Consider the following 132,155-nt stretch of genomic DNA (forward strand, 5'->3'; position numbering starts at 1 on the left):
TAGTGTTCGGGTAGCTTGTTTTTGTTCATCTTTGGTCCACCAGATTGGTATATAAGTATAACACAATTCACCTTTAAGTGTTAAGATGTATAGACCACTTTTTTTACTTACTAATAATCTTGGTCTGGATGAAAAAACAATTTCATAATTAACTATGCCAATTTGTAGACATATTTAAGATTTTTTAAATCTAATTATGGATCTTAAAATAGATTAAAAACTTGGCAGTAAAAACTGAAATTGTTTTTACATCCAGATTATTCATGGATAATTCACCTTCCTTATATTTAAATGGGAAAAGATTTAGGTTTGAGTGCTCTAAATCCTGTCTGATTTCTGAGATCCCTTTTCATCAGTAATTCATTCCTCAAACAATCCTACTGGAAAGTATTTTCATTGTCCAAATTCCCCAATAACTCAACAATATCAGTTTACTAAAGCAAGATTTTTTTCTTCTAACGCTTGATTTGTTTATTTGATGAGGCAGAATATTATTTGTATAAAAATCTTTTAATCACCATAAAAGTGAAAAATAAAACATTAAGTCAAATAAAGAAGTGATATTTGAAATATACTTGAAACAAATCATTAGCGCTTAATTTTTCTCGATAATCAAAACTAATTTTTACTTATAATTTTATTAGGATAACAAAATAAATTTTTGTTTTTATATGAACACTTCAAAAATAACAATGCTGAAACAAATGTTTAAATAAGCTTAAAAAAAGATCTGTACTTTGAAAGTTGAACTTTGCTCTCTGTAAGGAGTGTTATAAAGATTAGCGCTATCACTTTTGAACAAGCGCAATTGAAAACTCCTAAAAATGTATATAAATGACTTAGAACAATAAACCTTTTTGTGTATTCGTTTACTCTAAAATAGCACTCGTTACAAGTTCTGGTTTTCTTTGCATATCTGCCTTTCAATTGACACTTGTTCCAAACTGTGAATTTCTGTTTAAACTGGTAAAGTATTTAAAAGTATCAATAGAAACTTTGATAAGGAGTCTCGAGAGAAAGCAATGTCTTTTTTTTAATAAGAAAATATTTCAAACACTCAGCAACAAATGTTTTCATTTTTTTAAATAATGGCTAATAAAAAATATCTAACTTAACTAATTTGCCTTCTCATTTGAGGGTAGTTTATTTAAATTCACTAATTTTGTGGTCCGCTTGACCAATTAAATCATTACAATTAATTAAGGTTTTTAGTTGAGATGAAAAAAGCTAATGGCACGAGCGGGATTCGAACCCACAATCTTCGGCTAGATACGCCGCTGCTCTACCACTTGAGCTATCGTGACCTCGATCCACTCGGACATCAACTTCCTATCTCAACCCCACCTTATGAGTTTTCCCTCCTTTTTGCCATTTTTCAAATGTCGTGTAATCGGTTTGGATTCTCGACGACAATTGAAATGGCCACGGAGAGCTTTAGTGAAGTGTACTTCATATTAATTCTTTAAATTCACTAATTTCGTGGTCAAGCGGAAGATCACTAAATCGTATTCTCTAAACACCAGGGACTATTATCAGTCTGAAGTCATTTATCTTCTTCTTGTCTAATTGGGAATAACTAATGAACAAGAAGCTATTCATAAGTAGCTTCTGGAAGAGGTGAAAGGCAATTTTTTTGTACCATTTCAATGAATTGCAATAGGGTTCAAATGATATTTTTGCCTTCTTGTAAAACTTAATTATTTAAATTTAAAAAATACAGAAAATTAGTAATAAATTTTTATACTTACCATTACTTATAATTATCTAATTTACTTAAAAATTAAATTAAGTACTTACAAATTAAATGAAGAGAACACCAAATTGTTAAACTTTTGGTTTTTCTTTACAAAACCCTTAAATCACAAAATATTTTAGCATTTTAATCTATCTATCAAATCAGTAATGTAAAAATGAAATATTACTTTTTTATGGTTTTATGATCTTGCATATTGACTTTGAAGCATTTTCTCCTACCTGCATACCATTTTCTGTATCTTGTGTGCCTATTTATGACTGTTATGTACACATATTTGTTTTTTTTTATATCTAAAATACAATGCACAGTAACACCAAGTTTATTCCATGCAGTAAAACAATATGTATATACATATATCAACAGGTGTGCACTTCTGAAACAAATGAGAAAAAATTATTAGGTTAAAAAAGATACATTAAATTCCACAGGTAGAAGTAGACAGTGATGAATTGGCAAAGTTTGCTCTTTTAGCTTTCTTAAAGAATGTTCTTACAGGACTGCTTTGTCTGGTTTTTCAATTGCTGGAAATTTTGTTCGAGAGGATCCATTGCTTGAGTTAGGAGTCGTTTTACATTGATGCTTCATTCCATTGTCAAATCATATTCTATGATTTTGTTTTTCAACTTTTGAGCGAATCGAAAGATTTCTCAACATCTTTTTTATTGCCTAATCCTGTTTTTCTTCTAGTTTATCCTCTTCTGTGGTTATCTCCTCTAGAAGTTTACAAGGGAGGGGGACCACGGATGAGGAAAGTGCGTATAACGAGACTACTGCAGTTCAGAATAAATATTTTACTGGCTGCAGAAAATATAGCAAAATCGAATTGAATAACAGTTCATGAAGGTTAAAACATAAAACAAAGTTAAATTTATTAGAACAATATTAAAAAATATAAAGCAAAAAATACCTCAGTAACTTTTTATAAACAAAAAAACAACAAAACTCAAGTTGCTCTTTATCTACATTTATTTAAACTAATTCCTTCTAAATATAGGAATGTTTATATTAAATTAAAAAAATAATAATAATAATAAACAAATAAAAAAACTATATTTTTACATGAAACTAAGAATATTGAATTACATATTTGCCCGATGGGAAAAATATAGACTCGTGTACAATTTAATGAAGTAATATTGTATACAGAATTGAAATAAATGAGAATTTATTTGTTTTTATAATAAAATATTCGATAAAATCACATTATTTAATTATTGATTAAAGTAATAATTGAATTTTAACTTTCAGTAACTAAATTATATAGAAAATTGAACTATTTAATTAATTTAATTAAACACATGATAAAATAAAGCTACTCTTTATCAATTTTATTGTAGTACTCCTCGAAACGTTTGTTCATCGTAATCGAAGTCGCAAATGAAATAGGCTTGCAGTTGGGCGGGTCGCAGTTCAACCTGAGCAAAGGTGATGCCTCTGACATTTTGGCAAACTTTTCCTGAACGATTTTGATTTGTTCATGAATCGTTTTGTTAAGGGGACACCGCCTGTGAAAAGTGACAATTTTAAGAAGGAAAAAAAATTACTATAATTTAGCAATACTTGTTCTTCCAGAAATAGTATCTCCTCCTACGGCTGTTGTTCGAGTGGAATGAATGCCCCGAAAATGATAACCGCTTAGAGCCTTGGCTCCAGTTTGACCTGACCGAAGCGTTCGACCTCATGCTCCTTCCCGACATGAACGATCTGTTTGTAGCTATACTTTCACACGATTGCGCCCTCTTTAGATTTCCACCCTGGGTGACAAAGTTCCAATAGTTGCTAAGCCTAATGTAAAAATATTTATTTACCAGTTGTTTCACAAATTTGTTTCTTCATTATTTACCCTCTGTTCCCTGTGTTATAATAGAAATTGCTTCCTGAATTCAACATTTTCTTTGCCTGAAAAATGTTTATAAATTAAAACTATGCACTAATATAGACATTAAACAAGTAGAAATAATGGTTAAAAACCAAATTTTATTTTAATAATAGCAAAAAGCAAAAAATATTTATTGTTAAGTTGCACCTGACTGACTTACATTTTGGAAATGCCCTCCACACAAATTTGTATTACACATGTGGTTATGCTGACAGCTGTAATTATGTTGGTAGTTCAGGCAATTGTGACAGCCCTGAAACATTGGTTACACTGTTATTTTAAATGTACAAAACAGGCGGTGTTTTCTTACCCTGTAGCAATAATTGCCCTCGCAGCTATCATAATTGTTATTCCTGGAATTAAAAATATATTTTAATGGTTCAATGGGTGTTGGTTGTGTTTAATAGATACCTTGGAAACCGAGAGTACGGATGGTTCGAGTAGCTGTAATTTGAGTTAGAATAGTAATTTTTCTGCTGTCTAAACGATCTCCCCCCATTCATGTGTTTCTGGTTATGGGATTTATCGAGCTTCTGCTGGTTTATGATTTCACCTATTCATAAAATTTGAGTTAAATAAACATCTTTCTTGTTATACAACTTGTTGAGACCTATCTTTATACAAGTAAAATGTCTACACCAAATATGGTTAGAAAGTTATTTCTATTTTTCTCTATTTCTTGATCTACATCACACTTGTGGTTATATGAATGGTATTATTTGATCACTATACAAGTAAAATATAGAAAACTTTTTTTTTCTCTTTTTAATTAGCATTTAATAATTCACATGAAAATAGACATGTGCTCAAAAACTGTAAACATATCTATAAAATATTTTAGTCTGAGACGTTTAATTGCGACGATAGCTCAGTGGTTAGATCAGCGGCGTATTGAGTTAAAGATTGTGGGTTTGCGAATCAATCGAGGTCATGACACTCATCTTTTCATCTCAACCACACTTTAAATAAAATTACTAATCAATAAATATTTATATTATTATTACAATATACTTATACTAGGAAGTATAAAAGGTTTTGGTTATTTTATATTAACAACATAACCAAATGTTTAATAAGAATAAATTAACAAAAGAAACTGTAAGGATAAGAAAGTTTTCTATTGTTAATCAGTAGCGATTACTATTAGTGGGCACTGATAAATGCCTAGATATATTTCAGTTATAAGTCATCATGGCCAACAACTAACTGAACAAAATTCTAAAAATTAACTGTTGATTATTGATTGTATTTATTGACACTAGTTAAAAGCGGGATTGATGATAAAAAGTAGAAATTGATGGCGGGTGTTGGGTCTGACTCAATGAACACGAGTTTTCATTGATGTATAGTTACTTACTGGGTCTGTCTACGCTCACAGGTTTTGATGTTAACTTTCCCACCGAAGATGGTGCAAAGTCAAAACAAATTTGTGTAACATCAAAAAATATGAGTGTAGATGAACCCAAGGCTGGTAAAAAAGTAGAATTTATACATTGGATGCATTTTGATAATTGTTCAGTTACTTATTTTTATATATATATCAGAGGACAAAACTAGCAAAAGTAGGCTGTGAGTACTAACATTGAGTTGATTACAGAAAAGAGCACTAAATTCAACTTTAAGACTAGATCCATATGTTTTAGTGGGCCCTAGTTGACCAAAGTATCAAGACTCGGCTAGATAGCCAGAAGTCGTGATGTTCGAGTCCCGCTTGTGACACTAACTTTTCATCTCAACCGCATTTTACATCAAATTTATAAATCAATTTAAGAGTTGAGTAAAATGTGTGGTGATTAGTGACTGTTAATCGATTATTATTCAGAAATCAAACCGCATCTCACGATTTCTGAATAATAATTGTTGAGTAAAATATTTCGCAAGAATAAATTGATAAGAACAACAAAAAGGAGAAAAATGTCTTTCATTTTTAGTCGGTCGCATTTACCATTATTATTAATATTATCGCATTTACCATTTACCAGGCCAATATTACAGGAAAATTCAATGGAACTTTTGCATAATTTTCTATTAGAACAGAGTAAACTATTTAACAGAAATAAATTGATAAGAGCGAGGGGAAAAGCTCTCATTGTTCATCACTTGAGCATTAGGCTGATCACAGTAAGGTTTTAACGACACAATATTACAAGCACCAGACAATAAGTGTTTATTTTGAATTATTTTCTAACAGTAACAGAGTAAACTATTTAACTGAAATAAACTGATAACAACATCGGCAAGGGGAAAATTGTCTTCCATTTTTAGTCTGCCACATTTAGCATTAGGCTGGTTCAGGAAAGTTCAATTAAAAAAAAAAATTAAACTAACAGACAATAGGGTTATGTTCTGAATCATTTTCTATTAATAGCAAAGTAAAACATTTAACAGAAGTAAATTGATAAGAGCCATGGCAAAGGAATGAAATAACTTCCATTGTTAATCAGTTTAATTTAGTGTAAGGCCGATCGAAGGGAGGTTTAAAAGATACATTATTAAACTATGACAGACTTTATATTTTGAATTATTTTCTACTAGCAATGGGGTAAACTGTTTAACACAAATTAACTGATAAGAGCATGGGGGAAAACAATTTTGACTGTCAGTCAGTCACATGTAGTGTTAGGCCGATCAAAGGAAGAATCGGCACAAGGACACAATATTAACCCACGACCGACAACAGGTGTATAGTTCTATTAATAATATAGTAAAATAGTTAACAGAAATAAATTGATAAAAGAAACTGGTAAGAAGAGAAAATGTCTTCCATTTTTAGTCGCTCACATTTTAGAAAGTTCAAACTTTCAAAGGACCTTGAATTAAACTACCACAGACAAGTAGGTGCATGTTTTGAATCATTTTTTTATTAGGACTAGAGTAAAATGCCTTCCATTGTTAGTCTTTACTAATAATTAATTAAGACAGATAAGTTCGAAGTCAGCAGATTATTAAATTAAAATCGTTTTTATCGTTTTAAAACAAAAATTTTAATAAATTACTTTTTGTTTATCGGCTTACAGTGTTTAAAACAGGGAATTTATACCATTCTGATGATTGATTATTTATAATATCCATTATTATTTTATTGTTATTTATTGTTTATTCGTATCGGTGGGCAAAAACCGGCGAGAAAAGGCCCAAGACGGTCTGGAAATATACAACTGACAAACACAGGAACGTTCATGATCAAAGGGCGCATAATCAAACTGTCCGATTAGTTTTTAAACGGTGAAAATCCCCGAAATTAAAATCACCGGTGTTTTTAAATATATGATCGAGTCTTAGGGCAAAAGTGTGGTGGTAGAAAGAAAGAAAAAAGATTTGTTTATTATTAATTTTTCGGTATATAATTCCGACTTTGTTGTCACTTAAGAGATTAGGTGAGCCATCAAATGAGGATTAGAAACAAAAACAAATCCGTGTTTTAATTAACAATGGGCAAATAGAACAATAAATGAAGGTGTGAAATAACTTTTTTCTTTTTAAATAGCACCGTGTTTGCAATTTATTGTGGGACTGATGAAAATTGTAAAAAAAAAAATTCGGAATGTCGGTGGACGCCTCCGGTTTTCAAAAGAAAGGAAGAAAAGACGGTGAGCGCTCACCCAACGAGAGGCCCTCGTTTTCGAAGCTGTCGTGTCCTCTCATGTCCTCGTCTCCCGGTGGTACACAACGGAAAAGCGAAAAACAAGTTTTCCGGAATATAATCGGGAAAATTATCCCAGGCAGTTCCTTTCCCCTCTGTCACCGGTGAGCGATGCGAGAAAAAAGAACTCGAGAGTTCCGCGTTCCGCCCTCAAAGGCTTACAGGCCTCCCACCAGGGGCGACGTCGCTTTTTATAAACAGGAAAGAAATTAACAAAAATAAAACCTTTAAATAAAAAAAATCTCAATTGAAATATTTAAAAAAATATATTGTTTAATAAAATACACCTTGTAATAAAAACCTTTGTTTTTAACACTTCTCGGGTTTTAAGAAAGGAAGGTTATTGTTTATAAGATTTGTTTGGTAAACAATTCTTTCAGAGCCTTATCTCCCGCTTTTTCACTTTTCTTCTAGAACGAAGTGAAAATTTACTGGAAAATGTCAGTCAATTCCGCGCCGATCGACAGGGATCTGGAAGTGTCAAACGCCAACAGAGGCGTCTGGCTTGTCAAGGTATCTAATTACTAACAAAAATCTGTTTATGCCCTGTTTCGTTATCAGTCCAAAAATATCAGTAAAGAAATTTTTCTCTTTTCTTCTTAAAAGTTAATTAATTGACTGAATTGGTAACATGATACATTACTAACGTGATATCTCGATTAAAACAATTATTACCGAAAATGACAAGGCCTTCTTAATTTCTATGTGAAGTTTTATAAGGCTGATTTGTCAGTACTTAGATTTAAAGTATAAAAATCATGGCAAAAAAAAGACACTCCGCTTTGTGATGTTTGTACAGAAAGAATAATAGTTAAACACATTTTGACAAATTGCAAAAAATATGAAGGAGAAAGACATCGGCTGGAAATTCCAACCAACATCAAAGACTTGCTTGGTGATGACTCCGGTCAAATAGACAAACTACTAACTTTCCTTAAAAAACTAAACTAATTTCTGAAATATGAAGATAAAATGATATAATCATTTAATACAAAAGAATATTCATTTTATGCAATAATCTGTATTTTACTCAATGTTGGGAGGTGTCTTGGGGTGCGGTTTGGGTGGTGGTTGTGAAAGGGTATCCAGGGCGCGTGATACTGCCAGGGCCCTGGGCTGTGGCCCACTCACCACCCAGCTTGAAAGCTTTTAAGGTAGAAAATGACCCAAAGCGGTTGATTTCCTTTTTATAATAATAAAAAAAAAGTTTAAAAAACATTGAAATATAAGTTCTGTAATTCGATTGAATAGGAAAATTTTGCAATTTAACACTACATAGAATTGATAAGCATTGAATCTTGTTCTTCTTCTCTACACAACACATGTCACAGAAGGAAAATTGAATGGTCAGCCATTTTGTTGTAAAGTTTTCTGTATGCAGTAGAGATGACTAAAGTTACTTCAGGTATAACAACATAGTGGTATTTCATGCGAACCGGCATTGAGTCTTGAGTAGTTCAAGAAATAGGAGTGAAGATGAACCCAATGCCGGTTCAGCATGAGTTCACAGACGCGCCTAGCATGTTGAGACACGCTTAATATGGCAAAATTGGCTGATCTACATTGCAAAGAAAAGCAGACATATATGATCGGTAGGATCACCACGCCCCACTGGAGGAAATATTACAATTTGTTACTTAGTTGCTCTATACCTACGGTTTTACAACTTACACATTCAAATTTATGACCGATGTATGTACATCCTTCTCTTTAGTTGGAATGGTAAAAGCCTTTATACTACTGTCTCAAAATTGTGAGATTTCTTCTCAAGGTCTCCAAGGCGATGAATCTGTAGTTTGTTCCGAGTATTTTTGCTTGTTTGGTCCGGTAAAAATTCATCCACAGGACTAAAAGCTGCGAAAAGGTAAAACAAGTCTGACAGAATTAGAACACTCATACAAGGCAGACCAAAATGATTAGAAACAATCAAACTAAAGGCTTATCTCTCTGCACTCCCCACGAAGAAATCTCACTGATGATGGTGTCAAAATGCAACTACAGAACAACATAATGTGGTACTCCAGAATTTATTTGTTTCATTACGAACTTCAATCTTGGATGGAAAAAATAAATTTTTCTTTTGCAGAAAATATTCTTGATTACACAAGAAAGTGAATACCACTTTATAATGAATTATAATGTATTTGTATTCATGCAGTCTGCATGCTAGAATCTTTCTTGCAATTTATCTATCAGCAAATACAATTAAAAGACCAGGGGTTTCTCTATTAAGAATGTTTATTATTGAAAATTGTTCTATTTCTTTTGCCTGCTAAATGACAATATAAGTGTTCAGTATGAAATATGTACAGGACTGAACATTCTAAACATTTAAATATAAAATTTTTAAAAAATTAATTGTAATTCCACTTTAATATGTCCAAATAGTTTTAATCATACCCAGTTGGTAAGAAGTATAAGTTTTGTTTTGATAAGTGAAAATGAATGAATTTTTGGTATAAAATTAGAAACAAAAAATATATTAACAAAATAACTCGCGCACGCAAAAAAAAAATTCACTTATTTATAAAAAGGTCCATAACTACTTCATTGTCAATGTCTAAACTATTAAGGGTGTCTGAATGCATGAGAACGTCCCCGTCGAATTTTATACTGATTTTGTCTTCGGGTAGTTTAAGCTGTTTGGCACAAGCCCTGATGAGGAGGTGAACGGATTGGTCTTTGCACAGGTAGAAGACAAGAGGCTTTCTAACATCCTTCTCTTGAACTTTAATCTTGATCTTACGACCGCTACGACCGCCAGGCGTTGTCAGCTCGGTGAGAAAATCTTTGGCATTGTTCTTGAGTGCAACGATTTCATCAAGTACGCTTATATTCAGAGAGTGGATGGAGTCGCTAGGATAGATCTCTGTGCCATTTCTGACAAGGAGAACCTCCTCCGGATTGAGTTGGTACTCCTTGGCGAGCAATTTGAACACCTTCTGTAGTGGCTCTTTCCTACCGATGTCAAACCAGTGGATTTTCATTGGTTCGTTCCATAACACCCTTAGAGTCTCAACGATCTCATCATCATCAGAACTCAGCTCTATTGCTTCCATAAAGAATATTGACCTGTAAAAATAATTTACAAAAAATTATTTTAAAAGACAAAAATTACATTTCTAATATAAGTTTGTAAGGTTGTACCCGCAGTCTGGTTGTTTATTGTAATATTAATGTCTCCTCATTGTCTATTGGCAACAGCAAGGATAAGCAGAGCAGAATGATCAGTAATGACCAGATTACAGGTTAGTTCATCACTCTATGTTAAATCTTAATAATTTAAGAAACATTAAATTGTTAGAGTTGTTTGATTATCTTTTTTTGGTTGAATTGTTTAGCAGTAGTATTTAACTTTACAAGTCAATTTACTCAATAAGGCTCATTTTATTTTTTATTTTGGAAAAAACAACAAATTAAGCCAGGTGACTTTCTACATGTTTATTAGTTTTGATTTATTTTTACAAATTATCAAATAAGACAGTATTGCGTTTTTAATGGAAAATTTCTGGGGTAATGTGTTAAATCTGTCTGGTTATTATAGCAATATCATTAAAACTCAAAGTTCTACCGGATTCCAAATGCTCATTGTTCTGCAACAGTCAGCACAACAGTCAGTTTCTGGGTATACTGATCTGATTTTTGGAGGAAACATGTTGCTTTCTATTGTACATAGTCATATATATTTTTCCGTTAAATGTATCATGAGAGTGGATGTATTTATTTGTATGAAAGTCTGATATGACTATTGTAACTTAAAAATTAAAAGTTGCATGCCAACTGTTACAATTGTCTAGGAGCATGTAACAAGATTCTGGTACTTAATTGTTTAATATCGGTCCATTGTTCCTGAGCCCATCAGCAAGTTTTTAAGTCCCTTGGGGTCTTTATTGTGTGCAGCTGTTTTATCCAGTCGACATTGCTTTAATCTTAAATATCTTATAATTTTATAATTATTGTTGTAAAATGTTATTCTGAGCATCACGATTTCTACCTTTAATTGACAGACCTTGTGCAGTTTAAATACACTCAAAGACAAAAAGAGAGAAAACACATCACATTTTATTGTTTATTTCAAACTATATGTATTTTTATTATAACTATATTATGACATTCTTATTTTAATGTACACCCAATTAAACAAGAAATTCGTGAGTTATAATGAAAATGATTTAATTATGATGATTTGAAAACACTGGAAAATCATGTAGTGGTGGATTAAAATTTAACTAATAATTTATTATCTAATTTTGCTCTTTGTAATGCGTATTATCTCCTTTGGCCTTGCAGACAGCCTCCTAGGCATCGAGGAAATAATGCGTGATGAATTTTTGTGTGCCTTTGAATGTATATAACAAACTTGGGACAATTCAGCAACACTGCAACTTGACGAGGGCATTAAATATATTATCCTCATGCAAGAACAGTAAAGTTTTAGAATTCAATATAAATACAGTAAATATAGTTGACATGCCACCAAATCTGACATGTCCATGAGCACATAAGGAAGTTTCTGAGTCTTCTGTCCAGATTTTTTTTGATAGAAATTATGGGCTTTTATTGTGTACAGTTGTTTTAGTTTGCGAACAACTTTTTAATCTTAAATGTGCGGTGTGAGTTAAAGGTTTACTATGAAGTAAAGTAGCATGGATGTTAACATCCTCATTGACTTACTACTGTTATTTATACACTTTAGGTTACTTTGGACAAAATTGTTTTTAAGAATATGTATATCAGAGTTAGTTACTCTTGTTGATTGGACCTATTGCTCGTTTGTTTTCTCAGATTGGCAGATCAATGAAATCGGCAACTAAAGCTAAATAAAATGAGATTGTGATTGTGACTATAAACGATATTAAATAATGACCTGTTTGTTTATTGCTGTTGTATGTTTTTATTTTCTCGATTTTGGCCTTCAACTGACGAACCCTTTGTGTTTGGAATATGTAAACAAATAGGGACACACTAACGATACGATACTATCGAAGTATCGATACTTTGCTGTGACCGATACTTGTATCGTTACTTTTTACCGATAATTTTGAGTATCGCTTTTAAATATTCGGTATTGAATTCAAATTCTCAAAATAAAAAGTCAGTTATTTAAAAAAAAATCTAATAAATTGGGGAAGGGGCATCGGTGGCCGCAACGGTTTGGGTGTTGACACGGCGCTAATCACAGTAAGTTAAAGGTCCCGAGTTCGAATCCAGCGGCCCTTATTCGAACCCGACGTATCGGTAACGATTTTTTTTTTCCAAAAACACCGGCACCTTGAGGGTTTATAATTATGTCCTCTGCTGTTGCGAACCCTCGTAAAAAAATTGTGAAATATAATTGTTTAATAATTAATTTTTCGTATGATTACGAAATTTTCCCCTGCCCGCTACTAGTCCTCTAAACCAGGACTACAAAAATCTAAGTTTTTAACCGATATTGTTCTATTTATTATCTATATATTGGTCAATTTCCTATTGCGCACTTGTGAGTTGATTTCGTCGTTTTCTCAATGAAGTTAATCCGAAATCCAAATTATTTCATGAAACATTATGTCGCCACAAAAAAGAAAAGTTGTGTTTGCATTTTACTCGCCTAGAATAATAGTAGATAATTTAGTAACAAAAATAAAAAATAAAATTCGGCTAAGTGTAAGCAATGCTCCAAGATCCTGAACACGAGTGGTAATACTACTAACTTGGTAAAACACCTTCAAATTCACTCCGGTATTCTTTCAACTTAAACGTGAACGGCAGAAAAACGAAAATAATAAGAAAACACAAGATTTTCAAACCCGTCGGTGGAAAAAAATACCCGTCGCGATGTGATCAAGAGTGCAGATTATGCACAAATCCAATATTGATCGGAGTTTTCTATAGCTTTTTACCTATTATTTACAATTTTCATAGGTCATTAAACTATTTATTTAAAAAAAATTAAAGATATTTTAATTGTTGACATTTTTATTTATTTAAATCTGCATTGTCATATATTGTCAATTATAAAAATATGTTTTGACTTGTCTGTTCACTTGGTTGATTACTAGCCAAGCAACGTATTGCAAATATGTTTAACATATCGGTCAAACCAAAACTAAGTACAGAAGTCTCTCTATTTATTGGTTTCAGCAAAGACCTAGATAACAAACAGTGCCCAGTCCTGTTAATTATGCCCTTCAAAAAGTACTGTCTTTAAAAAAAATCTCGTTTGTTTGGGCTTCAGTGTTGGATTTGATTGCCCCTCTGAACTATGGGCCTTGACAGGCCAATACCTTGGTCACCAAGATGGGCACCATGCCCATGCTGGCCATTGGCCATAGGCCATATGCATACTGGGCCAGGAGATGTCCAACCCTTGGCTCACGATTGCCAGCCTACAGTTGCTTATTTTTCCTGTGCCATGATGGATATCAAAGTAGAGTAAATGACTGCTGCAACTTTGTGTTTGGCTAGGGTGTTGATTGATTTTTACATGTTATTGACATTTGAATATTGACTGATTTGAAACAACAAACATTGGACGACCAATGTTGGACCAGTATGTGTACACGTCACCTATGTACTGCGAACACCATTTCCAATATGAGCCACTACAGGCCATTCCCAACTACACAATGGTGCAGGATTAGAAGGGTTGGACGTTAAGGAAAGAGTTTGAGCTAGAGGGTTAGGGTGGAGAGATAGTTTCGAGTGGAAATTATCACAGCTCAAGAGGGTTTAAATCGGAAACTGCTTAATTGACCGACTTACATCTTCGGCCTCCTTCACATAAATTCTTGTTGCCAGGTACCGAAGTACATAGCGAAGAGATGGGAGAAAGCTCCAGGCTGCAACGAAGTTGGCAAGCTGAAAATCACCAAGCCGGCGGGCCAGAAGGCCCAGGTATCGCTCACCCTCGCCGAGTCCATCCTACTCGAGGAACCTGGGAGCGAGCACATACCGAAGGAGCACAGGCTCGACGTGTCCGTCGTTTCCAGGCAGACTCTTGGCGTCTTCTCACATTACACTCGTAATTATTTTATTTATTACGCTATTTTTGTTCCTTCAAATAAATCTGTCTCACCTCGTACAAGCTATTTTGCTCAGAATACCTGTTTCTACAGTCCTTGCACGAGCTCTTGTAAATAGCATAATAACTTAACTTGTCGATGAATTAAAAAAAAAGAGCGTATAACATAATTGAGAGTTAATAATAAAACTGTTTAGCAAGTACTCTCAATTCTGTGGATACCTACTGCTTGGAGGCCAGCACTATCTTGCGAATTTAAAATAATAGTATTCCTTCTTTTTTAGCTTGTATTTTGTAATTCTAGTTTTTCGGTATTATTAAATAAAAATTATAATACCAGGAAAAGACAAGATTTGCTGGTTTTGATTGTTTTCTAAATGAACAGCTCCAACCGATCCCGAGGCCATCGTCCCAGAGACAGAGAAGCTGTGCTTCGAAGGAAAGATCGTGCAAAAACTGGAATGTCGACCTTACGGTATGCCACGATGAACTTTTTGAAATATCTTTTCCACGTTAAAGGTTTGTTTTTCTCAGCTGACAACTGCTACATGAAGTTAAAGCTTGAATCTATAAGGAAAGCCTCTCAACCGATGAGGCAGATCAAGCAGCTGGACAGGATTGTGCACAATTTCAAGCCCGTCTCTGACCACAAGCATAACATCGAGTACGAGGAGAGGAAGAAGGCCGAGGGCAAGAAAGCCCGGGACGACAAGGAAGTCGTGCTCGAGATGATATTCGCAGCCTTCGAGAAACACCAGTACTACAACATCAAAGATTTGGTCACCAAGACACGTCAGCCAGTTGTAAGTTTTTCCTTTGGCTTTTAATTGACAACTTCGCTTAATCCCCTCGTCTGTTTTAGGTCTACCTCAAGGAAATCCTTAAAGAGGTGTGTAACTACAATTTGAAAAACCCCCATAAGAACATGTGGGAGCTGAAGCCCGAGTACCGCCACTACAAAGAGCAAGACGAGCCTTCGACCAGCCAAGAGACTTAAATTCTCCAAATTTGGCTTTTCCCACCGATTCAGAATTTTTAATTTTTCCTTTCGGGAGCATTGTCCCAATACTTCCGTTTTAATCCACGAGCTTTAATTTAGTTGTAAGTCTTAATTATATTTTTTGTAATTAATTGAAAATTATTTATACTGTTTGTTGTCCGCGTGGATTGGTGAGTTGGAAATGTGAGAGACAAATGGTACGATAATCAATTATATATTTTATTTTTTATAAAATGAATATTTTATATAATGCAATGCCGAATTTATTTAAACAGTAATGAAACATCGAATTTAGTCGAAAAATTAGACAAACCTGACTGTTCAAATATATAACCAGTTTTAGATTAGTTTCGAGAACAAACTTTTGATCGTTTATGGAATTAAATGAAATTGTTTTGTTGCGAGTCTTGAGTTTTTTTAACCTGTGAATTGAAACATCACAAGAAGTCGCTACAGGGTGAATGTTTAATGATTGGTGATTTTTCTGTGTGCTGCGAAAAAAGAGACATAGGTATCGTAGGACTGCCGATAATGTCAATTTAATCAGCCCATTGCAGTTAATCCGATTTGCCTTATTGGTTTTTAACACGTTGTAATTATAACTGTTTTATATATTTTTTGTTTCACAACCGCAAAAAACATGTGTTTACACATTGTTGCTACAATAGTCTTTTAAAAGGAGAAATAGCGTCAAAAAGACTGTTGGGCAACGTATACCGAAATTTGGAGTAAGTACATCGAAAATGAAGGCTGCTATGGAGCGTACTAAAATAGTGCCGGACGTGGTAAGCACGGCTCCGGAAGATATGTTGAACATCCACTACAAGAGCGGGGCTGTCGTGAGCATGGGGAACGAGCTGACGCCGACCCAGGTGAAGAACCAGCCGGACGTTGGATGGAAGGACGCCGACGAGAACAGCCTGTACACCCTGGCCATGGTGGACCCGGACGCGCCGAGTCGCGAAGCACCCAAAATGCGCGAATGGCATCATTGGCTCGTGGTGAACATACCGGGGGCGGACGTCGCCCAGGGCGAAACGATGAGCGAGTACATAGGCGCTGCACCGCCCAAAGGTTCTGGCCTTCACAGGTACGTCTTCCTCCTCTACAAGCAGCTTGGGAAGTTGAAGTGCTCCGAGCCAAAACTGACGAACAAGTCCGGCGAGAAAAGGGGTAAGTTCTCGATAGCCCAGTTCGCCAAGAAGTACAACTTGGACGGACCCATCGCTGGAAACTTCTTCGAGGCGAAATTCGACGACTATTGCACCGTTATCCAAAAACAACTAAGTAAGAAGTAAGTCCGCATTTATAGTCGCATCACTACGATTTTTTCCAATTACATTGCTTGCTTGAAACGTTTATTTGGACTTAATTTTAGTATAGAATTAGTGGGTCTAATCAGTTATAGGTAAGAACAAACTCAAGTTCATTTTACTATGTATATTTATACAAACTATTGCAGTATCATCTCATCATTATACTGTTATATACTGACAGGCAAAAAATTCCACCCAATTGATTTTTTTCATTTTCTCTATAAAAGAAAATTCTGTCCTTAATTTGTGTTGTATTTACCAATAAATATTTTTTATGCTATGTTTTAAATTGGGAAAACCAATTACATGTAAACACACTTAATCCTTAATTCAAAACAAGGATATAGGATTTTCAATGTTTACTTTTTATGGAATTTAAAATGTTTATTCAGTCTCATTTGAATTTTGAAGATCTGTTTAGTTTTCATTTTTGTTTTCTTAATTTCAATTTTTAAACTTACAAATGCCATTTAGTATTGAGGTGTTGCGCGTGGTGTGATACTTATAGTTGATGGACGTTTCATCAGTTATGCGGCTACTGCAATCTGAGTTCCATACGACATTAGACGTTTTCGAGATACTAGGTCCTACTGTAGAAGGCCCGGTTCTGGACGCTCTAGGGTAACAGCACCACAGGATGACCGTATTTTGACTTTGAGAATTTGCGAAACCGGCACCTTACTGTTGTTCAAGCGATTCGGCAGCTCCAGGAAGTTCGAGGTGTCCAAATATATGAACGCACTCCTTGAAGAAGATTAAATCAGTATGGACTGATGGCTTTTCGCTCCGTAATAGGACGAGAATTGACCAGAACACACAGAGTTGCACGGCTCGCATTTGCTCGTGAACACAGCCTTAGGTCTTTAGACGATTGGTCTGCTGTACAGATGAGTGTCGATTTGCTCTAAAATCTCCAGATGGGCGTGAAAGAGTGTGGAGAAGGCGAAATAATAGGTACGAAGCTTGTAATTTTTTCCATTGCCAACCTTTTCAACGTAGCCCAGTGATGGTGTGGGCGGGAATTTCAATGGAGGGTCGCACAGAGTTGGTTGTTGTTCGTGGAGGGTCTTTGACAGCCACTGGCTATGTGGATGAAATTTTGGAACATCATGCGTTGCTTTTCTTAGGTGAAATCAGTGACAATCCTATTCTAATGCACGATAATGCCCGTCCACATGTCGCTCGCATAGTATTGGGTTGTCCGGAAAATAATGCAGGATTTTGGTATTAAACAAAAAAAAAGAAACTAGTTACTTTAAAGCAATGTTCTTTAATCAAAATAATTTCCCATACTCTCAATACATTTCTCCCAACGTGTTGGTAACTTATTAATTCCGTCTGAGTAGAATTCAGAATTTTTAGAATTGATAAAGTCAATAAATGCATTTTCCAGTTCCGTTTGATTTTTGAATATTATGTGTTGTAAGTAGTGGTCCAGGTGTCTAAAAAAATGGTAGTCAGTAGGCGAGAGGTCCGGAGAGTAGGGTGGGTGAGGCAAAGTTTCATAGCCAAGCTCCAATAATTTTTGTGACGTTACACGTGACACATGTGGTCGAGCGTTGTCATGCAACAAAATGGGCCCTTTCCGATTGACCAAAGAGGGCTTCATTACTGCCAATTTCTGATGCATGGTATTAATTTGGTTACAGTATGATTCAGCATTGATGGTTTCGCCAGGATTTAAGAAGCTGTAGTGTATTAAACCAAATGAAGCCCACCATACCGTAACCATTACCTTTTTTTGATGAGTTGGGGGCTTTGGAAAATGTATTGGAGCTTCTCCTTTGTCGAGCCACTGTCCAGAACGTCTAGTGTTATCGTAGAGAATCCACTTTTCGTCACATGTAACAATTCTGGCCAGAAATGGGTCATTTTTGTTTCGACAAAGAAGTGATGCACAAACATCAAAGCGCTGATTTTTTTGGCGATCGTTTAATGAGTGTGGAACCCAATTTTCGAGTTTTTTCACTTTTCCAATCGCCTTGAGGTGGTCAGCGACGGTCGTTTTACTGACTTTGAGTTGCTCTGCAAGTTCTCGAACAGTTGTTTTGGGGTTTTCTTCCACCACTGATCGCAGAACATCATCATTAAGAGAGGAAGGCCTTCCACGACCTTCTTCATCTTCAAGGCTGAAATCTCCCTCCCGAAATTTTTTAAACCACCTTTGCACAGTGCACTCATTAACACAACCCTCGCCCCAGACTTGGTTAATGTTTCTAGCCGTTTGGGCTCCGCTTCGGCCGAGTTTAAACTCGTAAAAGAAAATCGTACGAAATTCTCGCTTTGACATTATAAGGATGACTGAATTATTTCCACGTAGCGGAATGCTACAGAGGTAAACAAACAATATCATTTGGAAGAGGATTGTAATCCTGTAAACGTAAACAGAATATTTTATATAGATTTTTTTTAATGAAAACTTAAAATCCTGCATTATTTTCCGGACAACCCGATACAAACGTACCTTCAGGGTACAACATAACATCAGGGTCTTAGGCTGGACAGCACGTACTCCAGACTTGAACCCCATCGAATATTTATGGGATTACCTTAAGAGATGATTAAGACGTCTATCATTTCCTGATACGTTCCACGATCTTGAAGGGTCTATTCGTGAAGAATGGGCTTACCTCCAGCGAAGAGACATTTCCAGACTGGTAGAAAGTATGTCTAGGCGTCCTCGAGCTGTAATTAAGGCAAGAGGAAGAAATACGCAATATTGCAATGTTAATTAAAATCTAAAACAAATTTAGACTAAGCCTCAATTATTAAACATTAACAAACGTTAAACTTTGATTAATATATAAAAATATATACAATCAAATTATATTAAAAGCGGGTGAAATTTTTTTCCTATCAGTATGTATCATTATTATGAAAGACAACAAGGTTTTACAAATTAACTTTTCATCCCTAGATACCGATTAAAGAAGGTACTTGCATCATACAGTACTTATTATGATGATGGAGCTCCGTTAAATTAACCCGTTCCCTCATACTTCGGACGTTAGTTTGTTTCATCATGGTGGTCCGACAGACCTACTGCCAGACTTTTACCACTATTTTTCAGTTTTGTGTGTAATTAACTTCTATGTTTATTATTCTGAGGTATTTAGAAGGTCTGATAAAGAATTCATGATTAAAATATTCCAGAAAATACTTTTATTAATTTGAAAATACATTTACAAAATAATGCAGAGTGGATTTTCGCTTACTTTTTAGCTTTTTTACTATTTAGTTTATTTTCTTTTACTGTTTAACTTTTAGCTTCCAAGCTGCACGTCCATTCAAGACGATTGTCAAAAGTGCATGATAGAGCCTTTGGACTCAAATCTCAATTTGTTTTCGCTATCCTTTTAAATTTAACAAATATCATCCTGTCGTCTCTTAAATATTTACGTTTTTTCCGACGATTCTTGTTGATTCTTTTTCTGCAATTTTAACCTCTCTTGTTCTGAATTGTCCCTCCCTTAAACCTGAGCGACAGGCTTTTATCTGGAGTAAGGCTTGATTTTGCTTCTTTCTACCAGTTTTGAATCGTTCTCACCACTCTAATTGATTTCTGCTCTAGACATCTACAAGCTAAAAAATTAACTCCCATTTCATCCAGTTTCTTCAGAAGACCCTTGAAGGCCATATTTCAAAAAGCGGGCCTAGGACATGATCCCTGAGGGCAACATTTCGTGTTTAATTTTTCGATACAATCATGTGTTTCTTTGCTGTATTGTCCATCCTATACCACTGAAGACATCGAAGACCTATAAGACGAAGTTTCAGAGGACGTCCAATTTTGAATCTAACAGCTCTAGTTATTTAAGAAGTTTTAAACGGAATTTCTTGAATTTTTGATAGATAAATTCTTGGATATTTAGTTATTCCAAATCTTCAAACAGAAGAAAATGACCTCACATCGTATGGTCTGAATCATCACGTGTCCTCAGAGCACAGTGTTATCCATTGTGCCATTGTTGTGACTGAGTGAACAATATGGATTTATTTTTAGTATACGTGATTTAGTATATTTAGCAAAACAAAAGTGCAGTTCAGTGTTAATTTTTTATGAAGGTTTATTTTTTGAAGATAGCAAACTTTTTTTTTGGATATTCAGTAACTTGTTACTGTTGAAGTTGTGATGATGATGAATATGGAGACTAGGAAGCGGGGGTTTTATTTTTCATAATAACTGCAGCCTTCTGTCTTATTGTACTTCTTATTGTACTCTTCCTAGTTCCGTAGTTCAGTACATTCGACTCCATACTTCTCTTAAGAAGTATTAGTTCATTGGCATTGCTACATATCCTTTTCCTGGGTTTTCTACATATTCTATTGAGCGGTTGCTTCCATTTGAAGACGTGATGGGTGGCTTTTTCTTCCTGCTAATTGCATAACCTACAAATGGGGTCATCGTTGAATATACACTACTGAAGGCATCGAAGACCTATAAGACGAAGGCGCACGTACATGTCTTTTCAGATGTCACTGACCGGTGGTCTTAAGACTCCTTTCAGTTTAACTCTCTATAACTGTACCTGTGAGTTTGCCAGTCTTGATGAAAGGTGTTTTATAGGTCACACAATTTTACTGTGTCTGGCACCTCTAGAGATTATCCATTTCTCTTTTTTCCTTTTTTGGATCCATTCTGTGGTGGAGCATTCTGGGTTTGTTTTTGTTATCCCAAGTATAGATTCAGGCCTATATATGGTCGAGCCGATGGCCAGTTTGTCTGCCTTTTCGTTACCCAAAATTCCTTTTTGTCCTGGCAGCCAAGATATCATCATTTTTTTGCGTTTATCCAGGTTTTGGAGATTTTCGATGTGATCTTTTTACAGTTGTATCCTTTGTGAATTTATTTTTGTGGAGGGCGATATAATAAGTAAATACACGACTAATATCACAATTTATTCAAAAAGATATTTTTCTACTCTTACAAAATGTACAGCTTTTTGAGGCAGTGTTTCTCAAACATTAAGACGAATAAAATATATTTTTGTTGTACGTGTCCATAGAATTCTGTCAAATAACAACTTGAAGATATATTATTTACAACTTTGAAAATATATTACAAAAATATTTAGATTTATATAATAATCTTATTAAAAGTGTAACAAATCTCTCTGCAAATTGAAAACTGATGGGCCGTTCATTAATCTGACATTCGATTTGTAGTGGGAAATTAATGGAAAGAAGGCACTTGAACTGCCGACGGTTCGTCAACATTATCACATTTCAACAACGTTCGGAAATGACATGGTTCAAGTGTGGGACGGAAAGAAGCGGAAGGAGACGACTGGTACTGCGGGTGGTGGTCCATTCCGCCGTCCACACTCCACTATGGGCTACTGAGTACTGGCCTGTTTGTGCGCGATCGGGTTGACGATGGTGCCGACCATGAGTACGACGTCCGTCTCCTTGTCCATCACCAGATAGGCGAACGGGTGGTTGGCGATGAAATGCTGTTGCACGTCGCTTGGCGTCGCGTCGAACCCTGCAACACAGAATCGACAATGTTGTTTTTTCTCTAGATCTTTGTGTTAGAAAAGGACTCTTACATCTATGATTGGCGTAATACTTTCGTAGCGAAACAGTCACGACCTGCTCTATAGTCCTCACGAAAAGGTGTGGCTCCGGTGACATGTTGCTCAAGTCGGATTTGAACGGGTCGAACAGGCTGCGGATCCCTAGCTGAAAACATACATCTTTCAAACACTAAAATAAACTATTACCGACCGGAGGCAATACTAAGTAAATAGTTTGTATTCCAGAAGGACAATGCTCCTGTCATACAGCGAAAATGTACAGTCCTTTCTTTCAAAAAGAAAAAAATCAAGTTTTGGAATGGCTAGCCAGGTAACCAGATTTTAATATATTTGAGATATTAATATATTATATAACAGATATTAATATAATTGAAAATGTCTGGGGTCATCTTGTCAAGGCTGTTTATAAGGGCTGCGGCCAGTACGCAGAAGAGATGATATGAACGATCCAAGAAGATTGGGGAGAAAGACATTTTCTCAAGATGTTACAACCATCACTATTCCGCATCGTTGAACATGCCTACTTGAATATAGGAGGGGTAACAATTACATTTAAGACGTTACCCTATACTTCTAGTCTGACTGATACTATCAGTGAGACCCACTTTTGCAATTTCCCGTCTTCAGAGGCGTATGTCACAGACTGAATATGTCAAAACGCGTTTGGCAGATATAGAAACTGTTGGTATAGGAGATGATCGAGCTATATAGGCTTAAAAGGATGCTGCAAATACGAACGATACGTTGTATACCTGGTTGGCTAGAGATTTTACATAGCATTGCAACTCAGATTCTGAAAGCTGTGGGAGTGGATTTGGCCTTTTCACTTTACCTGGGCGAGCGCAGGTCCCAGGTTGACGTGTTTGACGACTGTGAATGAAGGTACGACTGCGTAGACGGCAGTGGTCTTCATGTGGCTCATAATCGCTCTTACGGGGCACCACTGCAACTCGTAAAGCAGTCCGCTCAACCCTAGTCTCTCCTCCGGCAGCAATATCACGATTGAATACCTCGGATCCTAAAAATAAGTGTCATGATTGGAGAAAAATAGGCCTTTTCTGATTACTCACATCAAGGGGTAGTTGGAGGGCCAGCGCATTTAGCTGAGAAATATACGCAAAGGGCAGATAAGCCGTGTATGTTAGTACAGGGACTGTCTCTCCTCCTTGAAACATAAAGAACCAAAGTTCGTTCTGAGAATTGTAATTCCACCGTGGGTCTTGATAATGAGGAACCCAATTTGATATGCCGTCTCTGTGTTCAGCGACTACAAAAATATTTATATCAGTAATAGTGCCACACAATAGTAACACAATACAATACCAAGGTGTGATGAGTCCCTGTAAGAGCTGCTACGTTTCTTTCTAGACGATTCTGAACTTTCAGCGGTACTGGGGCTTTCTGTGGAAGGTTGACTGGTAGTTATTTCGAGAGTAGCGGTGAAAGATTCTGTAGAGAGGGGTTGTGTCTCGGTAGATGTAGATTCCGATGGGGCAAAAGTAGTTGCAGATGATGCTTCAGAAAAGGGTGAGGATGATGACGGTTCAGTCGGTGTTGCTACCTCGGGTTCTGATTCGTCTAAGTGATGTTCGTGTTCATCCGACGAATGCGATTCGGTAAGTTCAGTTGATGACGACAATTCAGGAGTGATCGTAGATACCGATTCATCCTGGAGTGCTGAAGTTTCAGTAATTACAGGTGTGATAGGGTTTACAATGGAAATTTCCGTCATTGAAGTTTCCGCCATGGTCATGTCTGCCGAAGTGGACACGGGTGTCATCACTTCGTTCATTTCCGCGGTAACAGGTTCATTAGTGGTTGAAAATAAACTTATCGCGGTTTCGGGTGCATCCGATTCTGTGGTTTGGACTGTTTGGGCAGTAGAAATTTCTTCTTTGATTTTTTGGGGTCCTTCCGTGACTTCAACGTTCGCCGTACTGGTGTCCGAAGAAGTTTCACTTGATTCAGTCACAGTAGTTGGTAGTTCTGTTGTTATCTGCATGTCGATTTCTCTCATCTCGGATCTCATTGTCGTTAGAAAACTCTGGTTTATTTGCGACATGACTTCCGGCATCTCGCGCATCCCTACATTGGCTTCAGTAACCTGCGTCGTCGGTGTAGTTTCAGATAGGACTGTCATCGGATTCGTTTCAACAGTCGTGGACAGGGTTTCAGCTTCCGAGATTGTCGTCGTCGACACGGTTGAAATCACTGTCGTTGTAGTCATTGGCGTCGTCAGGTCCTGTGCTACAGCCGTAGTCGTTCCGTTAGTCGCAGAAGTCGAATTTTGCTCCACAGGGCTTATTGTAGATGTGTTTTTAGGTGATTCCGTTACTATCGACGGTCTAGAAGTGGTCAATCCGACTTTGACATCGAAACCGTAAAACAACAGCAGATCGGAGTAATTGTTGTGAATAATTACATCCGGCTTGCTCAGCACCAAACCTCGGAGGAAACCATCATTGGAAAAGTAACTCTGGAAATAAAAGGAAGAAATAAAACAGGAAATTGGAAAAAGCTTTAGAAATTTACCTTAAGATATCTATGCATATCCCTGAAGCCGATTCTAGTGACTTCCCTGTCCCATGGGAGCCTGAGCGTATTGTGGATTTCGGCGGCTGTCGGCCCTCTTGCTCCTTCGTAAAGCACCAGTGCCACAGATACAAGGCCGTAAGGCGAAAAAGCCACATTTTCGTCCCTCGAGGCAAGTACCTAATTACATGAAGATTTAATATTAGTACACAACAGTAAAGAAAGTGTTTCTTTTAAGCAGTCGCATATCGTTTTGACGGTCATACAGCAATTGCGCTATAATTAAAAGACATTATTTTAAAAAGATAGTATTGCTAAAAAATCATCGAATTCACACAAGAAGGTTATCAAACACTACTACCTTCTCCAATTAGATGCCCCAATGCACCTTGGCCAGATCAAACGCAGAAAAGTGTCAGCTTCTTTTCGATCACCTTTTCACATTTTTTACTCTACTTCTCGATATGCATATCATTTCACACAAAGATCACAGCGCTGAATTCTTTGACTCTCATCTCCCTCTCTCATCAACAGCCCTTCTACCTCACATCAAGTTTTGCATCTTTCCGAAAGGAAATTCTCGGGCTATGATTTTATTAACCATACTATTATCCGAAACCTACCCAAAAAAAGCAATACAAATACATTTGTACAATACATACAATACATTACAACTATTTACAACGCAATAAGTCGCAAAGCGTCCAGTGTAAAAGTGTAAACCATCCTTAATAACCCCAAATCCCTTACTGCCTGCTCATCTTATACATTCTTATCTCAAAACTGAATCCTCAACCATCAGTATGATTCCATCCCTCAATTCATGTTCACCATTTTAGAGAAGTCGATACGATATCCTCGTTCTACTCTCTCAAGAAATGTTGATCAGCCGTATTTCTGGACATTATGGAAGCATTTGAACGAGTGTGGCACCCAGCCTTCTTTTCAAGTTAAAAATCTTTCTCGCTCACACATACATCTCACTCTGAAGCCTTCCTCTCGTATCGCTTGAGTGAGAATGAGCTCCGATTTTTCACACATCAAGCTAATAAAAGCTGGCGCCCCGCATGGGCGTATCCTAGGAGTAACCATCTACACAATTTACACGCTGTCATACCCACAGTTTCTAACACATCAAAAACATCGGGACCTCATGGTATGGTGATAAGAATACTAGGAGGCGGGGTTTGTGTCTCCAGGCACTGCAGCCTTCTGGCTTATTGTACCTTCCTAGTTCGTTAGTTCAGTTGAATGGACTCAATCTTTCTCCTTAGAAGTATCAGGCCATTGTCTGTCGCTGCTAAGTTAAGTAGTTGCCTAATTTTTTTTTTCGTATGTTAGGTTGAATCTCCATTGAGCTGTTGCTTCGCATTCGAAGATGATATGGGTGGCTGTTTCCTCCTCCTCATTACATAATCTGCAGATGGGAGCATCGTTGTATATGCCCATGTTGTGTAGATTTTTTCTCAGATGCTAGTGACCGGTCAGTAGTCCTATCACTCCTCTGAGCTTAGCCCTCTCCAGTTGCAGTGATTTTGCCATTCTTGGTGAAGGTTATTTCATCAAAAGTTTACTATGTCTAGCATCGCTAGAGTTTATCCATTTCTCCTTTTGTTTTGTTTGGATCCATTCTGCGATGGAAGATTCTATATTTGGTTTTGCTATCCCAAGTATATGTTCGTGGTCTATGTATGGTCTTGCGGATCCTCCTCTGAACAGTCTGTCTGCTTTCTCGTTACCCGAAATTCCCCTGTGCTCTGGCACCCAACATATCATCAAGTTGTTGTGTTCCCCAGGTTTTGGAGATTTTGGATGCATTCACTGACTAATTTTGATGTGACTCTTTTACATGCTAATGCTTTAATGGCTTCTTGGCTATCAGATCTTATGAGGAATTTTTTTGTTAGTGAAACCTCTTTTAAGATTTTCCAGGGCACAAGCATTGATGATATGTATATCTGCTTGAAAGACCGAAGTGTACTTCCTTAATGAGTTTGATTGCTCATGTTTTGGGCTTGTACAGAAAATGCCCGATCCGGTTCCTTCATTCGTTTTGGAGCCATCTGTATACCATACCATTGTATCTGATGCGCTCCTGTGTTCTTCCTTTCCTTTAAAATCCGTTGATACTTGCTTTGAAGAATGTTTCCGGGATTACCAACAGGTGCACTTAAATGAAAAAAGTCAACACATGGGGGTTTACGCTCAGACTCTCATAAACAGAAGTTAACCGTCCACTTACATGAGCTTTACGTGGCAAACAGACTTAAATGGAACACATACTCGGCTAAAAGACATAACTCAACAAAAGAATCGGACAACTTAAACGGACCTAAATATAGACTAAGCACATTTGACTTAGGGAGTCGACCTATGCTTCGGCCAAATTGTCCAACTTCCAATTTACCCAATCCTTTCAATCCAAAGTCCTCCGTTGCATCTTCAACGATCCCTTCTATGTCACCAATCTGTCTACCTAAAAGTTCAATTCGCAGAGGATTTAATTCAAACAGATTTCCACAATTTTCATATGTAGCTAAGATTCTAGTAGTGTGGATGGGTGGTAAGGGTGTAATTAGGCTTCTTCCCTTCGTGACTTAATTCTATCATGACGAATCCTAATGGATTAAGTCCATTCCAAAACTAGATCTTATTTGCGGGAGCTTACAAATTAAGCCATTTTATTACTAATTGATTGGGTATAAAAAAGGCGATTATCTTCTCTGGCTGTTTACATCTATATATTGTTCATTGTACCTTCATTCTTTGTTCGTGATAGGATGCTCGGGACACGAAAATAACTTGCATGTAAGAGTTATGATTTATACGGATTAATTGCAAGGGTTTTTCGCTTCGTTGCAGTTGTAATTTGATCGTTCCAAATCATATTTTGATTGATTATTGTTTCTGCTGTGTTCTGACTGAGTACAAAAAGCCGAAAAGCGTCTGAGAGACCAAACAGCTTGTCAGACCAAACTGATCGGGAAAATACAACGAACTAATAGCTCAGTGGAACAGTACCTCAAAAATCTATTGTTTGGTCGTTTCCAATCATATTTTGGATGCTTATCATTGATGTTTTTGGTCTGTAAGACTCGTTTCTGCGTCTTGTCATCTTCAGGCGACAGACCCCAGCAATGAGGGTGGGTGGCGAGAAGTGAAAACGCTTCTAACAGACCATTTTTGGACTGTCTCTCCTCATAGTTTTGTCTGTCAGTTGCTTTTCGGCGTTTCTTAATCAATCAGAAAAAATATCAAAACTAGGCAGACGAAAATGATCAGTAACGACACATTACATGTCCATCCCCTCGCAGACCAATCTCACAATGGGGAATATTGTTCATTAACAACATTAACAATTCTGAATTAGGCTTTACGGACGGTATTTCAGACAAAACTAGCCTTAAATAAAATATTGTGACTTTTGTGCCAAAACTGTTGAGCAGGTCTGAACATTAGAGTAAAACTTTGACGGCAAAAAAATCTGACTTTATCCACTAAAAAAATTGATAATGCGAAACATAAAGCGTTCGAAGACTGGCATGGGCGAGTGACCCGACCGAGTTGCGGATCATCATTAAATAAACAGTGCAATAACGGGACAGTTTTATCGATCTAACTCTGAATCTCTGATAGTCAACTATATTTTGTTTTTCCCGTTTATATTAATAAATCCTGCATCGCCGTTCAAATACTATACGGCGGAGAAGGATCAAAATTACATTACAATACTTAAACAATATAAAATTTGTAAGAAGGTTAGATCAAAAATCTGTTTTTCGTTGTTGGCAACAACAAACATGGCTTAATAAATTAATATTGCTTGCTGAGGACATTTCAGGAGCATGGGTTTATGCCCAGCATGGGGAAAAACATAATTCTGATTCCTAGAAAGAAACTACAAAAGTTTTGATTTTTGGTTTAATAAAAACAAAGATCAGAAAGAGGATATACCCTTAAAAGCACGAAATTTCTGACTATAAGGACATATTACAACAGGAGTTAGCTGATTTCAGTACAACTTATTTCTATCAAATTAAATTTTATGAATCCTGAACAACATAAATTTGGATTTACATGGATGGTGGATGTGTTTTAACTCCATAATCAACTGAAACAGCAGAAAGAACCGATTACAGCAGTTTGATTCGTCAGAGACCATTAATAAGAAGGAGAAGCCTGGAAGGTTATGAACCAATTTTAGAAACAGCAACGAAAAGTAGATCTAATTGCATTACGATGCCCTGCCATATTTTGGTTTAATCAGCGCATGGATAAAAAAATAAAATCAAATTTGAACAGAATGAATCTGTAGAATGGACACTACGGACCTAGTTTACCCTTAATAGGCGAGAAAGCTTAAACTGGCTTTTGACTTTTTGGCAGGCGACAAATGGACTGGAGCCATCTATTCAAATGGGTTTATAAAAGCAATGAAAAGAGGGGAAAAAAGCCGATTTGTCAAAGTAAACAGAAATGGGAAAATATGACATGTGTTACTGCGACCTAGACATTGAAAGAGGGTAATGAACCTAGCCCTCACGCGAACTTTTCTCAGAGGACGTTAAAGGAAACGAAAACGCGCTGCACAGGAGTAGAGTTTTACCTTAAATAATTTCAACTATCACCATTACCTCGTTGCCAAAGTACTGATAAGTTAGGACGTTTTCCCTGCAGTTTGCCTGGTACCTCTTTTTAAGACTTAAAACTTTATAATCCATGTCAATTTCGAGTTTTCAGCAGCTATTTTGAACGCCTCACACGAGAGTGAGGGAATTAGTAAGAATTTTTTAAACTAACCAAAATCCTGGAGTCTTTTTACTCCAGTCAACACAGCTCGATAAACCACGTTGGATATTTTCTATTTTTCAAGATATACACCCATACAAGACACCCAATATCGAAGAAAACATTTACGACTACAAATAACATTGTTCCATGGAGCTAATCAATTTTTCTCTCCTTGGCCAAGCATATCAAAGAGAGTACACGGAAGGTTCCCCAATGAATCGTGATTGGAGATATCATCCGTGAAAATCAAAACTAATTATTCTGTGTAGAGATTAGTGACCGTTAATCGATAGTTATTCAGATATCGTGAGACCGACCGCATCTCACGATATCTGAATTATTCTCTTAAATCCTATCTCAAGCAATTCTTGTGCATCTCTATCCATCTTAACCGAAAAGCGATGTAATCTGATTCTGATGCCCTGTTGTAATCCTTATGTGTAACATAATCCTCATGTTTATTCTTATCTATCCAGCATTTTATCTCGATCAAGTAATAAAGGCACATATCCGACAGGGATCCTACTTTAGCTGAAGATGTAAATAGCCAGAGAAGATATATACATATAAGATATATACATAGATATATACCATAAGATATATACATCGCCCATTCCTGCTTCCAACCAAAGTTTCTAACAAAGTTGTTATTGGCTTATCGTTGGATAGGACAACGAGATCGTTATTGCTTCTGTTAATCGATAATTGAAAACAAAATAACTTTTAAATAGACTGTAGACACGATAATAGAAGGAGCAGGTTATCGGCCCCCGACTTGTTGAACTGTCCCGATTCCCGATTGATCCGAGTCCGACAATGTTCGTCGATTGCAATTATAGGAAAATGTTCGGAATCGTCTGGACGTCGAGATTGATGACTGCGGGTGAACGACCCTATTTCGGGACGAGGCGTCACCCCGAGATGGTTCAAATCCAAACAAAGTATTGATACGGGGTTTTGGGGGCTGGTCGGCTTTTATACGCCACTTTGATTGCCTCTTCCGGTTTCTTTCTGCCGAGCTTGGTTCGCACAACCACAAAGGAGAAACTTATGAAAATATGTCAAAGAAGAGTTTAAAAAAGTCATCAAAGAATCGTCTATTAGCACAGATAACTATAGTACAAAAGAGATCTTCTGATTGAATTCATTCTTTAAGCATGTTGCGGAGAAGTTTATGACATACCATGAATATAATCTCTGGCCGTTGTTGAAAAATGGCTAACATAAACATTAACAAGATTTTATACACCACTCTTAAAACGTATTCTTTTTTTATACTCGTACACACTTTTAACTTATTTCCGTTATCTTGTCTGATTAGTCATTCTTCTCACACCGTTGTAATGTGGGAAATTGCATAACTCTGACTTTGTATGGAATTACAGAAATATTTCTGATCGACATCAACCATGGATCGTTTGTATACAAGCGAAGGATTAAGTAGTTTCATCGGATTGTCAATCCTCAGAGGAAGTTTTCAGTCCACTTAGATCCTCGAATAAATCATAAACCGGCGGTTAACAGTATCGATTGCTCATCTGGCATTAATGAGGGCCAGGCATGCGAATGGGGGCCGAGAAGGCTGGGAGCGTTGTCACTGACGACGAAGATGACAGCAGGAGTAAATTCTCACAGTTATTGATAAGTCATAACAAGCTCAAATATAAAATACCACATCGACCTCAGTTGTAATAAACTGTGAAGAATGTCATTGGCGTGTTATGTTCGAACAACCCGAACACCATAAAATATTTTGGCCGTTGATAAAAAGATTGAAATATTTGGATGTCGTCAACCAGTATGCTGAGTGATGCTAGAAATCCAGTTACTCAAGAACCTAAGCTGTAATTAGTTATACAACTCGTAGGTGAACTTCTATTATAACATAAAGAGAAATAAATTCTTAATTTACAGGATGCTCTTTGTCGTCGACCAAAGCGAAATGGGCCTTATGTAAAACTTCACTTTATGAGCCATATCGCCGGGCGTTTATGCGTATTATCAACGTCCTAGTCGCAAGAAAGGTTCATGGGTCGTCATTGTTTACTAAATCAAACCTAACCATGGTACAGCATTTTGTACAATTATACTGCCAATATAAACTTGTGAAAAATGTAGGCATGATTTTAATCTGACTGTCGAGTTTCGGCTCGACATCTTCAGTGATGGGCGTGTGTGTTTAAACTGATTAATATGATGAGATTTCGCCATCTTCGGTGTGCCTGTGTAAATTCTGGTAACTTCTGTCAGTTCAACCTGTCAAACGTGTCTGACAGGCCAACCTAGTGAAGATAGCCAACATGTTCGGTAAGGATCAAATACAGATTATAAAACGATATGAAACGCCTAGCAACAGGTTCATCACGCAAACCTCAACAAGAAAGAAATCGCAAAATATGGTCAAATGTGTAAATAAAATCATGCTGAAGCGTTCCTTCAAAGAAGCTCACTTCGCCAGAAAGTTCCGCTTTCCCTTAAATATGCATAGCCATGAATCCCCCATGGCTTCATCTGAGTATCAGTCTACTATTGTACCTTGTCAAATCTGATTATATCAGAATTTCTTTAGGAAGTTCATAAATTGTAGAATAACTAACAACTTTCAAGATTAGAACCTATAAGGTGGGTTCCTCTATTTTCTAGGGACAGCCAAGAAAACATCCGGCCAGAGAGATTTACGGGCAATTTTCCCGGCACGACATTGGGCCGATAAAGGAGCCGATAAAACTTTGTCAATTAGCGAGAAGGGTCGTTTTGCAAAAGCAGTTCCGTGACTCGGTCGTTCCTTCGCGATTGAGAAAGACAGTCACGCCCATGTCCCCCGCACCCGGGTCCATCCTTTGTCCATGGGTCATCCCTGGCGAAATCCTCTCGTCCGGCGGGTTTTAATTGCCGGGGCCACTGAGGCTTTACCGACCCCGGTTTTTCGTCGGACGGCTTGATAAATACTGGAACCGAACTATTCACGGACCGCCGTCCCAAGCCTCACGTGACCGACATTGTTGCGATAACTGACCAGCAGTTAATTAGCGACGTCCGCTCTGATGAACCATGTCGATGATCTCGTATGAGAACCTCAGGTTTCGACCGGTTCGACAGGTCTCAGGGAATCATTTCCGGGTCACCCGTAATAATTTTAGACAACAGCCCTAGGCTGAACCGATAGCAATAAACCTTTAACAAAACCGCACTATTTTGTCTCAGCATTTAACAAAACTCTTGAGGAAACAGCACAACTTTTCGCGTTCTTGAATCTAGTTACAAATCATCTCCCAATGAAGAAGATATGACATTTGGATATAAATCCATAAATAACAACATAAACAATAACAACATAAATCTTTTTCACTTTATCCTACGTCATCCTTGTATACCGTAGAAAATTAAATCAGCCTCTATTCGTTCATGTACCTCGAAACGGACTTATCCTACAAATCCAAATTTATAACGTGATAATTTGTGCATCGCATTTTAAGAAGCATAAGTATTGAGATTCTTAAGCAGATACAAAGCGAATTGACATTAAATGCTCCAGGCTTATAAACTTACTATACTTCATGTCTCTTAATGACCAGAAAGGTTAGGAAGACCTAGCTTGGAACAGGCGATTTTCAGACCGCAATTAGGATTCAGTTCTGTTCGACTCTTGTCCTCAATTGATCCATCGTGCAGCGGACAGGAATATATGGAGTGAACAAGTATGTCTTGGATTTTTTTAAGTTACTAAAACATACATCTGGCATTTCGGGCTTCTTCTTAAATACAACCACAGCAGACACATTTTTACTTAACAGTATCTTTCAAATTCATTTTTTAAATTCATATTTAATAAAATAAGACGTTCTTCAGCAATATAGTGGAAACTGCACACTGCGTAGATCTATGGAAAAACGAGTCGAATAGTACACCCAGCACTTCAGTAATTCAGAAAAGAGTTAAATATGATGCCAGTAATGGTACAGGTGCACGTATGACTGTACCGGACTATACCAGTAACATATCACTAATTCAACCTATAATGGCATTGAGCTTTTATAGTCATTATATTCTGAGTAAAAAATTAAAAAGACCTTCCAAAACATTTTAACCTGAATCTGAACAACCAAACACAGTTAACTAAGAATTTTGCAAGCGCCATTATAAAACACACCAAAATCATCCCTCTGAACCCTCCTCACCCTTAAGCAGTGCTTCAGATATTTATTGAAACGTTAAACCACTGGCCCTAGACGGCCCAAGTACACGTACCTTCGTACGGACTACACCATCATGCTGAACCAAGTACATATTCCAGACAAGACGTCAGACCAACATCTGATTAGGATGACAATAATCTTACATGAAATGAGCTTATAAAAGCTGTATTATTTGAGTTCTTAATAGAAGGCATGTGCATAAGAATATTCGTAGCAAATGCCAACCCCTCTAAAATTAAAAAGAGTGAATTATCACTTATTCGACTTATGTTTGTTTTATGCTACATACAGTCATCATCGTCTGTGTTAAAATTTAAATAGACCTTCTTTATCCCGTGAACTTGAAACAAACACCTAATCATTAACATTCCAAAATCATCAAATTAACCAAAACCTAGACTTCATGAGATGACTCAAAAGGAAAAAACATTTTGTGATACAAGTAGTTGACACTAGCACAGTCTTGATTGCTAAACGGTGTGCAAGTGTGCCGTTTCGTAAACTCTTTTAAGACAAAGCCTTGACTTACTCTCCTCGTGTTAATTGTTCATAATGGATGTGTTTACTAAATAATCAGAAAGGAAGAAGTTATATTGAGAAAGAAAGGATGATAGTCAAAGCAGGATCAAATAAAAATTTACAAGACACTTTTAAATCGATAACCTGCCTATTAGGACTTTTTACTTATTGACATTTAAAGCACGTTAACACATTTAGCATTGGAAAATCTCTTAAGAGGTCGTGCTTAATATCTTAGTAACCCTCTAAATATTTATATTTAGAATGTTATTGTCAAGAATAATTTATTTTTTACAATAGCAACCTGATGAACACGAAAAGAGCTTCCTGCTTGTTCTACTGTTAGATTTCTAAATGTGAGTCTTACCTTATGTGCTCTCACGACTTGCTACTTTTAAATTAACTTGTCTACTCTTAATCTTTGTAAATTTAACACAGTTGTGCGAATAGGTCCTCGAGGGGCGTCGGTGGCCGCAACGGTTTAGGCGTTGACACGGCGCTCATCGCTGTAAGGTAAACGTCCCGGGTTCGAATCTATCGGCCTTGCATTCGAACCCGACAAACTTACAAATGGGCTTTTTTTCAAAAATCACCGGCACCTTGACGGCTTATATGAGCTCTGCTGTTGCGAACCCTCGTAAAAAAAGTTAAAAAAAATAGGTCGTGGATATCAAACGCAATGCAAAAATCGTGAATTCCTTGACTTGTGTAAACAGTGATGCCCATTGTTTGTTACATTCGATGTTTATCTCTTCCGCTCCTTTTCTTCGGGGCTAAACGTCGCTTTAACGCCGATAATCGGCCGCCCTTGGGCAAATCGATTTCCTTTCGTACCGGCTGCCCGTGCTGGATGTGTCACCTCAAGGTTCCGACGAGGTTCCCAAAATCGAACGAAACCGCCTTGATCTTCTTGATCTTCTGCAATTCGCCATGCACGTTCTTTGCCTTTTTCACACGCCAATTTCCTGTTATTTGTACTCATGAAATCGGAGGTTGTCCCAGGAACATCGTTTGAAACATTTTACAACTACTCTCACCGAAGATCTGGGGTAAGGGGGTTTCGACATGAGCCAGTGCTGAAACGGTCCAAGAGTCATGCCAGTCGATGATCATTATTTCGTCGTCTGATCCGTTTCACGTTGTGTCATTTACTGGATGATATAAATAAACAAACAGGGTAGAAATACAACCGAACTGTTTTTGCTCCATTTTGGAAAAACTCGTTGGATCAGAGAAAGCTAGGAAGCCAAAACGTCAACCACGTCTATCTGAACCAGATACATCAATCTGAGGCATTAGAGGATTATAATTTTTAGAATTTTTTTGTCGTATCTTATTTCATTTGAGTGAAATTTGTGCCCGCATCTAGATATGGTATATGTATTAGTTAACATATACATTTCTATGTATTCATGTTGATGATGATGAATGTGGATACTAGGAAGTTGGGTTTTGTGTTATCCAAGCACTGCAGCTTCTTGTTATCGTACTTTTCTAATTTCTTAGTTCAGCTTCAGTGCAATCACTCGATCCTTCTCTTCGCGAAGTACTATGTTCACCTAGTATTGGCCACTGTCAGCTTAAACGGCGGTTGACTGGCAGGGTTTTTTAAGGAGCATATAATATGTTGGTCAAGGGATTAGTGTGTAGGAATTTGGAGATCATCGTGGAGTGTCAGGTTAGTGAACTTACGGAGATGTTACCGCAGTGACTCAATTCTATTTGAGGTGAAAAATTTGGTTGAGCTCTGTTTTATTCCGTAGGTCCAGGTAGGTCGACCTACTGTCTTATAAATTAACAGTTTGTTCGTTAGAACAAGTTTTAATCGTTTGAGTGATCAGCATAAGGAGTCCAGTTGGGGGTTCCATGTCAGTATTTTATCCAGAAACATGATATTTTACTATATGTCATATAGGTAAGTTCTTAAAAAGTAGAGAGTTGGACATGTCGCACAGCGTAAGGTAAAAAGTATCTCAGGTGAGAGCAGGGCTTTGAGTCCAACTTGGCAGTTGAACAACAGCGTTGAAAATACTGTTTTTCCAGTAACGTAATTTTGTATTGAGTTTATAAGGATCATGACGTCCATGGGCAACATCAGTCCTCCGACATGGCTCATCCTTTTGATGTGCTCCTCTAAGTTCTAAGAGTTCGTCATCATGGAGGTAGCTTGTAGCTTCTTTCTAGATGGTTGTAGGTGTTTTCTTCTATTTAGGAACCTTTCTATTCCTGTCTGCAGATTGTTTTACCAACGTACAGACATTGGCCGGGCAACTGTTGCATACAGTCAGAGTGTCATTTTTGTGTTTAACGTAGTTTTAACTTTGTGTACATCCCAAGATGATACTGATATTACCTTTAAGTATAGTTTTCTTTCTAAGTGTTGTCTTATTCCGTGTCAGCATGTTTGTCAAAACTGACTTCTGGATTTTCACGCTAGAGGATTTTTAGAACTTTGAATCAGTGGTTCCTCGTGCGGTTCATACTCAACGTGCGAATATTTCACCGTGATATCGAGGCTAAAAATGAGTATAAGTCAGGAATTCGCGGTGCCTGTACGATTTGTTCCGAGGACCTTGATCTACCCTTGCGACCCAGATACAATCCTGTGACACGCATTTTCAAGTTGCGTGTTTCGGAAAATGCGGAGCAGATCGGTAAAAGGGGAATGCAGGCCACCGAGAAAGCCCCGGTCGTTTTACACCGTTTTTCGAGCTTCGCTGGATTTATTTGCATAACGTTAGGTAATTGGGCAGAAACAATTTCTGAAGCGCCCCCATAACGAATCGCATCGTTGCGTACACTGGCAGCACACCTCGGCGTCATTATGCAGTAAATATCTCAATAGGACGATTTTTATTAAGGTCCCTTTTGAGAAATTCTGCACGAACTGGATCTTAATTTTAACGAAAGCGCCTGATAGAAATAGGCCGAATAAACGTATAGCTTGCACCCTGGAAAAGCAAAGAACAGCGGTCAGTCTATTGAGCAATGAATGCATTATTGTTAAATCCGACATTTATAGACAAACCCATTCGTTAAGACACTTATTCAAAGGTTCTTTTCATAAATTCACTATTTTTTCGTGGTCCGCTTGACCAATTAATAACATTCAATTAATTAAGGTTTTTTTTATCTCAACTTAAAACCTTAATTAATTTAATGTTCTTTTCATAGTCAATTAAAATTCATTCCTCCGAAAACTAATAAACAGTTTTCTTAATATTGAGGGTATTAAATTTGAACATGGTTTGTTATCTACATGGATAGTTTATCTATTTGATATTAATTTTGCAAGTGTATGTTTTACATTAGTTAACGCACGAATAAACTTTTTTAAATTATCCTTCTTTCTTTTTATATTGGAAAATCTCTATTGTGATAATTTTATATAAGCTGCTCAAAAATGACTAGGGATATTGCCAATTTTGCTGTGTTTACTTTCCCAAGTATTTTAATTTTCTTTTTATTAAAATTTGCATTAAAATTTATTAGAAATTATTGTTTTTTACTGAAGGAAAATTTAATTAAGGTATTTTGAAAAATATCAAAATAAAAGGTTTTAATTTCATAATTTTGTTTACTGGACACCATAATTTATTTGTATTAGTACCATGTATTAGCTAAAACCTCTGGGCACCTGTTAGACATACGTTAATAACGTTGTCGCTAATAGCTGAAGGTCGTGGGTTCGAATCCCGCTCGTGACATTAACTTTTTCATCTCAACCAACACCTTACATAAAAAGAAGAATTACTTGAAATAATAACTTTGATCAATTAGACCTCTAAACATAAATGTTGTTGTCACTAATTTTATAAGGAATTAATTTCACTCCATAGACATTGCAACGCTGCACTCAGTTGTTGCAGGTCAACTGGCTGCGGATGCTGATCGAAAAGCCTTCTCTGCAACGTATGTCATATATGCTCAATGGGGCAGTTGGGAAATTCCAAGCTTTTCTAAACATTGATGAACACCTCTGCCCCTATGAGGTCTCGCATTGTCACCCAGAAATCGAAAATCCCTGCCAATGATAATTTCTCGGACATAACGGACTGCGGTGAGGTTGCCTTCAACAATATGAAGTTCGGTTCGTCCTCCAGTGTAAATCCCGGCCCAGACCATACCACCGCCTCCTACAACTGCACTTAAAGGAGCACGAACTGAGGCAACGTACGCTCTGTTCTCGGTAGACTTCGGCGCCTGCAGTCACTATTCAGGCAGAAACGTAACACATCAGTAAACATAACAACATTCCAATCTGTGTTCTCTTCTAGGAGCTCGCTGTACCATATTCTCCTGAGTTGCTAGTGTCGGGCTGTTGCTGCAGGTCATCTCAAAGGGGCATACGATGTGAGACCAACTTCCCACAAACGATTACGAATCGTTAAATTAAATTTATAGAGTAAGACTAAATTACCCTACTCATTTTTGAGCAATTTGGTACGCACGTACAACGTGCACGAACAAATTCGCTAACCTAGTTTCAGATCGCTATGTGTTATATTTTTGACGACTTTCATTTCATGGCAGTGGAATATTGTTTAATGTTGGAATTACATTTTTGGTTTTGCCGGGTGATGAACCAGTAATTTGGTCGTTTCATAATCTTTTTTTTGTACCTCACACATTAGTACCTATTGCAAATGTGACCATAATACGTTTTTTCACACGGTCACAACAATAACAATTAGGGCAACGAGGCTGCACCCGGAGGGCACATGCCATGAGAGACCTGCCACTCAGTGTGATGAATTAAGGGACAAGGAGGTCTCCAGGCCATCGTCGATAAAACGACTTGTATATGTACAAAGGGCCTGAGCAGTAGGGTTTGGATCAAGTGGTTGGTGTGAAACTTCTGGAAAAGGAAGCGATTAAGTTCATTGTCAAAATGAAGTTCGTTGTGGATGTGAGGCCATTGACGCTGCCTGCTGGATGGCTCGGCAGAACCCAACATTTCCACTCCGTATGTCCAAAATAGTCGCAGAAAAATCTTGTTATGATAGTTTAGTGTTGACCGATTTCGGTCCAAGAATTCTTCGAAGTTGTCCAAGTTTTCTATTAAGTTGTTTCTTAAGTCTTATGTGGGGGATTCTACGTTAGTCTGATGTCTTGGTATAGACTTAAATATTTTACTTGAATGGAAGTCGGTATGTCTTTGTTGTTAATATCCAGTGTAAGGCAGGACTATTTTTCAATGTGAACGTACACTGAGTACGTATTTCTTCAATCAGTCTTTTCCTCATGTTTTTGAATCAGTCTTCCATAAGCTCAAGATGTTCTTTGATGTTGGAGGTGGCTTGGATCGGATTCGAGTTGGAGGACAAGATTGCTGTATCGTCTGCGTAGGTGGTGATGATGGTATGTGTTAGGATGTAGGTAGGTCGGCATTATGAATGGTATAAAGGATGGAACCAAGAATTCTCCCTTGTGGAACGCCGGCTTATACCTCCCGAGAACTCGTTGCCCTATCAAAAGCGTGTGCTACATTTACGAACGCACCCAAGCAATACTCTTTATTCTCTAGAGCAGAGGAGAAGACGTCGACAACTTGGATCGATTTCATGAGTACTAAATCAAATAAGTTTTTCTTCAGATTTCCTCTCACGTGAGAGTGTGGAAGACATGGACACTCTCATTCTTAAATAAATTTTTTTCCTGTTTAAGTAAAAGTCAGTCTTGTATGGCGGAGGAGTGCTCGATCGCCCTTAGCAGATATATAACTAATCTAATACTGTGTACTACTACACATGCCACATTCACTCTAATAAATACATTCACTTTCAACAACAACAAAAAACATGAGATGTTTACCATGTTCTGCAATAAAACAGCCCAGTTTACTCAAAAAAAGAACAGGAAAAAATAATGACATTAGTTATACATACAAACGGAAGTGTAGGTAGATTGAGCATAAACAAACAGAATAAGCTTAATGAGTTTTAAAGATACATAGACAATAACACAATAAGCAAAAATAGATAGATAGATATGCAGGTTTTAAGGAAAAAAATAAATGGACATATAATAAGCAAATAGAGGGTTTTTCACATATCATCGTCAATTTTTAAAAAGTTTTGTTTCTCGTGTGTTTAATTCAACAGTTCGCTTCGGAAACATGCAAAATTGAATAAACGAAAATTAAACAGCGTAAAACGACATTATATGTCTCTATTGTATGTCAAATTAAACATTCAAATACAATAGGATTTCGCAAACGCTTTTGTCCTAGGATCGAATTTTCTTTCAACATTGTCCGCCGGGCCGTCGCGACGATCGCCTCGGTGGCCACATTAACGACTTTGATGAAGGGTCATATTTAATGCTCAGAAGTTCCGCAATCAAATAATAGACCAGGGATTGAAATTTTCTTCGGACGACGGCACGAAACGTTGAACCCGCTGGCAAACGATTAGAGAGGACCGTCAGTCGTACAAAAATAATTCCACACTGAATTTTGATCATTTCCTTTAAAGGTTGTTTAGAAACACAAAACGGATACAATTTTACAATGCAATAACCAAAAAATTTGTTTTTGTCTAGTAAAGCATTATAGCCTTTTTCTATAAAATTAAATATTACCGATATCTACTTCAGAATAGTGATGTCATACCAAGAAAAAAAAAACTATAACAATGAAATGTAATAACGACTACTCAAGAAGTGTAGGCATAGAAGCTTATATGCCAACTTCAGTCTCCGCACAACTTGCAGGTGATAGCCAATGTTAATTGGCTCACAAATCCCACCAACCTATATGGCCCCTTTTCACTATGGCCCAAACTGTGTTGGGCCACTTTGTAGATGGCCTGTTGTGGTCCATATTGGCCAAGGTTGGAAATGGTGTTGGGGAACATTGGCTTTGGGAGCGGTCTCACTAAACGCTTCAAAGGAAGGCAGCATGCGCGAACAAAGTGGGCAGTACACAGGTGACGTATACACACACACACACTGGGCCAACATTGGTGGGCCAATGTTTGTTGTTTCATACTACGTTTCTGTCAATTTCATGTAAATATCAATTATACACTCTAACCAAACACAAAGCTGCAGCAGCGATTTTCTCTACTTCGATATCCATCACGGCACAGGTAAAGTAAGCAACTACAGGCTCGCAATCTATTGGCCCAGTATGTGGCATCGTGCACATCTTGGTGACAATGTATTGGCCTGTCATGGCGCATAGTTTAGAGGGGCCAAGGCAGTACAACTAACACTGGAGCCCAAACAAACGACAGTGCTTTTTGGAGGAGTAATTACTAGACGCTGTTTGTTATCTAGATCTTACTTACTTAAAATCAATAATTAGAGAGACTCCTGTACTTAGGTTTCGTTCGACCGATATGTTAACACATCTTTGGAATATGTTGTAATCAGCCAACTGAGCAGACTATTCAAAACCTATTTTTGTGATTGTCAACATATCTGCCGAAACGCGTCTGACAAACAAAATCTCCATGGGTAGGTAGGACAAAATGAATGTAAAACCTTTAAAGAAAGTACTTCCTCGATGATGGGCCTATCTGAAAATGACGAGAAGCCGAACGATCTTTCAAGCACGTGGATAAGTAGACCAAAATAATCTGACACCGACAAACTAAAGGTTCGTTGTTTGGAGATATCTCACGATCCTCGCTTTTTTGACTGTCTGATACGTCTCAGTTTTTCACTATCTTCAGTAAACGGTGAGACTTATAACCAGGGTAAAGCGGAAATCCAAAAAAAGCGCCAAGCAGACCAAAATTAATTAAGTTAAATTTTTCCTTACAGTACTGAATTTCGTATCCTTTTCTCTCTCTCTCTCTCTCTCTCTCTCTCTCTCTCTCTCTCTCTCTCTCTCTCTAAATTTAAACATAAATAGTGAAAAATTCACAGGAACCAAACGTCTACTTCGGTTTTTGGAAAATAAGATTAGATGATAATATCTTCACTGGCATACCAATATATGTACTTGTTCTTGTGGTAATGTAGTTGTAGTTAGTATTAGTAAGCTGTTATAGTAGCCCTTAGAAAATAAAAAGAGATCAACAACCGGGAAAAAAATCAGTAAGAGGGACTAAACTCTTGTTTTGTTTTTCAACTCGTCACTTCTGCTGTATAATTTAAAGCACGAAGAAGCAGTATTTCAAGAATGCTTTTCTTCTTGAGCCATTGTTTGCTTTATGAATACCCCCAAAAAAAGGAAAGAAATCGACATTTGCATTTGAAAATTGCTGCAAAAGGAACAACGGTAGTTTGTCCGGTTTGAAAAGCTTGGACTATTAAGTTCGCCGAGACGATTTTACGGTGTATTTCGGAAGAAAAGTCCATTTTTGACAACCCGGTAAGGTGGGATATTAAGTAAAACAGTATAAAGTCACGTAGACTGTTCGTTTAAATAGACACAGCTCGAATACCGTAACACCCTAGGCTAAAGAACGCGGCGGTTTTCATTTTTATTTATTTATACACAAGAGGTATTCATCCAGCTACCATGTACTAATATTATATATTATATTATATATTATATATACACTAATTATATATACAAAACACTAATTAAGACCACACACTATTTAAAGTACACACACACTTTACACGGCCAGTATTTATATTAACGGTGTGAAAGGAAAACGCAGAAAATACAGAAATGAAAAGAAAGGGTGGAATTTTTCAAGAGTAAAGATTTAGAGTTAGAAAAAAAAATACTAAAGAAAGGCATTAAATCAGTAAGAATAATCTTAGAGAAATGAGAGTGAGATAATGATTATTATATAGGGAGAGGGAGGGAGGGATGGAGGTAGAGAGAGAGAGAGAGAGAGAGAGAGATGAAGGTGGAGAGAGAGCAAGCGAAAGTAACTGAGAGAGAAAGAGAGAGAGAGAGAATGTGAGGTAGAAAACGGAGAGAAAGATGAATGAAAGGGAGAAACAGACAGAGAGGAGAAAGAAAGTGTGAGAGGTGAGAGATAAAGAAAGAGGGAGGGAGAGAGAGAGGAAAGGAGAGAGATTAAGAAAGGGAAGAAAGTGTGTGTGTGTGTGTGTGTGTGTGTGTGTGTGTATGTGTGTGTTTGTGAGAGAGAGAAAGAGAGAGAGAGAGAGAGAGAGAGAGAGAGAGAGATTCTAACAAGCCCATGTAACATTGTCTTTACAATACTGATCCAAAGAAAGCCCGATGGGCAATAAAAGCATTGTACAATTTATCACTTTTTCATGCAACGTCTTAATTTGAGATAGGTCGCCCCTCGTTTTTGACACTCTTCTTCCATGACGGTGGAGGAAATCGCGGCAAATGAGCCGGTTGCCACATTCCCGGTCGTCCGACCCGAATGGAGCTTATTTGCGTGGATCTGGGGAACACGGACGCTATGCCATGCGGCCTGATGACCTCCCATTACCTACGTAATTTCACGCTTCTTGTGGACGATCATGTGATGCACATGCAAAGACAAAAGGAAATTGTTTTGATGCAATTAAAAAACAACAGAAAAACTGAAAACTTTTATATTTTGTGGTTAAGATCTAATTGTAAGGGTAGACTTATAAGCATTACGACGCTGAGCCCTAAGTTCTATTAGTACTTAAGCACTACTTACTTATACTTATACTTCGAAGGTGCAAGTTTAATCCATCATACGTTTTTTTAAAGTTTACCTTTTTTATACTTCAAATGAAGTCAAAGGATTACATAAAACATATGATTACATAAAAGATATGACAGATGCAACTGTGGAACAATGAGAACAATTCTAACAAAACATGAAAATCTCTATAAGGCTTATTATAAAAGCCCAGATTAAACAATGAACTTGTTTACGGTCATTTTGGCCTTCAGACTCTTTCTGCTTCTTAGCATCTTGAGACAAACCAGCAATAAGGATGGCTAGAAGCGAAAACGCTTCCGAAAGACCTAGGCAGCGAAAATAAAGATAAACTCTTCAAGCTTTCATGCTACCGTTAATATGTTTATATGTAAATATTATCTGTTTTACTTGTTGCGTCGAAGAATGCAGTTGTAAAACTCAAAAAAGATTATGAAGTTCACCAGTTATCTTCAGCATTTGGAAGCATTTGTCGCTATAGTATGAAGTCGATGGGATTTAAGTTAACAAACGCCAAATAATTACGATCCAAAAATATACTGAAAGACAAAAAATTCCATCCACTTGTAATATAACATGATTTGTATATATTTTTATATATTAAACAAAGTTTCACGATTTTTAACGTTTAATAATTGAGTCTTAGTCTAAAAAATTTAAAAAAATGTAAATTGCTAAGGGAAATGAAAAAAATACGGACAAATAAAATTTGTTTTAGATTTTAATTAACATTGCAATATTGCGTATTTCTTCCTCTTGCCTTAATTACAGCTCGAGGACGCCTAGACATACTTTCTACCAGTCTGGAAATGTCTCTTTGCTGGAGGTAAGCCGGTAAGCTTCACGAAGAGACCCTTCAAGATCATGGAACGTATCAGGAAATGATGAATGTCTTATTCATCTCTTAAGGTTATCCCATAAATATTCGATGGGGTTCAAGTCTGGAGTACGTGCTGTCCAGCCTAAGACCCTGATGTTATGTTGTACCCTGAAGGTACGTTTGTACTATGCGAGCGACATGTGGACGGGCATTATCGTGCATTAGAATAGGATTGTCACTGATTTCACCTAGGAAAAGCAACGCATGACGTTCCAAAATTTCATCCACATAGCCAGTGGCTGTCAAAGACCCTCCACAAACAACAACTAACTCTGTGCGACCCTCCATTGAAATTCCCGCCCACACCATCACTGGGCTACGTCGAAAAGGCTGGCAATGGAAAAAATTATAAGCTTCGTACCTATTATTTTGCCTTCTCCACAGTCTTTCACGCCCATCTGGAGATTTTAGAGCAAATCGACACTAATCTGTAAAAAGTACAGCAGATCAATCTTCTAAAGACCAATGGCTGTGTTCTCGAGCAAATGTGAGCCGTGCAACTCTGGTCAATTCTGGTCCTCTTACGGGGCGAAACGCCATCAGTCCATACTGATTCAATCTTCTTCGAGCAGTGCGTTCATAAATTTGGACACCTCGAACTTCCTGGAGCTGACGAATCGCTTGAAAAACAGTAAGGTGCTGGTTTCGCATATCCTCAAGTCAAAAAACGGTCATCCTGTGGTACTGTTACCCTAGAGCGTCCAGAACCGGGCCTTCTATCGTAGGACCTAGTATCTCGAAAACGTCTAACGGCGTCTCGCAGTGTTTCGTATGGAACTCAAATGGCAATAGCCGCATAACTGATGGAACGTCCATCAACTATAAGTATCACACCTCGCGCAACATCCTCAGTACTAAATGGCATTTTTAAGTTTAAAAATTGAAATTAAGAAAATAAAAATGAAAACTAAACAGTTTATTGCTTCAGAATTCAAATGAGACTGTATGAACATTTTAAATTACTCCACTATTTTCGTGGTCAGCTTGACCAATTAATACATGCAATTAATTAAGGTTTTTTAGTTGAGATGAAAAAAAGTTAATGGCACGAGAGGGATTCGAACCCACGACCTTCGGCTAGATACGCCGCTGCTCTACCACCTGAGCTATCGTGACCTCGATCCACTCGGACATCAACTCCTCATCTCATAAGGTGGGGTTGAGATGAGGAGGTGATGTCCGAGTGGATCGAGGTCACGATAGCTCAGGTGGTAGAGCAGCGGCGTATCTAGCAGAAGGTCGTGGGTTCGAATCCCTCTCGTGCCATTTTAAATTACATAAAAAGTGTGTTAAGATTAAGTGTGTCTATCTCTAATTGATATTACCTATTTAAAACATGGCTTAAACAAATATTTATTGGTAAAAACAATGAAACAAATTAAGTGCAAAATTTTCTTTTATTGATAAAATTTTAAAAAATCAATCGGGGGATATTTTTTGCCTGTCAGGGTGTATTCTCAATGACACTTGAAATCGATACTGGATATTATTTAATTTGCAGGTCAAGGGACGTTGATTCGTTTATATATAGGTGGCGATTGGATTAACCTTGGAGAAAAAAATTGGCCGATTGATCAATTTTTTAAATCCTAATAGCAAGCAACCTGTTTAAATCAATTTTCGCCCCTAAGAAAACGAGCCATACGTCTTCTATGGATCAGCGGTAGCTTTGTTAAACGTGCCTGGTTATAATTTCTGAACAATGAAATGGAATGAACTCACGTAGGTCATTTTGTAAATCGTTGTATATTAAACATACTATTTAAGAAGAAAGGTACAAGAATATACGAATTGTTATTTTAAAAGGATTTGAAAAAATAGAAATTCCTGTTAATTACATTTCTTGTTTAAATGGCCAATTTTGGTTAGTTAGTCGCTGGTTGTCAGTACCATGACGGCAAAATTCTGCGTGCCTTTTCACTCTTTCTGTGATGATACGGTGATGTTCATCCCCCACTCACACGCAACTCTCCTTAAAATATATGTCACAACCGCACAGCACCAAATCGATTCGATTTCCGCTTTTTCCCTATTCTTACAACTCTTTAATACAGATTAGAAAAAAATCTGTTTTGAAGATTTTTCATATTATTCTACACAAGTGATGGGTTTTATAAAATAAGAATGGACGATTCGGCGAGGCGGGAGGAAGAGCGCTCTTCCAAATCCAGGATGTACGAGACGGACGAGATCTACTTCAGATAGCTCATCCATTTTTTCCACTAGTTAGTCGACCCAAGGACGTGTTCATTTACGCTCAGAAAATAGCAATAAAAGATTCCTATCAAGCGGATTCTACTTGAAGATAATTGCTTAGTGTGCTATTGTTGCTAGACCGAGAAAAAATTTGTGATATTTGTTTTGTCAAAATTAAGAAGAACAGAGCCAGTTGATTCTTTGCATACTTTCTTCTTAATCCATTCTTTTCAAAGACACTATCGACTACGAGACTATAATACAGTCCAAATTTGTTTATAGTTTCATAGGGCAGATTGTTTGAATTGAAATTAAAAAAGGGAAATGGCATTTTCATAAATATTTTTCTCTTTCTCATAAGAAAACGACCGAACTCCTCTTGTGGGATCATAAATCGAGGGCTTAATCTCATGACTTTTGCCTGATTGGACCCTGTATTTTGTCGTTTTAAATTATTTCGTCTGCCTATTCTCGCTGTTTTAGCCAGTCAGTTGCATATCACCAATTGGCCTCAGCCTGAATTCCTTGTTAATCTTAACACCCTAGGTCCAGGTGAACGTGAAATTCCTAATAGTGATAAAGAACATAAAAACTTGGTGGTTCGCCTATTCATGAAATTACACCCGGATTTTCATCGTTGTGGGCTCCCTCCAGTGATCAGTCCAGTAAAGTAGCTAAGAATTATATGGTTTGGGTACCTGTTTTTCTTATGTCAGTGTTTCGCCCTGCTTATTCCCCGACATTCCACAGAATATCTGTAATTTTATCGTTTTCGATCATTTTTGTCTACGTAAAATGTAATCGACCGAACTAGGTTCATCCTCCGCAGAGACTTCTTTCTAAGTCGTTTGTGTCCCTTTTTCTAAATTTCTTGTGTCGCTGCTCGAATAAGTCTTTCTTTTCATGGCAGGGCCTGCCGTTAAAAGACCTTCGTCTAACGAAATATCGCCCTTCGTCCGTGCGATGTGTTTCCCAATGGTCTCCCTAGCCGTTGATTGTCCTTTGGTCACAAATAATTTCTAATTACACGCCTATTTCGGTTTGTTGACCTCGCCGATTTAGGAAAAAACAGAGCTAATGCTCTGGCTAGGCCTAGTTATTTTATCATCTAAAGTTGGGGACCGTTGTGGCCGAGTGATATTTGCCACGCCACATATTTCTGGGTTCGGATTCCGGCACAATCCACGGAGTTTAATTGAGAAAAAATATGTAAAATGTTATTGTAAAGTGGTTTGCCCATTGCGACACCCAACGACGTTGGCTGAACGTTGTCAAAGAAAAAAATTTTCAATTAATTAAAATTGGTGATATTTCCGGTAGGATCGATTTAGAAGATCACTACAAACTCCACCACGACGGTAACAGGACGCTTCTCGGGAGGCACGTTTTTAAGCACAGACCAGATTATAAAAAATATATTGTAAAAATATTAGGTCCACTGCTTTACTTGTTATACACTAGTAATTTTCCGAAAATAAAGGGAGTAAAAATTGCCACGTTTGCAGATGACACAGTGGTGATATCAGGAGGACCGACCATCAACCATTCAACCCCAATCCTTCAAAAGGCTTAATATGTTAAACGAATGTACAAAAAAAAAGAAGAATCAAGCTCAATCAGCATAAATCAGTTCATACAAACCTTACAAACATAAAAGTGGGCCATGTTTTGTTTCTCACAATTGATCAAACTAACTATACAGTGCAGTGATACAACTTTGCGAATGACCTTAGATGCCAAGCTGAGATTGAAAAAACACGTGAACAAAAGAAGGATAGAAATAGGTTTAAGGTACAGACAATTATACTGATTGATAGGACGCGGCTCCAACCTTAATATACAAAATAAAATATTATTATACAAACAAGTCCTAACTCCTACGTGATCATATGGTATTCAACTAGGGTCGTACCAAAACCAGGAATATTACAATTATACAAACATTAAAAAACTTCTTGCCACGCAAATGATTCCGTCATGTTTTTGCTGGAACCATTTCGTGGAATTCTCTTTAATAAACCTATGTTGAAAACAAGTTTTTCTCCTCCTATGATTGAACGTTGAAACTCGGACCGTTGAGGACAACGTAGAAATCGTAGATACAATTCTGGGGTTATTTTATTCCACGAGGTGTTGTTGAATATTTCAAAATGATTTAATAATGGGTTTATTAAATGGGTTAGAATAGTCTTACTAAACAGAACCACACAGATACACTGAAGATGGTGAAATGCCGAAATCACATAACAGACCCCAGCAGGGATAGACAACCAAGATGATCGGTAATAATCAAATTGCAAATTCATCACCACGCAGAGCATAGGAGGAAATATTTCATCTTTGTTCTGCTTGATTTTGAACCACTTCTGAATTGTTAGTAGCAGTGGTCCTTGAACCAACCTGTATACTTTAGACTCTTCAGAGAACTACACTTCTAGGATTATTTGGCGTTAGTGATTACCACGTGGAATCCAGAAAAGTCTTCTAAACTACAAAACTGTATACATTACAAAACATAAAAAGATGGTTGTAAGAGTTCTCTGAGTGTTCTGCGGGTGATGAACCTGTAAGTTGGTCGTTACCGATCAGCGTCATCTTCATTTCAGGGCTGAGTTGTTCTGTCCGAATTGTTTCAAGTCGAAAGGAGCCCGTCCGGAGAAGATCGGACTGAACTAGGTCGGTCTGTACGCTTTTCCGGGGTGTGGTGCACGGTCAGGCGCTTAATGTTCACCGGAAGGGGTAAGTGAGAAAGAACCTCGTCCCAGTCCTTAAGAGACCAGGTTAAAAAGGTGAAAAACTACCCATTTACGGACGCCAAAGGCGGAAGCGAGTCCCAGCTTGTTGTAAACAGACATGTACCACATCCGGTCGATAAAGAACCTCATTACCTTAAGCTAATTTTGCTATGGTTAAAGATGGTTAGGGGGACACTACAATAATATAAAAACCGCCTTTAACCCACCAAAAAACAAGGAATGCCATTTCTAGTAATGAAAGCGCCAGACAGTACATTTCTTTTTGAAGAAGACTGGGCCATCGCTCTTTTCGACAAAGACATCGACTCTGCGTCTCTTGCTTTTGAGCGTTGCGGGTCAGTAAAGACCTAGAGCTCATTGGGTATGTGAAGGACCACGATGTGCATTTGTTGATCACACAGTTACTACGTGTAATGATCTTTTATTATTCAGTTGTTCAGGTGTCTAACCGTTTGCGGAGGTGGAAGTACTTCACTATAAACTACTAGGTGCGGTCTATAATGATCCTCGCACTCTCGTATGAAAAGTCAAGTCCGTAGGGGACCGCATTTTGCCATCTTTAGGTCGGGTCTGTAGATGACCAATTGCCGAAACGTGTCTGACATATTGTAAGAAATACATTAGCTCTAACAGTTGGATTGAAAAGATCCTTGTTCCAACCATTAAAATCTTGTTACGACATCGTTATTAGCTTATTGTATAGAACAATAGTTATTGCTTGTTACTTTGTGCAACTTCAATGTTTTAAGTTGTTTGTCATTTCAAGATGGGCATATGGAGATGCAGAGAATGTAATAGTCAGGGAAACGTTTTGTCGTAGTGTGCATCTTACCCAAGCGGTTATTTACACAATTGTCGCCCCTGGTTTTTTGCATCCTCTTGCGGATTTTAAGCTTATTGTCTTCGGGGATCGGCGGAGGCGTAAAAAAGACACTCGGCTTTCCAAACATCCGGAGGAGGGCGGCGACCGTGTAATGGGTAGGATTTCACGTGTTTCTAGCCAAGGCCGGCCGGCGACGAGTCGTTCCCGTTCCCATTCCCCTTTCTATCGATAGGATCCAGGGGTCCCGATTATTGAGGTAGCCAGTCTCACCGATTATTCACCTGGAACACAGTCCTCAACGCACATCGAAACCCAGATTATAGTCGATTGTCTTTAAATGAATTACTTTAAGAATAACAACGCAGGCGTTTAGCTGTTGTCTGCGGTGTGTGGACCGCGTCTCGCTTCGTCGCGTTTCTCGGAAAACGTCTTTCTTGCGCTGGTTTTGATCATATTTGTGATTTCCCTGACGGAATTGGACTGCTTCCGGGAAACGGCGGACACATCGGATCTCCATGTACTCGACAGTTCTTTCTTATTCTTTTTCATTTAACTGTTTGCAATGTACATTTTGTTTTTCGTATTTTAGTTATCATGTATACCCACCAATTGACTCGATACGCTTAACTAAAGTAGGTGCCCAATGGCAAGTCGCAAAGAAACGTAATACACACTTAAATTAGGTGCTATTTTCCTTCGTGCAAGCTTTAAATTTTAGGGTTTAACAATACGAAGACGGAGGACAGAGCGTCCCTTCAGTTTGGGGGTCATTGGGAGGGCTGCTCATAATGCCTGAAGGAGAGCTTTACGGTTGCCTATAAGTTGACAGTAATACCTCTCGTGGTATATCTAGTACCTAAGTACCCTTTTATTTTTAGCATGATGAAGATGATCTAGTGATTAGACTGAGAATTTTATTAATTCGATTTTTTTTTAATTTGCGAGTCATAAGCAGAGGTCCATATTATACAACCATGTTGCCAGGGTACGTACCTAAGGAAGTTCTTATACCGGCGGACCTAAGCGGGTTATTGCATGTTTGTGTATATGATTTTTCGCATATACATGGACTATGTAGCTTGGCCGTTTACTACCATTTTTGATTTCTATTTATGTCAGGCTCGCCACGGTATGTTTCGGCTACGAGAAGAAACTCATTCTGACCGAAAATGTACATACATACAAAGGTGAACAAAGACGATCGTTGTACTCGTAAAGTGACCATGTGGCATCCAAAGTTCATCACACTCTCGACATGGCCGAACTTTACTTTACTTTACCATTTTTTGCTTTTCGTCTGAGCGGTTTATTAAGATATTTCTTTCTTTTCGGGGAGAAGAGATTGGAGATCAATGATCGTGTTAACGATACATACGATACATCGGTAGGTGAAGCATACCGATGAGGACCTGCTTGTTTTATTTTACTCTCTATTTACTTGCACCTATTTTTTAGGCATGTTCGTGTACATTTCTCGGTTATCTTCTTTTTTTTTTCTTTTTTTTTTGAGGGGGGGGTTTGATATTTGATATTTAATTTTATATTAACGAAATTTGAATGCCTCTTGCTGCTTCAAACGCTTTTTAAAAGCCAACATGTGACAAAATGGAATGGATCAATTTAAAAAAATGTGGAATAAAAAATTTTCTTTTAATTGTAACCCATTCTTTTCCTTAGCCTTGTACTTGTGCAGGGAATTGTGAATCACCTGACTCAACTGTTTATTCTTTTATTTTTAATTTTTTTTAATCATCTCTTGCGGGCATCTGTGTACAATTCCTTCTGTAATAAGAGTGGAAGGCATTAAACCTTGTGCCGCTTCCTCAATTTGTATTTGCCCGTTTCCTCAAACGCGAACAAAGCCATTTGCTCATTGCCACGCGGTCGACATTCGTGTTTTGTCCTCATTTTCCATACATTATAAAACGATAAATGTGGACTTTTAATTAATTGATATTATGAATGTTCTACAAACGGGAAATTTTAGATTTGATTCACGGTTTTTTTTTTTCGGTGACAGTTCAGCGCACATGCCCAATGTGTAATTCTAATAACACTTCTCGCACTTACAACTACAACTGGCCGCGTCTCAAGAGACACTAAAACATATAAAACAGTATTTTGTCTAAAGTAGTACAATCCAAGCTACGGAGCTCCATAATAGAGAATCTGCGTTTTGTTGTTGTTAAAAATAAGATGTTTATTCAATCACAGATTCTCTATATAAAGCAGTCCTAAAGGTACTTTCTCCAGTACGAACCATCAACAAATAGCAAAATATATTCAGTTAGCAAAGCTGCTTAACAAATTAATTCATTAAGGCCAGTTAATTCATTAAGGACAGCACAATTCATACATCAAAAATCCATTATATACATTAAAAAAACCACTAAATTCATCACATAAAGCAGATACTTGTAACATACCACGATCCTTTTTCTTTGTCTTAGATCTTCGATCGTTTTATATCATATTTCTAGCCCAAAACCCAGGTGAAGGTATTAAATACAGCCGAAAGCTCAAGGGAGAAACAGGAGTTTTTTGTTTGTTTTTTAAATTACATACATCAGTTGCTGAGAAAGATATTTGCAACACACAAGAACCACTTGCCCAGTGGGGAACTACATCGTATGCATTTTTCTCTAAAGTACTAATGAAAAATCAATTAAAGCCGCAGGCACGACGGAGAGGCTTCCTGACCTACCCTAAAATTAAACTGAAACTGTAATTGCTGCTGAAGACAGATAGTTCACCTTTTTTTCAACCATCTTTCTGAGTTGCTACATCGGTTTTATAACTATTTTTTGAAAGGCTGAAATCCTGCTGAGAACACGTACAGCCGAAAGTACTTCGGAAATGGAGGTTTTTCATCTTCAGCCTTCACGACTATACAATATTTTCAAAAACGTGGAGCTTATCTCATAGGATAAGCTAATCCCCTACCGCAGGATCGGGCAGTGCGAGCTGAGCCACCAAACGACGAGGAAGGACTCTCTCTCAATTTGTTTGAAGACACCTGCTCTTTTTATGTAGATGGCAAGGAGTTAGTCGCGTATGTCATAGGTCACATATTTTTATTTTTTCAAATCTGAATACATTTATTTTTTTGAAGGTTTTGTTCTAATTTATTTGGATCAGGTCCCAATTTTTGTCTTTTCCGATTAATTTGTTTGAGTTTGGGGCACAATTTTTTTTTTTTTTTTTTTTTTTTTTTGCTAGACTGTCTTAATGTGTTCTATAGTTGGAAAAAAGACTATTTTTGCCTTCATATCCTCGATGTTTTCTCCTGTAAGACGCGATTCAGTTTTTTCTCATCTCCAGTGGTTGGTCTATGTTGTTGCTATATGACGTCGTGATGATGTTGACCGATGGGATACTATTTTCTCTTAGTGTCTTCTGTGGTCGGAAATTCTACAAATGTCTAGATCAGTAGGATGGTATACTACAAAACTAACAAATAGTATGCAAACTGCAGACCTGTTTCGGTTTTAGGTCATCACCAGTGGTTAGTCTCTGTTGATGCCTCTCTCTGCTTATTTCCCTGACGTGATGGAATAATAATGGCATAAAGTTACTGTTTTATCTTACTCTGTCAGACAGACATAGAACTCACAAGTCTAGCCCGTTGAGGTGTGTACTACAACCTAACAAATATTGTAGGATTCTAAAGCTCGGTCGTTCCTGATCAATTTTCGACTGCTTATCCATGCTGTTTTCGTCTGTCTGACTAAAAACTGCCGAAAAGTGTCTGACAGACCAAAATGGCGGGATACAGTACAAATTGATCGCAACGACATGACCCATCATTTCTACAGAAGAAATCTCATAAATAGGCTTCTAATGCAGGTGAGATAGATTCAGACAAGCATAGTTTCATAATCAATGAATATGGAATTCAAAGTAATTCATTTAAAACTGGATCGTTGAGCAAAATTTGGCCTGTTTAGAGAAATAATTTACAATTCTCCTTTGGTTTAACTACACGAAGGCTCGGTTTTGAGTAAATCCCACGTAGAAAAATCGTCCCAATGCGGTCGCCTTCGGGCTGTTTGACGAAAGAAACTCCCAAGACGGTATATCTGATTTCTCACCAGATCCGACAGATTCGAGGAGCCGGCCGAGGTCAAAGCCAACACGGTCGAGGGGGATTTTTTAATTTAAATTCAACAATAAATAATTAATTTAAATAAGTAATTTAAGGAACATTCAGAGAAATGAGGAAACATCACCGATGAGGGATGAGCTGTTACGTGACATGACACAAGCTGCTCTCATTCCACGATCTATCTGAGAGCTATTCTATACTTTTAGCTTAAAAAAATTAATGCAAAGCCATTAAACTAGTGCTTAAACGATATTGAACAATAACTCAGAGAAGTTACTAAAAAAAATACATCACAAAATTAATCCCAAATATAAAGAAGACAATGACAATAGACGTGACTTACACAACTGACAAAGTTTATGGCGTTAAAAGAGATTACAACCATATAGAAAAATTATATGTTTTAAGCTTTACGTCTCTTTTCTAGTTGTGAGATTGGATTTATGGTCTTTTATTAATAGACTTAAAAGTCGCTTAAGCAGAGCGTGACTTTTAATAAAACGTAACCTAATAAAAGACCGTCATATTGTCGTAAAACCGCTGATGAAATTAAACATAAAAAGTAATGTTCTGTCGTTTAAGAAAACTTCTTACCTGCAGGACGCAGATCCCGAATTCGTTTGTTGTGTCGACCATGACATGTTGGGGAGAATAGTACCCCGCGTAGACGTAACCAGATATGCAGACAGCGATTATCGCTGGAAAAAAATTTTTAAAATAGACTGATAATTTCGTTGATTGAAACAAATCAATAGATAGATATCCCTTGGAGTACTACTAGTGTTTTTAGTCAAACTTATTTTGATACTGATTTTCAAATTTTGTTTTCAAATTGAGAGGCACTGGGAGGCAGAAAAAATGACCATCGTTTTTTAATAATTTCTTAGATAATCCTCCATACATTATTTTACAACAATATTTGGTCCGTTTTAAAGGATATGAGGTAAGACTTGTGTTTACAATTGGATTTTGTTAATAACTCTTTTCTTTGTTGGTTTTTCTGTAAAGCATCTTTCTAACGTTCCCAAGGTTCGATTTTTTTTAAGTTGTACCATTTTTAAGTTTCAAATTTGTTTGAGTGATATTTTAAGTGATACAGGTTTGGCTAGAATCATAACATTGTTGGAAGGTGGAAGATGCCAAGTGTATGTGGCTTGGGTGCTTGACATGCCTAGAACAACTGTCCGAAGGGGAGGTCATCGATACCAAGATACTGGAGGTTACTTAAGTAGGCATAGATCAGGTCGCCGTCTTGTCATCTCCGAGAGATGATCGTTTTATTGTTTCGATTGTACTCCGTAATCCACATTCTACCTGAGATTAAGCAACGATTTGATCAAGTAGAAAAGTTAGTTTACCTACTGTAAGACGAAGACCTTCAGAAGCTGTAACGCGAGAAGGTCTGCTACTGGTCCAGAACTTCTAACAACAGAACAGCTCGGTTGTTTTGCAAGAAATCACATCAATTGGCCTGAGCAAAATTGGACTAAAATTTTGTTTTCGGATGAGTCGAGGTTTGAGGTTTTCTGACGGCCGAGAGAGGGTTTGAAGAAGAACAGGAGAACGATATATCCCAGCAACATTTTCACTCCGATGAAGCTATAGAGGTGGTGCTTTTATGGTTTGGATTACTGTGGAAGGTCGAACAAACTTGATCTTCATCGAGGGTCCCCTAACAGATGCGCGATACATTGAAGATGTGTTATCAGAAGAAGTTTTTCCTTACATGCGACGGTTTTATTTTTATGCAGGATTTTATGCAGGGCCCCATGCAGCTAGGATCGTTGGTGACTAGTTGGAACGGGCTTCAATTCAATGTTTGCACTGGCCAGCATATAGCCCTGACTTAAATCAAACCTTTGGGACGAGCTGTCTGAAAGGGGAAAACATCGCCCAGTGATGTCAGAGAATTTGCAGGAATGGCAATATTGGAGGTTATGAAAATACATTCAAAATGCAGCACTACATTCAAAACCTCATTAAATATATGCCACGTCGATTGCAAGGAGTGCATCTTGCCTTTATGGGCTAACAAGTAAAACTGTTTGAAGACTTCCACACTTTATGTATATACAGTGACATACTTATGGGGTAAAATGCAAGCTCGATCAAAAAATCTCTATCCTGAAAAGTTGTATTTTTTCACATTTCAGTACACTTTTCTCCCAACCTTTTCATCAAACTGAAACGATTTTTTTTCGTAGAATCGTTGCTAGCAATTTAAAAAAATCACCCATGTGCGGAAAAATATAATTATTTTTTTTAAATAAAAAAGGTGTAAAATTTTGTCACAAGTTTACGTTGTCAAAAATTACAGATTTACTATTATTTAAAAACTTCCCTTAGCTAAAAATTCGCAGTATACTAAGAAAAATAAAACAATAAAAGATTGGTTTTAATAGACCAAATAGATTTTAACAAAATGGTCCCGAAAAATGGTAACTTTTTGGCCAATGTTTGAACAATTTAATAACCTTGACAAATTGCTGAAATATGAGAAAAACTGTAAAGTTTGATGCTTAAATACAAAGTATAAACTTTCCATAAAAATAAATCAAAATCCATCGAGTTGAATTGAAGTTAAACCATATAAGAAAAACCAACAGTTCGTCTACCCGTTTTATAGATTAATTTTACAGCAGACAATCATAGCTAGCAATTTAAAAAAAACACATGAGCGGAAAAATATAGATTTTTTAAAATATAAAAGGTGTAAAATTTTGTCACAAGTTTAGGTTCTTGTCAAAAATTACCGATTTACTATTTTTTTAAAGCCTCCCTTATCTAAAAATTCCCAGCATACTAAGAAAAATAAAACATTGGTTTTAATAGACCAACTAGATTTTAACAAAATGGTCTCGAAAATGGTAACTTTTTGGCCAATGTTTGAACAATTTAATAACATTGACAAATTGCTGAAATACGAGAAAAACAGTACAGTTTTTTATTATTCAGAAATCGTGAGATGCGGTCTGGTGTGATGTAGGTTTCAGAAAAACATTTTTTTTTATCGTGCCAACGTTTCGATCTTTATTGAGATCATCTTCAGGGCTCAAAGTGTTTGTCTTCTGTGTAATTGTGCCATTCTTGCGTGTCGTGTTGAGAGTGCCCACTTAAATACAAAGTATAAACTTTCCATAAAAATAAATCAAAATCCATGGAATGGAAGTGGAGTTAAACTATATAAGAAAAACCAACAGTTCATCTACCTCTTTCGAATTAGACAATTCAAGAACAAATAAAATAAGTGAAGTGTTTAAATAGAACTTATTTCAAGTTGTAAGTAAAGCAAGTCTGTTGCTGATCTTTCACGAAATGACTCTGCGTTGGATTTTATATTTTCCAAGGATAAGGGAAGGATTTTCTTTTTAAAGGAATTGATTTACCTGTATATTGCAAGACAGCCATAATTGTCAGTTCGACTCGATTTCTTTAAAATATGTGTTTCTCATAACGTACAGACGCGCGAACTTGCATGGACGGGTGTAGCATGTCGGCCTGTGGCCCTCGGCAGTGTCGGCTGAGACTGGATCGGATCGGGCCGAAGACCGGTGCCATGCGCCGCCTCTGCCCCCCCCCCCCCCCCACGCCCCCCCCCCCCCCCCCCCCCCCCCCCGCCAAACCCCAAACCCCAACCCCACNCCGGTGCCATGCGCCGCCTCTGCCCCCCCCCCCCCCGCCAAACCCCAAACCCCAACCCCACTTGCCACTAGATCCAGAAATTAAATTCAACCTATATTCAATTGTTAGGTCTAGCCGAATTTCTAGGCTCAAAGATCAAACAGACACGATTAAAAATGAAGACACCTGCTGGTGAGAAACCAGGTCTCTCAGGACTTAAATTTCAAATATGAACAAAAATTGAACAGATGAAATTCGGCGTAACATCAATAACACACACTAACACAACGAAGTGGCTTGGTTTGGTGATAATTCAATACATTTTTTTTCTTTTTTAAGGAACAGGAACCGCTAAGGGTCATTTTCGCCCCGAAACTTTGGCCTAGGGCCTTCAATCCAGCCGGGCCGACAGTTATCTTATTTACTTTTTATTCATTTATTTATTTAATTCTTGTTATCAGTATAGTAGATCATATTTTATTTATTAAATTTGCTTCTGTCAAAAAACTGAATAATTTGGCAATATTTTCTTGGTTGTCTCCTAATATTTCATACAGCTTATTGGGAAGAGAATAAAATTTTCTTAAGTCATGATATATGCGACATGGTAGTAAAATATGTTTTGTTGTTATTATTTCATAGCTTATTCCGCATACAGGAGGAGGGTCACGGGCCATTGAGTGACCCTTGGTGGTCCGGCAGTGTGCCATTCTCAACCTAGTCAATTCAACCTCTATCAGACGATGCCTGTATGGAAAACTTGATTTCACGAAGTTTGTTGTTTGTAAGTGAATGCCGGGCTTTTTTCCATTGCAAATATATTTTCTCCCTAAAGGCCGCAATGAGGTCATCCTTGCTTACCTCCACAACAAGGTTTCCATTTCCAACTGCCTCCTTGGCAGCCTCTCATTGAGGGCCAGGGATACACGAATGGCCAGGAATCCACACTCTTTTCCCTTGCTGCCCAAAGGAGAGAACAATAGATCCTGTACCATAGGATTATTGCTGAAAAATTAAATGTTTGCAGGGCAGCCTTGGAGTCACAGCAAATAACCATTATGTGCTCGTCTGGATGGATAGTGTTGAGGGATTTATTTATGATTATCATTAAGGCACTATAGTTTCTTGCAAGGGGATTTAGAGAAATATTTTTTTTATTTTTCCACAGCTGCTTGTGAATTCTGTGTGTAACGTATGTGCTGAGGGCAGTGCGTTTTTGATTTTTGGAAGCTCCTGTTTGTATATGAAACAGGAGTGGTGGTTTTATTACATTTCGTCAGTGATAATAGAATTTTAAGGTCGGGTAAAAGCCGGGGGGATAATCGATTTGGTTTCTTTTTGGATTGGGAACACTGAAAACCTGTAGGAGCAAATACAATCGGACAAAGAATTTTGTGTCCGGATAATGAGAATAAGAATTAGTCTTAGAAAAGAGGTTATTTAGAGGGTGGATAGAAGACGTATTATCCTAGCATAAAATTTCAGGTCCAGCAAATTACATCGATGGTTTAGGGAGAGCGAACACTTTTGTTTAAACATTAAATATTTATTTCTAAAAAAATAATACGATTTCGTGTTATTCATTATATAATACAGATTTACAAAGGCAAAGATATGATCAACTATTTCAAACGAGACTCCTCCCACCCCAACTATTTAAAGGAAAGACAATCAACCAACAAAAAAAGGAAGAGGAGTAACAATTTATATACTCGGTGTCCCGTGAGCAGACGTCAATACGTCAAGGTGTTATTCTATATGTCAAATGGGACTAAAAAGTCCCTATTGCCCATAGTCCAATTCTTAAGTGTATTCGAGATATTACATTTCACATAAAGCCCCCATATGTATATCATAAAATAATAATCCTACTGTAAATTTGATTACACCAATGGAGAGGCCATTTAAAATCCTATTAGGTTAATATGTTTGGAATAGTATCTTTAACCTAACAAAGTTCAAAATTAGTTGGTACTTTTCGAGAGTTTCCGAAGTTCTTGTCTAAAGTTGAGGTAAGATTTTTCTAGTTCTCACCAGTGTAAAATTGACGTTGAATTGCTAAAAATTCGATTTTTCGGTTACAAATGGTTTAAAAAATTAGTCTAACGTGTTGAAACTCTTATTAAAAATAATGTAAGTACAAAGTAAAAAAAAAGATTTTTTTCAGAGATTTTCTTGTTTTTTTAAATGCTGAGAGATAGTGCTTACTAAAAAGTTCCCCTCCTAGTGAGCTTTAAACGCAAATTTATCAAAGACAGTTACCACCAGCGTAAAATTAACGTTTAATTGTTAAAATTTATATTTTTGGTTACAAGTGGTTTTAAAAATAGTCTTTATGGTGTTAAAAATTCTATTAAAAATAATGAAAGTAATACAAAGCAAAAATAAAAACTTTGTTTCAGAGCCTTTCTTGGCTCTTGAAATGCTGAGAGACGGCGCTTACTGAAAAGTTCCCCTCCAAAGAGCTTTAAACCCGAGTCCTAAATTTATCAAAGGTTAGTTCTCACTAGTGTAAAATTAACGTTTATTTGCAAAAAATTCGATTTTTTGGTTACAAATGGTTTAAAATATTAATCATTAAGGTGTTTGAAAGGTTTGTTAAACTTCTAATAAAAATAATGAAATTAATGCAAAGTAAAAAAAGGAGTCTTTGGTGCAAAATTACATAATAAAAAACAACACGCTTCTAAAAATTAATTAACAATTAAATTAAATGTTAAAAATGTCCACCTTATTGAAGAATATAAGCCTGACATATTTTACTGCTCTCACGAGTTCACCCTGCTTCTCTTCTCTCATAACAATACAAGTTTCCTGAATCCTTCCCATGAGGTCGTTAAGACAGAAACCGTATAGACTTCAGTTTTAACTGTTCCTTATATGTAGAAGTCTAATTTCCAAGTTTAATTTTTTTAGATCAATAAATACAAATGAATCATATTAATTTTAATGAGAAGTTGGTGTCCGAGTGGATCGAAGTCACGATAGCTCAAGTGGTAGAGCAGCGGTATATTTATTGGGTTGTCCGGAAAATAATGCAGGATTTTGGTATTAAACAAAAAAAAAGAAACTAGTTACTTTAAAGCAATGTTCTTTAATCAAAATAATTTCCCATACTCTCAATACATTTCTCCCAACGTGTTGGTAACTTATTAATTCCGTCTGAGTAGAATTCAGAATTTTTAGAATTGATAAAGTCAATAAATGCATTTTCCAGTTCCGTTTGATTTTTGAATATTATGTGTTGTAAGTAGTGGTCCAGGTGTCTAAAAAAATGGTAGTCAGTAGGCGAGAGGTCCGGAGAGTAGGGTGGGTGAGGCAAAGTTTCATAGCCAAGCTCCAATAATTTTTGTGACGTTACACGTGACACATGTGGTCGAGCGTTGTCATGCAACAAAATGGGCCCTTTCCGATTGACCAAAGAGGGCTTCATTACTGCCAATTTCTGATGCATGGTATTAATTTGGTTACAGTATGATTCAGCATTGATGGTTTCGCCAGGATTTAAGAAGCTGTAGTGTATTAAACCAAATGAAGCCCACCATACCGTAACCATTACCTTTTTTTGATGAGTTGGGGGCTTTGGAGCTTCTCCTTTGTCGAGCCACTGTCCAGAACGTCTAGTGTTATCGTAGAGAATCCACTTTTCGTCACATGTAACAATTCTGGCCAGAAATGGGTCATTTTTGTTTCGACAAAGAAGTGATGCACAAACATCAAAGCGCTGATTTTTTTGGCGATCGTTTAATGAGTGTGGAACCCAATTTTCGAGTTTTTTCACTTTTCCAATCGCCTTGAGGTGGTCAGCGACGGTCGTTTTACTGACTTTGAGTTGCTCTGCAAGTTCTCGAACAGTTGTTTTGGGGTTTTCTTCCACCACTGATCGCAGAACATCATCATTAAGAGAGGAAGGCCTTCCACGACCTTCTTCATCTTCAAGGCTGAAATCTCCCTCCCGAAATTTTTTAAACCACCTTTGCACAGTGCACTCATTAACACAACCCTCGCCCCAGACTTGGTTAATGTTTCTAGCCGTTTGGGCTCCGCTTCGGCCGAGTTTAAACTCGTAAAAGAAAATCGTACGAAATTCTCGCTTTGACATTATAAGGATGACTGAATTATTTCCAAGTAGCGGAATGCTACAGAGGTAAACAAACAATATCATTTGGAAGAGGATTAATAAGTGTTGACATTCATACAAATGAGTAATCCTGTAAACGTAAACAGAATATTTTATATAGATTTTTTTTAATGAAAACTTAAAATCCTGCATTATTTTCCGGACAACCCGATAGCAGAAGGTCGTGGGTTCGAATCCCGCTTGTGACGCTTGACTTTTTTATCTCAACCAATACCTTACATAAAGTTTAATTAATTGAAAGACGTTATTTGGTCAATCGGACCACGAACTCTTGTGGATTAATTTTAATGATATTTCCATTGATGACATTTATAGTTAGATTACGATTTTATGAGATACACGGGCTTTATGGGAAAAAGTTGCGAACAGTCTTTTTAGTACCATTTAACATACAGAATATTCTCCTGAAGTATTGACGTCTATTGGTAAAACAAACTGTTGGGCCCAGAGTAGATAACTGATAATCTATTTGTAAGTTTTAAGTTGTTCGTCTACAGAAGGAGTCCAACATACATACTCCAGGGTTCATAATAAAATGCAACACCTACCTTATAATCCGAATTATTTTTTGAAAGAAAAGTTATTCTATTTTTTGGGCTTTGCGTGTTGGTACCTCATCCAGCTTATTTCCTGAAAATTTTCTGCACTTAAAACCCACTACTAGCATCCATTGAATGATTTCGTCTATCATAACTGATTTGATTGTTCAGCAGCGTTTCCTGTTGCAGCCTGCTTGTTGTCTCTCGTGCCCGGTTCTATTGCTAAAAGTGATTTGGGTAAAAAACAAAACCAGAACTAAAGAGGATGAGAAAACTATTAATAAGTAAATGACCCTCCTTAGTCGATTGGTGCGAGAATTCAGTTCCTAAACGAAAAATAAATAAATTTATACGTGTTTTGTACGTAAAAAATGGAAAAAAAACCCTCGAGTCAATTGGTGCAAAAATTAAGCTCGTAAACCTCTCAGCCGTAAGCCAGATGCCGAAAAAACATCGTATCGGCAAATACGCTTATAGACCTAGTGTGCGTGTTTCAAAAATAGTTTTTGGTGAATGGTACGAGTTAGTCTTAAGTGCGTACGTACTGAATAGTGAAGTCTGAAACTTCCCCCCTTACCTGGTCAAATGTATCCATTCATATCTTAACAACAGATTCTTCCGGGTTTCACTGAACAACTCCCTTTCACCTAAATTCAAAATAGCTGCAGGTGTTCCACAGGGTCCGATACTTGGACCTACCTTATTCACACTCTTCTTAAAGGCCATGCTTAAAATAAAACACTCCCATCTTGTATTTTACACTGATGACATGGCCTATTGCTCATCATGGAGACTATGCACCATCGTAAAAAGATTAAATCTTGAGGTTGCAAAAATTAGCTTTTTTGTGTTAGATGGAAGCTCAAGATAAATACATCTAAGATCGATGCAATTCTCTTTACTAGGTGTAGACCATTGCTCACGCATAGGATCTCTTTGGGGGGAGTTTTAGTAAATTGGGTGGACAAAGTTGTGTTATGGAAGAGGACAAGAGGAGGGAAAAGAGGCGCCCCTCCGAAACATTAGAAGAGAACCGGCGGCAACACTGGGACGGTTGGCAACGCTGAGGGGTTGGTGTTGACGAGAGGGAAGAACAAAGAAACGGGACTAACGGTAGTACGCACGGAGAACTGCGCAGTTGTGGTTGTTTGAGACAACGGCGTTTTGAATTCGAGCGACTTTAATTAAATTACTTTATATCAAATTCTATTTATTTTTAATAATCCTTACAGTTGTTTATCTGGGACTGATAATAGACAGGAAACTCAATTTTGGTAAGCACATCCAAGGGCTAGTCGTTAAGGGATGATGTGCCATTAACCACATTTGGTCGAGCGGTCCACGAAAATAGTGAATTATTAATGACTAATGAATTAATGAGAAGAGTGAGGTTGTTTTAGCACAATTTGGATATGTTGGGTTTAATTTTTAATTACTGGAGAAGGATCAGAATCTAGACAGCTTCGGTATTTATTTTTCGTAGCTGAATAGATAGAAAATCCGGATTCGCATAAGTAAGTTGTGTAAATTGAAGAACACGTTATGCTTTTTCAAAAAGCAATAGAAATTTTTTGTTTTCCAAGTCAGAATTTTTTTTTCAGTCAAAAATGTGGTAAGTATCGGGCTTCAAAAATAGATTTCAAGGTGGAGTGTGTCTATCAAACATTCGTATTCACTTGAAGAAGGATTCATGGTCTTGTAGCATTGTATCTCAAAATATTCTGCTGCTTTTCTGAATTTTCCAGAAGATGAAAAAGGAACTCCCAAATTAATAAAATTGTTTGAGACTGCCATGGGTGTATCGTTGAAGCGTAGAAGTCTTTTCTTCTACTAATCAGGTGAAAGGTGACTGATCCTGGTTTCTGAAAAGGGGCAATGAATTTTTTTGTGTATTCACTACTAACTATCCAAATTGCAGTATTTTTACAGCAGATTCAGTTGGGCATCCTTCCACAAATAGGTAGTACGGCTACATCATCCGCATACATCTTCACTAGGTATTATTAACACTAATATGGTGTGGATCATGTCAGGTTTTCAGAATGATCAATGTGTTTGAAAACAACATTTCAAAGAATAAATCTTTTGTTATTTTATAATTACTTCAAATAGATATATAAAAAAACTTTTAAAAAAGAAGTAATTCTTGTCATGCAGGAGGGCTTAACATTTCTGCTTTCCTTAGTTACATTAAATATATAGGTTTGTTGAGATATGGTATGATTTTCCTTTTTCTCCTTTTGACCATAATTACTCATTAAAATGTATACATTAATTATGTCGTAATTTGGTTTCATTAGGTAATTTTAAGTTCTGTATGGTTATCAGAAACAAATTAACATAAATAAAACTGATGGTTCATAGTCTATTTATGTTCATCCTGTTCTGCCTTTGCCCAATGGTTTTGTGGTAAATCTTTAGTTGTTGGTCTGTGCGTTTAGGAACAGCATTAGGACAATAGCAAAAGAGCATGCCAAAATTGTGATATTTCCTCCTGTGATCTGCGGGGCGATAAACTTGCAATTTGTTCTTTACCAATCATTCTGGTCAGCCTATCTTCACTGGATTGGCCTTTTTTGTTCATGTTTCATTTCGTCATCTTCAATGCATCTGAAAGACAATCCGGGGAGGCATCAGACCAAAATAATTGACAACGATAAAATCGCATTCTGACACAAAACCAATGAGAAAAGGTTAAAAAGCAAACTGGGAGACAGAAAGAATGGACAAAATCAGGATGATAGGAAACAGTCAAACTGTAGGTTTAACACCTCATAGATCTCAAAAAAAACTATGTAACATTTTTAAGCCTGACGACTTTCTTTTAAAAAATACAAAGCTTTTAATAAAATTATTTTATTTCTAAAAACAGAAAATTCTTTACAAACGGAAAACAATTTGAATTGAAAATAATACAAAACAACTAAAAATATATATATATAAATTTATGAAAGGCTGCGATAAAATAAAAATATGCCTTATCACAATTTAGCACATTTAATTTATCCTTTATAAAATAATATTTACAGCAATGAAATCAACATCAAATAGACATTTTCAAATGGCATCAATAATTTTTTTGTCAATAAATTGCCGACTGTTCAAGTCAGCTTCAAAATATATATTTTAAATTATTCTCAATAAAATTTATAACATACAGGCAACATTGAAACAAACAGCGTATCTCTCATATAGAAACAATCATTCAATTCTATTTAATATTTTAAAATTTGGCTTCAAACAAGTTATTGTGACGCTACTGAGAGGAGAGCACACAAAGTTAATGAGGAATGAGAGGAAATAAGTTGCTGGGGCGAGTTATTTACTCGAGTTGATCTGTAATGACTTAATTACTTTGTATGGTTTTTTATCTTCTCGAAAGTTCATGAGAAAATTATTTTTGTCGTTGTAAGCAACTGGCCGGATCAGAAATTAAAGATATTGTAGAAATGAAAAGTTTTAAAAATGTCATTAACAATTGAGTCAGTTCATGGTAAAAAGAAAAAAGAAAACTAGACAAAGAATTCAACAAACTGAAGAAAATAACGAAAATGAAACTGGTTTGTTCATAGACAAGAAGCCTTAAAAATCTGTCTAAACTGACAGCTCAGACTCAGAAAATGCTGTGGGGTGGACAAGTCACAAAAACAGATTGGTCTATACACACAAAAGCTGTCAAAGTAACAAAAATGAGTTATTGTTCAAAATAATATATAGTTCGGATGAAAGTGACAGGGGTAAGAACTGTCTTGGAAGGTTCGGCTAGTGTTAAGTGACAGAAAGTTGAAATTATTAAACAGCAAATTCATTGTTTCTTCTTACTTCATCGGGGCTGATTATTTAGAAGAAATATACGTCTATTTGAGTATATTATTATTAATAACTCAAATATACGTTTAGTTAAAGAGAACAACAAAACTATTGTATTTATTGGTTTTACACCAAGAACATAAAACTGTCTGGAAAGAAATTATTGCAAACATGAATTTGTAGCTTTGGCAGATCCACATAATTCAGCCTTTTGTGAATATAACATGAAAAAACACCTAAAACATTTGGTGTACATGGAAGTATTTAGTTACATTTATTATCTGTATCTTCGTTTCCTGTCTTTCTAAATCTCTCAAAAAATCTAAATTCGACCTTTCCACAATATATTTTTTAAATATAATATTTATTCCGTTTAATTCACAAAATAAATAGTAGCAATTTTAATATACTACATGAAACAAATTTGAAATTTCTACAATACTTTTTTTTCTTATTTACGCTTTTTAAATACATAACATACAACATTCAATTGAACTCTGTTTTGAGTTGTTTACATTATTCTGCTATAATAAAAACCAATTTTTTTTTCTTCTTCCAATATGTAACGACGTTAACATTTAAATACAGCTACAACAATTTAAGACATGACAAATATTTTTTTTTTGATCAACCATATTATTTTATACAGTTACCCTGTAACTTTTATTGTTAAGATTCAATGTTATTTGCAATACTTTTAGCAAATAATAACAAATTACAGTTTGTATTTAATATTTTCAAATTAACAGTGTGGTCCCTGAACGTTGAAAATAAAACTACTTAGTTTGCTTGGTGCGATAATGTAGTTTGGTGCTAACTAACTTTGTTTTTATTAGTAGCTATTTAATTTATAAATATCAAAATAATATTTTTTGATTAAAATTATATTTTGTCTTTTTTTTTACTAAACACAATGTACGTTGAAACACTAAATGAATAACAACTAACGTTAAGACGAGGAATTTACCATCGTATTAAAAAGAAAGTTTTAAAAAATTCCTTTTTATCAACAAACACCAAGCTGAAAATTCTTCAAATAAATTAATTTAGCTTGGAACAGGCATTGCAAAATAATTAAGCAAAACAAGATACACTTTGAAAACAGTGGCTTCAAATTAAATTTTCAGGTATAAAATAAATATTTCCTATTTTGTACGAGGCAGAAAATAATTTTTTTTAAGTTGAAAAGTTATGGCCTAGTTTGGGAAAAGAACCAGGCCATCACTTTTATCCAAAGAAAAATTCAACGTTGAGCATTATCAATTGTCAATATTGTATAGATCTTCCTCTAATTAATATCAACATCCAGAGTATTATCTAGAAAGTTTTTATGTTTGAAATTTAGCACTGTGATTAGATATGCTTTCTGAAACATCAGAGAAACAAATATTGACAAAGATAATCAATTTGGAATAGTTTCTTGTGGCCGCAATGCCAGTAGATCCTAGAGCAAACCCAACTTGTAAGATGCCAAAATCACTACAAAACGCATTTTCTAAAAAATCAACCCTGCTGGAAAAGGTGCTAAAATTGATTCCCTAATTACTGGTTAATTTAATTTCTCATTAGTAATGGTATGTATTAAGGATATGGATGATATATCACAGGATGCAGAAAAGGAGAGTTTTCGGTGGATTTTTCTCTCACATAGTTGTTAAAAAACAATAAATGATATACAGCAGAAAAAATCTATTGGATTCGACATGACCAGCTACAAATTGAAAAGCTTCTAAATGTACAAAAGTTTTAAAAAATGTCAAAGACCAGTGTAAACTGATCAAGCTGCGTTGTGTAAAACAGTCTCAAGTATATTTAAAAATTGGAATATCTGTAAAACTACAAAATTTAATTATGTCTTAATATTATAATTCAGAGATGAGACAAAATCTTTTTTTTTTTTTACATTACAGTCATGTTCATATTTGTATTTTTCATGAGTGATATGTTAATTAATTAAAATACCTTTTTAAGGGTACAGAAGTTAAGGATCTTTGAGGGTTTTCACCTCAATGGAAGGTTTGAAGCTATAAACCATTTTAGTTAAAAATTTCTGCAATCTCAAATTAAACGGTCTCTTATATACTAAGAAAATTCAAATGAAATTCTCAATTTCAACAGCTAAATTATCTTAAGCTTTATTTTCGATTATAACTTTTTTGCTTAGTCCACATAATGAGTTCTATTTCAGATTTTGAATGTGTCATTAGGAAGAAAACATTTCTCATCGAACAACAAAAGCTCTTAGGACCTTATTAAAGCTCTTCTGTGGTTTCTGCAGGCAATGGAGTGGCACAATGTTTTTATGAAAAATATATCCCAAATCTATGATATTGACAACACAACAAACAGTTCTTGGTCAATATTACGCTTAACTTCCCATCAGGAGAGCTAAATAGGATCACAAAAGAGGCATTTTTTACACAATTCCTATCAGCAATAAAAACAAAACAGTATCACAACCCTTTATTCTCAGGTCCTGTTCAGATTTGCCTTTTTCTGTAGGTGTAATTGTCAAAGATCCCAATGATTGACAAGCAAATTTCCAGAAATCGAGATAAAAGATTAGAACCTTTGGAAATATTTTTACTCTCATTACGAGAGTGAAAATGGATCTTCCGAAATTTTTGAATTGCCGAACGCTACTCCTCACACTAACTTTACTCTCAGTTCTTTAAATGAAATACAATTTTCTTGTACAGTTAAGATTACAACAATGTTTATCTTCATGACTTGTTATGGCAAAACTTCTAATGTGAAGGTTCAAGACGCAATTATGAAAGCATATTGTACATCTCTTTCTGAAGTGGGTCTAGGGGCATACCATTGGTTAATGGAGGCTAGTCATACATGTCTATCCATTCTTCAGATACAATGAAATTCGTTGGAGAATTCCGCAGAAGCAGTCACCAACACGATGACTAAAATAAATTGTTGAATGATGGATATTACACCCAAATTTCCACCTCACATGCTAAATTTTCCTTGATTTTTGCATTGATTGCAAATCAAGGGGATTCAGCAACTACTTCCGTTCAACAACTTTCTAAATCTACTATATTTGTTGACTGGGCTAAACCCAATGCTATCTTGAAAATAGAAAGTAATATGTGTATGTTAGAAGGCAAGAATAGTAAGCCAAATTAATTTGTGTGTCTGGTGTAACTGTTCCTTTAATCAACAGACCAAAAAATCTCTATTCTAACAACAGTACATCTGAATATTGTCCCAATGTATAAAATCTAGATGTCCAATCAGAAAACAACACAACTTGAGAAAAATATAACCTAGAGGTTTCTTTCAGTGATAACACTTCAATGTAGAACATCGAACAACAGACATTGAAATACACCAAAACATCCATATTAGATGAAGACGAGTTTTTAAATAAGAAAATTCTTATTAAACGTATAAGTATGCATGAAGACAACATACAAACTATCAAGTCCAAACACCAAACAAAATTCTTTCCTACCACAAATACTGAAACCACTGCTTTGAAAATGTAGCTCATTTATATTTTCAACAACGGTAATACATTGAATATATATGTATATAATCATTTTTTAAGTAATAACCACCATAAAGAAAACAAGACAAAATTAACATTTTTTTATAATGATTCAACATTTTACTCTACATAGAATATTACAGATTTTCTTTTTTAATGTCCAATAGAAAATAAATTTCTGAAAAAACCATACTCTAATCCTACAATCGTTGACTTACGAGTACTTCCAGACAACTACAACTATTATCGTTATATATTTTATTCGCTGTTTTGACATTTATGGCCCTTGAAAGTTTGCATACATGCATTTATGGACAAATTTCCTCAACTTGTACCGAGATAAAACCCTAATCTTTGATCACAAAACTATGAATGTGCTGTTACAACATTTAATACATATATTATACCTATTATACGCACATTTTATATCCAAAAAAACTTTTTTCTTTTTTTGGGGGGTTTTGTTTGTAATATATATGAGAAATCTGGCTTTTACATATACAAGTGTATTTCTAGCAATATTTAATGGACAATTTCTATCATTACAGAACACAGTTAAGGGATTAATTTACAATGAATTAATACATTTTCAAAAAAATCGAACCGACTACCGTATAAGTTTACTTTCAACTGCGTTGTATATTTGCATGCCAATGCAAATCTTTAATGGAACCATTTTTTTTTTTTTTTTTTTTTTTTTAAATAATGAAGATTGATTCCATACAAACCATTACAGTTTCCTGGCAGGTTCTGGTACCTAGGTATCCACTTGCACTACAAGAAATGCAATTTTTTTTTCAATTTTTAAATACTGAAAGGTCTTGTAAATGCAATAATTCATTTCAATTTTATTTTAACATTAATTAAATAGATTTGGATTTACACTAATCACAATAAACAGCAATTAGCAATTTTGAGCCAACAAACGCCATTAGGCCTGCACAATTTACAACTTATTATACCTAAAATACTCTTTCTCATTTCTTTTTTAAATAACAATTTTTAACACTGTTTCAGGTATATCATTTTCATGCCAAGTAGAAAACTAACAACAATTGGTATTTTAATTTTTAACCTTTTTTTTTAAATATATTCTTATTCATTAACACTTCTATTTAATAATCATCTTTTTTGGATGAGTCAACATTCATAAAAAAATAAATTGCTACTCCAAAATATCCCAACAATAGAATCTACTATTGTTTTTAAAAACTGCAGACAATTAACATAGCTTCCCCCCTTTTCTTTTTACAACCTCTAAAATCCTACCTCATTCTAATTGGTATTTGTGGCAGACATCTCATTACTCCTTTTGTTTCAGCAAAAATATGAAGGCCAACTTCAAAACACTCCTATAAAATCATAAAAACAAAAATGTGAAAAAATGATTATACTAATTATATTAATATAATTGATATTATATATATTGTTCTTATATATAAATATTAATTTTGATGTGTTTTTTTCTCTCTACCCATGTGTACATATGTGGAGCTAAATAAAACAGCAATTCATTTTGTTTTTTGATTATATTTTAAAATACACGATTAATACTTTTTCAGTCAAATAAATTTTCAATTAAATACAACTTTGTTTTGTTTTTTCCTCCTTACATTTACTTACTTCCATGGTAAAGAATAATATCCTAGGAATGTACTGTCAAATTTTGATGGGAATTGCTGCGACATAAAAGGAGGAAGAGTGATTCAAAATGATTTGAAATCTGATGCATAAGAGAAAATAGGCTGGGGTCACGTAGTGGCTGAAGCTATAGGCAGGAGAATGCATTTTAGCATCCGAAACATACAAAAAATAAAAAATAAAGTTTTTAATTAAAAGTTTTTTTGGGCGTCAGTGGTTTGGTCGACATGGCGCTCATCAATGTAGGATAAAAGTCCCGGGTTCGAATACAGCGGCCCTGCATTCAAACCCGACACTTACAAATGTTTTTTTTTTTTTTTTTCAAAAACACTGACATCCTGAGGGTTGATATGACCTCTACTGTTGCAAACCCTCGTTTAAAAAAAAAAGTTTTCGTGGTGTGTGAACAATATGTTGCTGTAAGGGTTGAATGTAATGTGCTGACACAACTCATCAATAAATTTAAATTATTAAAATATTTCAGCCTATGAAAAGTTTTGATAATATCTGTACTTTGTTAAGTGTAATAATTACCAATGATTGTGATAGGAGACAGCATGATGTAAGTTCGTCCTCAAATCTAAATCCACCCAAGTCAATTTCCAAAAAGCTGTGACAATCTATAACAAATTTTGGTTAGTTATAAATAAATGAGAAATGAATCCGTTGAATGAATTTGTGACTCACCATGAAAAAACTCGATGAGAAGAAATAAGCAGAAATTGTCATCCAACTTTCATAATTTATGCTTTAAATTTTTGCCCAATGTTGTCCAATCGAATGATAAAACCTGTTCTTTTTTTCCCCTATTTATATGTTTAATATTGTTTTTTCTTCTTCTTTTTCTCTAATAATGATCTCTGTAGTCATGCAGATTTTATATAAGTTTATATTTATACAATAAAGAACCAGGCAAAACAAGCGATTAAATTCAACTGCGAAGACAAGCATAAGTGCTTTTCAGTCACTATTTTGCGCAGACGATCTTGTTATAACAAAGTTTCCATCCTTTTGTTCTTTTCCAAGATTTCATTTTGTAGCTCGAGTACAATAACAATAAAACCGATTTGATGTCCTTTTATTTGCTTATTATCTTGTTGTTTACTAAATACATATTATAATATTATATCATATAAATTATGGCACATACAATAATTGAGAAAATGTTATTTCTCTTATTTTATTTTTGCAATAAAGAAGAAAAATAAAGCAACGTAACTGTTGCATGTTTAAAGCCCTCTGTACAAATATATCAGTAAATATTTTCACATTGTTCGATAAGGACCTTGCATTTTAAGATATTTAATGACGAAGGACGGTCCGTTTGTCACAATATCAGGCGGAATCTGTGAAAGAGGGCAATTGTCGATGCTCATGATCTGCAAATTGGAACAGAGGGCAAGTTCAAAAGGAAGATTGTGGAGATTCTGATTATCGTTAATATACAGTGATTCCAAATTTTCTAAAGTCCCAATCTCTTGTGGAAGATGGATTAAATTGTTTTCACCGACGCCGAGGTATGTGAGGTTGGACAGATGGCCGATGGCCCTAGGGAGGGTCTGCAGCTGATTCGACTGTAGGATCAGCTTCTGGAGATCACGCAAATAGCCTATCTCCATCGGAAGTTGGTCTATTTTGTTCTCTTCTAAGTCCAGAAGTCTGAGCTTTTTCAGGCTGACTATCGTTCCTGGAATCCTTCTTAGAAGGTTGTTCGATAATATCAGTACTTCGAGATTCACCAACTGCTGGATGTCATCTGGTATTTTTGTCAATTGGTTTGTGCCTAAATTCAATTCGACCATATTTTGCCAAGTGCCTAAGTCTAATGGAAGCGAGGTCAATATGTTCTCCTTCATATTCAGTTTTGTCAGATTTTTTGCCCTGGAAAATATGCCATATGGTATTTTGTCAATTTCGTTATGCTCCATGTTGAGAGAGTAGACGGTCATGAACTGGTGAGGTCCTCCACTGGGATAAGATGAAAAATTATTCCTAGAAAGCGTAATACTCGTTAATTCCAAAAGGCTAGACAAAAGACCATCAGGAAGTTGAGATAAGACGTTTCCTTCGACATTGAATTCATCCATATGTTTACAATTGCTAAGAGATTTTGGAATAGAGTTGAGCCTATTGTATCTCAGGCCCAATCTCATTAAAGCAGTCAAGTTTCCAATAGATTCTGGAATATCCAACAATTCATTGTGCTGTAAATCTAGCGTGGATAAATTAATACACTGTCCAATTTCCTCAGGTAAATGTTCCAAATGGTTATGCGAGACGTCAAAGGTCAAGAGATTTACCAGTTTGCCAATCCCAGGAGGTAACTCCTTTATTTTATTCTCTCTCAGGCTGAGCATCGTCAGATTGGTCAAATTCCTGATTTCCTCGCCGACTACTTTGATCCTGTTGAAACGAAGGAAAAGAGTGGTGAGAGAAGTGAGCCTGTACACTACGTCGGGTATCTCATTCAGCTTGTTATGCCTCAAATCGAGAACTTTCAACTGCTTCAAAGATACAAGAGATTCGGGGAGACTGGTGAGGGAGTTCTCGCTTAATGCCAAAACCTGCAAGTTCACCAAGCAGCCAATTTCATTCGGAAGGCTTGCCAGTTTGTTCCCGTAGAGATAGAACTCCACAAGATGAGTAAGGTCCCTAACCGTCTGTGGCAAATTGGTTATACTAGACTTGCTCAAATCCAGCCTCGTACCACCATCGTCCTTGCAACGAATGAACTCTTTCGCTATGTCCAAATCCGCCTGTATAGGCTTGTTTTTCTTGACAGTCGGCTTCGGTTTGTTCGACTCCGGGTGCTTGACTGTAACTACCTTCGGTTTAACCCCGTCGCCTCCGCTGAGGGAGGTCGACGACAACTTCTTCTCTTTCATGCTCTCTCTGGACTCTTTCAGGATGCTCACAGAGCAGGCTTGGTCGCCGACTTCTGGCATTTCTGGGGTGGAATTCATACCAACATCCTGGTGATCTTCGTGGTGACTCTGCGAGCTAAAAAAATTACCTGAGCCTTTGTAATCTGCGAGCCTTTCTGCAGCAATGTCACTTTCATTCGACTTCCCCTTTCCAGTCTTCTTCATCGTTCCTCTTTCCTCGACGCCCCTTTTCTGCACATCGTGTCTTCTATTTATTTAATCGTATCGTGTGAAAAAAAACCTAATCGTTCCGGGGGTAAAAATATATTTGGACTTAAAGACCGTCTAACACGGAGGACGCATATCCGCTTAGATAAAAGCAAGGCTAAGACAGGACTTCTAAAACCAACCACTCAGTCATAGGGCTGAAGGGCGGGGTTGCTTCCACAAAGTCCTTAATTTATTTTATAAACACCAATTATTAACAACTCCCAGACAAAGAAATAAATCCAGTTTAAAGATAAAATCATGTTATTTAAAACAATTCCACCACAAATAGAAAAAATGAGCATTTCTTTCTAATCATCCCAAGCATACAAAAGTCCTTACATTTATAATGTACAAGTAATCAAAATATAACTTTATTTATGAAAACAAAATTTATTCTTTATTTTACGTTTGAAAGGAGTGTTTAATTTGAGACGATATTTGACAATGATGGAAAGTCTTGTGATTAGACTTTGAAGTTCCCGCAAATATTTAAAACCACTCAACCTTAAAATGGATTTGCAAAATACACAAATAAAAAGTTTAAATTTTTAAATTTAGCCTTATTTTTACTCATAGCATGAATAAAATGTGACATATACCAAAAAAAGCAATAATTTTTAGATTATTTTTGTCTGAAAATTTCTTTTACTGATCCTTCTTGTCTTACTAGTTGTAGATTTAGGTTTTAGTTGGTGTAGTTAACTTGTTCTTTTGTTATTTAAATTGTAAATTTTAATTTTTTTAAATTAATTTTGTAGTTTATAATTATGAAGAAAGTTTTCTTCCTTCTCTAGGATAAAAATTGGCCACTATAAATTTTTTTCGAGTGTATAGGAAGAATAGGAAAGGTCTGGATGAAAAACAAATTCAATTATCTTTCGACAACAAGCTTTCGACCTATTTTATGGTCATCATCTGGACAATACAATCTTAAAAGTTGCTTACAAATTGACGTAATTGAGTTAACAAAATAACATCACGTTTATCTCTCCTAGAAGCTTTGCATTCTCTCCTATTTCAATTGCAAAGGAAACATATTGACTCAATCCACTTTAAAATTGCAATTTTCCAGATTTCCACCACTTATTTATTTATTTATTTTTACATCTGCATTCATTTGATACAATAAGCAAAACAGATCAAACATTACATCATTAATGTGTGCGGCAATCATCCATGATGAGTTCATTCTATGAAGGCGAAGAATGGTTGTCGTGGGGCCACCGACACTTCAGTCTCTTGCGGAGATTATTTGGCAAGGTAGTAGATTACAGGTTTTTGACAAAGGGATTAGAATGATAAGGTAGTTTAGCATGGAACTTTTTGTAGTGGTATTGGGCCAGGTTTGAGACAAATGAAACATTAGGTTAGTATGGATGGTTCCTCCATTGTCCAGAGAATTTTAGAGACTTATTAAATGAGGAGATCAAACTGTTGAACAATATTAGAAAAGGGACCGGATTAATGATGTAAAAGTATTATTAAAATGAGTTGATTTTTGAATTCTCTACAAGTTCTAATAATAAAGCTTAGTTGTTATTAGTTATAATAATAAAATAGCTATAGCTTTATTATGAAGGAAATATATATGACATGAAGAGGGTAAGCAATCATTAAAGATTATATCTAGATCAGTAATGATTGAGGACTTTTTCAATACCTGGTTATTGTTTTTTGAGGTGGTTAAAGTTTTTTGAGCAAGAGAATCTAATATATGAACGTTTATTTATATTGATTTTTAAACCATTATCAGCACACAACAGACTAAAATGAGTTCTTGAAGTATGTGCATGTTATTAATAGATTTAATTGAGCGATAGATTTTTGTATCGTCTGCAAGGAGTAAAAAATTCACATAAGAATAAAAACATCTGCAATATCGTTTACATGACAAAAAATAAAGGACTGGCGTGCGCCCCGTGCCTCACCACTGGCAACTTCAAATTCTTTAGAGTATGAATTGTTTATAACGACTAATAAGTATCTATCTCTTAAATAGCTTTGAATCCATGACAAGGAAGGTTGCCCCATAAAACATCAATTTAGAGACAAAACATTAACTAGATCAAAAACTTTGGCCATGTTCATGTTGTCTGTGTCAACTTGAGTTTTTGTTTCTAAATTGGTATAAAAAAAATCAGAGTAAACTACTAAGGTGAAGATGATACTAGGAAGCGGAGTTTGTGCTCCCCAGGCACTGCAGCCTTCTGGCTTATTGTCCTTTCTAGTTCCCTAGTTCAGTGCAATTGGCTCAATCCTTCTTCTCAGATCAATTCTTCTGTCATGAGAAGAATGATGTTTTCTGTATGCTAGGTTAAATCTCCATTGAGCCGTTGCTTTACATTCAAAGATGATATGGGTGGCTATTTCCTCTTCCTCATTGCATAATCTGGGATAAGAACATCATTATATATGCCCATGTTGTGTATATGGTTTCTCAGATGCCAGTGACTGGTTAACAGTCTTATCACTCTTCTGAGCCTAGCCCTCTTCAACTGCAGCAGTGAGTTTGCCAGTCTTGGTGAGGGCTGTTTTAACATCATTTGACTATGACTAACGCTGCTAGTTTATCCACTTCTCCTTTTGTTTTTGGATTCATTCTGTGATGGAGGATTCTATATTTGTTTTTGTGGTCCCAAGTATAGGTTCGGGTCCTATGTATGGTCTTGCAGATCCTCCTCTCGCTAGACTGTCTGCTTTCTTATTACCCAAAATTCCCCTGTGCCCTGGCACCCAAGATATCATCATATTTTTTGTTTCCCCAGGTTTTGGAGATTTTGGATGTATTCACTGACTAATTTTGATGTTATTCTTTTACATGCTAATGCCTAAATGGCTTCTTGGACTTTTTGCCAGTGTAACCTCTTTTAAGATTTTCCAGGGCGCAATCATTGATGGCATGTATTTCTGCTTGAAACACCGAAGTGTACTTCCCTAATGAGTTTGATTGTCCATGCTTGTACAGAAAACTCCCGATCCGGTTCCTTTATTTGTTTTGGAGCCATCTGTGTACCATATCATTGTATCTGATGCTCTCCTGTATTCTTCCTCTCCATTATAGTCTGTTGAGACTTTATAGGATATTGTAAAGAATGTTTCTAGGATTGTGTAGTCAGTTCCCATTTCTAAAAATGGGTGTTTGATTTTATTAGTTATGGCTGTGCGCCTGAATTGTTTAGATCCTATCCAATTTGATTATTTTTTGAGCCTAAATCAACTTTTACTAGCCTCTCCTTCTATAAATGTTTCCAGTGGAGGTAGGTTTAGCAGAGTTTCTAGTACACTTGTAGGGGTGATTCTCATTGCCCACGTAAACTGCTAAGTTAGTTTCAGTTGTTAAAAGGTGATGATGTTTTTGACGAATAGGGATGTATAATCATGAACTAGGCTTTCAAATAGTTTAAGACTAGAGGAAAGTTTAGCGATATTATGGTAATTTTCAATATTAGATTTGTCTTTGTTTTTATAAATAGGAATTGAAGGGAAATTCCCAGTAGCTAATGAGGTGTTAAATAGATGAGTCAAAGGAAGAACTAAGCCTTCAAGAGTCAAAGGAAGAAGTAAGCATTCAGCACAAAGTTTGTAATCTATTTAAATTCAACTTTTTAGTATTGTTTTATGATTGGCAGGGTTTACCAAATTCAACTGGTTAGTTTATAAAATAAGGAGACTATAGCAGAAGATAGACAATTGTAAAAGAAAGGCTACAAATTTGTAATCTGGCGCATCCTTTTAAAAAGTCTGCCACGACCTCGGCGCAGAGTGACGAAACCCGAATGGGCGTGTTTAGACTTTCCAACAGACTTACGAAGTTACGATCAATATCGAGAAAGACACGGCCAAGCCAAGTTGCTAGTTTGTTGGAAAGGAAAAACGTTCCGTCTCCCCTGAAAACAAAGAAAAAAGTACTTTTCCAAGATGGGGGGGCTTTTCCGAAGCGAGGAAATGACTCTGTGCCAGTTATTTCTTCAGAGCGAAGCCGCGTACGCTTGCGTTTCCGAGCTGGGCGAACTCGGCCTCGTACAATTTAGAGACGTAAGTTTTAATTTTCTGTAAAAATAAATAAATAAAACGATAATTACGTTGACTGAACTGCCTGCCAATTAATTTCTCGATCTGTACAACTCGTCCTTCTTACTTTTCCAGCTGAATCCAGACGTGAACGCCTTCCAGAGAAAGTTCGTGAACGAGGTGCGACGCTGCGATGAGATGGAAAGGAAACTTCGCTACCTGGAAAAGGAGATTAAGAAGGACATGATACCGATGCTCGACACCGGTGAGAATCCGGAAGCACCGCAGCCCAGGGAGATGATCAATCTCGAGGTGACGCTCTAGAACCGCTTGATTTGCATGAAAAAAAAAATCTAAGCTTACACAGAACTGGACATTCCTCTAGATTTATTTGTATCGCAATTTGACCACGTTGAATAGACAATGTTGAAAAATGCAGAAGTTTGACAGTACCAGTTCACCCTTTTTCAAGAGCTTGTAACGTAAGGCTGCAAGGCAAAATTTGACCTATTCATTTTGAATACTTTATGCATGATCTGCCTTTCGGTGAAATTCTTACATTTTTTTAATATTTCCACTATTCCAGTATTTAAGCTTCTAACATAACTATGCAGTAATTTAATGTACTGACTTACATTTTTATCAAAAATGTAGATTGTACATTTTTCTTATTTATTAAAACAATACATATATTTCATACATACAAAATCGTGTTTCTGGGGCAAGCGGGTCAGCACTTTCTAAGCCAGCGGATGAAAGTGAAGCTGAAATTTGATCGTACAAGCAGTAGTACAAATCTGGGATAAATAACGATAAAAACAAACCCTGGCTTTCACCTAACGATTATTTATTATCGAATAATTTCAGGTAGAGGTGAAATACTATAAATATAATGTTAGTAATGCCTTTTCCCCTCCATCGAAACAAGTATGTCATGATCCACCATTATTGTACATGTACATGCATCTAAAAAACCCTATAAAAAGATAACCCATACACAAGATACACATAAATAGTACATATGAATATTCATATGCAATAGCCTATTGAGTATAATTAACGAATAAAATGACAAGTAAAGAGAATTGTTTATCCCTTTGGGAGCATAGAGGAGAAATTGAAGAAGTTGATAAAAACTAGTCAAGTTTACTAAGTTTCAAAACTGCCATAAAAGCCGAAAGGATCAAGTTAAAGGATGATACACCTATAAAATGAAACCAGAAGTTCAATGTCTATGATCATCCTGGTAAAAGAATTCTCATGTATATTTGTATTCAAGCCATTTTGAGCAGTTTGAATAATTTATCTTTACAATTGTTTAGATTTCTGGCTTTCGGGTTTCAGTTCCCAAGCATGTACATGGTCCTTGAAAGCCAACCTTGGCCGATCGGGACCATGAATGAAATATAAAATACAAATTTTCTAAAATCCTTGGATATCACAGTTTTTCAAAATGTGGCTTGTTTATTTTGTAAAATATTCGTTTTGTAATTTGTTCAAGACTGTGTGAATTTGCATTAAACCTGTTCAAAGTTCATCTTTTGTTCTGTCTTATGTAATTATTAATCTAGTTTGTTTTTTTTATATCCAATTTGAAAACTGATTAATGTCTGTTTGTCATGACAGGCGTATTTACTGAAAAATCTAATTGAATTTAACTCAGTACCAAAAGTTTACCCTGTGTATATTTTTATCTGAAGTGAAAGTTATTTTCTGCCAATTGGGCAAAGATAATTTCTACAAGAGCAATTAAACTTTTCTAATTTTTTGTGTTTATATTTGAACTTTGTTAGTTCTAATGATTGTTGATTCAGCTAATAATTAATTTAATTAATTATTTTGACTAATATAATAAGGTTTTTCTTTATCCTTGTTACTTTCATGGACAATTTTTTACTCAGTCAATGTAAAAAGGTGCATTGAAATAACTAAATTACTATTGCTATGGTAACGTTTCTGCAATTTATGCTGTAATCATGCACAATTTTTAATTTTTTTAATACCTTTTTAACTTTTTAAATTTTTTTAAATACATACAAATTAAACAATATGTAAGATGCCTCCTGCCGCAGAAGTTACACTCTCAACAGCTGAATAATTTCAAGCCCCAACAATTAGGCTTTTAATTCTGAATACACTCACACTCTCATATATATTTCCTTATTATCCTTAAATACATTTTCCTGTTTATATACCATTATATTATTATTATTCTTATTATATTATCATTAGTTATGGTGTTGAAGTATTCGATATTCCTCCATCACCCTTTACTCGGCTGATCTTCACTAATTTAATTGAGGGTCGACACTGCATTCCCCCATTGGCCTCTTACGCTACACATTCACACTAATAAATACATTCACTCTCACTATACTCAAAAGGGAACACAAAACGAGATATCTAATTTACAAAACTGTGGAATTTAAAATGAAGATTGTCAGTACATTCAATATGTAAGCCTGAAATTTAGTTTATTTCAACTTCACCAATGAAGAAGCATTCTTTTCGGATTTTGGCATACTTCAATTTTTAGTACTGCATTAGTTGAGTGGTTAGCGTGTCTGACTAGGGTTCGATTCCCACCATCGCCCTTGGAATTTTCTTTCGCACTCTCCCTATCTCCCAAAAATATATGTGCAATTAACTACTCTGTTCTGACTAATATGGGAATCATAAAGCCATTAAAAAAATAAATAAATACTTTTTATGAATCCTTGTGTTTTCATTAGGAGATCATGCTCAAAACAATCTAGTGAAAATTACATATATTAAACAGTCAACGTTTTAGTTTTCTAGAAGTTTATTTTCCAGAAAAGCTTTTAATTTTTTATTCACCTTTAAAGAAAAAACTTATTTATTTATTTTTTTGTTATTTTCTACTTTTCTACAACGGTTCGCAACAGCAGAGGTCATATCAATCCTGGGTGGGGGGCAGTTGTTTTTTTTTTTATTTTTTTCTTTAAAGGATGTCGGGTTCGAATGCAGGGCTTCTGGGGGGGGGGGACTTTGTTATGTCTATGGTGATGTTAAACTGTTGTCACTGCATTTAACCCTGTTCCACATGTCCTTTTTCATCGCTTTTAGACACATAGGCAAAAGTAACAAGTAATTCGCAAGGCTGATCTTGGCAAGTTTATGATTTTTATGAGTTAAACCCTGGTTATAAAATTTAAAAAAAGGAAGGGGATGAAAGAATCATAAAAAAATTTCTTAATTTTGTTTGATAACCTTTTGTGTTAAATTGTTTCCTCCTTCCATTTGCGAAGGCATTGTCAACTCAATAAATGAATAATTTTTATTATAAGGGATTATATCTGCAAGGTTGGACCTGCTGTACAGTCCTTGACCGGATATCTGTCCAAATATGTACCCGTTTTTTAAATTTTTGTCAAAATGTTGCAATCATATGCTAAACTACGCTTTATCTCAATTTAATTTTATGGTATTTACACAGTTTATAACAACTTGGCCCTTTGCAAAAATAAATTTGTGGCAAATCCAAGGCAAATAGGTTTTTTCTTAATTGATTTTTTTAATATTATTATTATTTAATTTTAATTAAATTTAAAATATTTCTGAATTAATGTAATGCTTTTGCTTTAAATAGACCACAGACCAAATTGTCAATCATATTAGCCTTAATATTTATTTTTTAATGGATTATCTCTCAATAGATCATACATTTTTGTACTTTAAATCTTCAAATTTTATGAATTGTCATTTTTAAAAGTGATTTTAAATTCCCAATATGTCATGAACATTCCCAGAAACATCTCATGCGACATTCATTTTGTTGTTGACATCGTCCCGAATTGACATTTCTTCATTTCCAGGCCTAAACCCCCTTAGGAACTTTTATTATAACTTCCTTTTATCTTAAAAACGTTTACGGTGTTTATACAATATATAGCACCCACTTAGTAGGCCTGTAGAAACGATTGCGCACTTTTAACACAATGGCTAATTGTAAAGATGGATTATAAATATATTTCTAATCACTTATGACATAAGAGGCCTAAATCCATTTGTTTAATCTTCATTTAACGGTATTGTTTATTTGTTTTCCTAAATTTCAATCACAAGTGTAATGAACCACTTATTCATGGATTTTTATTATAATTAGCAAAAAAGAGATTTATATTGGGGAAGCAATACACAGACAAATCCATATCAATTTTGATAATTACTATCATTAACATGATATTTATATGTCATCAGCTTAAATAAATAATTGTTTAAATATTATTTGTACACAAGGATAGCCGCTATTGCTAATCTTGTAATGCCTTACTAATTTTTCCAATTTTTTTATGATCATTAAAAACGTCTGCTTGTCTACAGACCTCATTTTTTTAAAATAATCCTCATTATACTTCTTTTAAAGTAGATGTAAGTAAGGAGACATGCTTCTTAGCCCATTCCTTTCCTTTCTTCTGTAATCTTGTTTTGTTGATGGTAAATTCAGATTCATAACCAGTCAAAATATCCACTATCATCTCATAGTACTGGAGGTAAAGTTACTATTCAATTCTAGAAATTGAGAACTGAATTTTAAGGAGAAACTACAAGAAAAGAACATGGGTGGAATCCGTCCTCTATTGCTCCTGGTTCGCTGAACATGAAACGAACTATACTTTCATTGTCCTTCAATACTTAATTGTCAATTCTTCCTTTTATGAGCCCAGTCATGCTTAGCAATCTCATTTGGTCTTGAACAAATGAAATTCTGTCATAAATAATTAAAATAGATACAAGTAAAACAGTGCATATGGAGCTGGGTAACTTCCAGAAACACTGTACTTGTAATTTTAATAATTAAACAAATAAAAATTTTAATCTTTTGATGTGAGAAAGTTGTAAAAGTTTCTAGGAAAACTGTTATAGTTCAATTATTTGCCAACAGTGTTTTGAATATAAGTTTATACATTGTTAATAACCCAAAGAAAAATTGGTTATAGGCTACGTTTGAGAAGCTTGAGAACGAGCTACGGGAAGTTAATCAGAATGCGGAGGCCCTGAAGAAAAATTTCTTGGAATTGACCGAATTGAAACACATTTTGAGAAAGACGCAAGTATTTTTCGATGAGGTAAGAACTTGAGATTTTGACATAGATTTAGGCCAGTATTTTTGTCAGATGGCAGAATCAATTAATTTCCACTAGTTGACAAAAGTGTTATTTTCCATTGTTATGTCATAGTTTTTGATATCTAATGTCAGTAGGTGTTTTATTAAATAATTTAAACTGTTGTGCACTGTTTTATTTGTACTAATTATCAAAACTCAGTTTAAAGAGGTAAGAAATATTGAAATTTAATACAATATTTTATCCATTGATGTATTAAGTTTATTAAGAAGTTTCAGCTCTGAGTATTGGCAGAAAACTATCACCACATCTCTTCTACCCTTTGTTCGGAATTAACCAAACAAATTACATTGAGTAACAATTTTAATTAAAGAAGTGAATTTCATTTTTTATTAGATGAATTTTGCTTTTGCATTGTCTTTAATTCATAGATACTTTGGTGAAGGATTATTTTGGCATTTCTCTTCTCTTTTTTTTTTTCTTTAAAAAATTATTAATTTACAGAATTGTTGCATTTTATTAGTTAATTTTCTAGTCTTTGTTTTCAGCTGAGGTGTGGTGCTGCTTGTATTAACTTTATTTTTAGTAAGCATGATGTTTATTACTTACCAACAAATGGTGTTTTGGTCTAATATTTATATATATGCCATTATTATTATTATTATTATTTATAGTTTTATTTTGTGTGTATTTTGTTACAATGTATTTTAACATTTTTGTATCCAGGTGTCTACCACATTTTTATTTATGTGTTCAGACATCGCTGCCCTTTTCCAGTTCCTAATTCCTCCGTTAATAACAAACAGTTCCAAGTTCTAACTCACAAAAATTATTCTCTATGTTTACCTCTATTTGTTGCTTTCATAATTGAGATAAAATGAAGCTTACAACAGTTTTTCTTCAATTCAAAGCCCAGATGTAAAGCTGCACTTTTGTTCTATACTTGTGTATTTGTGATACCCCTTATTTTTATTTTTTATTAATGAACTGGCTTTTTATTTATTCATTATAATTTTGTTTTTTACTTCCTTTTCTTTTAATGATAATATTAGTGTTTTTTCCTAAATGGTTTAAATCAGAGCCATGTGCAATGTGCTTGAGATCATTAAGTAATAACTGTTATACAAGAGGGCTTAACGTCCAATTTCCTGTTGAGTGTAACAGACGAGTGGTTAAACCATTTTACAGTACTTTCAAACAATTTTTGTTTAAAATTGTTCTAACGAAGAACGGATTTATAGAAAAAGTGGTTTACAATTTTTCCTTAACAATTATTTTTATTTTCATATTACTCGAACCAATCAAGTCTCCTGCCTTTCTCTTCCAAGTGTAATAGTTTTACATCATCTTTAGGATCAATTTTATGGCCTGTGTTACAAATCCATGGGCTGTGCCATGATTCGAACACAAATTTATTATCACAGTAATTATGATGAAAACGATGGTATGGGCCTCGTAGACAAACAAATTTGTAGAAATGGTGTAGGGCTGCTGAATGTATTAAATCATTAATAACAAACTAATTATCACTATATTTTCTCCAGACTGGTTTTGACTATCTTTAATCATCTTCGGCAAAATTTTGTAATTAAATAAAGACAACAAATCTCAATTACAATAATTTAATTGAACAAAATAATTTTACAAGTCAATTACGGATTAAAACCAGGTGCAACTTGTATTTAACTTTAAACGTGTAAGGATGTAGTTTATTGTGTAATACTTACAGTAGTAAATATAATCCAACTGCAATGTTTAAGGTAACTAGACAATATGATCCATTAATAAATTAAAATAAATAATAAACATAAACCCAGTAATCACTTTAATGTATTTAACTTACACAGCTTAGTCACTTTAAATGTAATCCCTGATACAAACTAGATTTCAAATTGCTTTTACAGTCACTACCGTTTGGGGGGGCGATGAAGGTGAAGGAACTCAAACTGATAAGAACTATACCTTAGAATCAAAGGTAACATTAATCAGTTAAATCCTGTTTTCTCTCCCTGTGATACCTCCGTTGATCTATTAATCAATAGATCTAAAATGAGCGGAAACTCGAATGATGTAACAGGTTCACAATTTTTCCTTAACATTGTTTCATATTACTCGAAACAATCAAGCCTACTGCTTTTCTCTTCCAAGTGTAACAGTTTTACATCTTCTTTAGGGCCAATTTTATGATCTGTGTTAATTGCCTAGTTGTTTTTAAGTCCATTAGCGTGACAAATATGATACAAATGCCGTAATCATTCGGCCACCGTGGGTCCCCACTTGAGTTCGTTAAAGCGTCCAATTTTTGAGCAAATATGATAAAATCAGCAGACCCCCATGTACATACCCAAAGGGTTTTTGAATGTAACCCTCCTATACGACAGAAATTACTTTTTTTAAATGCCAATTTTCATAAAACTGAAAATCCAGATAGTGGCCTTGTAAATTAAAAATTAAAAAAAATAAAAGAAAAGAAAAACTATTATGATTAAAGGATTGGAGAACAAAATTATTAATAAATTATGGAACTTGGTGGAATGACTAGAATTAAATGTCAACACAGCATAATTTAAAAGCAGTTTTTCAACATTTATATGCTATATTGTAAAAAGAATAAAAATAAACCGTTTGAGTAAAGTTCAAGGTTATAATGAATATTTGTAAATATGCCAAAGTCCTTTTCTAATTATTTCATTTTAAAATATTCTTATTAAGAAGAATTCAAAGCTATACATTAAACAATAAATTGTATATATTTATCGCAAATTGGTCATCTATTGGCCACTTAAATTAAGCTTTTTCTTACTGTCAAGATTATTAAAATTTAAATATCCAATAATTACTTTTGTCCTTTTGGCTACATTTATTTATATGTAAGCTTATTGCAATTAAAATATTTATTTTTTAATTAAAAAAAGGAAAACATTTCTTTCCCAAATCCTATTCCTTTTCCAAAGATTGAACCCTCCAACCAATCCTTGAGACTCCTTGACAGATGTGGTGTTGTATTTGCCAGACACAGGGTCATCACAGTCATATGAACTACGTGCAGATGTCAGATCCGAAGAGAGAAGAGGAGCAGACCCTGCTAGGCGACGAATGGCTCAAGTCTGGAGGCCAAGTGCTAAAGCTAGGGTAAACAACAAATCAAGAGCCTAGACACCCGGAGGACTCTTTTCGATTATGCATTCGCCGTTTGTTCATTCTTAATTTGAAGGCATAAGAATTCTCAAAGAGTCTGACAGGGTTACTGATAATTTGCTTGGTGTTGGGCATTTTTTGAAAAATATTTATTTTTTTAAATGTTTTATGCACTGGCCATGGGTTTATAAGCTGCTTTTTCTGGCTTTTTTCTTCATTTGCTTTTACATTATTTATTTTTAAATTAACTTTGCATGCACTTCTAAGAATTTTGTCAAATAACACACCTTAACATTAAATTGCATTTAAGGATTTAAAAACAGCTTCACAAATATTGACTAGAAAACAAACCTTGTGATTTGGAAATGTATGAAAATATACAATCGTATAAAGTTATTTGTTTCATTAATTTTTAAACATTTATTATTTGAAGAATTGAAGAACATTTTTGGATTCTCAATTCTTCAATTTTTATTCAATTTATTAAACAATTTTATAACCAGCTAATCAATAAAATTGGATCGATAAAGTAAATGCAAAAATAAACTTTTTTAAACCAACAGTAATGAACTTTGTTTCCTATGTTTTAAACTTTGTAACTATCATTTGCCATTATTGATATCCCCTGTCATTAATTTACAATCTAGTAAGGAATATTGACATATAAATTTTATTTTTAAAGTTAATAATGTAGACTATTTGTGTGCTATTAAACACATTTTTGTTTGCTTTTTATGTTGTAGTTAAGCTTTGTTATTAAGTTTTAGTTTATTACTTTTCGCTAAATGTCTTTGTGGATATTTTGATAATAATTTTTTTTACGTCTTTCAGAAACTGTAATAATAGCCTATAATTTTATTTACACACAAATTAAATCAATTATTTCTATATAACACATAGTACATATTTTACCTTATTTTTTACAATCCTTTTGATAACTAAGGTTGATTTTTGTTTATTTATGCATGGGTATGTTGTTTTTTATTTTAATATTTATAATAGTTATGGATCATAGCTGACTTCAATACATACATATAAAATGTCATTCACTTCTTGATTATGTTGTGCCCATGAAATTTGCAGGAAATATTCCCATTAATTGACCGATTCTGTTTATCAATTTAAACAGTGCACAATTCAAGGCATTTCAGTATTACTTTTATTGGGTACATTGTTAAAATTATTGCACTAAAAAGAAGAAAAAAGGTTTTAACATCGCTTTGATTTGCTTTGTGTGCTAAAATGTTTTTGTCTTGTCCGATGCCTTTTGACGAAAAGGCAAGTAAGAAAGATTGAAAAAAAAAATCATCCATTGAATAACTAAAAGTACTGAAGATGATTGTCAACACACTATAAAATTACATTTTAAGTAATTTGACGTTTGTTGACGGTCTTCAAAAATGTGTTATGTCTATGAGCATTAAAAAAAAAAAAAGTCTTGTCGATTGTGTTTATAGCTAAACACGTCAGTGGGTGAAGGAATTTTTTTTGTTAGATGTTCTTTGTACATGTTTGTGATGGTGTGGGTGTGGGATTTACAGCAGGAGGGAGGTCTCAATTCGACCGAGTCTATGACTAGAGCTTTGATCAGCGATGATTCCATTGTGAGACAGACGAATGCCGGACCAGTACAACTGGGGTATGTACAAACAATAAAAAGACAAGGGATAAAAGGAAAACGGAGTAATTAAAAAATGATAAACTCTCAGTTGCATGAAAATTTTAATTTTTTTCTTTCTTCCTTTTATTTATAAACCCAACATTAAAATTTATCTGCATGTTTCTTTACTTTTCTTTTCTTTTTAAAGGCATGTTTATATAAATACTTAAAACATGGACTAGCTACATCTGCCATAACACAACCAAACCATTTTTCCATCAATATAAATAAAAAAATTATAGATTTTGTTCTTAAAACTAACACTATTAAATGGCAATAAAATAATTTTGTTATATTGATGGGTTTTCAATAAAAATTAGTCAGTCGGATTTTTTAATTTTTTATTAATTAATCTTAACTGTTTAACTTGGTCAATTAAAGTTTGAATTTGAAAAATTGACCTTATTTTAATTAGGGTGGTTTACACCTCTGGTTCCTCCACTCGACCTTCTAATAAATCAGTCAGTTGCGATGTTTACTTACAAAAAGTCTACTCTCGGCCAGAAATTTCCTATAGCCAGTTTTGGTGACTTGAAAGCCCAATTATGGCTGTAAATCCACATTCAATTTTTAATTTAAACATTCTCATTACATGTATTAGTCATTAGGGAAAGTTTGTTAAAATAATATAAAGTATTAATTTGGAAATTATATGAAATGTTGATATTTCACAAGTAAAAGAAATACGGTGAATCTTAGTTATACATTTATTACATGCCCTGGTTATAATGGTTATATTTTTTCTACTGTTTTGTTGTAGATCCCCATACATTTTTGCGTGTAGTCTTTTTGCCTCTTGTTCAGAATGTGCACTTCTTTATTCTGCAATATCTTTTTTTAAATCTTGCAAGAAGAGGTTAGATGGTATGTAAAGTTTATGCTTTCTTCTTATCTTCCGTTTTAAAAATGTTCTGTGATACAGTAAATTATTATCCAATAGAAGGGTTCAGCCCCTGCCAGCAGTGTGGTTGTTAATAATGTTTTCATGTATATGGATTTTCATAACGTTTAACTAAAGAAATCCGCATTTTTCCATTGTTCGGATTCGATGGACATCAGTATTTTATTTATTTTAATTATCTTTAATTTAGAGAAAATTCTGACACCAAATTTGAAACCTTGGACTTACAAATGTGTTAGTTTTATTTATATACAATTGGTCATTTCTTATCTCGCTTTGGACTCATTTTGCTGAGACTAATTTGCAGTGTTCTTCAAGCCTCTTTAAGATAAATATTTTTTTTTTAATTCTTACTCAGAAAATAATTAATATATCATAATATTTTCCTTTTAAATTTTACAGATTAATTATTAATTAATACTTTGGTTAACCTTTGAGGCATGCTAAATATACTGCTTTTGTCTTTGTATTCACACTGTTTTATTTGCATGTGTCTGAGAAAAAACACTGATATTTGTGTTTGTTTTAAGTAATAAGGCTTGTAAGTGGATTTTGTATTCAATTTTTTTTATTTAATTTAAATTAATAAAACTTACATAAACTGGTTTGAATTGTTCGTAATACTATTAATTTCATCTTTTTTTCATCTAAGAGTTTTTAACCGCTAAAATAATAATGTTCTGCTGTACTTAAGAATTATCATGGACTGCACTGTTTTATTGTAGATGTATGCATACAATTATTAACTAACAAATGATTTCCTTTTATCTAAAGGTAAAAAAGGGTATGAATTCTCTTTTATTTTATTATGTCAAATGTTGCAACTATGGTATGTTTATGATAACCGTTTGGTCTGAATTTTATTAGTTTAAAAATTGAATTTTTAAATCTCTTCAGGTGAGTTGGTTTATAACTAATGAGTGAATAAGGATAGAAAAACTGCTTAGAAATATCTATCATGGTTATTTAAGGAGAGACTTTTTTTTAAGCAGTTTTTAAATTATCTTTTGTGACAATTAAAAAAAATTGCATTAATTTTGGATGTGGATTGGTTTGTAGCGAAAAGTTGAAATTTCACAAATCAAACTCTGGAAGTTTGCACTTTTTTTTTTTTTTTTTTTTTTTTTTTTTTTTTTTTTTTTTTTTTTTTTTTTTTTTTTTTTTTTTTTTTGGGCAAACATCTAGAGAAAACTTCTGGTAAGTCTAGCTTGAAAATGTTACGTTAATTTTTGTTAAATAAAATGACAATTACTATTTTATGATCACTTTAATGGTTTATAATTTAAAATAAATTGTTTAAAGTTAATACATTTTATAATATTTAGTAGCAATCACTCTAGTAATTGAGCTATAATAATGCTATAATAAGCATTATAAATATATTATATGTGTCTGGGGTATTATTATCAGTTAATTTCACAGAATATTTAATAATAAAAAACAAACAAAAAAGCAGTAGGATTTGCACAAATTTCTTAATTGCCATTTTACCAGAAGCTTATGGACAATGTTCCCCTCTCATTTTTACTGTAACATTTGCTTATGTCGCATATTTTTTCTTTTGTCATGCTTTCACTTTGAAAAATTGGCAGTTCCGAATTGGAGGGAGCGAGAAAATTGATGATGAGGTGAGCTCTTGCACTTAATAAATTATTCATCATTGACAGTTTTGTTCTTGAGTTGTCAAAGCGATCGAGGCATGAGTTTTGTAGAAATTTGCTGAAAAAGCAGCTTGGCTTACATGGCCTTTTTTGGGAGGGATTTGCTTGCTTTTTCTTCAATTCTGATTTTACAATTGAAAATTTAAACAAACGTTTTTTCCCATGTAGATTTGTCGCAGGCGTCATATTGAGAGAGAGGATTCCAGCTTTTGAGAGAATGTTATGGAGAGCCTGTAGAGGAAATGTGTTCCTTAGACAGGCAGAAATCGAAACTCCTCTTGAAGACCCATCAACTGTATATGCTCTTAATTTTCTGATAGAAAAAATCGCAATTTCATGGCTTTTCTTTCACAGGGAGATGAAGTTTTTAAATCTGTTTTCATCATATTCTTCCAAGGCGACCAGTTAAAAACACGCGTCAAAAAGATATGCGAAGGGTTCAGAGCTACGCTTTACCCTTGTCCTGAAGCTCCAGCAGACAGACGGGAGATGGCCTTGGGTGTTATGACCCGTATTGAAGACCTCAATACAGTTTTGAGCCAGACGCAAGACCATCGTCACAGAGTATTAGTTGCTGCAGCTAAAAATATTAAAAACTGGTTTGTCAAAGTTCGCAAAATCAAAGCGATTTATCACACTTTGAACCTTTTCAACCTTGATGTCACTCAGAAGTGTCTTATTGCTGAATGCTGGGTGCCTGTGCTTGATATCGAGGCAATTCAATTTGCCTTAAGAAGAGGAACTGTATGTACAATTCAAATCAACTATAAATTACCTTTCAATTTGTTTTATGTAATTATTCGATGAACCAGGAGCGGAGTGGAAGTTCAGTTCCACCGATTTTAAACCGAATGGACACTTTTGAAGATCCTCCGACTTATAACAGGACAAATAAATTCACAAGCGGTTTTCAAGCGTTGATAGATGGATATGGAGTTGCAAGTTACCGTGAAATCAATCCAAGTAGATTCAGTAGTAAAACTTCTTAAATGATTGATTTTTAAAAATATAAATTTTTCAGCACCTTACACTATCATAACATTTCCATTCTTATTTGCTGTTATGTTCGGTGATCTTGGCCATGGTGCGCTCATGAGCATTTTTGCTGCCTGGATGGTGTTGAAAGAAAAACCCCTTCAAGCGAAAAAGAGTGATAATGAGGTTATTTTCATATAGTTAGAAAACATTATTACTATAATTTTTTTTAACATGTACTTGATTTTATTTTGTTTTGTTAAGATCTGGAACATCCTTTTTGCCGGACGTTACATCATATTGATTATGGGCTTCTTCTCTATGTACACTGGGTTTATTTACAATGACATTTTTTCTAAATCAATAAACATATTTTCATCACATTGGGTTATAAATTACAACAAATCGACTGTGATAAACAACACGTACTTACAGTTGGATCCCAGCTCAGATGATTATGTTTCAACACCGTATCCCATTGGTATTGACCCAGTTTGGCAGGTAATATAAATAATTTATTTATAAGCAATTTCAACAGTTTTTTAACTAAGCATCGCTTTGTAGATGGCTGAAAACAAGATTGTATTTTTGAACGCTTACAAAATGAAAATATCAATCATACTCGGCGTTTTCCATATGCTCTTCGGTTTGTCACTCAGTCTGAAAAATCACAAGTCAGTCTCAATTTCTTGTTTAATTGATTGTAAAAATGAAATTTTATTTAATTTTTAATATTTTTTTCTTGTTTTTAGATATTTCAAGAAACAAATTAACATCTATTGCGAATTTATTCCCCAGCTTATATTTATGACATTCCTCTTTTTGTACATGGTACTTCTCATGTTCTTCAAGTGGATGATTTACACTCCCAAATTTGGTATGCCAACACTAAATTTAAGCCTTTTGTAGATTTAGTTAGAAGAAAAAAAATATCTGCAGCTATTTCATACATTCTTTACAGTCATAAAGGACAAAACTAAAATAAAGTTCCTGTCATATAAGAGGGTTTAATGTCCAGTTACCACCTGTTGGGTGTCGCGGATGAGGGTCAAAATTACATTGCAATACTACTTCCCAATTAAGCTCAAACAAAGCTCCAAGGGATATGCCAGGATTCAAACCAGGAACCACTAGCATAGTAAATGTTAAATGCTTTAGTCACTGGACTACTTTGGTCCTCTTCTAAACCCATTTTAGAGAAAGAAATTTAATCATTTCTGTATTACGATGAACCTTTAGAAGTCAAAAACTTAACCTAATATGCTTCTTCAATTTTGTCTTTTTGGGTGCTGTAATTTTGATGTTTCTGGTCAATTTAGCATGTTTTCAAGGATAGACAGACCAAAAATGATGGGATACGGCCAAACTATAGGTTTATCAGCCCCAAACTCACAGTTTATTTTAGGTTTGTTTGGTAATGCAATTAGTTTTTTTTTTCTTTCCAACTTTCGACTTTAACCCTTTTTAATGAATGGGAGTTTTTTTAGTGGACCTGAGAAGGGCTGGTGTTATTTCGAAGCGTTGAAAAGATGAATCGAGGCCGGGATTGAGTGCATGTGTGTGCCGTTGGTAGTGGTCCGTGTCCTAGAGAATCGGCTGAGGTCTGGGGCCATGAGTCGGTTGACTCTGGTGCAGCAGTTGGCCAGTAGCCAAGTTGGCTGTGTCAAGAAGATTAGTTCGAGGCTAATGCTGCAAGTACCCTTGCCATCGTTGTCGGTGATCCATTAGTGATTAGCGAGAACTCATTGGGGAGACGAGTCACAAGGAGTAAAGTGAGATCTCGCCAAAGAGATGTCTGAAGTCATTAGGGCAGTGGCACAGTGCCCCTGCTTTTATATGAAATGGCTCTACTCTGAGTGGAGGGCAAGACCATTCCAAAACCGAGTTCCAGAACACCTAGCAGGTACCGTGGTAACTGCAGTTGGCCATCACACCCTTATGAAAGGTGATCCTTTATTACCTGCTAGCCCCAGTAGCTTTAGGGTAGGAAAAGCTGTATTAAAAGATTATTAAAAAAACAGGTCATTGCTCCCAAAAGTCTGTCCAGAATAAACTGTGACACATACGACATGGAAACAGATAAAATTCAATTGCTATAAGAGTTTCATCTTGGACATAGAGCAGCATATGCCTGTTAAAATTTATGTGGAATTTATAGTGTTAACACACAATGAATCAAAGAACAGCCTCAAGATGTAAGACTTAACGAGCTTAAAAGCAATGATTTATTAGTGGCATTGGAGGATGAATACAAATTAAATGCACCAGAGCTATCAGTCATTGCACGTTATTAGAAAGAAGAATCTGATCTCCAGTTTATGTTGTGTAACATGATTTATGGGTTCCCCATGAATGTCACTCAGGAACAAGGAAGGCCACATGGCTTGTGTTTCACACCAGAATAGGAATAAATTTGAACGATGTAGTTCCTGTTTGGTCCCTGGGGATGAGAAGTGGGTCCTTTACAAAAACGTTAAACGCTGGACCGTTTGCAAGAAGAATGAAACGCTGCCATTGACGTCAAGAGCCAAGATTACACCATCGTAAGGTCCTATTGTCTGTTTGATGGTATATTCGAGGAATAATTTACTTGGAACCGAATCTTCCGGCAGATGTGTACTGTGCCCACTAAAGCATCTTGGGGCAGCGTTGAAGGAAAAACGTGTAGTTCTAGTGAATTGACATTGTGTTTCACCATGATATAACGCCAAGGCTCACTGAACAACTGCACTTAGAGTAAAACTCGCCAATAGTTGTCCCAGTCCACATACTTTTCGTACCTTGCCCCCTCCTATTTTTATTTGTTCCACTCCCTAGACAATCAGTTAAAAGGTAGATTATTTTTTAACAAAAACGCTCTGAAAATCGGACTTATATATTTCTTCTCAGGGTTTTCACAAAAAAAGGGGATATTTCTGTTACCAGAATGTTGGCAGTATGTTATAGAGACCAAAAGAAATTATGTTTTGGATTAAAAATATAAAAAAATTATATTTTGAAAGTTTGATTCTTTTTTTCTGAAAATTGAAAAAACTTATGAACACACAATAGTAATTGACTCCCCCCCACAAGTTTCCTAGTGCTTGTTTCATGATCAGCAGCCATGGGTCCTCTGACTGAAATCATGGCCGGTCTGATCTTACTTTTCTTTTTAAGTTCTTCTTCCTCGATTTTTTGAAACTGTTTGATCAGGTCCAAAAGTTCTGAAGCGACGTGCTAATAATTCACTTTCCTCTTTTTGGATTTCTTGTCTACAACACTGATTGAGTAAAAACATCTAAGTTTATAATTATAGTTAAATATATTGACATTAGTTTTGGATTAAAGTGTTTTTAAAGTTTAACCCATAATAAATTTACCCACAATCTTCCCAAAACATTTCAACTTATTTGAAGAATAAAAATTTAATACTTATTATATTTTCAGATCATATCACTTCATCCCCGTTCTGCGCTCCTTCCATTTTAATTACATTCATAAACATGGTGCTTTTTAAAGATACTACTTATCCAGAAAGATGTTCGGAAAGCATGTATGCGGGACAAGTAAGCCAATATTTTTGACGATTATCTCTTACTGTTCAAATGGAAGCTTAATTCCTTTTCAATTTTCAGCAAGCTATACAAAAACTTTTGGTAATTTGCGCTGTACTTTGCATCCCATGGATGTTGTTCTCTAAGCCTTATCTAATCCAGCGCAATATGAAAAAAGAACATCAATTGGTAATTTAAAAACAAAAAAAAGTTAAAAATTCTAGTGTTTTATTTGTTTTATAATTTGTTTATTTTTCAGTTGAGTAATAATCATGTCGGCACAGAAAATGGCGATATAGAAGGTGCAATCACGCCGCAAACTCAAGCTGTGTCAGAAGGGAAGGTCGAAGAGCATGATATGACAGAAATATACATTCACCAGGGAATTCATACAATCGAGTATGTTCTCGGTTCTGTCTCTCATACAGCATCATACCTTAGGTTATGGGCTCTGTCCCTCGCTCATGCCCGTAAGTACCAAAAAAAAAATTCTTTTATTGATTTTTAATAAAAATACGATTGTGTAGAACTCTCTGAGGTGCTGTGGCATATGGTCCTTACAAAAGGATTGAAATTTGACAGCTGGATCGGAGGCTTTGTCCTCTGGGCTATTTTCGCTGCCTGGGCAATCCTCACTCTCGGGATCCTCGTCCTCATGGAAGGGCTTTCAGCCTTCCTTCATACTCTTCGTCTGCATTGGTATATATTTGCAAATGTGTACATCTGTTTATATCGGTTGTTATTAAAATTGTTTGCTACTTGTTCACAGGGTGGAGTTCCAAAGCAAATTCTATTCGGGTATGGGCTACACTTTCCAACCGTTTTCATTCGAGGTCATCTTGGACCAGGCCGCACACTCAGCGGAGGAGTAAAGAGTCTCATGTAATCTGATAGTAATAAATAAAATGTATGAAAAAAAAATATATGCCATAAATACTTCCTTATTAACACATTATATAGATCAAGTACTTAAAAACAATGCTGTTTCATTTGAATCCTGTAGCTTTTGAAATTGTATTCTAATATTTCTTTTTATTTCAGTTTGATTTTAATTTTTTGTATTTTGCAACATTCCACAATATTGTATTTAATTTTTTTAAATTCTAATTGATTGATACTTCAGTTTTTTTGAATACATAACTTAAAACACACAAAATTGTTTTCGCAGGTTTTCTTAATTCCCAAACATTTTTTTGTATAAAATTGTTGATTTTTCATGACATTGAGCTGTCCACTGGTATGAAGTGAAAAGTCTGAAGGAGGCAATTCGTCCTCACTAATGAGGAATTAGCAAAAACATCAAATTCTGGCTTTCTTGCTTAAATGCAAAACTTAATTGACAAAGGGTACTTCAGAGGGACATTGTTACAAGTACATACAAAAATAATATTACAGTAATTAGCTGCAATCTTGTATTTTGTAAAATAAAATTAAAATTACAATTGTGCTTTTATTATGGATATTTCTTCTATTGTAAAGTCTTTGTTTAATTAATTATATTAGCAAAATATTTAGTAACAAACACACTTATTATACGATTTGACTACAGCAGTTTTTTGATTGTCAACATTCAAACATAATCGCATAAAAAGGGAAAACATAAATTGAAAAAAGAAATACACAATAATTTATATATTTTAAGCTAAAATTTTAAAATAAAGGATAAAATTTGTTTATATTATGCTAAAAGCAAGAGTGGTTTACTACGCTACATTATGAGAATAAAGGAATTATTAGAGATTTAATATGGAGAACTCTAGTTTTCAGTGAAGTGAAAAAGCTAAGGCATCAAAGAGAATGGAGGCTTGAGTAGACCTTTTTATTAACAGAGCTCACATTCATGCCATGTAAGCTTGGAGTTGAAAATAATGCCGCAATTTTTAACCTTAGGGCAAAAATTAATATGAGGATATGATAGGCAATCAGTTTATTGGAAATTAATAAGGACTGGGATTTGTTAGGGTTTAAAAGAATGTCGTTATTTCTTGTCATTTGGTTGAGAGAATGAAGATCACGGTTGAGTAGAAAGATAGCTTCAGAGATGTTACTTGTAAGACTGAATGTAAAGCTGAGTGTCATCAGCATAAAGATGAATTTGGGGGAACTAATGGAAGATGTTTTAAACATGGATAAGAGTAAAGGTCCGATAATGGAGCCTTGGGGTACTACAGCTGAAATGGAGAGAGAAGAGGAGGTAGAATTTGAAACTTTAACTCTCTGAATTTTGACAAACAGGAAGAGATAATATAAGTAGCAGTAGAAGAAAAACCAAAAAAAGGCGTAAGTTTACAAATAAGCAAATTATGATAAAACTTTTCTACAATGATACAATCACTGAGATAGATATAATTTTGTAAATCTTAAGATCATTAGCCAGCAAAGAGTCCTGACAGACAGTGATAGCATCACAGACATCATTAAAGGTAAAAGGATAATAAAAATGGTATGAGCCAAGGGGCCTGAATGAAAACCCTGACGTACCCCCTGAGCTTATCAAAACCGGATCAGAGAGCGCATCCTGTAAAAGGACGGAAAAGGAGTGAACGAAAACAAAAGCTACTGAACAGGTTTTGGTTAAAGTTTCACACTTTGCTTTTGTTAGTGCAGGGTGGGTTTAGAAACTATAACATGGTCATATAACAAATAATGGACATCAGGATTTAGAAAAAAGAGAAATGACATTTTTTATTTTAAGCTATTTTCTTACTTTACATATTGTTTAATAACTTAAGTAATTTTTGCTTTTGTTTTCTTATGTTTGGCTTATATTGTTATATTGAATATTTCTATATTTAAACATTTTTTGTAAATTGGATTAATTCCATAAAATATATTATTATATAATTTATTTAACTTGCACTTCTGTACATTATGTATGTATATGTATATATTTCCATATTTAACTTTTATTATTTCTAATTATAATTTTTACTAAACATAATTCATCTAAATATGTACAAAATATTATTATTTAAATTAATCAACATATTTTTATGTAATTGCTGTCCAATATTATTTATGTAATATTTTAAAATATTATTTTACAATGAAAAAAACCAGAAAAAAACAATGATAAATGTGATCTTTTTATAGGTATGTTTATATGAAACATTCTTTTGAGCTATTTTCTTACTTTACATATTAACACATAAGTAATTTTTTCCTTTGTTTTTTATTTTTGCTTTTATATTGTATATTTCTATATTTAAACATTTTTTGTAAATTGGATTAATTCCATAAAATATATTATTATATAATTTATTTAACTTGCACTTCTGTACATTATATTTGTGTATGTATATATTTCCATATTTAACTTATATGATTTCTAATTATAATTTTCACTAAATATAATTCATCTAGATATGTACAAAATACTATTATTTAACTTAATCATCGTATTTTTATGTAATTGCTTTCCAATATTATTTATGTAATATTTTAAAATATTATTTTACATATTACAATTAATTAAAGTTTTTAGTTGAGATAAAAAAGTCAATGGCACGAGCGGGATTCGGTTGACTTTTTTATCTCAACTAAAAACCTTAATCAATTGTAATATATAAATTGGTCAAGCGGACCTCAAAATTAGTGAATTGAAAATTATTTTACAATTAAAATTAAACAAAAACAATGATAAATGTGATATTTTTATAGGTACATTTATATGACACATTCTTTTAAGCTATTTTCTTACTCTACATATTAACACTAAAGTAATTTTTTTTTTGCTTTTATAAAAAAATTGCTTTATGCTTTTATAAAAAAATTGCTTTATGCTTTTATATATTTCTATATTTAAACATTTTTTGTAAATTGGATTAATTCTGTAAAATTTATTATTATTTATTATCCTGCTGGCAACGCCGGGTTATAAAGCTAGTCAATATAATAGTTCATGCATAGTTTTCAAAATAATTGGTTATGTTATATACATGTTTCTTTATAAATAATCATGTTTTTAGTTGTTGATTGGACTTAGCAAGTTATGCTTAAACATCGTAATGTGCTGCTCATTGTTAGTCCCCTTTATGCTTTCACGGAAAAGTTGCAATTTCGCAGTAAAAGTTTAATTTCTTGCTTTTAAGAAAGATTTTCGCTTTTCTTTGAAATTAGATTAGATTATTAAATCATATTGGAGCCGGCCATTTTACGACATGCACACTGTGACCATTCTATTGTGCATCTCCATACTTTTTTTTTCATCTAGAACTCCTCACTAAGCTTAAAGCTTTTTACTAGGCCCCAAAGCTTTTTCAAGATGTGTTGTTCAAGCCTTGGATTTTTTCCCCTCTGAGTCTATACATATGCCTCTGTCTGCAGAGTCCAGTCAGCAGTCCAACTATTTTCTTGTCCTAGCAAGTCTTAAAGATTTAGTAGTTCTGTTTTTGGTTTCTGCGATGGTCTTTTCCATTAAACAGAGGACTTATTTTTCATCCATTGTCTAATGGATCCGAGTTTTTGGTAGTTTGATAAGCCAGAAAAGGTTTCAGGGCTAATAAGTCCTCATCAAACTTGGCTTCTTGGGAATTTATTTGGGCAAAAATAAGTTCACCGATTCACCAGACTATTTAAACGTCACATCGTTCTTAGGTGAGTTAATAATTTTTTAATTGTGTAATTGTTTTAAAATAATTTAAGCCAGATAATTCGTTATTTAAACTAAACTATTTGTTTATAAGCGGATGGCATTAGTTTAAATAAAGTTGAAAAGCTGGGTTTTAAGTGTTTTGGTGATTTTTTATGTTGCCGTTTTGAGTGGGATTTATGATAAAATAATCCTTTTTTAAAATATTTTTGTGAATATAAATATATTTATCCAATTGATTTTTAGTTTAGGTAAAAATTGTTTTAAACCCCTCTGGAAAGTTCAATCGGTGGTAGATCTTCCGTGAGAGGGTGTGCGGGGGCGGCCGTCGGGGCTGCCCGCCAATCGGCGGCTCGGCGGTACGCGGGAGGCGGGAAACACCTCGGATTAACCTCCTCACCCTGTCGCGAGGGGTTGTTTTCCGATTTCCTTCGTTTCCAGTCGGAATCCAGCCGGTCCCGATCACCCCTCGACTTTCTGGACGCCTAGGGAGGATTTTCCGGACATGGAAAATTATAACAAGTTGGAGAAAATTGGCGAAGGGACTTACGGAGTCGTCTACAAGGCGATCAACGTCGTCACCAAGGAAATTGTCGCACTCAAGAAAATAAGGATAGACGGGTATTTCATTCCTATTTACTTTACGCTTATCTATTTCCATCCAATGTCTCCAACTAAGCGTATAAGTTTTTTTACTTTAAACTACTGAGCCCTTCGACCTTAAAATTCACTTTAAAAAAGAATTTAATTTTAATTTATCCCTATTATTTCCCCATTGATAACACAATTTAAGCCTAAATATCACAATTAAAGGCTAAAATCAAAGAATACGTATGGCTTGTTGAGTTAATATTTATATTTGCCTGTTTGCTTTTTTAAATTCTTCATAATTTATTCTTCTCTAAAAATGACATTTATTAGTGGAAAATTTGAAGAAAATATTTATATGATTAATTTTTCTTTTCGTATTGTATGATTCAATGGAACATGTCCATCAACCCTTAAATTCACCGTAGAAAGTATTCAATTTCAGTGTATATTAATTATTTACCCCAGGAATAACACATAATTTATTAATCATTTATGTAGCAAAGAATAAGTATGGTTTATGGTGGTAATATTTATATTTGCCAGAGTTTGCTCGTTGGCTGAATATTACACTTATTTACCCTAAAAATGATTTTCAGGGCTAATTTTCAGTTATATGTTGATAGACATTCAGTTTAAAAATACAAATATAAAAAAAAGAGTGTAATTTAGCATATGAACACACTCAAGAATACCTAAACATTAAACAGATAAACCACTCTCATTTTTAGTATAAATAAGTGTGAAATTCTGTCAAAGAGCAAACTCAGGCAAATATAAATATTACCACCATAAACAATTCTTATTCTTTGCAACATAAAAATGAATAATAAATTATGTTCTATTCCTGGGGTAAATAATTAATATACACTGAAATTGAATACTTTTTACGGCGAATTTAAGGGTTGATGGACATGTTCCATTGAATCATACAATATCAAAAAAGCAAAATTAATCATATAAATATTTCCTTAAAATTTTCCATTAATTGATGTCATTTTTAGGGTAAATAAGTGTAAAACTCAACCAATGAGCAAACTCTGGCAAATATAAATATTACCACCATAAACCATACTTATTCTTTGCAACATAAAAATGAATAATAAATTATGTGTTATTACTGGGGTAAATAATTAATATACACTGAAATTGAATACTTTCTATGGTGAATTTAAGGGTTGATGGACATGTTAACATTTAAATTTATATCAATTATTTACACCAATATTAACAAATTTTAAGCGTGTATATCAAAATAAAGGCTAAAATTTGTTTACATATATCTAAAAATTTGTGGTTTATTGTTTTATTATATTTAGGTTTGCCTAAACTGAATCTTCCCATCTACGGTATTGTAAATCATGAGAAATGTTCAATTTAACTTTTATTTATCCTCAAAATGACATTTATTGTTGAAAATTTGAAGGAAATACTTATATGATTAATTTATTTTTCGTATTGTGTGCTTCAGTGGAACATGTCCATCAACCCTTAAATAATAATTTTGTAAGGGTTTTGGAGGCTGCATTTTTGGATAAGGAATGTGGGAAAAAAGTAGATAGATGTTGAGGACATTTATTTAATTTAATTTTAAATAGCTATTCTAAAACTAAATTTATAAGTGCTTTAGAATGTTAAGGTTGCTGAAGAATAATAACACATTTTAAACTAAAATATTACAATCAAAGGCTAAAATTGATTTTTACATAATAAAAAAGTAAGAGTGATTTATTGTTGTAATATTCAGGTTTGCCTAAATTTGCTCTTTGGCAAAATTTCCATCTTTTTACACTAAAAATGACATTTAGTGTGAAAGGGAATGGCAAAGGTGATATGATTTTTTAAAAATTTGTTTGATTAAACTGAACATGTCCATCAACCCTAAAATTCGCCCTAAAACTATTCATTTTCAGTTTATGTGAATTACTTATCCCATTACTAACACAACACATTTTTTCCAATCTATGGAACTGGAAGTGCTTATTTAACAAGTTTTTTTTTGAGGTATAAAAGGCTCGTATAGTTAAATTATCACCGTAGTTGTGCCATTTACCTTGTCTTTGATATTTTGTTTTGCACTCTAAAGGGGGATATGGAGGGTTTTAACTCATTGAAAGTCTCAGCAATATTGACCTTAGAATTCCTTGTAATTCTGGAGTCAACATATCAACCATAAAGTCTACAATAAAAATAATTTAATTTCAATCTTATTATTTGTTCTATTTTGTAAATTTGTGTTTTTAAACATAACACTGAAAATGGCCATAGACAGGCTAGTTGAAATTTTAATTTTTGGAATGTTCTAGAGATTCTGAAGGTATCCCGTCTACATCGCTTCGTGAAATCTCTTTACTTAAAGAGATTAGGCATGATAAAATTGTAGCTCTTTTAGATATCCTATGTGGTGAAGATAACAGTCTTTTTATGTGTTTTGAATACATGGATGAGGATCTCAAAACTTTTATGGATGACAGGAAGAAAAAGCTCCCTTTGTGCCTTGTTAAAGTGAGAGAAGCATTGTTTCCCCATCCCACCCCAAAAGACTGACTATGAATTTCATGTTTTGCAGAGCTTCTTGTACCAGATGCTTGAAGCAATAGCGTATTGCCATTCAAAAGGCATTGTTCACAGGGACCTAAAACCACAAAATCTTCTAGTCAATAAAAGAGGTTGTGTTAAATTGGCCGATTTTGGTTTGGCAAGGCATTTTAGCGCTCCTCTTAGGCCTTACACACATGAAATAGTCACTCTGTGGTATAGAGCACCTGAAATCCTCCTCGGGACGAAGTGCTACACTGCTACTGTCGATGTATGGAGCCTTGGGTGTATTTTCGCTGAACTGGTATGGTAAAGTTGTATTAAATTCAATATAGATTTTCTAGTTATTTTTTCTAATTTCAGATCACGCTAAAACCTCTTTTCCCGGGCGATTCGGAAATCGACCAGTTGTTTAGAATATTTCGGACGTTAGGTACACCCAATGAAGAAGTCTGGCCTGGTGTGACCAAATTGCCAGACTATAAACCCCTTTTTCCTCAGTGGGAGTCACAAACAGTCGACGACTACGTATGCCAGCTAGATAAACTGCCTAAACATCTTCTTGAGGTATTTTTTTATTGTTCAACTTTCCTTTAGGCTTACATGTAACATAAAAAACAAAAATATTTTCAGAGATTAATCACTTATGATCCAAGTAAGAGGATATCAGCCAAGAGAGCGCTGAAGCATAAATTTTTCAAAGATGTACAACTAGTCTCTCCTACACTGTGATTCGGATTAATGTACAATAACATTACTTTTACTATTCTATATACAAAAAAATGATGTGCCTTGATTGTCAAAAATAATGATTTGATTTCATATTATAAAATTTAAATGTGAGACTGGTACGTGTAAGAAAATTGTATATATTTTTGTAATATACTGAATTTGAGCAAAATAATATTTTCATTGTTATGAAAAGTACAGTTTAAACTGCTGTTATGAAGTGAAATTGTATTAATTTTTTCCAATTGCAGTTTCTATTTCATAGTATCTGTTAGCAATTGTAAAATAACTTTAAATTTTTTTATATTGCTACTTATCGTCTTATGCATTTATATTTATTTTAATTTTAAGGAATCACATGTCTTTTTTTTTCTCCCTTGCTTATAGTTAAAAAAATACAAAAAATCCAATTGTCTCTATAATTTTTTGAAATGTGTATCCATTTGATTTATCAGCTAATTTGCAAATTTTTGACATGAACTTTTTATATATTTCAAACAGTTATTGTTACATTGTTTCTCCTTTCCTTTATATTTAGATATTTTTTACTCCTAGGTTTAGTTTTTTTGTGGATCTCAGATAAAATAAATATATTTTGAAAATAAAAACTTTACAATTTCTTTCCTTCGATGGCTTTTGGAGGTAATTTTTCACTGCACAATTTTAAAAACCTGTAGGGGTGTCAGTGGGCACAAAAGTTAAGGTGTTGACATGTCCCAGGTATGGTTTGTTTTCCCAAAATATTGGCACCCTGGGGGGGGGAGTAGGATTAAGAAACAGCTTCATAGCACAATGAAAATTATTCTAATATAGTTAGCAGCAAATATAAAAATTATATTGAAACAAAATTTTTACAATTTAATATGTAAATGTTGCAATGATTGATTTATTACTTTTATTGGGTTTAAAGTAAGTCTATAGTGTAGATGGTAAATTCAATGCAAATTTAAGGCAATTGTAAACACATTAGTCAACAACGTATGAATCATTTTGTTGCCATCTTCCATATAATTTAATAATTCTGTCCTAGAACTTCTCTGGTTTTTGCGCGAAGAACTTGATGTGTTTTTTGCTCTCCTCAAGTGAAGTAAAAAAAAAAGCTCAAAAAGCACCTCTCAATTCAACCATATGCACATTACCATCTTGTGATATAAGCTGCCTTTTGGGGTTATTGGTGGTGGGTCAATTCCCAGTTTAATATTATTTATTTATTTTTAATATTAGTAGTGGTTTGTGACAACAGAGGTCATATCAATCCCAGGGACCCGTGAATGCTGGAAATTATAATGAACAAAAAAGGATAATTTTATTTATCTAGGTTTAACATGAATAATAATTGAAACACAATATGCATACATTTTTTAAAATATTATATTTGTCAAAACAAATATTTGCATTGTCTATTACCACATTTTGTAAAACTAAACTATAATTTTTTTTTTTTAAATCCACTATTTGAATTTAATTTTTTTTTTAGTGTATAATATACGGTATTTTAAGAAAGATACCAAAAGTAGAAACAGATTTTTGTTGGCAATGTCTCATCTGAGGTTGCTCGGATGACAAAGCTTAAAAATCTGTTCCCCGTACGAGAACAGATCAAAGCTAACCTCATTTCTCACCACTAATTGAACTCCTTTAAAAATTATATAGCTTATATTTTTTTACAATTTTGTAGGAATTGAGATTTCTCTTTCTTACCCCACTTTGGATACATTATATATACATCCTGACATTGAACCAACAAACAAATAATAGGAAGACAAACCAAAAAATGTATACAATGATCATTTAAATTAATTGATTTACAAAAATATATTGTGCTAGAAAAAGAAAACAAAAAGACGTTTTTTGTTTAAAATAACTATAACTAATTGTAAGACATAGCTAAGTGCAAAATAACAATGCTGTCCAGGAATTTATTTGGTTTCTTTTTGAGTAAGTCACCAGTGTTCGGTTTTTATTTCTATGTAATGTAGTGTGAAAAATCTATTATTTTAATGACATTTGTTAAACAAATGTATTTAAGTTTCCAATAATAGAAAACACCACTGGTAGTGAACCATTTCTTGAGGACATTTTAATTACATTTTTTTGGTTGTTCTGGTACACTAGAATTTGCCCGTACTTTTTAATAAAAATTACATCTGGCATATCAGCCTTAGCCGTTTATTACTTGATCCCTTCTTTGTTCTTGTGCAGTTCGACTGGGTTTTGCAGCTCTTTTTCCGTCTTCTCGATCAAAGACTTTTCAACAACGGATGGATAATCGTTCTTGTCCGTGGGTAAATTGGGCACTGAGGGCTTTGTAACTCCATTACTTTGGTTGGGGAGAGGTGAGTTTGGCCCTTTTATGCCGTTATTAATTGCACTATTTATCTGTGGTTGGGATATTAAGGGCGGTACGTTTTTGGAATTTATCTGAGCCTGTTGTACAGTTTCAGCAGGCTTCTCTGGGAAAATTTGAGTTTGGTTAGGTTTGTTTTCCTGATTGATAATCACTTTCTCAGCCGGTTTGTTTTCTTTCTTTTCATTAGGTATCACTGGTGCCATTCCTGGGGATGTCTCTTTTTGCTTATCGTCTATCACTTTTCCATTTGCGTTAGCGTCTTTTTGGCTTTCTAAATTACCTTGAGCCAGCGGTTGGCTGGGTTTTGACAGTGTGTCTTTTTTAACTTCGGTTTTCTTTTCTTGGGCTTTCTCTTGCAACTGATTTGAATTTTGGTCTATAGGCTTTCCGATTGGTTTTGAAATTTTTTCCGGCGATTCTTGTTTATTTTCAGATAAATTTTCACTTGTTCCTGATCTCGAATCGGACAATTTTTGTCTTGATGAAGATGAACTACTCCGTGACTTTTTCCCCTGAAAACACACATTTACAGATACCCTCACTTCAGAGACATTACGTTTAAAATGTGCTTAAAAATTAACACTAAACGTGTTATACTTTTTATCTACTTAACAATTGGTACTGTAATTGAAAATAAAATAAAGATTAAATATTAAAAAAAGTGTATGTTTTTCTATTGTACTTCTAAATGTGTAACAAAAATTTGAAACTCTCCTTTCCTTGTGCAAATAAATACAGCAAACATACAATTTGCACATTTATTTATTTTATTTTATTTTTTGACAAGGAAAAGAATTTTGTACATTTCAAAAAATTACAACTGTGTAGTAAGTAGCTATCAAACTAGTTTGCTACTGTTTCTACTTCAAAGTACTTGGGTTTTTATTCCGTTGATTGGTGTTTTCAATAATGTCTTGTGTTCTGTTGTGCCTGTCGGCGCATTAGTCTTTCTTGTCTGATCATTTCCTGAAAGGCGATTAGTTTGTTTTTATTTTATTGTTTGTACAGTTAAAAGAAACAAAAAAACAGGTTTTTGTTCTCTTTGCTTGTCAAAGTTTGGGTTGTGGGATGTAGAATAGAAAAAAAAATAGAGCCACATAATTGAATTTGTTATTGGCTATGGTTTATTTGTATAACAATTTTATAAAGGTATAAATCTAACGACATTCTGTCGCAAACATTTTTTTTTTCAGACAGCAGAAATAGACTTATTTTTATTTCTGTCTTTAACAATATAAACACACAGTAAAAATGGTTTAACTACATTATTTGCTACAATGTTCATGCATCATGCAGTATTACTGTGGTACATTGAACGCATTAAATAAAACTCATTTATTTACAAGCAAAAAAATACATAAAATACATAATTGTGGTGGACATCACTAATTACGGGCGAAAAACTTGCTTTTCGCATTGAAAAATCATTGTGAATCCTACTATGTATAAAAAAATACTGTTCAAAACTAATTTTTTTTTCTTGAATATAAAAATGTATATATTATGTATTTAATTATTGGATTTAGCAGTAAAGGATTAAAGTAATGAATAGACATTTTCAAAAATAGCAAAAATTTTGTTTTGACAAAAGTTAAAGGAAAAAACAATAGGCAATTTTTTCATGGTTGATACATAAATGCTTATCAGTTAGTTGCAATCTGTCCAAAAAGATCTTTTATTATTAAGTACAAATAAAGCTGACAATGTTAACAAACTTTTGGGTTGTACTTTATTTCTATTTGATATGTTATTTATATATGTAGTATTAATACGAATGAACAAGGACGTTTTAAAAGTGAACTTCAATGATAGCAGTATTGCTTTTTTATGATTGTAAGACTTGATTTTTTTAAAAATATTACTGCTCAACTTATAAAACAACAATTACAATTATTCATTAGACTAGTCAATAATTTCTGATAGCAGACATTGAAATACATATATAGATTAGAGTTAGTAATAAAATTGGAGTTAGTATCTTATAATTTTTTTTTTGTTAGAAATATATTTAAAAAAAATACAAATCATTTTGAAAGATAAAAAAGTTGTATTTGTTTACTAAATTTATATCACACATCAATAAAAAAAAAAACTTTTTGATTACAAAATAAGCGAAATATATTGTCAAATTTCTTTTTAAAGAAAACACATGGAATGAACTACGCCAATCGAATTCAATCAGGAAAGTTACAGGCAATCCTCGGGCAATTATAATGGGTATCGAAGGCTGGAGACGGATTGTCGAATTAACTCTCCGATGATTGCGAAAATTGCGGTGAACTCTGCTGCAAGAAGCAAAGCGTGATCAAAAAAGCCAAAAGTGCCAACTACAACATGTATTATGGTAGCAAACAAATAAAACAATAAAAATAAAATAAATTCATTCATTAATTTTTGTGTGGGAAGCTGCCTTTGAACACGGATACAGGGTTGTGGCTTTTAATTTTCATTCAACTGGTTTGTTTTGATAATTTTATGATTTATAAATTTGTAGAATTTTTTTAAAAATTATAAATTAATATTATTTTAAAAGAAGTTTCCATTCTTGTTTAAAATTAAGAAGTATACATTTATATTTTAAGCAATATCTCCTTCCAATCCAAATATGAAAACATTCAGCCACAAAGAAAGGTCAAGGAACAAAGGATAAATAAAAAAGGCATTAAAATGAATTAAAATAAAAATATATAACAATCTGAATATATAAAAAAACAAAAAAAACAATAAATGAAAAAAATAAATGAAATAATATTTCTGTGTGCCACTCTCTTCTCTTGTTTATTAATTTAAAGGGGTACATAATTAAATCAAGGCCTGGCAACTAAGGAAGACTTTATTTAAAAACATACACAAGCAGGTTTTTTGAATTAAAAAACTAATAAATATAAATAAATAAATAAATACAAAATTATTTGTGAGCACTACAGTACTACACGACAGTATTAACATGTTTGCTTGTGCCAACTAGACTTGACGTTTCTGAAAGTTCTAAAGTTTATCATTGACATATTTTGTTTATATGATGTACAATAGTCTGGAATTATTTATTTTATTGTAAGGAAAACATGGGAGGTGTATGAGAAAATATTGTGTTTTGTCAGTACTACCGATAAAAATGGTAGATTTGAGTCAATGTGTTTGTTTATAATCTGTAGTGACTTGTCCTAACATTGTGTTGAATCGATGCAGTCAGGAATAAGAGTCTGAAAATAATTAAAAATCTGATCAATTTTCTTAAAAAGTTGTAAGTTGAAAGCGACAAAAAATGCTGAGCCTCTTTATTACATAATTTTTAAAACAATTAAAAAATACTGAAAATTAATTAAACATTTTAGATATAATTAAATCAATGCATCCAGTATTTTATTTTGATATGTATAAAGTTTGAATTAATGCATATTAAATCATGTAAATTTAACCACCAACCTGATGCGCAACAGCATGGACGTCACTGCTTGGGCCAGCCATTTGTTTCAAATATTCCTTATCGTCGAAGATTTTTATCTCACCGCCTCCAGGCTTGTATTTGACGTTATCCAATGATCCGATTTTGCTGGTCGCTTTTATCTCCAGTTTTTGATCCTCGATCTAAATGGGGGAATGGGGAAAAAATCAATTTTATACATATTTTTTGGCTGTGGAGAGCCTGCAAAGGGTAGGTCGCCTTTTGCAGGTGATTCTAGTGATTTACTGTGCAAATAAAGTCAATTTTTTAAACTAGCCAATATTTACAGCAGAACATTTATAATAAAATAGAAAGAATTATTTTTTTTTTTCAGAAATATTACCAGTGGCTAAAAGCGTAAATACTGTGATGTTACTTAAAGTTCTTTTTGTCCAGTTAAGATCTTTATTATAGTCAGATTTATAACAAATTCTAAACTGTTAAGAAGAATTTGATATTTTAAATATAAGTATTTGGTGGTTTGAAGTGATCCTTTGCCTTGTTCAAAGGTTTCTGATTATTTTTTACAATGTGCTCAAAACAATTTTTATCTGTGGGGACAAGAGAGCTGCAAGACAAGGTCAAAAGTTATTAAATATAAAATTTGTAAGAAATAAAATGTAGTAGTGCAAGAATTATTATTTTGTAATGTTATGCCCTCAAAAAGGTTCTTTTCTAGGTAGCAAATAAATTGTTGCAAGACAACAGAGGAAATGACACACAGACAGAGAAAATATGAGGAAAATATCAGGAATTAAGCAAACACCAAGTATTTTGGTAGTTGGTACGCATTTAAAATTTATTTAAAACAAATATAGTACATATCCAATTGTTATGCCAAATTTATGCAGAAAAGCGTTATATTTTTAGAAATCATGCTTTTACTTTTAAAATAAAAATCACCATGCTCCAACTTACCATTTTACGATAATAAATAACACCACATTGCTTGGGAAATTTCAGTGTCGTGTTTGAAAAAAAAGTAAATGTGTTCGAATGTAAAAAAAAAATAAAAAAATATATATATAGAGTAAAGAGTAGCTACCATGCTGTTTGTGTAATAATACCTGTTATGTTTTAAGATGTACTTTTTGGATTTTGTGTTTGTGAATAAACATTCAACATAATGCTGACAGGGATGCATAAACCGACAGAAGTGTAACACAGGGGCAACAACAATAATCAACATACGGAGGATTGAATTATAAAATACTTTATTATTATACATAAAGTATAAGCTTTGTCTAAATACTAGAAGACTTAAACCTACCAATTTAATATTGAACAGAATTCTCTATTAAAATAAAACTTACTTTTATTTTCATTATTATGAATAATTTAAAAAGCGAAACCAGAACAAAGTGCTTTATTGAACCTCTGGTTAGGAAGGATGTCAGTGCTCGACTGGGATAAAGGCTTGTGAAACTTATAGAAATCAAAATCATTAATCTATTACATTAATGTTATTTATATCTTAATCTAAAGGTAATTTCTCAGTTTTTTTTAAAAATTCTTTTGTATAATTTTAAGTTTGTCCAAATCCTTTGTAATTGTCGGGACTTCTGCATGTTGTTTATGTGATACTTACATTGTTCGGGTTTCCATCCTGCGATCCCTCTGAACTCTAAACAACAATGTATAAACACAATCACATGGCATTCCAAACTAAACATTCTTTGGTTATTAATTTAATGCAATAAAATAAAATAAAAAAAAGAAGAAAATGATAAATGATCGAAAGAAAAGAATTAAACAAAATAAAATCTCTTTTACCCTTGTTATTTTCACATAGCAATAATTATTTGCAAAATATAAAACATATTCTCTATAAATTTATTTTCAATTTTAGAGTTAGTAAAAACCGTATAACAAACATAAAAACAAAATAATATAATATTACAAGTGGAATTTCACACATAAAATATTATTATTATCGCCTTAAATTTTAAATAAATAACACACTTCATGTTAAAAAATAAATTAATAAATCCAAACACTTTCTAGTTTTTCAATTTGTCATAACTTTCATGCTTGTGCTGCTATATTAAAAAAAAATAATTGAAAACTTAGCTGCTTCTCTATGCAAAATTATTTAAAATCCTAAAATAAATATGATAAAAATTTTTGAAATATATTTTTTGAGATCTAAAAAGAAACAAAAATGATCATGCTCTTTGAATAATAAAAATATGTATATTGCCTAGATATGTATCATGCTAAATTTTTCACGTCCCCCACGAGTTTGTTGTTTTATTTATAATCAGTTTTAAGTATATGTACAAATTAATACCTTAACTATTCCACCACCTGGTGTGTGCTTTATGTTGTCCTTTGACCCGACTTTGGGTTTGGCTTTTTCTTTGAAGTCTAATTTTACCGACTCGATCTTCTTGTCGCCACCTCCTGGCTTGTGGCTGGCATTTTCTAAAGAGCCAATTTTCGATTTAGCATTCCACTGAAGTTTCACATTTTGAATCTGAAGAAGAAATTGAATTAAGAACTAAACCTGTCTACCCAGAAAAAAAGAAAAAAAATCACCTTTTTTTCGCCTCCACCTGGTGTGTACTGTTCATTCTTTGCTTCAATTTTTGGAGTTGCGCTGAAGTTTAATTTCCTATTTTCGATTTTTATGTTGCCCCCGCCGGGCCTGTGTTTCGCATTTTCGAGAGATCCAATTTTCGATTTAACACACTTGAGGTTTGGCGACGGAGCTGCACCGACTTGAACTTTGTTCATAGGGACTTCTGAAAAATTATCACCATAAGTGTTAACTATCGTCTATAGTTTTATTTTACTGTCCATTCCAGGTTCCTCTAAATTGTGTCCAATCTCTAAATGGCTTGCGCCAATGGTGCAACATAAATTAATTAACGTTTCAAGCTCCTATATGTCTCTCAGTATAATGAATTTTAAATAACTCAATAAAGCAGAAAGTTATTAAAAATGGAAATTAAAAATGTTTACACTATTTCTTAGTAAATAAATTCTTAATAAATAAATTAATTAAGCACATTTAAAGAAAATTTAAGAGAATAAACATATAAAAAACAGTTCTATTTGCTGGTTGGTCACTTGCTCGATGGGAATTAATTTACTAAAACTAACTTCATTGGCTACGATCCTGCAGGAAAAAAGGTAATGGTGTTTAGGTGTGCCTAGAAATATGAGTATTTTAATTTTCTAATTGAAGTAATTAATACAAATAAAGTAAAATAGTTTGTGTTTGAATGAATTTTTACTCTACTGCATTCATTACATAAATGCAAAATCCATATATTAAAAAAAAAAAAATTAAAAATGTAAACTTAAAAATGGCCATGCTGGTAATTTATTGAAGTAAGATAAATAACAGTTCATAATTATTTAGCTTCTGGTACGTTCAATTTTATTACTTGTTGATGTTTTAGTGATAATTAAAAACTTTCCTACAGCAGTTTTTATTGCAAAATCTAAAATGAAAAATGCTTAACATGTCATTTTTTTTTTTAATTTTAACCAACTTTAATGAAATGTGAACAACAAATAATTTTGCCAAATCGTTGTTGATTATTCCTTGGTTGGATTTTAGTCGGAAATTTGGGGCCCTTTGATATTGTAATAATGAATATTATCAAATCAAATAACATATAAAAATCTACAATATAAAAAGACTTATTGCTTGAAAACTCAATCAATTTGGAATAAAAACAAGCCTACCTTATTTTAGATTTATGTATCCACTACACATTTTCATAACAAGCCAGTAAAAAATATAAATATTGACGTGTTAAACATTTTATTTGAAATTGTGTGTTATAAGTAGATAAATGTGAAAAAACCTAAGAAAATATTCCATCACTACTCAAGTTTTTTGAGAAAAGAGGAAATAAAATATTTTATACCTTCTACATGTAAAAAATCTCTATTGAAAATTATTAGAAATTACCATTTCTTTATTCTATTGTTTATAAAAGATATTGATAATTAAATATTCAAATATGACTAGTAGTGCTCCTCTAGGAGTGCTTTTTAAGAATAAGTTCTTGTGTACTATTCCTAATGTCAGTGTTTGCCTCATACTTATTAAAGGAGTTTCTGGCAATGAATTTTGTAGCGAATCTTGCTTGATAATTGTAGGCTTTGGTGTCGCCGGTTTTGAAATTGGAGTGGCTGGTTTTAGGATTGGTGTGGCCGATTTTGGACTTTCCAGTTTTGAAGTTGTTTGAGTTGATACTTTTTCATTCACCGGTGTTGGCTTTGGAGTGGCTGGTTTTAGGATTGGTGTGGCCGGTTTTGGACTTTCTGGTTTTGAAGTTTTTGAAGTTGATACTTTTTCATTCGCCGGTGTTAGCTTTGGAGTCGCCGGCTTTGAAATTGGAGTGGCTGATTTTAGGGTAGGTGTGGCCGGTTTTGGGCTTTCCGGTTTTGAAGTTGATATTTTTTCATTCGCCGGTGTTGGCTTTGGAGATGGTTTGCTTTGTTCTCTTTGTTCTTCAGATTCAGTTTTCTTTAGTTCTTCCTGTTTTTTTGTGTCTTTTGGTTGCTCTTGAGCGAAATGGACTCTATTTTGTGTGTCGTTATTTGGGTCGGATGTTTTTTCAGTGTTTTCGTCTGGAATATTAAATTTTTGTTGGTTTACTCTGGAATGGTCAATATTAATATTGCTTGGTGTGTCTTTTAAAATGGCTGCAACTTTCTGTTTCTGTGGTTTTTTATTTTGTGGTTTAGCTAGATCAGTATGTGGTTTGGGGTTTTGTGCTTTAGGTGTGTGGGGTTTGTCTGATTCTTCTCCCTTGTGCTGTAAATGTATTTTTGGATTCTCACTTGTGTTGGGTTTGTTTGTATCTTCTTTGTTCTCAATAGGGTTTTGTTTTGTAGAAATTTCTTGTTTTATGGGATTTTCTGCAATGCTAAACTCATGTTTGCTCTGTAAATTTGTGTCTGTTGTTGTGTTTGACATGTATGATGGTGTCTCTTGTGACTCAATTTCAGGCAGAATTGGTGATTCCTTTAACTCCAGTTCATTAATTTCCTTATCCTGATCTGTATCATCTTGCTGAGTTTCTTGAAATTGTTCATCTGTTGTGTACAGTGTGTATTCCTTCTGATAGTAATCTGTGTCTGTGATTTCTTGTGTTTCTTGTATATCTGTGTATTGATATTGTGTGTCATACAGTTCTTGTTCGCCGTAGACTTCTGACCATTGCTTTTCATTATACTGTGTCATTTGTATTTCTAATATTTCCTCTGTGTACTGCTGATCGGAATCTGTGTTTTCTACATTATCAAATTGATTGTCCTGTTCATCTGTTGTGTCATGTTTAGTGTGTTCTGGAGACAATTCGGAAATATCTATATACAATAAAAATAATTCAGTACATTAAATTTTAATAAATTGAAAAATTGCATTTGATTTAAAAAAAAAAAAAAAAACACATTGTGAAAGATGTAATTTTAATGACTTACTTTTCTTCTCTGCTGTGCCAGGTGTGTCTGGAGTTTTTGGTGATATCTTACTAGGAGATTTCACTGGGGTTTGTACATTGCCTAATTTCTTTGGTGTTGCTGCTTTTGAGGGAGACTTTTTCGGTGACTCCTGGTTTCCGTTGACGACTGGTTCCTACGCAAACAAAATATGAGTTTTCTACTTATAATTTTGTAAATGTGGACATAAGAAACTAAACTATACATACAATTGTTGAAAATTTTTAATTAATAGTAGTTTAATATTATTTATGTACATATTTAAAATGGGAGGTAGACCAAAATCTATTATATTATTAATGCATTTATATCCATGTTCAATTTTACATTTTTTAATTTCAAATTTCTCAAACCAATCTAGTTCTCTCCCTTTGTTGAAACTATGTAACACTGTTGTATTTAAATTTGGATTGAAATTATGTTTTGTTTCTTTTAGATGGTTTTTAATTCTGAAACTTGGTTCGATTTAGGCAAGTGCTCTTTTACTCTTGTTTTTATTTCTCTACCTCTTTGTCCTATATTTTTAATATCACAATCACTACAATTCAGTAGGTAAACCCTGCTTTTTGCCAAGTTGTCTACCTTGTCTTTAGGTTTTGAGAGGATGTTTGTAAGTGAACCCGTACTTCTAAAAGCTATTCTAAAACCTTCTTGTTTAAAAATTTTACTAACTTTTTCCAATAATTCACCAATGTATGACAAACAATGGAAACCTAATGATTAATTTATGGTGGGGTGGCTGAGTCCTATTGTCGATTAATTTAAAGTTAATTTTTTATTCTTTTAACTAGCAACCTATCAATAAATATTTCTAGATACTCATTATTTTTTGCTAAGGTTTTAATAGTTTCTAATTCTTTTTTATAGTTAGCAGGTGTTAATGGAAGTTTTAACATAAGTCTATGAGCCAAATGAAACCAGCAGCCTTTTGGGACCATGGGTGGGAAGAATCCGCTGGTATCATGTATGTAGTTGTGGGTTTTCTATATACGACTATTTCTATTAGGTTGTTTATTATAGACAATTTGAGGTCTAAAAAGTTCAAACAACCATCTTTGTTAATTTCCAATGTAAAATTTATATTACGGTGTAGAGAATTAATTAGTTGGAGGAATTCTTTGAAATCCTCCAATGTTCCAGACCAAATACATAAAATGTCGTCTACATAGCGTTTACAAAAATGAGCAGATTTAATTAATTTGTTCTTTGATGATACAAATTAATTAAATTCTTCCTTTCAACCAATGGGGTGAAATTTAGGTAAAGTAATTCACCCCTGATTTTAAATAGCCAACACCAGATCCTTCAGGTTAATCAGCAGTTCATTCATGAATGAAAATAATTTACATTCAATGTCCAGCTGTTTATAGAAGGTGAACCTACAAGATTCTCTAGAACTGCTAGCGTAGCAAATACGAGCCGGATGCTTTAGCCTCTCAGCCACACTCCCAGATAAAGGAATATTAATACGTATTTTGAAAATAATGAACTGACCACATTTTTTTTTAGATATATTGATTTACACCATTTTATAAGTTTGGATGGTGTTGCTATTTCCACATTTAACAAAAACTCATGGGTGAATGGAATATGATAAATTTAATTATATCAAACTTGAACTCATTTTGTCATCATGATTAAAGAAAGTAGCAGCATCAGTGTGTTGGATCAGCAGAGAAGCTCTCGTGTTTCAAGAGAATGGTCGAGCCCTCAAAGGACCTGATTTGTTGAAGAAGGGCCATGCTCACCACCCGATTAAGGATAGACCATGTGTGATTATCATGCGGGCACTTTCTTTGGGGCCAAAGCTTGTGTCTGTTTCTGTCATGTAAAGAATGGTTGCTTGATGCGTCCCGCCCAATTGAAGGTGCCATTCCTAGGCTCCATATAGATTGCTTAGGAATGCCAGGAATATATGGATCCTCTGTTCCGAGAAATTCTTGGAGGAAACAGGGTTGTTTTATTGTATATGGTTCTGATATTTTGTGTTCCTAGTGTGTTTTGAGAGTGAATGTATTTATTGGTATGAATGTGTAGTGTGAGAGGGCCGATGGCAGAATATTAAGTACACCATCAATAAGGTGAGTTGTACAATAGGTGTAAAGATGATGGAAGAATATTGAGTATTCCACCACGCTAATAATTTTATTTATTGATCTATCTATACTTTGATCTGATCACACTAATAAATGTGCAATAAAAAAATATTTTCTTGAACTGAAAAATTGTAAATAATTTTTTATTGTACTTGTTATTTTGTTGTTACAAAGCACAGAGAAGAGTAGTAGTGGCCAAGGAAGTTTATTGTTTTTTAACAGGCAGTACAAATTCCATCATCATCATTGGTTTATATAGTATGTACGTATATATTCTTTTACTTATGTGGTAACACAAATAAGATGTTTATTGTTTGATTGTTTGTAATTGGGCACTTACCCAAAAGGTTTTTTTTAATAAATACAAATACAGATGCTAAGGAGAAATTATTATACTTACTTTTTTTGTTTGGTCATTCGCCACTTCTTTGACTTCACCGTTTGTATTTGCAACATCTTTTTCTCCTGCAAATAAAAGAAAATTTAGTTAGTATATGCATTCATGTACAAGCTTCACCCGCCATTTTTGGAGTTAAATTACCTCTTGGAGGTCCAGCGAGGTCAGTAGGACGTTTAGGCAAATTATCTGGTTCGTTTATAGTGACCGAAAGTTTTCTTTCCACGTCGGGATTGGGTTTCACAGGTTGGGGAGAAGGTTCAGGTGGGGGTGGCTGGGCGGCCGTGGGTTCTGGTCTAAGGGCTGCGGACTGAGGACGTGGTATATTCGGATTTACCGACGGAGGCCTGGACATTGGCAGCCCCTCTGTTTTCTGTTCGCCCTGTTCTGATAAACTTGAAAGGCTAGATTGACGCCCGGATTGTGGGCTTCTCATGGGGTACATGCCAGGTCCGGCGGGTGACTGGGGAGGTGTTCTGTTGGGTGGCCTCATTGGTGGGCCGCTACCTGGCCTGACACCCATTGGTCCGGGCATGGACATGGGCCGAGCACTTCCTGGACGGCTCTGAGCCGAACCTGTCATGACATCGTCATCGTCGTCCAAAGAACGACCCATCTGCGAAGCGCTGGGCGGTCGACCGGCTGACATTGGCCGGGGCATCCCGGGGACATTCTGGAATCCAGTTCTGGAGTCAGCCCTCTGGAGAAAAGGTGATCTAGGTGGAGGTGCACCACCAGGGCTGGGCGTCAAGGAACCTTCCTGAGTCTGCGGTCGAGACATCTGCCCGGGTGGCGGTCTCACCATCCCAGACGGAGGACGCATAACGCCATTAGGTTCTTGGACCCTCGGCCTGTCTTCAAGGTTCTGCATTCTCTGGATCTGGTGTTCGTGGCTAAATCGGAAATGTGGCTGGTCCGGTAATTTGGCTTTTAAGACAGACCAAGGGGACGCTCTTCTTATTCCCCCTTGCAATGGAAGCCTGTTCGGAGGTGGAGTGAACCCTCTTCCGAATTCCTGAGGCCTTTGCTGTCTTGGCCAGTTGAAGTGTGCGGGTGGTCTTGCTCGTTGCCCTTCTGGCTTCTGATGTTCCTGGATTTGTTCTCCACCGACCTAGCCAAAGAAAACATTTCAACCAACTTAGCAATGTGACGGAGAAAAAAAAGGGGCACTTCATGTCTGAAGGGCACAGTTTCGACCTTCACCATCTCAAATAATCTTACAAGAAATTATCAATCCAAAATAAAAAAGTTGCAAGAGGTTGAGTTTTTGCTTGTATTATAAAGTACCAATATTAAATTATGCTTAAATGTGTAAATATTTTAAAAACTGTGCTGGATTTTCTAACAAATTAGACTTTATCAGACCTAATATAATTTGTAGTTAATATTATACGAGTTTTTTCCCCTTAGGGGTCACTGGTGATCAGTCTCCTTTTTTTTCCACTGCGACCTAAAATTTCTTTTCTGGAATTGATCCTTTTTTATTTCCAAGTGTTGAAAAGTACACATCCCTTAAGGCCGTTTAGAACTTTCCATGGTTCCTCTTCTCTTATTTCTTTAGGCGTCCACTTCGGCTTTCCAGGCCAAAGCTTTGCAGTCACAAAGGACATACTTAGAAGTCAGCTGGTTTCTATCTTAGTTTTTACCATTTTTTGACGTAGTAATTGAATGGGAAATGGTAAGTATAAAGGCTTATTATTTTCCTTAATTCTTGCTTACTCAGAGAGGTAGATTTTTGTTTTCCTTTGGAGATGTTGAGGAAATTACTTGATTGTTTTGTACCTGGTGAATTTATCCATCATCTGGTCCATCCTTTTCCATCTAGTTCAGTTTGGCTTTTAGCATTCTTTACAGATGCCAATTTGTGGTTGTGGTCCAAATGGCATAAGGGATACTCTTGATTGTACTAGTTTGTCAGCCTGATGAATGCCTTTTTGCACCCTCATCGTAGTTACCTGATTACGTTCTCCCTAGAGCTGAATATACGTTATGCATTCTCAGACCAGCTTTCAGTAGAAAGTGGAGGAACCTAAAGCCTTCAGTGCTGAGAATATATCTGTGTATCTTTTGATCCTTTTTAAAATATTTCTTGTGAGATATGGGCCTAAAAGTTTTACTAGGACAAGTTTGCGCCTTTGATGCCTGCCCTAATTCATTTTAGATCCATCTGTATGCGATAACAAGGCTCTCCTATTAGTTTCAGAATTTCAAAATCATTATTTTTATTTGGAAGGGTCTGTCAAAGTTTTCTTTTAATGTCATTTTGTTGGATATTTTTGTAACCATTTAATTTATTTTTATCCTCTTTAGGATTTTTCTATGACTCTTTTAGGCTGTGCTTTATTTCATTTTGTTCTACCGTGTTTGTTCTTTTGTTTGCCATCCTCCGGATATATGTTGCAACTGTTGCAATTGCAGGGCCACTTCTATTGCTGAAGTAGGGCAAAATATGTTCTGTAATGTGATGACACATCAATATTTGTAATTTCTTTACTTGATCCTATGTCTACTTTACTAAGGGGTATCGTGCCCCAAATATCTATGGGATTTGCAGCACCATGCATGTGTTTCTATATGCTATGTTTCTTTTGAAATCTGTAGCTGAGAATTTAAATATAATTACAATTTTGCATTGTTTCGAGGAAGAATTTAGATGAACTTAAAAATTTATATGTTCTTTTTAATAAAGCAAAAAGCTCAACATCCACACTTTTTGACTTAAAACAAGACTGGTTTTATTTAATGCAAATACGAGATGGCCAAGGTGTAATCCGAGGAACATCATATCGGCCGAGGATTGATCTAATGCCAGGAAGACCGCTGATTCAACCGTCCTACCCTGACAACGCTTCCTTTCCCCAAAGTACAGAAAGTTGTACGTGAATACTTGTGACCCAGGAAAGAATACTACTTCGTGCTTTGTGCTCCTCTACGTCTTACCGTATCTCTATCGGCAATGCCCCTTGACGAGGACCCATCCTCATTTTGCCCGTTCACCAGGGACTGGTTCGTTCGTTGGGGTTCCGCAGCCATTTATTTATTTATTTATTATTATTGTTTATAATTTTTTTTTATATATTAAAAAATGAAAATATTTATTCTTCTCTTGTTAACTGTTTATTTTAGGTTTAATTAACATAATGTTTAAGGTATGCAGTTTTTAATTTTTCGTAGAAACTGTAGACAAAACACAAAACATTTAATACAGACTACACAAAATAGAGTTAGTTACATTTGAAAAATAAAATTTTTGTCAAAATATTTTTTTCCTTCAAAATAAGCCCACTTTGGTCATTTGATCGAAACAAATATTTTAATTTCATTTTAAATCATACACAACTATTCATTCAAAGCTGAGTGTCTTAGTAGGGCTTGTTCAAAAGTAATATATCTAAGTAAAAAAATAATTGTGATTTTAATTTTTATCTTTGATATGACCTCTATTTTTAATTAAGAATGTTGGCGGGCTTTGGCAGTGTGATAATGTATGATAATATTAATTTTCGGCAAGTAAATAGATTCCACATAAGATAAAATATGATTTGTATGCTGACAGCAAACCGATTTATTGATTTTTATAAGCTTACTTATTTTGTTATGGCTTTTTCGCTTAATTAATCAATGCAACATTTATTTTCTACTTTTGTTTATAAGAAATAATTTTAATGAGATAAATAGTTCGAGTTCCAAACAGGACTGGAACTATCTTATGATGTCTTTGGCTAACCAAAGTTTGGATGAGAATGTAGAAAGTTCCGGAAAATAAGTAGAAAGAAATGTTATTCCAGGGACTTTACCCGAGAACTGACGATTAGGAATAATAGTTGTTTTGAGTTCGGCCTGATGGAAGAAGTTTCTCCTTTTTTGAATTATTTTCTTCCTCTACCGCGCAAAATTTCTTTTGGTGCAATAATAATAAATAACCTTTTTGATCAATTTTATGGCCCAAAATTACATCTAAAATGATCTTGACTAAAAACTACACCAATAAAAAAAGAAAGGCGAATTTAAAACCAATGGCTTTAGCTATACAAATAGACGGTAATACAAGCTAGTTCTTTCTGTTTACAAAAGTACTTTATAAACCATTGTTAACTCCAAATAGAGTATGTTTTTTTTTCTTTTAAGTCTTAGTGATGAATTGGTATAAGTTAACTACAGATAAATTCTGATTATTTTTGGACTAGCTTATCCCAATCCTAACTTATTTATGAAATATTTATGTTCATTATGCTTGTTACCCGATTCAAACCCCAAAGATAGGCGCAACTCTGAATCCTGTTGATTAGGATACAGAGCCCCAGAAGTCTTGATCAGATCAAATCCCAATTAATTAAATTATAAAACAAATTAATTAAAACAGACTTATTAATTAAACGAAAATAATGATAATTAACATAAATTAAACTCATTTTTTCTTTTCTATAAACAATTAGAATTTTTTAAGTTGACCAAATAGGAATTTTATCTCTTACAAACTCTTTGTCAGACCATAAGGAAAACAAGGGTGGATCAAATCACTATTTGATTATAATCAACCCACGTGAACCATAACTTCCTCAGCACTATTTTTTAGGATCTAACACTTTTAGTCTCTCATGAACGAAGGTGCTGGAACCCTGGACTCTTTCCTAAAAGTGGGAATCCTTTCTTTAAGCACTGTAATAAAGTCTAAATCATAAAGTTGATAGTTTCATAATTCATAACAACTATGAAATAAATTGAAGTGTGACACATGTATATATTGAAGATTTTGTATACTCTGAGATATGGTGTGCATGGATGTAATTTCTTAGTGTGAAAATGAGATCCTGAGGAATGTTGAGTATTATGGGGCTGCGTGCGTGTGGGTGTCTGTGTGTGTGTGTGTGTGTGTGTGTGTGTGTGTGTGTGTGTGTGTGTGTGTGTGTGTGTGTGTGTGTGTGTGTGTGTGGATGTAATTTATTATCGTGAGTGAAGAGACTTCTTCCCCAATTACCCTCCTACAGGAATATTGAGTACGTTGGTGACATGGTTTCTTTAAGTTTAAACTGAGGTAATAAAGAAGTGAAACTTCTATTAAAATGTTGCGTTTACCTGTCTTTTTCTCTTTCTCGACTATTAAAACGGTATAGATTATATAGTTAAATATTTCTCTCAAATACATTCAGAGGAAGAGGGAGAGAGAGAGAGAGAGAGAGAGAGAGAGAGAGAGAGAGAGAGAGAGTGAGAGATCGCCATTACGGCGTTTCGCAATGCTAAACCTGCACGACCGAGCCGTCATCCGGGATTCCAATCTATCCGAAGCGCCTTGCTAAGAAGAAATCTGTACAATGCCCCCTCTTGAAGGGCTCGTTGCACCAACTTGGTTTAAACTCAGTTCAGTTCTGAACCGAGTTCAACTCAAAAATTGCGTTTTTCAATTTGTCTTAACCTGTCTGTTTTTAAGAGCGTGTTCTCACAATTCACCTTTTGATGTTTTTATTTACATGTTTCAATAAAAATGTATTAACTTTTGATTTGAAAACCAATTATCTTTCTTATACAATTCTAAGTTCTAATTGTCTTAATTTTGTTGTTCTAATCACGAATACTAAGTCCAGCAATTTTTGTTTCTTTTACGCAAGAAATTTAATTATTTTATAATCATCTACGCATATCTATTTATACTCATCAAGTCGTGTCATCATTAGGCCGAGAGGTTGATAAAATCATAAATTTTGTGCCAAAGACCTTAATTTTGCAATAACGGATCCGGTAATTTCCATTTCTTTGATAATAAAACTGAAGGATTTTCCTATCGTTTATCTGTATTTCTTATAAGCATATTGTATATATCGTTGATTCCAAAGGAAGTAAGGATAAAATCCTAGTTTTAGCAAAATTTTTCATTACAGCTATCATAAATGTGAACAAGTTTTGTGTCAAAGACGGCCTTGATTTTGCAGTAATGAATCAGATAATTCAAAAGTTAAATAATACTTACGATAAAATTCTAATGATTTTAGATTCAACTTCGATTCAATTGAGGCTTATTGTTGTTTTGCTTTTTGACTATTTTACAAGCAAAGACAACTAAAAACTAATTGAACTAAATCTGAACAACAAAACCGAAACATAAGAACGTGCCTTAACAGAAACCTATTCGTTACTAAACGAAATTTCATTTGGATGATAGATGGATACAAGGGTAATCTAATGGATGAATTTTTACAAATAAATGTAAATAAAGAATAGATGATGCAATGTGGCTGGTGCAACGGGCCCTTAAAGTTTGTTAACCCCTTAACCCTTTGGAATATTGAGTTCTCTGGGAGAGTATGAATGAAGTCTTTATGTGAATGTAATATAATAACGTGAGCGGCGAGACTTCTCCCCCAATTATCACAAAGAATATCGAGCAGTCTGGAACATTGTGAATAGAGTCTGATTGTGAATGGAGAAACTTCTTCCCTATTTACCCTGACGAATATCGAGTACGATATATAATATGACACGGTTTCTTTAAACTAAGAAAATAGTGAGACAAGTAAAAAAATTCATTTACCCATCTTTTTCTCTTTCTATACCATTAAAATTGTATAGGTCTTTCTTGTATTTGTATAGGCCTTGTAAAAGCCAAAACTTTGTTAATATTATAGAGAGATGAGTGAGAGAGAGTGTGTGTGTGTGTGTGAGAGAGAGAGAGAGAGAGAGAGAGAGAGAGAGGGAGAGAGGGAGAGGGAGAGAGGGAGAGANCAAAATATATTTTTTTATATTCAATCAAAGTATTTCTACTCACTCAAAGTGTTTGTCTTCTGTGTAATTGTGCCATTCTTGCGTGTCGTGTTGAGAGTGCCAGTGAGATATTGCTGTTTTATGTTTGTATATGTTGGATTTTGAAGGGGGGGAAGGAAGTCGGTATAGAAAAATTGTAAATCCAGGCCCTGAAGATGATCTCAATAAAGATCGAAACTTGGCACGATAAAGAAAATATTTTTCTGAAACCTGCATCACACCAGACCGCATCTCATGATTCCTGAATAATTATCGATTAACGGTCACTAATCACCACACATTTAATTTAATATAAAATAAAATATTATTATCCGTATTTACCCCTTTATTTACGATTTAAAATATCATTTATGCTGAGTAATCCTTTATTCTCTTATCCCCAACCGTCATTTCATTTGGTATTACAATTTACCGAGCATGTCTGAAAAATCTGGTTTCGTGGAGTTCTGGTCGGTTCTGATGAAAGTTCATTTTTTGCGGCAGGGTTATTGACTCTAAATTTTATACTCAACAGATCAATATTGCATATTGAGCTTCAGAAGGGAAATACCTTGGTTTGGTCAGAAGACCCTTTATTTACCAGAATAAATTGATTTTGCAATAAGACGACGCATAAGAACACAGAGGGCAATCGAATCAGGCTGAATTCGCAGATACGGAAAGATATATCATTTTGACCTTGACTGTAGCAAGGAGAAGGACGGCGCTGTCAGGATCAGAGATGTTTTTTGGCCATAAAGGTACCAGTACTAAATACCAATGTTTGGACATCTAAGATAATTATGGTTTCTTATATGCGAGATAACAGGCAGGCATTCACTGAAGTTTTGAAGATTGATAGATTAAAATGATCGGAAACGACCAAACTATTGGCGTATCATCTGAAAATTCTGTATCTCAAGTTTTATTTTGTCACATTTTCTTCGGCATACGAAGTACGGTACCAAGTTGTGCCTTGGGTTTTGCAAGTTTACATTGGTATCACCGTTGGTTCGTGATTTTGCGCAAGATGGGATTCGTCGAGCCGATATCCACAAGGCGATTTAACTAAAGAAAAAAATGGGACATTTGTCTCGCGTGCGGCGGGACCATAGGCCCTTCTTTCCCCGGGGAAGGCAAGCATTGATTTTTTGTTCAAGACGACTCATGTTTCCCCGCTTCTAAGAAGCATTGCGTTTTATGCGCTTGTGGTAACCGAGTGATTGAAATTGAAGAACGCCTAGGAACCCTTTAAACACGTTCCCCTAAAAATGAATTAAGCGTGATGTCAAGTTTATTAAATGCTTACTGACATATACACGCAAATACGGGGCACTACTTCTTTCTTACAATATAAAATAACTACTGAATTTCTAATTTAAAATACAATAAGAATAAGAGCAAGAGAGAGAGAGAGAGAGAGAGAGAGAGAGAGAGAGAGAGAGAGAGAGAGAGAAATAAGATTAATCGCCATTACAGCGTTTCGCAATGCTAAACCTGCACGACCGAACTGTGATTTAATCTATCCAAAGCGCCTTGCTAAGACGAATTCTTTAAATCTCTTTAAAAGCTAGTAGAATAATAGATGGCCTTGAGGAATATCGAGTACTCTGGGACAGTGTGAATGTAATTTATTAGCGTGAGTGGAGAGACTTCTTCACCGATTACCACAAAGTATACCGAGCAGTCTGGAGCAATGTGAATAAAGTCTGATGTGTGCAAATGTAATTTATTAGCGTGAATGAAGAAACTTCTTCCCCAATTCCATGAGGAATATCGAGTACGATGTATATTTTGACACGTTTCTTTAAGTTTAAACTGAGAAAATAGTGAGAGAAGTAAAAAAATTCTACTAAAAGTTGCGTTTATCCATTTCTTTCTATTTCTACACTATTAAAATTGAATAGGTCTTTCTCACACTTCAACCAAAACTTTGTTAATATTATACAGAGATGGAGTGTGTTGTGCGTGAGAACAGAACATCAATTAAAATAGATATGTAGATATTCAAAAAATATTATTTTTGTTGTATTAATTTCATTGTTGGTTAAGATAATTTAATAATGTGCTAAGACGCAGAATCTAATTTGATATGATTTAAAAAGATAAATCAACAAAATGCTGGGTTTTTTTTGCATATTTTAATAAATATTCTGTAAGCAAAGTAGGACAGAAAACGGTTAAAACTTGGATTTGACGTCATTGTCGCGATTCTAAGTTAAAAGTTTCATATGAACTTTGTACCTTGCAACTTCCTCACTGTTGTTTGTTGCGTCTCACCTGCAGGATTCTCATTTATATTCGGTCTCTCTTGGCTGTTGTTCTTACGTGTTCACTGTGTTTCACTATTCTCTCGTTTCTCCATCTACCTTTTTTCTCTCTCTTTCTAATCCAACCTCCTCGGCATACCACGGCCAAGCGGCAAAGGGAGCAGTGGGATTCGGGCCCGAAATCCTGCATGTCCTCGACGCCTACCTACCCGGAGCCAGAAGGGTAAATTCTCATATTCTTTCTTCATTTCATTGCCGTATAATTTTTAACCGTACTTCAATTCATTTTCTTTCATTTTTTGAATTAAAACAAAATTTTTATTATTTTAATTCGGCACCTCGCCGAAACACAAGAGTTATACAACCCTTACGCCCCTTCATTTTAAAATAACAACAAACATGTGCAATAAATGTAATTGTCTTAAAAAACTGGGTGAAGTACGTAATTTTATTCTTATAATGTATGAGTATATGATGTTTTATGTAATTCTGTGAATGTAAATTTGTTTTCAATAAATTAGGCCCTGAAGATGGCGGAACATTCGCCGAAAGCTTGGTGAAACCCAATAGTGATGTTCTTTATTCACTTGTAAAATGACCTCAAGAAGATCCAATACATCAATTTATACAACCCTTAGTTCGGACTTTCGCGGAAATTGGTGTAAATCAATTTTTTGACTGATAATTTCGACGACTTTCCGTGTGACTGACATTCCTAGTGCAAGCAACATCGTTTTTCTCAATAACTAGGAGACCCATTTTCATGGATGATAACACGTTTTGAAGAAATGGTCAATTGTATTTTATAACTGTACCAAACATTAAAATCAGAAAATTGTTTCCAATAAAAGAAAAAAAACAAGGTTTTCTGACAAAAATATTTTCTTTTGCATATTTTTATGGTACATACGTCGTTAAAAAGCTTCGTGTCTCTTCTTTTAAACTGTATGATTAACGTTAAACATATTTTACTTTAACATATTTTATTCGAATAAGTAGAATGGCGGAATAAAATATTAAAAGACGGAAAATTTTAACTTAAATTTAAATTTATCGAAACTAGGGACTATTCGCTAGAAGTGGCGAATACGTGTCCGATATTGTGAAGTGTAGAATAGAAAAAAAAAGTTTGGTCCTAATCCGTGACACACCATACTGATCGTACCTTGGTAAGCAAATTGAGTACATATATTTCACTTATCATAACATTTGAAGTAATTATTTTTGAGGTTAACTTTGAAAGTAATAAACTTTTTCAGTTGTTTATGAATAATAGTAATAAACTCGCCTCGCTCGACAACCCCCGGGCCTACGCTACTTCCTTTCTAATTGCCCATTCATCCCTTCGCGAAACAGCTAACAGGGGGTAGCTGCCGTAGGACGGCACGAGGGTTGGTGAGCGAAGCCCCCGCTACTTTTATATTATGATATTTTTTTAAATAAGTAAAAACAAAACAACTCCAAGTAAGTTAGCTCAAAACTTTCCGCGCCTATCTATTTTTGGCAGGCTCGCTAGAAAAAATTACTTGTACAATACTACAACGCAAAGAATTTTTTCTATGCATTTTTGCAATTTGCATTCTATTTTAATCCTTCTTTGTCTTACACCTTGACAGGGCTACATGTAATTGTCCATGTGTAAATATTATATTTTTTAAATTTATAATAGGGCCAGATTCTTCATTCATAATTTCCGCACTTACAAATCTATTCACAATGTCTACTGTAAGTAATTTATCATTCAACGTAACCAGTAGATACATATGCCGCAATCCTCTTTTTTTAAACTCAATTGTTGGACGCTCGGACCTTTCCAAATATAATTTTCAATACGCCAAAACACTTTTGTTAAAACAAGCGACAAACAAAAGTAGGAATATCTGAATCAATTGTATCAGGGGGAAATGGATTGGAGGAATCTTTTTATTTCTGGCCAAATGGATTGCATGATAAACTAATCAGGTCAATGGATATTACAAGAAATGACCATAGCATCAAGTGTTGCATTGCTCGAGGACTTCGTTGAAATGAAGGTAAGTTTCCCAGTCTGAATTTGTCTGAAGAATTGGACGTGCTATTTTTTGTACACGATCTTTTAAGCCTCGCATATGTTCAGTTTATAACTTGGTTATTCTTAATATAGAAAAATAGACTCCCTTCAACTTTCAAATACGTGTTGATGATATATTGTTGGGTCAATATTTAAGAATAGTGAATTTGATTTAATTCATTTGGACGAATTGCTAATCGATATTCGTTATTGAATAGGACTAAGATTTTTATTGCTCTCCCGGAATTGCGTCATGATTTAAATCCATCTTGTTTCTCCTGTCGGATATAGCGAAGGACAAAGTAATGGATCCAGATGCGGGTAATTGGCTGGCATGAAATTGTTATCATGTTTATTTTTTGGATAAATACGTACATCAACTTTGTTTTTTTATGTCACCATCTAAAACATCTTGTCGTTTGACTTTCTGAGCTCGGTGCATCATTGCTTTTCCATCGTTAAATATGTATATTTGACCGAAACTCGGAGTGTTTTTAATACTTATATTGGGTTGGTGCAAAATTAATGCAGGTTTTGGAAAATTGTTTTATTTTCGCAGGTGCTGTCACGAAAACAAAGCTAAATCCTTACATCTAATTTGAGGATTATAATAAATACCTTTAACTGTTATCATTTGTACAAAATATTTTAGTTTATATTGAATTTTATAAGAGTGAGGACCTGCGAAATTAAATATACTCAAACTATATTTTCGTCAAATTTATTTGTACGAATTTAAACATGGCGAAGTGCGGCCCAAAACCCGCATAACATCCAACACTTTGGAGAAGGGATACATTAGCGAATGCACGGTGCAGCGATGGTTTCAAAGATTTCGTCTTAAGAATTAGATCTCGAAGATAGTGAAGGACGCGGTAGGCCTTCAGTTGTGGTCGACGACCAACTCACAACACTGACTGAAGAAAATTCACGTAAGACGTAAGGGGCCGATTCTTCTTCACGATAACACCAGGCCACATGTCGCAATGTCAATCCTGCAGAAACTAAGGAAGGATTTAGGATAATGATATGAAACCTTACGCACCCTCCATAATTTACCCGACCTGTCGCCTACAGCCTTCCACTTTTTTAATCATTTTGATCACTTCCTGCGGGATACAATTTTTAGGAACGCGGTGAAGCCGAAAACGGATTCTAAGACTTTATTGAGAGTCGAAATAAAGATTTTTACGTCAGCGGAATAACAGCACTTATTACACGTTGGCGAAGATGTATAGATTGTGATGGAAAATATTTCGAATAAATTTTCCTCATTTTATAAAAATTAAAAATAGATTTGACTGTATTTTCAATACTTGCATTATGTTTGCACCAGCCCAAGAAAATTTGTAGTAGCTTTTATATTAGCTGCACTTTGAATTAGCATGGAATATGGACCACTTCCTTTTATATCTGCAATTTGAACAGTGACGCAAAGGCGAGTAGAATATCATAAAATGGAATATTTACCATAAAATGTTTGTTTATATTTTTGGATCCGTATAAAAGGCTTTTCAGTTCATCGGGATAGGGATAGAGATCGGGTAAAATAATTTTACTTTTATGGCAACAATTACTACCCTATCAACTAACTTCTCCAACGGACGATGCTTAGTTTTTTTGCATTCTACATATTATGCAATTTTTTTTCGAAATTGCATTAAGAACGAACACGGCATAAAGACCATGAACGCCATCATCAGTATAAATCAATGAACAAAAAAGAGAAATTTTATTAAACCGTTGCGTTCATCCACCTTTTTCTCCATTAACCATTAAAATTGTACAGGTCCTTCTCTCCCGCACTTCAGCCAAAACCTGGTTAATTTTATAGAAAGACGAGTGAGAGAGGGGGAGAGAGAGAGGGAGAGAGAGAGAGAGAGAGAGAGAGAGAGAGAGAGAGAGAGGAGAGAGAAAGAGAGAGAGAGAGAAACAAGATTAATCGCTATAACGGCGTTTCGCAATGCTAAACCTGCACGACCGAGCGGCCATTCGGGATTTCAATCTATACAAAGCGCCTTGCTAATCTATTTAATATTATTTATGCATTTATCTCCAGGTTTAAATTCAGGTTTTTATTTCAAATATCACAAATCAATCTAGATCCCTTCCCAGATGAAGACACGTAATTGTGTCACTTGTAAAATTAAAAAAATGAAATTATGAAAAAAATTGAAATTGTTTTTTTATTTATTTAGATGGTCTTTGAAATCAAAAAGGAATATTTGTAAAATTGACCGTTAAAACAACAAACTGTGCGTAGGAACTAACTTTTAAAAAGATTAAATAACATACTCACCCCTCCTTTATCATTTCTAGAGGACCAAAGTAGAACGTTTTCAAACTTTTAGGTGTTAGATGATAATAGTTGGTAACGATTATGATAATAAATGACTATCATTTGATACTTAAAGCTTACCTTCTATTGTCTTCACAAATTAAATACTGGATATTTTATTAAAAAATAATATTTTCTGTATGTTATGAATAATATATATATATATATAATAATTATTTTATTATTATTATTATTATTATTAATTTTTAAGGGCGTTTTAACGGGTAAGGTCATTTCACGCCCTAACATCCAAACCTTCTATCTTAGGTTAGCTATATCCCCCGTGCTTTTTTTTTTTTTTTTTGAGGGAGCTATCTTTCTTATTTAAATTGCGATTTTTGTCATTGCAGTTTATTACTCCGCAATTTGTAGTTTCTTCCATTTCATTTTTCTGCTCCGGCAGCCTATTATTATTATTCATATATATATATGAAAATATTGCAAAAGTTAGACTTTTTCTTCTCAAATGTGCCAAATTTATAACTTTCCAAAATGGTGACACACTTAGTAATAATGTCAATAAAAACTTGTTAACTTCACTATGATATTAATAAGCACGCACTCAGGCGTGGGTGGAACTATACCATAATCATGAAAACGTGAGGGTCTTTATATCTACCCAAAGGAACTTATTATATAAAATTATAACGTGAAAACAAAATACTGAAAAACAGGTATTCATTAAGCGAGCCTAG

The 132,155-nt window shown here is 34.6% G+C and overlaps 9 protein-coding genes across 24 annotated transcripts; 4 read left to right on the forward strand and 5 right to left on the reverse strand.

The window, feature by feature from the left end:
* Positions 1–2,787: 2,787 nt before the first annotated feature.
* Positions 2,788–7,448, reverse strand: LOC106672241 (probable ATP-dependent RNA helicase ddx42). The gene is made up of 7 exons (XM_014403516.2): positions 7,238–7,448; positions 4,047–4,188; positions 3,946–3,988; positions 3,796–3,888; positions 3,600–3,655; positions 3,317–3,541; positions 2,788–3,261 (listed from the first exon to the last, which is right to left on the reverse strand). The coding sequence occupies exons 1-7, from the start codon at positions 7,278–7,280 to the stop codon at positions 3,069–3,071; spliced, it is 795 nt and encodes a 264-aa protein (XP_014259002.1). The 5' UTR covers positions 7,281–7,448; the 3' UTR covers positions 2,788–3,068.
* On the forward strand, positions 6,377–15,685 carry LOC106672242 (general transcription factor IIF subunit 2-like). Of its 2 annotated transcripts, none has more exons than XM_014403517.1 (5): positions 6,377–6,469; positions 14,059–14,281; positions 14,667–14,756; positions 14,816–15,084; positions 15,144–15,685. In XM_014403517.1, the coding sequence occupies exons 1-5, from the start codon at positions 6,392–6,394 to the stop codon at positions 15,276–15,278; spliced, it is 795 nt and encodes a 264-aa protein (XP_014259003.1). In that variant the 5' UTR covers positions 6,377–6,391; the 3' UTR covers positions 15,279–15,685. The 2 variants fall into 2 exon arrangements, with proteins under 2 accessions (XP_014259003.1, XP_014259004.1); XM_014403518.2 differs by lacking the exon at positions 6,377–6,469 and adding an exon at positions 7,623–7,791.
* On the reverse strand, positions 9,516–12,259 carry LOC106672245 (uncharacterized protein CG4449). 2 transcript variants are annotated; one of them, XM_014403520.2, is made up of 2 exons: positions 12,146–12,259; positions 9,516–10,350 (listed from the first exon to the last, which is right to left on the reverse strand). In XM_014403520.2, the coding sequence occupies exon 2, from the start codon at positions 10,335–10,337 to the stop codon at positions 9,795–9,797; it is 543 nt and encodes a 180-aa protein (XP_014259006.1). In that variant the 5' UTR covers positions 10,338–10,350; positions 12,146–12,259; the 3' UTR covers positions 9,516–9,794. The 2 variants fall into 2 exon arrangements, with proteins under 2 accessions (XP_014259006.1, XP_014259007.1); XM_014403521.2 differs by lacking the exon at positions 12,146–12,259 and adding an exon at positions 10,426–10,689.
* Positions 15,686–15,863: 178 nt separating the features above from the next.
* Positions 15,864–16,642, forward strand: LOC106672244 (protein D3-like). The gene has a single exon (XM_014403519.1). The coding sequence runs from the start codon at positions 16,025–16,027 to the stop codon at positions 16,577–16,579; it is 555 nt and encodes a 184-aa protein (XP_014259005.1). The 5' UTR covers positions 15,864–16,024; the 3' UTR covers positions 16,580–16,642.
* A 4,833-nt stretch (positions 16,643–21,475) lies between these two features.
* Positions 21,476–62,895, reverse strand: LOC106672289 (mucin-5AC-like). 3 transcript variants are annotated; one of them, XM_024228885.1, is made up of 8 exons: positions 62,821–62,895; positions 55,105–55,208; positions 24,667–24,846; positions 23,458–24,610; positions 23,205–23,401; positions 22,967–23,152; positions 22,147–22,279; positions 21,476–22,082 (listed from the first exon to the last, which is right to left on the reverse strand). In XM_024228885.1, the coding sequence occupies exons 2-8, from the start codon at positions 55,144–55,146 to the stop codon at positions 21,934–21,936; spliced, it is 2,040 nt and encodes a 679-aa protein (XP_024084653.1). In that variant the 5' UTR covers positions 55,147–55,208; positions 62,821–62,895; the 3' UTR covers positions 21,476–21,933. The 3 variants fall into 3 exon arrangements, with proteins under 3 accessions (XP_024084653.1, XP_014259085.1, XP_014259087.1); XM_014403599.1 differs by lacking the exon at positions 62,821–62,895 and adding an exon at positions 57,897–58,015; XM_014403601.1 differs by lacking the exons at positions 55,105–55,208; positions 62,821–62,895 and adding an exon at positions 43,745–43,824.
* Positions 62,896–69,724: 6,829 nt separating this feature from the next.
* Positions 69,725–75,064, reverse strand: LOC106672228 (leucine-rich repeat protein soc-2 homolog). The gene is made up of 3 exons (XM_014403485.2): positions 72,458–75,064; positions 72,305–72,390; positions 69,725–71,481 (listed from the first exon to the last, which is right to left on the reverse strand). The coding sequence occupies exon 1, from the start codon at positions 74,857–74,859 to the stop codon at positions 73,036–73,038; it is 1,824 nt and encodes a 607-aa protein (XP_014258971.1). The 5' UTR covers positions 74,860–75,064; the 3' UTR covers positions 69,725–71,481; positions 72,305–72,390; positions 72,458–73,035.
* Positions 75,065–78,682: 3,618 nt separating this feature from the next.
* Positions 78,683–97,026, forward strand: LOC106672223 (V-type proton ATPase 116 kDa subunit a). 6 transcript variants are annotated; one of them, XM_014403475.2, is made up of 17 exons: positions 78,683–78,939; positions 79,051–79,227; positions 83,877–84,005; positions 88,682–88,779; positions 91,294–91,329; positions 91,531–91,657; positions 91,717–92,106; positions 92,175–92,325; positions 92,384–92,523; positions 92,602–92,838; positions 92,902–93,011; positions 93,090–93,214; positions 95,764–95,882; positions 95,952–96,059; positions 96,130–96,340; positions 96,398–96,569; positions 96,640–97,026. In XM_014403475.2, the coding sequence occupies exons 1-17, from the start codon at positions 78,823–78,825 to the stop codon at positions 96,740–96,742; spliced, it is 2,550 nt and encodes an 849-aa protein (XP_014258961.1). In that variant the 5' UTR covers positions 78,683–78,822; the 3' UTR covers positions 96,743–97,026. The 6 variants fall into 6 exon arrangements, with proteins under 6 accessions (XP_014258961.1, XP_014258962.1, XP_014258965.1 ...); XM_014403476.2 differs by lacking the exons at positions 88,682–88,779; positions 91,294–91,329 and adding an exon at positions 87,016–87,134; XM_014403479.2 differs by lacking the exons at positions 88,682–88,779; positions 91,294–91,329 and adding an exon at positions 87,052–87,134.
* Positions 97,027–100,966: 3,940 nt separating this feature from the next.
* On the forward strand, positions 100,967–104,480 carry LOC106672288 (cyclin-dependent kinase 2-like). Its single transcript, XM_014403598.2, has 5 exons — positions 100,967–101,082; positions 103,356–103,554; positions 103,619–103,891; positions 103,951–104,154; positions 104,221–104,480. Exons 1-5 carry the CDS (start codon positions 100,967–100,969, stop codon positions 104,317–104,319), a joined length of 891 nt encoding a protein of 296 aa, XP_014259084.1. The 3' UTR covers positions 104,320–104,480.
* A 1,213-nt stretch (positions 104,481–105,693) lies between these two features.
* Positions 105,694–121,139, reverse strand: LOC106672236 (microtubule-associated protein tau-like). 7 transcript variants are annotated; one of them, XM_014403508.1, is made up of 11 exons: positions 121,008–121,139; positions 118,212–119,178; positions 118,071–118,135; positions 115,557–115,710; positions 114,171–114,701; positions 112,650–112,855; positions 112,402–112,587; positions 111,700–111,735; positions 110,093–110,254; positions 107,541–107,632; positions 107,090–107,178 (listed from the first exon to the last, which is right to left on the reverse strand). In XM_014403508.1, exons 1-10 carry the CDS (start codon positions 121,098–121,100, stop codon positions 107,570–107,572), a joined length of 2,463 nt encoding a protein of 820 aa, XP_014258994.1. In that variant the 5' UTR covers positions 121,101–121,139; the 3' UTR covers positions 107,090–107,178; positions 107,541–107,569. The 7 variants fall into 7 exon arrangements, with proteins under 7 accessions (XP_014258991.1, XP_014258992.1, XP_014258993.1 ...); XM_014403505.2 differs by lacking the exon at positions 107,541–107,632 and having other exon boundaries at positions 105,694–107,178; XM_014403511.1 differs by lacking the exons at positions 107,090–107,178; positions 107,541–107,632 and adding an exon at positions 107,768–108,948.
* Between the last annotated feature and the right edge of the window lie 11,016 nt (positions 121,140–132,155).

Source organism: Cimex lectularius, unplaced genomic scaffold, assembly GCF_000648675.2.
Source record: "Cimex lectularius strain Harlan isolate CLEC.00 unplaced genomic scaffold, Clec_2.1 scaffold17, whole genome shotgun sequence".
Classification (NCBI taxonomy): Eukaryota; Metazoa; Arthropoda; class Insecta; order Hemiptera; family Cimicidae; genus Cimex; species Cimex lectularius.

Coding starts and splice junctions, on each gene's coding strand:
- LOC106672236 (XM_014403505.2), bottom strand. CDS start 121,100: ATGGCTGCGGAACCCCAACGAACGAACCAGTCCCTGGTGAACGGGCAA. Junction 115,711..118,070: donor CGAATGACCAAACAAAAAAA/GTAAGTATAATA, acceptor TTGTTTGCGTAG/GAACCAGTCGTCAACGGAAA. Junction 110,255..111,699: donor AGGATGGAAACCCGAACAAT/GTAAGTATCACA, acceptor TCCCCCATTTAG/ATCGAGGATCAAAAACTGGA.
- LOC106672241 (XM_014403516.2), bottom strand. CDS start 7,280: ATGAGAGGACACGACAGCTTCGAAAACGAGGGCCTCTCGTTGG. Junction 3,989..4,046: donor CCGTACTCTCGGTTTCCAAG/GTATCTATTAAA, acceptor TTTTAATTCCAG/GAATAACAATTATGATAGCT. Junction 3,262..3,316: donor TACTATTTCTGGAAGAACAA/GTATTGCTAAAT, acceptor CACTTTTCACAG/GCGGTGTCCCCTTAACAAAA.
- LOC106672288 (XM_014403598.2), top strand. CDS start 100,967: ATGGAAAATTATAACAAGTTGGAGAAAATTGGCGAAGGGACTTACGGA. Junction 103,555..103,618: donor TCCCTTTGTGCCTTGTTAAA/GTGAGAGAAGCA, acceptor CATGTTTTGCAG/AGCTTCTTGTACCAGATGCT. Junction 103,892..103,950: donor GGTGTATTTTCGCTGAACTG/GTATGGTAAAGT, acceptor TTCTAATTTCAG/ATCACGCTAAAACCTCTTTT.
- LOC106672244 (XM_014403519.1), top strand. CDS start 16,025: ATGAAGGCTGCTATGGAGCGTACTAAAATAGTGCCGGACGTGGTAAGC.
- LOC106672223 (XM_014403475.2), top strand. CDS start 78,823: ATGGGGGGGCTTTTCCGAAGCGAGGAAATGACTCTGTGCCAGTTATTT. Junction 93,012..93,089: donor CTCAGTCTGAAAAATCACAA/GTCAGTCTCAAT, acceptor TCTTGTTTTTAG/ATATTTCAAGAAACAAATTA. Junction 96,570..96,639: donor CATACTCTTCGTCTGCATTG/GTATATATTTGC, acceptor ACTTGTTCACAG/GGTGGAGTTCCAAAGCAAAT.
- LOC106672245 (XM_014403520.2), bottom strand. CDS start 10,337: ATGGAAGCAATAGAGCTGAGTTCTGATGATGATGAGATCGTTGAGACT.
- LOC106672242 (XM_014403517.1), top strand. CDS start 6,392: ATGTCTTCCATTTTTAGTCGCTCACATTTTAGAAAGTTCAAACTTTCA. Junction 14,282..14,666: donor CGTCTTCTCACATTACACTC/GTAATTATTTTA, acceptor CTAAATGAACAG/CTCCAACCGATCCCGAGGCC. Junction 15,085..15,143: donor CCAAGACACGTCAGCCAGTT/GTAAGTTTTTCC, acceptor CGTCTGTTTTAG/GTCTACCTCAAGGAAATCCT.
- LOC106672228 (XM_014403485.2), bottom strand. CDS start 74,859: ATGAAGAAGACTGGAAAGGGGAAGTCGAATGAAAGTGACATTGCTGCA.
- LOC106672289 (XM_014403599.1), bottom strand. CDS start 57,918: ATGGCTGTCTTGCAATATACAG. Junction 23,153..23,204: donor CCCTCCAACTACCCCTTGAT/GTGAGTAATCAG, acceptor ACTTATTTTTAG/GATCCGAGGTATTCAATCGT. Junction 22,083..22,146: donor GTATTACGCCAATCATAGAT/GTAAGAGTCCTT, acceptor TCTGTGTTGCAG/GGTTCGACGCGACGCCAAGC.